General features: G+C 37.6%; 6 protein-coding genes and 1 long non-coding RNA gene across 9 annotated transcripts; 4 read left to right on the top strand and 3 right to left on the bottom strand.

The window, feature by feature from the left end:
- The first annotated feature begins 9661 nt into the window (after positions 1 to 9661).
- LOC131440393 (L-dopachrome tautomerase yellow-f2-like) lies at positions 9662 to 14270 on the top strand. The gene is made up of 5 exons (XM_058611654.1): positions 9662 to 9862; positions 9924 to 10126; positions 10212 to 10317; positions 13159 to 13817; positions 13886 to 14270. Exons 1-5 carry the CDS (start codon positions 9742 to 9744, stop codon positions 14180 to 14182), a joined length of 1386 nt encoding a protein of 461 aa, XP_058467637.1. The 5' UTR covers positions 9662 to 9741; the 3' UTR covers positions 14183 to 14270.
- A 16582-nt stretch (positions 14271 to 30852) lies between these two features.
- Positions 30853 to 40879, top strand: LOC131440394 (L-dopachrome tautomerase yellow-f-like). The gene is made up of 6 exons (XM_058611655.1): positions 30853 to 30895; positions 39270 to 39402; positions 39459 to 39700; positions 39764 to 40453; positions 40508 to 40582; positions 40636 to 40879. The coding sequence occupies exons 2-6, from the start codon at positions 39300 to 39302 to the stop codon at positions 40774 to 40776; spliced, it is 1251 nt and encodes a 416-aa protein (XP_058467638.1). The 5' UTR covers positions 30853 to 30895; positions 39270 to 39299; the 3' UTR covers positions 40777 to 40879.
- A 7980-nt stretch (positions 40880 to 48859) lies between these two features.
- LOC131440396 (L-dopachrome tautomerase yellow-f-like) lies at positions 48860 to 53967 on the top strand. Of its 2 annotated transcripts, none has more exons than XM_058611657.1 (4): positions 48860 to 49013; positions 49072 to 49310; positions 49370 to 50137; positions 53745 to 53967. In XM_058611657.1, exons 1-4 carry the CDS (start codon positions 48893 to 48895, stop codon positions 53883 to 53885), a joined length of 1269 nt encoding a protein of 422 aa, XP_058467640.1. In that variant the 5' UTR covers positions 48860 to 48892; the 3' UTR covers positions 53886 to 53967. The 2 variants fall into 2 exon arrangements, with proteins under 2 accessions (XP_058467640.1, XP_058467641.1); XM_058611658.1 differs by having other exon boundaries at positions 49102 to 49310.
- A 10-nt stretch (positions 53968 to 53977) lies between these two features.
- Positions 53978 to 119165, bottom strand: LOC131440395 (serine-rich adhesin for platelets). Its single transcript, XM_058611656.1, has 7 exons — positions 118322 to 119165; positions 71395 to 72469; positions 60135 to 60312; positions 56049 to 57585; positions 55825 to 55983; positions 54861 to 54995; positions 53978 to 54800 (listed from the first exon to the last, which is right to left on the bottom strand). The coding sequence occupies exons 1-7, from the start codon at positions 118427 to 118429 to the stop codon at positions 54720 to 54722; spliced, it is 3273 nt and encodes a 1090-aa protein (XP_058467639.1). The 5' UTR covers positions 118430 to 119165; the 3' UTR covers positions 53978 to 54719.
- A 9452-nt stretch (positions 119166 to 128617) lies between these two features.
- On the bottom strand, positions 128618 to 130335 carry LOC131440400 (uncharacterized). Its single transcript, XR_009231385.1, has 2 exons — positions 130194 to 130335; positions 128618 to 129402 (listed from the first exon to the last, which is right to left on the bottom strand). It is a non-coding gene; the product is annotated as an uncharacterized LOC131440400 (long non-coding RNA).
- A 128-nt stretch (positions 130336 to 130463) lies between these two features.
- Positions 130464 to 131543, top strand: LOC131440398 (esterase AAEL000016). Its single transcript, XM_058611659.1, has 2 exons — positions 130464 to 131136; positions 131195 to 131543. Exons 1-2 carry the CDS (start codon positions 130560 to 130562, stop codon positions 131431 to 131433), a joined length of 816 nt encoding a protein of 271 aa, XP_058467642.1. The 5' UTR covers positions 130464 to 130559; the 3' UTR covers positions 131434 to 131543.
- On the bottom strand, positions 131448 to 133357 carry LOC131440399 (elongin-B). 2 transcript variants are annotated; one of them, XM_058611660.1, is made up of 3 exons: positions 133204 to 133357; positions 132976 to 133107; positions 131448 to 132287 (listed from the first exon to the last, which is right to left on the bottom strand). In XM_058611660.1, the coding sequence occupies exons 2-3, from the start codon at positions 132976 to 132978 to the stop codon at positions 131934 to 131936; spliced, it is 357 nt and encodes a 118-aa protein (XP_058467643.1). In that variant the 5' UTR covers positions 132979 to 133107; positions 133204 to 133357; the 3' UTR covers positions 131448 to 131933. The 2 variants fall into 2 exon arrangements, with proteins under 2 accessions (XP_058467643.1, XP_058467645.1); XM_058611662.1 differs by lacking the exons at positions 132976 to 133107; positions 133204 to 133357 and adding an exon at positions 132509 to 132598.
- Between the last annotated feature and the right edge of the window lie 3999 nt (positions 133358 to 137356).

Genomic DNA, 137356 nt, shown 5'->3' on the forward strand with positions numbered 1-137356 from the left:
TTTCAAGTGTATAGGACAATTTTAAATCATATGTTTGATGACAGCACGTAAACAATCATTTTTTACCCATATTTGTAAGGTTTTGCCAACTGCATTCGTTCAAACTCAAGTAAATGGAAAATACATGGGATGTGACAAATCAATCACCATAACGCTATCTCGTGGTGATCACGCTGATTGGATTGTTCAATAGACGTCTATTGAGGAAACTTTAAAACTGAACAAAATCTCTCGGTTGATTTTTCAAATGACCATAAGAGCAAGCTATTATTTTTCTTTGTTCACTTTCTCTTCTATTAATTACTTAGCTGTTTCCACTTTTACCATTCAATTCGTTGTATAAAATGATTCCCGAAACTTTCAAATTTCAAACAGAATTGTAAAATCGATTAAACCCATGAAAACCTTATCGTTTCACAGTAAAAAAAGAAACAGGTTTTTTTTGCAGTCTAAAGAAAACAGCCGATATTGAAAAAGACTTCCGATGGAACGAAAGAGCTCATCGTATCCTGGTAGTGCGGTAAACATTGGAGTATTTCATGAGAAATGATTCTTTAATCCGTACCACATCGAAAACCGATCACTTCCTTTGAATTAACTTCAGTATGATCATTATTCATGGAATTTGGCAACCCACATTCCTTCCGTTTCTCGTTGACGTATTTCCAGAAGTGCTTTGGGTTATTACTCAAATTATTTGGAGTTTTTTTGCAGATAAGCAGCGAATAGTTGTTTGTTAAGGTGTTTGTATGCATCGTTAGCAGCAATGTACTGTGATTTAAGGTAATCAGTTCGATGTTCGGTTATATTTTCCAAGAACCGATCTTTTAGCAGATTTCAGGCGTTTAAGGCGCTTGCATAACCATTTAGGTTGAGAGATGTGAGAATAATTATTAAATACATCACCTAAATTTTTCATGGAACTGGTTCAAAGAGTGAAAATCGGTTTGGCAAAAATTGTATGATTTTGTTTCAGAACATGTAAACAATTCGTTTATATCTGTCCAACATGAACTATATTCATCACAAATTGTTAACCCTATTTGGTGAATCGGCGGTGCTTGGGACTCTGTTATGACCGAAACTTGCATTGTGCCGTCACACGAAACCGAAAATAGAAGATTGAGCAAACAAACTCAACAAAAATGTATTTGTTTATTTATTCTCTGAGAGTTTCAAAAGTATCCGACTTAAAATGAACTTTCAGTAATAAATTTTATCCGTTGCATTTAATGCTGGCTGCCAGCATGCTGGTGTCAGTGTACTGCCCTCTTAGGAAAAAACTTTCAACGGTGGTCCAATGATTGATCGTATTTGACCAACGAAGGACCACCGTTGAACGTTTTTTCCTAAGAGGGCAGTACACTGACACCAGCATGCTGGCAGCCAGCAGAAGTGTAAACGCTACATAAGGGGCGGATAGGGTCTATCACTTTTGAAAAATCATTTATTATTTTCATTATATTTTCTTATAGTAAAAGATTTCTACTTCGATTGACTTTAAAACTTGTCATAACATTTTTAAAATGTTTCATTATAATAAATTATGAAAGTAAAAATATGATTTTTTGAAAATATTAGACCCTGCGGGTTCCCTGGAGTAATTATTTGTTTCCATTGATTTTATAGACAAAAACGTGCTTAATCCACCTAGCAGTGAGATGATAACTTTTTCTTATCCATCCGGATGTGTTTTTTGCATGAATATTCTTCGGTGTTTTAGTACTCATAACATTATTTTAATGACCGTCGATTTAAGTGGCAATTTGAGATTTTAATCACTCATTACTCTGTAATATCGAAACTGCAAATCGGATGTAATTTGAATCTAAAAGTGTGACAAAAGTTCCACTTGAGAGTTTACGGTAATTTAAGGTACTTCCAGGGCCGGTTTGAATTCTAAAAATTCATCATTCTGTAATTCCAGAATCGGAAGTCAGAATTGGATAATATTAATGAAATTTGTGTTTGTACATCTGGCTTTTTTAGTAAACGATTCGATACTGGAACCGGAATTCGAAAATAATTTTAGCCAGGCCCGTGCGCAGGAATCATCCATGGGGGGGGGGTTCAAGGGGAGAGGGGGGTGTCCAAAAGGCGAAAAGGCGGCTCATCCACTATATTGATAATGTAAAACGAATTCTGACAGGCTTGTGTGCAGAAATCATTGAAGCGGGGGGGGGGGGGGGGGGGGGGGGAGGTCAAGTTATTTGCACATTTGCACTTTAATATAATAAATACTCCATTGTTCATGAAACTTAATTTTAAAAAAATTCTTCATGGGGGGGGTTAAAACCCCCAAAACCCCCCCCTGCGCACGGGCCTGATTTTAGCCGAAGTCAGATAAATTCACCTGAGTAGCTGTATAGTTTACATTTGTTTCAAAATGTTTGAAAATCAGTATAAACATCTTTGAGAAATCGTAGTGCGAATTAAATTTTTGGGTGTCTTTCTAAACGAAAACTGAATACAACCAAAAATGAAATATGTTTATTTGGTTATCGACTATCCAGTATGTAAACCCGATAAACCTGATTAAGTTATGTGATTTAGATATTTTTATACTAATCATCCTGTATCTAAACCGGAAGTTGGATCTGACTGAAAAGCAAGATGTTTTACAGGATCTTAAAACTTTTCATTTGAATTTTAGATCGATTCTGCCATCTACGAGAAAAATGGGTCCACAATTTTCGTTTCGTTTCATATATCATCCTGTAAATGATTGAGTCATCTCCGAAAAAAATTTAGTGAAATTATTTGTCACACACGCATTTACTGATTTCGAAGAACTGATTCGAATGGTATAAGTATGGATGTTATGTTCTTCCAGCATTTATTGCTGTAAGTAGTTTAAATCAATATAATTATGGAATTGCTTTCGACTGGAAAATGCTGCCATCATTTGGTTTACATATGTTGTGACCTGTTATTCTTTGGTCACAATGTTGTTCCTCTGGTCACTGAGTCCAGCTTGTATATATATGGCAAATTTGTAATATTTGTGTTTATATTAATTGTCAGTAAATGTCTAAGTAGAATTTAAATGTCAATCGCGTTTCTACTCCGTGTTTACACGTTTGAGTCACGTTTAAGTTCTGCTTAATAGCCTAGGTTGGTGTCAAAAGTAGGGTTTTGTTCAATTATTTATTCTATTTATTTATTATTTATTTATTTATTTATTTATCTATTTATTTATTTATTTATTTATTTATTCAAAATTTATTTATTTACATTCATTTACTACATATTTATTATTAAATTATATATTATTTATTCAAAAATATTCATTTACTTATATTCATCAATTTATATATATCTTTGTTATTGTTCAATACCATTCATTCATCAAATCATATTGCATATTTATATAATAAAAGGAAACAAGTGTAGTAGGTACAAACATTAATCAAGACACCAACCAGAAAACGATAATACATTGTAACCGTCATCTGTCTACACACTGTCATCGTTGTCATCATCGTCATCATCGCAGCATAAAATGCGGGGTGGCATGCTTTGAAGGCGGCGGTGGGATTGGGATTGAAAATGGACAGCAAGCCTATAAAACCGCGGGAAAAACCTTGAGCGGGAGCTAGTATTTTTCTGACCAGGAGGAGTGAAGGTTGCAGCAACGAGTCACATGCCAAACGTGACAGTGAATCTGAAAGTTTTGAGTGGATCCAAAGGGATCAACAAACCGCACCGAAGGTAGCCTACGAACGTTTAACTCGGGACCATTCGTCGCTTAAGCCTGGCTAAGGTGGCCGGTTAAAATTCGTTTATTGTTCGCCCGACGTGAGTGCCTTCGCGATGAAATGTAAAAGTAGTGCTCGCCGTACCACTCTCCGGGTACTATCATCAGAAAGCAGAGCCTTAGCTACAAAAGGCCAAAAGTTGCTGCTTTACCTGGATACCCTGGTCATCTTGTAGCTGTGTCATCGCCCCTGAAGCAAGTGCCACCCTGCAGACGTCGCCAGTACCACTAAGTCGACCAACGAGCATCACGGCCGCAACGGAGAGTTGAGCTAAGACGTTCGTCAATAAACTTGCGCAAGTAACAAAAGTGACAATCTTTCTGTTTCATTGAGTCTCTTTCCTTAGAATATAGTGTTTAAAAATTACATTTGTGAGGTCTTTCTTTTATATACAAGCTGTGTCGTCCATTTTGTTTAGTTTTATTTGTTACTTGTTTCCGCCGAAACGATTTACTCAGTGGCCACAGGTTGGGAAGAAAGTCCGCCCAAAAATAGTGAAGTGAAATTTCTCCGGGGACCAAGAAGATAAACGACCCTGAACTGGTGGTCCGGTGCAGAAAAGCAGCCACCAGTAGTGTATATATAAAACGTTACGTAACAATGTCATATTCGAACAATTATGTTGCCAAAAACGAACCGTGCTAAAATCGGCCCGAGGCAAAATGTCATGAAAAAGGATACTGTACACAGTCTTTTTGGTACTTAGAAACAATTGTATGTAACAGTATAAAAAATCGTGTTTTACGTTGCTCCCAAGCATTGCTTTGTCATACAGCGCTCAAAACTTCTACTGCTGGAATAGCGGGAAAAGTCGCTTACACAAAAATAACTATATCTCCGTTAAAAATGGACGGATTTTAACAATCTATGGCTTGTTGGATAGATATTACCGTGCGGCATCTAAATCTGAAAACATATTCTGTTTTCAAAGACGAGTGTGACAGATACTGTCAAAAAACTGAAAATTTTGACATAAAACTTCGTATAACTCAAAAAGTAAACATCCGATCTCAAAACCATTCAGTAGCGTTCTGGGTGACGGAGAGACCTTTCATTTGCGACTAGTTTGATCAAAATCGGTCCAACAATCTCTGAGATCTCGACCTCTTAGTTGACAACACACATACATACACACACACGGACATTTGCTCAGTTCGTCGAGCTGAATCGATTGGTATATGACACTCGGCCCTCCGGGCCTCGGAAAAATTTTCTAAAGTTTGAGCGAATTCTATACCTATTTTTTATATATAAAAAAGGTAAAATCTTTAAACGCGTTTTCCTCGAAAGCAGGTTTTGAAAGTCCGTGTCGATCGCCATTACTACTGCATCAATATAATATAAAATAATCATGTTCAAAACGTGCTATATACGTAAGTAAATATTTATATAATGACTTGAAAAATTATTGGTAATGAAATTGTTTGTTTAAAGTTATACATTTCATAATTGGCTTAAAAATTAGCAGTAAAAAGTTTTCATAATATATATTATTGAGTTTCGGAAGAAGGGAGGAAAGAGTTTGAACCTCGAAAACCCTCCCATGCACACGCGTCTTACTACCGGTATACTGAAAGTCGGTTAATTGTACCATTTGCTAATATGAATTACAAACTGAAACAGTTTTAAGCGCAAATTAAAATAATTTTAAATTTTCCTGCACCTTCGACTCAAATGACAGGTCCCGTATAACCAAAGCCAGTTTGTATTTCCATCAACTTATAAATTGGAACAGCTATGAGCCAAAGCCAAAAGATTTTTTGCGGTTTTTGCTATCGTCATTTTCTATGACGGTTTGAAATTTAAAAATAACTTATCACCTTGTAATTCTGAAACCGGACTTGGACAAAATTCAGCAAAATTTTTATAAAACGCCTTTTATTTGAAGTTGGTTTTATGAAATCACCCTGTAATTCAAGAATCGTAATGTGGAACTTAGAAACCTTGTATGGGACTATAAGATATTCCACTTGAATCTAAGTTTGTAAATATCGGTTCAGCCATCGCCAAGAATACTGAGTGACAAAATTTATCGCACACATACACACACATACATTTGATTATCTCGACGAACTGATTCGAATGGTATATGACACTCGGCCCTCCGTATCTCGGTTCAAAAGTCGGCTTTCATAGTGATAGTATAACCTTTCTTTATGGTAAAGGCAAAAAACATTATTTTAATGTGTCCGTTGAATGAATGGAGATTTCTTACTAGAAGAAGTCTTCAGAAAATGAGAAAAAAAATTACAAGACTGAGTGCGAGTAGCATGGTACGGTAGTTCTGCCACTCAAAACTAATGTGATCAACCATTAATTAGTATCCCAAGCATGAATTGTTTTGTCACAGCCATCGTTTTGTCTATTGCTACAGAAAACACATGATATAAATACCTAACGTATACTAGAAAGTCTAATGACAAAACGTCGAAGAACAAAAGGTCAAAACACTAGAAGGTCGAAGGAATAAAAGGCCGAACACGTCAAATGGTCGAATATGACAAAAAGTCTAATTATCAAAACGAGTAATATAACAAACGGTCAAAAGCAACAAACAGTCGAATACCCATAAGGTCAAATACACCATAAAGTCGAAAGAGACAAAAAGTCAAATACGACGGAAAGGCGAATTCTGGATGAGTTGCATTGCATATATTGACTGAGTATTAACTGTTAAACCAAATTAATCTAAAAGGCTAAACACAGCTTGAGAGCTAAGCCGAGGCAAAGCATACGGGTCTAAGAACCTCTAATTTATTATAGGAGCGAAATTATACAAGATGTTTGTTCCCAAATTCTATGCTGTCGTTGGGAATCATTATCAATTCATGTAATTGAATTTCACAATCATTTGTTGAAATAAGGTGTGTCAATCTTCAACTATTAAAACATAAATCATTATAGGAAAGCTGGTTTGGGAATATTCACTCTTCGTGCTGCGTACCTGAAAGTCTTTATTGGTGCTACACAGCTGAAAATATTTTCTTCGTATAAAACGATTATTATTACTACTATCAATTACAATCATTATATACGTTTTTTTTTTCATGAACGTGCATGCTCAAGAACGGTCTTTATCAATTTTATTAAGACTTTTTGTTATGTTACAAATAACACACGAGTCACCCTAAAGAGGTAAACAATGTTTTAGTAAACTTATATTACCATTTCTTTTGGTATTTCATGTTAGTGTTTCCGCTACCGACATTCTCATCATTCACTCTTTTTTAGTATTTACCCTTTCGTCGCATTCAACCCTTAGTGGCATACGACCTTCTGTAGTATTCGACTTTTCGTTATATTCGACGTTTTGTCGTATTCGACTTTTTGGTATCTCGACTATCCGGTACTTCGACTTTTTTGTTATATTCGACCTTCTGTCGCAGTCGACCTTTTGATACATTCGACGATTTGTGACGTTCGATATTTTGTCATTCGACTTTTTGTCGTTAGACATTTTGTCATTCGACCTTTTGTCGTTCGACATTTTAGTATAAAACCATAAATACCACTTAAGGGGTTTTATACTTCACAACACAAGAAAAGTAGCTCATATCTTCCAAATTAACCTAGGAAATGTGAAAAAGATTTCATGTCAATGAATTAAAAACCATCAAATAGTACATGTTTTGATATGTATGTGGGAAATTGAAAATATATATACCTCTTTGAATTTACTTGCGACCAACCATTCTTTTGAAGCTCCTAAACTTAAAAACACGTTTTCTCGAAACCGCGCGTTCGCACGATAAAAAAAAACAATACTGAAACAATCGACACGAATCATTCATATTCAACAGAGAAATGTCTGAACCATTAAAATGCTTAAAAAGTTGTTCCCAAATCTTTTATTTTTAATACAAACCACAACAAAATTCTTTCTTTTTTCTTGGATATATGTTTATATACTGCAGAATATTTCACTATTTTTTTATAATCTGAGAGTCAAGCACTTTAGACGAGTGTTTGATCAATTTGATATACCAGTTCAACTTCGGACGATATCGTGATAGCGGAAAGTCGACTTTTTTTAAACTATCCTCAATATGTTTTTTATTTCTTAATTTTATCAGGAGATACTAAAATTGTTCGTTGTTTCTTAGGGTACCCCCCTTAAACTCATTCGAATTTTGGAGTAATCAATGCGTCCTCCTTTCCCCTGTGTACAAAACGAAAACGCTTATAATCTTGATTAGTATTTTCGGCATAACAAACATGCATACTTTTCTTTCTTTTCGTCTTAGACTCGTTAATGCATGACAGTTTGTGTTGAACTGTTATGCCACCTAGCAATACAACATAAACCACTCAGTAGATGTAAACTAAATGATATTTTCAAAACAATTCGGTGCAAAACAAAAAGGGGTGTTACAAATAGCGTCTGAACAGCGGTTTATGTAGTACTGCTAGGTGGCATAACAGCATGACGACTCTAAGACGGAATATAAAGAAAAATAAAAACGATTATGTGTCCTAAGCGCACACAAAGGGTTGCTCATAAATGAAACATGCATAATTATTCGAGCTGATCTGCTTGGGATTCAAAATAAAGTGCCTAAAAAATTTTTTAAAATTTTAAGACCGCCTATAAAATATGAGACTGCTATATGCTTAGATTTTGTAAGAAACCCAGAAATATCGAAATCCGTGTCATTAAAATGATTTTTTTAAATAAAACAATTCAAATAAATCTAAATTCAAAATCCACTATAAAGCAAAGAACGACTCTAATGGTCATTTAGGGGTTAGCCAAATTTTGTGCTAGGGCACATAACCGTTTTTATTAGTTTTACGTTTCGTCTTTGACTCATCAGTGCAGAGTAGTTCAAATTGAATTGCTTAGTGCTAAACTCGGCAGTTCAACTTGAACCGCTAAGCAGACGTAAAGTTTCTGCTACTTACAGAACACTTTTTGTTTTGCAACGGAGTGCAATGTCTTTTCTGAAGTGCCGAACGAAAACGTGTTTTCGACTATTTCTGGCCGATGCAGGTTAGGTCATTTAGGGGTTAGCCAAATTTTGTGCTAGGGCACATAACCGTTTTTATTAGTTTTACGTTTCGTCCTAAATGACCTAAGGGCTTGTTCATAAAAGACGTCACGCTTTTTTGGCGATTTTTGACTCCCCATACTCCCTTTGTCACAAATTGTCACAGAAGCAAAACCCCAAAGTAAGACATGACATGATCTACGTCTGAAATCGTTGATCTCTCGCCCTTTTTCAAATGGAGTACAATTGAATAAACTGCATCAGAATCAGATAAGAGAAATTCTTATGATATACTATTATCAATACTAGAAAATCAAATTACTGAAAAAATTGTCAGTGCATAACTTAAGTTAAACCGTTTAAAGGCATCTTTTTCTTTTTTACTCATATTAGGCAAAATTTATTAATTTCGCTAATTTACTCGCTCCTCCGTGCACTTTTGCTGATCACAACAGAAATGATTTCCTGCTTCACTCATTTCCGAATTTACAAGAAGAAGCTTTTCATCAACAAATACACGTTTTCCTATAGAATGTAAACGTTTATTTTGGAGATTTTTTCAGGAAATAGGGCAAAGCAGTAATATAATTAGGTATTTCAAAAATGCGCTCATTGAAAATATTGGACGTCACATTCCAAAAACCTCCCCCCTTCCCCCTGTCACAAAAGGTATACACGTTAGTGAACAAAAAGTAAAGAAATCATAAGCTCGAAATAGGTAAAACACCTTTTAATAAAATATTGAATCCCCTATTTCCGAAGAGTTCTTTGTCAATCTGTTTACATTGACCTTTCTATATGGTAAAGCCAGCACGTTTAGAAATATCAATTTCCCTGATCCAGCCTATCTCTCTTCGTACCGATCATGTACTATAACCGAACATCTTCCAAGCTTTCGCAGTTAGTCGAACTCAGATCGTTACGAAGTGAACAAGTCGAACGAGGTAGCAATTTGATTAGTGGTGATATAGAAGAGGATCACACTCCAGTGCAGGATGATGCGCTTAGCTCTGCTATGCGTAGCAAGTTTTGCTGGATTGGCTTTTGCAGCGAATCCGAAAGCCGTTGAAGAAGTTCTCAAATGGCAGCAAGTGCAGTTCGATGTTCCAGAAAGTGGTTAGTATAGATATAATTGCTACACGTGAATATCTCGTGCAATATGAATGAATCTTTCCAGTGACTGCCAATCCGGACGGTTATATCCCAATCAATAACATCCCAATGAGTGGTGTGCACTACCAAAATCGAGTATTTGTCACAGTCCCTCGTCGTCGGTGGGGAATTCCATCCACGCTAAATGTGGTACAGATTTCGCCACCATTTCCCAACACGAATCCTATCTTGAAGCCATATCCAAATTTCGAACTCAACGAACTAAGGGTAATTATTTTTCCGTTTTTGCTAAAACTGGTTAATCTAAGTTTTATTGATTATTTTTTACTCTTCCTTTTGCTTCATTCTACAGTCAGATCTTCAGCCAGATGCGAACCGAATTGTGACGGTGTACCGCCCACGTGTGGACCGATGTGATCGGTTGTGGTTCATTGACACAGGGATGATGGAAATCCCTGGTAAGTATTAAAACTAAAAACATTTCAGTTATTGGCCTAATTAACACGGGAATTTTTCACTGTGATAACGTAGCTGATTATTTTCTCGGGAAATTCTATTCAAACTTGAAATGACGAAACTAGCTGTATACAAAATTGGTGAAAGGTTTTCGAGGTTATCAACAGTTCCCTTCTGTGCTCGATTGAGATGCGGTGTGAATGTAGAAAGTCATCGAAAATATGCGTTGGTTTTTAGAACTTCTTGCACAAACGGAAAACCGGTTACGTTCTCACCTACGTAGGTAATTAATATCCGGTTTTGCCAGGACTGAAGATGATAGCGTGTGATTTCACACGGAAAATAAATACAAGACGCAGCGCATATCGTTCCCAAAGTAATATTCAAGTTCAAGTTTATGAGCTTTATTAAATTGATAATGATTTTCGATTCCTGAGATGTTTTATGAAAGAATTGATATTTGAAGCATTCATGTACTGTATGATCTTGTATATGCAAATTTCTGTTTTCTGATTTTCTTAATATAGGGTAACAGAGGTATTTTGGCTTACCTGACTAACTTTATGGATTTAATCGCCTCGTTAATGCATGCTGCATGTTGCATCAATTTGAAGATAATTACCATTAAATTACCTATTGCGGAAGGGGTTTTCAAAGATATTACAACATTTGGTGGATATTTTTACAAAGTTAGCCAAAATACCTCTGTTACCCTATTATTCTTTTTGACAATGTAATCATCCTGTTTGTCCAAAAAGCATTTAATCGTTATTTTTAAGTTTTCATAGTATTGGTAAATCTTTCATTAGACACCAGATGATTAGTTGTCCACACAGGTAAAAACACAGTTGCAAGAAGATTATTGCTGTAATCGCGCAGAACAAACATTTTACAATCAGTTTGTAGTGCGGTCTCTTAACAACATTAACAATCGAACCGCAAAAATAATCAAAGAACAGCGGAACTTTTCAACATGAAAACATACTTCCACAGCAAGATAATATCAAGAAATCTTAATGCAAAACAAGTCAATAAATTAGGCATAATAAAAACCGGTTTTAATCCACCTAGTGGTGTGACGACGATGCCTAGCTCATATTACTCGTTTTCTTATAAAAATTACTTATTATTTTGTTTATGAAAATCAGTTGAGCCATCTTGGAGAAAAGTGAGTTCCGCTCTGGAGATATTTTTTCCTGTTTCCGGTATTTCAGGAACTGCAGTTTTTAGTCCAATTTAGAAAAATTTATTCCTATTTTGCCTCGTCGCTCTATACAACGGCTAGGAATCTCAATCATTCATCACCATGTAATTCCGGAACCGAAACTCAGATCGGAAAAATTCAAGAATTACTTTTAAGGATGAACCTTTTCATTTGAATCTAAACTCGAGAAAATCGGTTAAGCCATCTCGGAGAAAAGTGAGAGAGTTCAGTTTTGGAGTTTTTAAACCACTATTTACGATATCTCCGAAACCGGGCTAAGGGTACCGGTACATCCGATTTGATTTTGTGTGAAAGTCAGATCCACACAAAATTTGAAACATTTCCATGGGACAATAGTGCCTTTCATTTGAGCCTAATTTTTTTTTTGGAAATCGGTTCGGTCATCTCGGATAAAAAATTTAAAGCTCGATTTTCACAGGTAAAACACCCTTTAAGGTGAAATGTAGTTTTTGGTCAATTATTCAAAAACTAGACTGGTTTTCGTGAAATCAAAAACACTTAAGTTTTCGCAATTGAATTTAGCACAACTAAGTATTCTTAGAATTTTGAAAGTGTGAGAAATGCACGGTGGGCACGGTGGCATTTTTTCCTGAACAAAAATTACATATCAAATAATGAAATAAGAACTAGTTGAATACAATAAAATGGTTATTGTAAGAAATCGTTTGTTTTCTAAGTAACTGTCGTTTGTAATGCTAGTAATGTCCAAGTCTGTTGAGTTCAATGCATTGATGTTGCTGAAGCAATAATGCATGGCTGTGTAATATCATATAATAGGTATTACTTCTGATTGCACCAATTCATTATAGCAAAACTAAAAATTCTATTCAGACCATAATTTATTTGGCACAATCTCCAATTGTATTAGATAATAAAAAAAAACTCTAACGTCAAGCAAAAAAAAATTTTGATACTACGTTTATTGTGGAATTTAGCCGTTTCATAGCATAGCTTCTATTACATAGCTAGTGCTACGATCCTATTGACACAAAGAAAAATAATAGTATAACCACTTTCTACTTATTCGAAGATAACAATGAAAGTCAATTAGAATGGAATATATCGGCAATAATTCCAATCCAATAATTTATTTTAACAGTGTTTTATTCGATAAGGAAATTTGACCGCGCTCTATCGTGCGTGTTAAGTGAATTACATAAATTCCATCTCATCGGCGTGAATGGTCTGGTGAACTACTGTTAAAGATACCAAACATATTTGAATGTTGTCTTGTCTTCAATCGTTCTTTTGAAGGAGAATCCATGCTTGCTACTAAACTCAGGCATATACATCGTAAGCAGGTTAGTCAACACATATAACACCTTATGTTAGTCAATCATAATTACTCATGGTTCATAGTAATAGTAATCGATTGAATTAGGACATATTCAAAGTGTGATGGATTCAAAAATCCATTACGAATCAATGAGTCTTTTTTACAGGCCAACAAAACGAGTGGTAAGCCCACTGCGCTCAATCACTGAAAATATTCCTGGTTTCTATGTGTCGGTTTTTCTTGTTATCGTAACAAGTGGAGATGATAATTTATCAACTTCACGAAATTGTTGATTTGAAAACCTTACAAGCTATTGTGAACTCATCAATTTTTATTTTTCAGGGAACTTCACCATTGTACAACGTCCATCAATCTGGGCAATCGATTTGAAGACGGATACTCCAATTCATCGATACGAAATCCCCGCAAAGGATGTAGACAGTGGCTACGGTCTAACTTCCATAACACTAGATGTTGACCCGGACGATTGCGAAAAAGTATTCGTCTACATTTCTGACCTTCAAACGTACCGAATGTTAGTCTACGATTACCAGAATCAAAAATCTTGGCGTTTTCTGCATAATTATTTCTTCTTGAATCCGCTGGAGGGTGATTTCCGCATCCAAGGTATTCCATTCTCATGGGATGATGGAATTTTCTCGATCGCACTGAGCAATCCGGATCCTGTTACGAAGTTCCGCACGGCGTATTTCCATGCCCTTTCCAGTAATTCTGAGTTTACCGTTTCAACTGCGGTTCTTCGTAATGAAACAGCATCTAAACGGAGCTACCACGATAATGATTTCCAACTGCTTGGCTATCGTGGTGCTCAATCACAATCCAGTATTCATGCGTTCGATCGTGAAACTGGTGTGATCTTCTTCGCCCTAATTCAACAGAATGCTATCAGCTGCTGGGATACTAAAAAACCATTCGCTCCTCAAAACATGGCCATCATTTACAAGAATGACGCTGAAATTGTCTATCCAAATGACCTTGCGGTAACTGCCCTCTTACTTCACCTTTACAATCTAATAATTACCTTTTATCATTTATAACACATTTGTAGATCGACAATGATGGCTACGTTTGGTTCATGTCTAACTCGATCATCAAGCTGCTCTATACTAAGTTGAATTTGGATGAGTTCAACTTCCACATATGGCGTGCCAATATTAGACAAGCCATTAAAGGCACGGTGTGCGATCCGGCCATTCGGCCTAATGTCGATGCTGTTCAACGATTCGGAGAAAGTACCGGCGGTGACCGCGTTACATTCCTTGAGTACAAGGACAAATACGGCCCAGGAGGTGGACCATTCGGTGGTTGGGGACAGAGCGAACCGAAGCATCCTGGTCGACCGTAGTAAATGAGAAGACCAATATCAATTTTATCAGAAACTCACGAAAGGTACGATGACAAACAGTACGAAGATTGAATAGCATGACAAATAAACGACTCTCATCGAGCATATGGTATTTGATTATGAAAGAAATCTCTTTTTTTTCCTCAATTCAAATATAAATCGAATACAAAACATTTTATACATCAGCCAAAAATTAACTACCATCACTAAACCTAGAAAAAGTAAAACGTTTTAAATCGAATACCCACCCACTAATGCTTCATTGTAAACAATTTATAATTCCGACTCTGCGAAAGTTTTGAAAAAAAACCTTATTAATCTGGAAATTGAAAATAAAAGCTACTTTAAAGTGTATTGCTTAAAGAAATCATAGCGTTGAATAAAAAATCTTTTTTAAACACATTAAAACTTAATCGAGGAGGTAAACAAAACGATATACCTGTTTTAATCCACTTAGTGATGTAATAATGCCTTTCTTAAACCACTCATATTATCATATATAACACTGCAGTATTCTTCAAAATACTTCTCTTTAACTTTTGAAAACAACTGAACATCAACTAGCATACAAATTGAAACAGCTCGGTATAAATTGAAACTGTTCTCAGATAAGTTTCCAACTCAGAAATGTGAAGTGAATTCCACTATTTCATAGTATTCCGGAACCGAAATCCGAGGACCGGTATAGCTGAGGTCGATTTGTATGGCCATCAACTAACACAATTCAATTAGATTTGAATCAAATTCCGAATATTTCTTACGTTGTTTACATAGCCGTTCTAATAACGGTTTGAAATTTTAAGAACTCATCAATCGGTTATTCCGGAACCAGTAATCAAACCAGGATAAATTCAGCAGTATTATATGACACCATTCATTTAAATTCGAATTTATTCAAATCGTTTGGGTCATCTCTGAGAAAGGATAGTGAGTTCCATTTTGGAGTCAATTTTTTCGGTACATTAGGAACTGGAATCCGAGAGCCAGTATAGATTCATAAATTTAATCGTCGCTCTAAACGACGGTTTGAAACTTTTAGTCTTTGTACTTCCGGAACTGGAAGTCGGATCCGGATAAAATATTGGAATTTTAAATTGCACTACACCGGTGTAGGTAAGGTTGCACTGAAACCGTTCGTTTTTGCCAATTGCACTACACCAGTGCTACACTTTTTCTGCACCGATACCAAATACAAATAATAATAATACCCCTAAGTCCCATACAAACGAACCGCCAATGTTTGGCTCGCAGCCTGAACAAGTAAGCCTAGGAAATTACTCCCTTTCATTGCGATAGTTTGAAAATGTGGAAGGAGATCGTTTCTGGCAACGCTTTATGCTAGTTGCTACGGTGCAAAACAAACTTGTTTGTTTATGTTTATCGTTGCTGTATTAAACTGCAACAATCAGTCTAAATATCACCGGCACTAGCACAAAAGATGAAAAATGAACACAAACACCCACGAATCTACAAATATCAATACAGCTAGTAGTATATTCATGGTGGCTTAACCATTCTAGATTATTGTTTAACTTACATTTCGCTTGTGATCTTGATTATCAGATAAAAACTGTTTGTTTATTTATTTTTCACTATAATAAACAGTAACTATGGTGAACTTGTTCTTACCCTTCAGTGTTGCTAGTTTTATAGAAAACTCGTTAGAGTACATTATCACTCTGACAGTGTACCGCACGATGCAAAATGTGTCCTTGAAAATTTGTCGAAGTATCCCGTATTTTAATTTGTATTTGCCGATACCACTGGTGTAGCACACATCAAAAGTTTGGTGTAGCTTTGTGCAATGGAATCGTTTATTGTAGTCAATGGTTACTGTTTATGTTTTCGTCATTTTTGTTCGTGTCCGGTGTAGTGCAAATTAAAAACGCCATTAGTATTTTTGATTCGTAGAGAATACGCTTTTATGTCGTTTATTTCTTATTGACAGGCGCGTATGTAGGGGGGAGGGGGTGGTGACTGGGTTAGGGACGTATTCAGCGGAGAGCGGCGGGGGGGGATCTTAAGGACGTATTCAGCGAAGAGAAGGGGGGGAGGGGGTGTCGCTCCGCTAAACACAGAAATTATTAACAGATACAGGGGCTTAAATATCTTATAAACCTGCTATTATTTCGATTCATGGATTGACTTTGTAAACGCGCTTGGAGATGATGCGGTAGAGATGACTTGGGTAAACCCCCCGTTTTAATGGATGTTTTTTTCGATTTGCTAAAGTATCCAATTCATACCCGGTCTCCCCTATATTATGGAAACACCTCCCGAAATTCTTTTCTGGGTACGCATCTGATTATGGGATTGCGTTTTTCTAGGATTAGGTAACAATTTTAATATCGTTATTAGAAATCATAATACCATCGCCGCGCAGTCATATTGCTATATTTTTGTCTGCTACACGCCGAAAAACAGTGGAACAGTTAAATTCGAAAAAGTTATTAAAACAAAAAAAAAACATTAGGAAACAACAAACATCTTGTTTTAGTGTTTCATGAAACAATATTTACAGTATCGAACCAGACTTCGGAAAAAGGTGGTAAACTTCTCAAAAAAAAATGTATATGTGACGTGTCCAAGGGCTGTTTCGTATCCATCAGAAAATTGGGATCGAAAGTTTTTTCTTCTACAAAAACTCTAGAATTACGGAAAATTAGTACTTAAAAAAGCTTAGGTGCGAACTAATCGCCATTGGAAAAAGAATCTATCGCCCACCGGTTGGGCGATCTTACGACGTTCGACCAAGGTTCTAGTTAGAGATGTCCTGCAGTACAAGCCACCTCTAAGTCTAGATTGAATTCTATAGTTTGTAGCACCTGCGTAACAAATACTACACGCTATAGACTGGAATGGGGCCCTTCGTCCAAGGGATGCAAGGTGGAAACCAACGAAGAGCTCCGGTGTTTCGGAAACGAATGTTTGCTGAATGAGGTTTGGATTTTGACTGTGTCTTTATTGATAATTTTTGGGTTTTTATATCTAAATTTCTTAAAGCCAATTATTTACAAATATATATAAGTACATTGAATATTTGAATGATTCCTTATGTTCCTACGTTGCGCCGCTTATGTTATTGAATATATATCAATATATCGCGGGGCGACAATGGCATCGGCATCGAGAATGTTGACTTAGCATAATTTGTCTGTTTTACGATGTGACCGACCGGACTCAACGCCGAGTGCAGTTGATGTAATTTGATTCTTCCTCGCGGTGTGCAGTAAGTACTAGTTGTATGAATTATTGCGGTCAAAGTTTCTTTAATCATGAATGAACGAGTGTTACGGCAATAACAGCTGATTTTTGTTTTGGATTTAAGGTTTGCGTCGGCGACATACCGGGCCCCGTAAGTCTATCCAGTAGATCTTACAAGAACAAGCTGCCGACGCTTCATAGTTTATTGCTAGTCAATGTTCTCTTTGCGTACGAGTACCTTATAATTTTGCATTATTTGTTTACGCTTGTTTCAAGTTAAGTCTTCTTTAGTGTGTTTCTGATTATCTACTTTGATTTTGCAATAACAGAATCTAAATTTTTGTTATACAAGCTTAAACTGTTTCATCGCTTATGGCTGTTATCTTTCTTGGTGGTCTTCTACGCGGAAAAGGGGTGGGTTTATTCGTCATTTTGAACGTTGGTCGTTTTGTAATTGGTCGTCGTCTACTGCTTTTCTTATAGTAGATCGTACTGATAACTATAGCTGCGATGAGCACTGTTGATATAATTGCCAGGATAGCCGTGAGGTTGTATATTGAGCTATGGTCGTTCTTAGATGTTTTCTGCTGTTGATTGGGTGATTCGTGTGTAGTCAAAGGTTCTTCTGAAGTTTCCATTGGTTCAAGCAGGTTGATTGTTGAAGACGGCATTTCTTTTTGACTTTTGAAAAATATTTTTCTCTCTAATGATGTTCCACCAATACTAGCGTGTGTCATGCTGTATTTAGTTCTAAGCTCGCAGTCAGGATCTAGTACAACAATCGCCATTGGGTGTGTGACGCCTTTTAATTCGGTTCCGCAGCGTATGGTGATAGCGCTCGGGTCTTCGGCTATATATAGTATTGTATTTGATCTAGATAGTGAAACTACCTCTGTGTAATAGGTCGGTAGATTAGTTGTAGGGCATTTTCCAATGGGATGTTGGTGAAATATAGCGGCAGGAATACACGTCATTGCCGTTTGAATAGTTGTGCGATCGTGCAAAAAATGTGATTTGTTCAATTGCTTTATATTTGCTGATGGATAGAAGTACTTATAATGTTGATGAATCGCTATTTTTGGCGGATCGATGAAAATTCTTGTCCTATTTCTGAGGTCTGGTATACTTATTACCTTGAATATTTCATATGATTCCTTCGAAATAATCATGGATTTCATTGTTATTTGATATGTACTGTTTTTCAGGTTGATTTCGTATTGGGTTGCAAATTTATCCAATGGAACAAAACTATCATTAGGAAGATGTTTATTTATTTGTTGGATAAATTCATATTTTTCTTCTATTGTGATAGGATGATTTTTCAGTTTTCTATGTCGGAAGATGATGCTTTCTATCAGTTGTTTAGCTAACATCATGGTGTCCAATAAATGATCGGATAAAATTCTGGCATAGGCTATCGTAAATCTTTGATTTAATTTTTCTATACCGTTGAAGGCATGACGAATCCTTTTTTCAAAGAGGTTCGTTTGTTGATTTCTTTTTTCACTTAGTTGATTTAAGCTATATGTGACGTCATGAATCTTTTGTTCTTCGTTCATGTGCATTGCCGTAATTTGGTCTTCTAGCTCGTTACCTCCGAATAACAAATCCTTGAGAAATCCGAAGATTCCTTTTCCTCTTTTTGTTCTGGCTGGCTCTAAAATCTCCTGTTTAGCTGCAATACATTGTTGTTCTATGGAGGCGGTCAAATCGATGAGCGTCGGGTGGTTCATCTTCTTCTTTACGGCTTCAACAGCGGTTTTAATGTTCATACAAATACTATTAATAAAATTTGCGTCTTCGGTCGGTGATACATTAGTGGCAATTTCAGTAGTCCAGACACCTGACTTCAGAAGACAAGATCCTTCGTGATCGAAAATGAATCCTGTATCTGATATAGGCTTTAGTTCCAATCCGGAAGATTGATTTAACGATATTAGTGCTGCTGTCGTCACGAGCATTTTGGCACACATATTTGGTTGCTGTCATGTTTGCTCTTGAAGCTGAGCTCTGTTCGCATTCTTTACGCTTCGTCGAGAGTTCCTTTATGCACCCAACGAAATTGGTCGTTTCTCCCTTAACGTCTAATTTTGCCAATTTCACTGTAGGTCGTATAAGTTTTGTGTTCTCTGTTTGTACTATAGCGGACCTTGTCTGTCCGTCTTTTGATCTTCGTACTTCCGTTATAATCCCTTTATGGAATTTTCCCTTCTTGCCCTCTTCTGGGAAAACTACGACATCGCCCTGTTGTAAAGGGTCAGCGGTTTGTCTCCATTTTTCTCTTTTATTTAATTTGGGAAGGTATTCAGTACTCCATCTATCCCAGAATTTACTAGTAGCAAGTTGAGCTTTCTTCCAGTTTTCTCTTGATGCTTCGGTTTTGGTTGTATCGTTAAGAGATGGATATGTTCCTCCTGAGCATCCAATCAAAAAATGATTTGGAGTTAAGGGTTCATCATCGTTGGCATCCATGGGTATGTGTGTGAGCGGTCGACTGTTTAAAAGATGCTCTATTTCAATTAAAGCATTTCTTAGCACACTTTCTTTTGGTTTTGATACCGGCCATAATTTTTCATTAAGAAGTTTCTTGACTTCTTGTATCATGCGTTCCCAAGCTCCTCCAAAATGTGGAGCAGAGGGTGGTATAAAATTCCATTTTATTCCTTCAATGGCTGTTCGGCACTCTAATTCCTTCATAAGTTTACTAGCTCCAACCATATTAGTTCCATTATCGCTATACATTTCCGATACCTTGCCATGCAGGTGAAGAGTGCGCCCCAGCGCTTCTCGCATCTTCTTCCAATCACGACCTCCATAGGTCCAAAAAAGTCTACTCCTGTGTGTGTAAATGGTTTAAGTCCGGGAGTCGTTCGACAGCTTGGCAGATTGCCCATTTTAGGTGGGTGGGGGCTTGCCTTTTTATTTTTACAAAACTGACATTTAGCTGCAACTCTTTTCACAGCGGTCCTAATGTTGAGAATCCAGAAATGTTTGCGTATTTGAGCTATGACAGTTTCCGTTTCTCGATGTAGGTATTGTTCGTGGAAATGCTTTATAATGAGGTTTGTTACATGACCTTTGTTTGGTAGTAGTATAGGGTTCATGTTTTCTACTCGTCCGGAGATTCTAATGAGACCGTTTTCATTCAATTCTAAATCGTGGTCTTTGACGGAACTCTCTTGTTGAATATTGTCGTTGTTAAGTAATGAAATAAGTTCTGATGGGAAGGACTCCTCTTGAGTTTGTCTCAATAGTAGGATTTCTGCTAGTTTAAAGTTAGCAGGCGTTATGTGCCTGTTGAAATCGGTTTTCGTTACTTTTGCTTTCAGTTTCTCGACGTACTTTATCCAGTAACTAACTGCTTTCTTTAGTCGTCTCCAGTCCGAGCACCACTCTGTTTGTATAGTTATTGGGAGTTGTACCTCTTGTATGTTACAGATCATTCTTTCTTCATCGGTTTCTGCAGTTTGATTTTCGTCTTTTGGCCAGACATCCCTCTCTTCTTTATCTTGTTTATGTTTGGAAGTATCTGGTGAGGTGGATGCTGCACTTGGTTCCTTAAGGTCCTTCTTTTCAATGGTTTTCTTGGGATCTTTGGAGTTATTAAACGATTCATTTTTAGTTTTTATTTTGGTGTCATTTTTCTGGGAGGTTGTGCTCTCGTCGCTATTTCTTGTACGTAAATGGAGGAATGTATGATGGCGTGCCATGCATCCTTGTGTCCTACAGTTTGGCTTAGTCTCACAATTTTTTGATGAGTGTCCTAGTCGTAGACAATTGAAACATATGCGTTTCTCAAGAGCTAATGCGCGTCTCTTTTCTGTATTCATGTTTCTGAATTCCTGACATGATGTCAGTCAATGTCGTTGATTACAACAGAGGCATTTTACTGGAGGTTTGCATTTACCTTCAGTGTGTAGATTTATCCTTGATTTTTCCTTTGTTGGATATTCCTTTTCTGATTGACAAACCCTTTGTGCGACAAGGAGTGTCGCTCTCTTTTGTTGTGGTTTAAGGAATTCGTGTACATCCTTCAGCGTTAGTTTTTGTCTTGGCTGCCCGTTCGCAGGAGTCATGGCTTCAACTTCCTTGTCCGCCCATTGCTCTCTTAGGTTGAGCGGCAGACGACATATGATTTCTGCTATTTGTAATGGATTAGCAAGATAATCTTCACACTGTATTATCGACATATTTGAAACTAAATTGCCGAGTGTGACTACAAAGTCTACCATTGTTTGAGGGTTTTCCATACGTGGGTTCCGTAATTTTGTCAGATCCTTCCACAGTTCGTTGAATATCGCTAGTGGCTGTCCATATATACTGTCCAATGTTTCGATAACTTGTTTCTCGTTTCCCGGGTCCATTAACAATGCATTAATGTGTACTTTAACAGATTTATCGAGACTCGCCATAAGTCTATTGATGTTATCCGTATTACTGAATTGTCCTTCTCGTTTACTTTGTTCATAGAGTCGTTTAAAATTTGGCCAATCCTTATAATTACCGTTAAATTGTGGAAGCTGCGTTGCTGTTTGTCTTCTTAGTAGATTTGTAATTTCATCTGGTAGTTTTATTGTGGAAGCCGTGGAAGTGCTAACAATTTCGGGATCATTCTTAATTTGATGAATTTTGTTTGCCATTTCAAGCATGGCTTTTTGGAAAGCCTCGTCACGTATCTTTTGGCTTTCCAGCTGCGCCTCAAATTGACGCCGTAGCAGTTCAACCGTATCAACTGGGCTGCGTTCTTTGGACTTACTTCTCGTGGTTGTCCGTTTATATTCTTCCAGCTCCTTCTTCAGAAGCTGGATTTCCTTTATTTCTTCCTTACACCTTGGACAGTGCCAAGATTCCTTTACCGTAGGCTTTTTTTCTAGTTTGGCACATGCCATGTGGAACCAATTCCAACATTTCGTGCATTCCACCATCCATTCGTCCGCACTGTCCTTGTCCTGGCACAGGCGGCAGTTCCCGTTGGGATTGTTCACGTACGATGTGGAGGCCATATTTACGATGTTTCCTTCTGGTACGAATTGCGTGATATATCACCTGGTTGTGATATTGTACTGACAGACGTCAAACACTCACTCACTTGTGTATTAGCTATGAATACACTCTTTTTCGTTACAACACGTTTATTTGTCCGCTATGAGCTACGGACACGCTTGAACTTTTATTTCGTTCCCTTTAACGTCGCGAAACTTGAGGATAAATCCTCTCTGGAGCCACCATATATCGCCCACCGGTTGGGCGATCTTACGACGTTCGACCAAGGTTCTAGTTAGAGATGTCCTGCAGTACAAGCCACCTCTAAGTCTAGATTGAATTCTATAGTTTGTAGCACCTGCGTAACAAATACTACACGCTATAGACTTTGGAATGGGGCCCTTCGTCCAAGGGATGCAAGGTGGAAACCAACGAAGAGCTCCGGTGTTTCGGAAACGAATGTTTGCTGAATGAGGTTTGGATTTTGACTGTGTCTTTATTGATAATTTTTGGGTTTTTATATCTAAATTTCTTAAAGCCAATTATTTACAAATATATATAAGTACATTGAATATTTGAATGATTCCTTATGTTCCTACGTTGCGCCGCTTATGTTATTGAATATATATCAATATATCGCGGGGCGACAATGGCATCGGCATCGAGAATGTTGACTTAGCATAATTTGTCTGTTTTACGATGTGACCGACCGGACTCAACGCCGAGTGCAGTTGATGTAATTTGATTCTTCCTCGCGGTGTGCAGTAAGTACTAGTTGTATGAATTATTGCGGTCAAAGTTTCTTTAATCATGAATGAACGAGTGTTACGGCAATAACAGCTGATTTTTGTTTTGGATTTAAGGTTTGCGTCGGCGACAGAATCGTTCAAGTTTTTGTTCGAATTTTTTTCCCTAAAAGTACCTGTCATAAGACCCTGTCAGCTTGGAGCGAAATCAATCTTCAGTTCAGGAACGCCATCGCACGGCATCACATTCAACATATCGTGTCAATTGTATGGGTGCGCAGTGCTGCTCTTTTCGCGCGCACGAATTTTACATTTCTCTCCTCTACTTCTTTTGAACGGGATTAGATGCGGACTCGCCTGAGGGCGCCATGCTCGCAAAAAATGATGTTGGCATTCATCTGTTCGCGAAATGTGAGAGCTGGATAGCTTGTTAATATTGTGTCTTCGCTGTCATGCAATGTATGAACGGTAGGTTAAACAAATACTAAGGTGCTAATGCTTTGAGGTCATCTCTAGTTTCGTAAAGCGGTAGTGCTCAAAAGTTTAAGCTCATCATTCAGTAAAAACCATTCAAGCGAAGAGGTTGTGTTTCGATTGTACTGGCTCGTGAGTTAACGGCTGCTACCGAGACAATTCTAAGCTTCAGGTAGTTAAACTGCCCATAGCAAACGCAATATTCGGGGCGTTTCCCGACTGGAAAGCTAGCAACGAAGGCCATCCCGTTCATACGCACAGAGGTGTAGAAACACAGAGGTGCGTGAGCATAGAAGTGACGAGTCACAGAGGTGCCATCGCATAAAGGTGCGAAGACGAAGGGGTGCAAAGGCACAAAGGTGCTAAAGCAACCCAGTGCTGATCTACCAGGTACCAGAATTTGTACGCTGCGTAGGATCAAAAGAGACGGCATATATCGCGAGGTGCTACACTGCAAGCATCGCATTTGATCGCCACCAAGAGCAAAAGCACTGTATTTGGGGTCAGGTACAGGCAGCACAGCAAGTGCAGTGGTGTTCATAACGACGGCAGAGCAACTGAGATAGCAGTAAACGACAGAAGACTGCCAATTGGAAACAGCAGAAGACTGCCAATTGGAAATCGTTGGAAGAGCTTCACGTCGTTCTTCACGATAAAGGAACAGAGACATCAGCTACAAGGTAGATTTAATTTAATTTATTTTTTATTTCTTATATCTGAAATTTTACTAAACATAAGTTTTTATTTTGGTATTATTAATTTACAAAAAAATTTAATGTAATGGACGATCTCATGGAAGATCATCCGAATCCGATTCCGGATACTAGTAAGAGTTTAAATACTCCGAGGGCTAAACATTATCCACAGGGTACCACTGGGCCATGGATAGTCTATCTTCGAAAAAAAGAAAAGATTTTAAATTTGATGCAAATTACCAAGGATTTGACATCACATTTCTCTGAAGTTAAAGAAATATGTAAAGTTAATAGAGATAAAATTCGAGTTGTTGTCAATGACTTGAAACAGGCGAACGAAATTGTAACCTGTAAATTATTTTCTGTTGAATATCGAGTTTACATTCCATCGAAGGAGGTGGAAAATGACGGTGTTGTGACTGAAGCAAGTCTGACGGCCGATGATTTACTTAAAAATGGAGTTGGTCGTTTTAAAAACTCCATGCTTGAGGGAGTTAAGATACTCGAGTGCAAGCAATTGTACTCAGCATCTATTGTCGATGGAAAAAAGTCGTATCGTCCCTCAGATTCGTTTCGTGTAACATTTGCCGAATCTGCGTTTCCTAGCCATGTCTATATCGATAAAATTCGTCATCCTGTTCGGCTTTTCGTACCGCGTGTTATGAATTGCACGAACTGTAAAAAATTCGGGCATACAGCTACTTACTGTAGTAATAAGTCCAAATGTATCAAATGTCAAGGGCCTCATAAGGATAATCTTTGCGATAAAGATGTTGAAAAATGTGTTTATTGTGGGGAGAGACCTCATGATGATCTTTCAGTATGCGCTGCATTTAAGTTGCGTAAAGACAAAATGAAGCTTTCTTTAAAAGCACGGTCTAAGCGCACATATGCAGAAATGCTTAAAACGGTCATACATGCAGGCCTTATGCACGCGCGCTCTTTATTTTGCGCTGAGACAAATAAATTCTCATTCTCATAAGACAACCACGCGCATGCGACGTACTTTTGCCGCTCTCAAGAGAACTCTTTGGCACATTTACGTACCGCACCAGAAACTGATGCACGCGTCGTTGTAAAGTCTCATCGCATTCTGCCAAGAGCGAGGCTCAAGCGCTTTCGTCGCATGAGATAGCGCGGCGCGCTCGCTTCATGCGATCTACGAGTGGTTTGTACGTTATTTTCATCCTCTTCATCTCTTCCTTTAGGATAGGACACAAGTCGCACGAACCGCTCTAGGCACGAACAAATAATAATAACAGCAGCTTTTACTGTGGCTCACATAGCACACAAGCTGCGCTCAGAAAAAATCTCGTGCGCTGTCTCTTGAGACCAAAGCGCACGAGTCGCGCGCAGAAGAAAATGCGATGCTCTGAAATTTCAAGCAGCACATCCCGTATCTATGTGCCCGCTACGCGTCTCTTACTTGCTTTTGGTTTGCTCTTTGAGTCGGTGCTCACGCTCACAGGATAAATATGCGACACACACATTTTCGGTGCGCTCTCGCTGTCGCATTTTTGCACGCATGAGCATTCGGAAGGCCTGCATACATGTCTCCCCCTTGGAAACCGAAAACGGTTTTTCAAATCTTATGGAGCCAGAGGAATCTGACTCCGACGGAAATAGTGAAGATACCTCGTTTGTCACTCCTCAAGGGTCTGTTAAGAGGAGATTAACAAACCACAAAATACCTAAAAAGACACCTAAAATTACATCTTCAAAAAAAGATCCCCGTGTTAAAGCTAAAAAGCCAAATTTAAAACCAAAAACTGTGCCTCCTGGTTTGTCAAATTCACAAACCAATCCAGAAACTAGCTCAAGAAAAGACAATAATCCAGTGGGCTCCGTTTCACATTCACCAACAGGATTACTTAAGTTTTCGGAAATTGTAGAATGGATTTTCGCAGCATTCAATATTTCTGAACCTCTAAAGACTATCATAACGGCATTCCTTCCAATAGCTAGAACTTTTTTGAAACAGTTATCAGCTCAATGGCCAGTTCTTTCAGGTTTTGTATCATTTGATGGATAATTTATCATCCTCCGCAAATGATTCAATCACTGTTCTGCAGTGGAATTGTCGAAGCATCATGCCAAAACTTGATTCATTTAAAGTTTTGTTGCATAGTCAAAAATGTGATGTATTTACTTTGTGCGAAACATGGCTTACATCAAACATAGCCTTAAATTTTAATGACTTTAACATTATACGTCTCGATAGAGACTCTCCGTATGGTGGAGTGATTTTAGGAATTAAGAAATGTTATTCCTTTTATAGATTAAATATTCCTTCGACTTCTAGTATAGAAGTTGTTGCTTGTCAAATAAACATTAAAGGAAAGGACATTTGCATTGCTTCAGTATATATTCCTTCAAGAGCTCAAGTTGGACAACGACAGCTTAATGAAATTGTCGAAGCCCTTCCTGCTCCACGTTTGATTTTAGGAGACTTCAATTCGCACGGAATGATGTGGGGTTCCGTTTACAATGATAGCAGATCATCCTTAATATATAATATTTGCGACAATTTTAGCATGACGGTACTAAATATGGGTAGCATGACACGGATCCCAAGACCTCCTGCACGTCCAAGTGCATTAGATTTATCTCTTTGCTCGACTTCAATTCGACTAGATTGCACCTGGAAAGTATTTCCTGATTTACACGGTAGCGATCATTTACCAATCATCATCTCAATTAGCAGTAACAAAGGCATTGCTAATTCAGTTAATATTCCATATGATTTGACAAAAAATATTGACTGGATTAAATACCAAAGTAATATTTCAAGTGCCTTAACTTCAATGGAAGAGCTCCCCCCACTTGAAAAATATGACTTCCTCGTTTGTGCGATTCTGGAGGCCGCAGAACAAGCCCAAACCAAACGATTTCTTGGTTCATCGTCTAACAGAAGGCCTCCAAACCCTTGGTGGGACAAAGAGTGCTCAGATGCTAAGCACGCGAAACAAAATGCCTTCAAGACGTTTTTAAAACGAGGAGGAGGAACTCCTCAGAATTTTGAAAAATTCTTGACTTTAGAAACCAAGTACAAGAGCATACTTCGGGCCAAGAAATGTAGCTATTGGAGACATTTTGTCGAAGGTTTGTCAAGAGAAACCTCAATGAGCACTCTTTGGAATACGGCCAGACGAATGAGGAATCGTAACGTAGGAAATGAGAGTGAGGAATACTCGAACCGATGGATATTTGATTTTGCGAGGAAAGTTTGTCCAGATTCTGTTCCTACGCATAGCATTATTAGGGAATCTTTTTCAAATAATGGTTCCATTGATAGCCCCTTTTCAATGATGGAATTTTCCATAGCACTCATGTCTTGTAACAATAACGCTCCTGGGTTGGACAGAATTAAATTCAACTTGGTGAAGAATCTGCCCGACCTCGCAAAAAGACGTTTGTTGGAATTGTTCAACAAGCTTCTTGAGCAAAATATTGTTCCACCTGACTGGAGGCAAGTGAAAGTTATCGCCATTCAAAAGCCGGGGAAACCAGCTTCCAATCACAACTCATATAGACCCATCGCGATGTTGTCCTGCATCAGAAAATTGTTCGAAAAAATTATTCTACGACGTCTCGACACTTGGGTCGAGACGAACGGTTTGTTGTCAGATACTCAGTTTGGCTTCCGTAGAAATAAAGGGACGAATGATTGCCTTGCATTACTTTCGTCTGACATCCAAATTGCCTTCGCTCAAAAGCAACAAATGGCATCTGTATTTTTAGACATTAAAGGAGCATTTGGTTCAGTTTCCATTGATGTTCTTTCAGACAAGCTTCACCAACATGGACTCCCAGCGGTTATAAATAATTATTTGCACAACCTTTTGTCAGAGAAACGCATGCATTTTTCACATGGCGATTTGGTAACATTCAGAATTAGCTACATGGCTCTACCGCAAGGCTCTTGCCTCAGTCCGCTCCTCTATAATTTTTACGTGAATGACATTGACAGCTGTCTAGTATCCCCATGTACACTAAGACAATTGGCAGATGATGGCGTAGTTTCAGTTACTGGACCCAAAGCTATTGATCTGCAAAAACCATTGCAAGATACCTTAGATAACTTGTCCGTTTGGGCTGTCCATCTGGGTATCGAATTCTCTGCGGAAAAAACAGAGCTGGTCGTCTTTTCAAGAAAGCATGATCCCGCGCAGCTTCAGCTTCATATGATGGGAAGAATGATCCAACAGGTTTTGACTTTCAAATACCTCGGGGTGTGGTTTGATTCCAAATGCACGTGGGGAGGACACATTAGGTTTCTGATAACAAAATGCCAACAAAGAGTAAATTTTCTTCGAACAATAACCGGATCTTGGTGGGGTGCTCATCCGGAAGATCTAATAAAATTGTATCAGACAACGATACTTTCAGTGATGGAATATGGATGCGTTTGCTTTCGTTCCGCTGCAAACTCTCATATTATCAAATTAGAGCGAATTCAATATCGTTGTTTGCGAATTGCTTTAGGCTGCATGCATTCGACACATACAATGAGTCTTGAAGTTCTGGCGGGAGTTCTTCCATTGAAGGATCGTTTTTGGGAGCTTTCGTCGCGACTGCTAATAAGATGCGAGGTACTGAATCCCCTAGTTATTAATAACTTCGAAAGGCTAGTTGAGCTTTAATCTCAAACAAGATTCACAGGAAATCAGCCCTTCAAGATATATTCCTATCCGTGTCAGCCTCCTAAATGTCCCTGACTCAACTTTATTTTTCGACACATCCATGCAGCGCGAAGTGCGTGGAATTCCGGAACACCTACGCTCGTTGGAAATCCCAAAAATATTTACAAGTAAGTTCAGGCATATCGACTCTGAGAAAATGTTTTACACGGACGGATCGCGAATTGAAGAAGCGACAGGGTTTGGTATGTTCAACAATAATGTTTCGGTCTCCTTTAGGCTTCAAGAACCTGCATCTGTTTATATAGCAGGTTTAGCAGCAGTTCATTATAGTTTGAGTATAATCGTCACATTATCTCCAAACCATTATTTTCTTTTCACAGATAGTCTGAGTGCAATTGAAGCCATTCCTTCAAAGGCTGCTGGCAAAAATGAACCTTTTTTCTTGGGCAAAATAAAACAGTGCCTGAACGTCATATTGAATAATAATTATCAAATCACAATAGTTTGGGTCCCGGCTCATTGCTCCATTCCAGGCAATGAAAGAGCCGATATTTTAGCCAAACGTGGTGCTATTGAGGGTGAAATTTATGAGAGACCAATTGCTTTCAATGAATTCTATAGCGCGTCTCGCCAAAGAACACTTGCCAGCTGGCAAGCTTCTTGGGATAAAGATGATCTGGGTCGGTGGATGCACTCAATTATTCCTAAAATATCGACAAAGGCATGGTTCAGGGGATTGGATGTGAGTAGAGATTTCATTCGTGTGATGTCCAGACTCATGTCCAATCACTACACGTTAGATGCACATCTCCTTCGAATTGGACTTTCCGAGACTAATCATTGTGCTTGTGGCGAAGGTTACCGCGATATTGACCATGTTGTTTGGACATGCGTGGAGTATCGTGATGTCAGATCTCAACTAATAAATTCCTTGCGTACCCAAGGTAGACTATCCAATGTCCCAGTTCGCGACATTCTTGCTTGTCGTGACGTTCCTTACATGAAACTTCTTTATTATTTCATTAAGTCCATTGGAGTTCCAATTTAAATTTTATTTTATGTTAGATTGTTTTCTCTTCCATGAGTTCAACCAATAGCCAGCTATCTTATATTAAATAAAAGTGATGAACTGATACAAACAAACCTGAAATAGTTCTAAGATCATGTACAAAATAAATGTATTTCATTTAATGTAATTTATAATAGCAACTCGCTTGATAAAAACAGTGTTTAGATTAACTAATGAATACCAACATACTAATAGGATATTCGAAATGTATTAGGTTTAAAGTACTATGTATTGTAGATGCCACGGCGAAGAAAAACTTATGTATATTGCCTATGAAATAAACGTATTTATGAAAAAAAAAAGTTTAAGCACCTCAAAAAAAAGTTCCTATGTAAAATTTGAGCTAAATCGGATGCTGCCCGGCAGATAAAGTTTGAAAACTTTCGATTTTGAAAAATCTCCATAGCGGGTGGGGCATGAAATTTCGGAAATCGAAACAAATGTCTTAGAATTGCAATCGGCTCTGGAACTGAAAAATTTACAAATTTCCGAAATCATGAGCGTCATGAGCGAATGACGGCTTGAGAAAGTGATATCAGAGCTCATTCTGGTAAATCAATAGATATGCACGTTAGAATGAAATAAAACACTCGCGATTAATATAAATTGGGTCCTATCGTAGCTTCAGTCTAGGAACCTTATATTGCCGAATCCAATTCACGATATGATGATATAAAAATATAAAAAACTGTAAACAAAATGTAATTAAAAATACGGTTACATTGGAAACGAGCCTTATTTAGCCATTCTACTATAACGCACATGTGCATATATCCAAGAAGCAAGTTTTACTACGGGAAGCGTTGAGGCATATAAAACAAAATAACTTCGATGTTCGCAACAGGTAAGCAATCAGTTGGCCGTTAATTGTCGAACGAAGTAAACTGAATAAGATTTGTGTAAGTGGTTTATATAGTAGTTAAATATTTTAAGACAGGATGTGATACTGTTCTACGCATTAGTAATTTATGGTGTTATTTGTAATTAAAACAGGTTTGAATTGGAATTGTCTATATTTCATCGTAAACCATATCCTTTTGTTTATTTTCAAAATTGTTCTTAGCTTGTGACCTTGATGTTGTACTCTAGTGACTCACGCTGTCACTATACAATTCAAAACTAGAAATTACTGGGAGTCCGTTTCATTCCAGTATCAACCTCAATCATAATAAATAAACTTATTAAATAATATAAATATATTAGGAGTGATTATAATAATAGAAACAAATTAAAGATGTGAACGTTTCATTGGGGCTCTACCTGTTTAGACGAGGCTTGTTACACAAATGCAATCTTTTTATTGAGTGCGGAAGTGAAAAAAGTAACAAGGTCATGTTCAGCTTATTGTATCGTGTACCTTCTCACAAACCAATTTGAATTGATCACTTTTCATCATGCTCCCCAAAATGTTTTTAAGGTAATTGATTTATAAGCATAAATCATCAAATAGAAACATGTTCAATGATTGAATATCGTTAAGCAATATTTCGATGAACGGTACAAAAACTCATATAGAAAGGCTTTACAATCGCTGTAAAAGCCAACTTTTGAACCGATACCCGAGTGCCGGGTGTCATATACCGTTTGAATAAGCTCGGTCTAGATTTCAAAATGTCTGTGTGTATGTATGTATGTAACATTTTTATGCATTCACTTTTCTCGAAAACTACTCAATTTTTCCTGGATTCGATTTTCGGTTCCAAAATTACAGGGAGTTTCATTTTTCTTAGAGATGGCTGGACCAATTCTCACAAACAGTTTTCAAATGAAAGGGTCTTGAAACTCATAGAAAATTAATGAATTTTATTTTTATACGACTGCCGAATTACAGAGTGATAAGTGCGAAAATCTCAATATTAGGAGTGTTTTTATAAGTGAGCATGCAAAACGAAGCGGATTCTCCAAAAATGGTTAGCAAAATCTTTTAGTTTACCGATCTTGTTAGTTGATGGCAAAACAAACTCATTTCGGCAGTACCGATCCCCGGTTTCGGAAGTACTGTAAATAGTGATTAAAAACTCCAATCTTCGATTTTCAAAATTTTATCCGGGTTCGACTTGCGTCTCCAGAATGTTAGTGACGATGTAACGAACATAAAAACTCTACGGAACTGGCAAACTAGGCGATTTTTGTTGTACCAATCCCCGCTCCCCAGTTATCGGCTGCTCGGCCATCCATGGAAGTTGACCATCAATGTCAATTTCCCTCTCTGAGCAGCCTAGATAGCCGTGTAGTGTCGGTAGCGGTTTCCCAACTGGCTAAGAATAACGCTACAATCCACCTGTACCGGTGGTATAAGTCCACCAAACAGGTAAGCCGTGTGGCATCCGGCGGAATTTTTTTTTTTTTTACCAAGAATTGATCCACTGGTTTCCTGTTCCATGTCGTAAAAGGCCACAAAAATAGGAACTCCTAAGTCAAGGTGTATTTCCGTGCCGATGGCTGAATGGCTGCAGGAGGTTAAACAATGCAGTCGTGAACGGAATATCTTGGGATTTTCCCTTACTGTGTTAAGCGAAGCTCTGGCACAGTGGACGACTTCTTTCTTCGCAACTCGTGGGATTTAAAAGATTAAAACATTTAAAAAAATCCTTACATGGTTCGCTATAGGCGATTATAAGCCAATATATTTGGTTTCTTGTAGTTGTTGTACGGTAAGTGCTGGAGGTGGAGTGTTCGTTACTTTAATTGATAATGGTTAGAGTAGCACAAATCAATCTCCAGCATAAACGTACAGCAACTATGAATCTATCCAGACTTCTGCAAGAAGGTAAAGCTTCTTTAGCTTTGGTTCAAGAACCATATTTCCAAAAGGGAAACTTCTACGTTGGAAAATTGTTAAACCCAGTCTTTGCTGCCTTCAACAAGACCGGAATGACTAATCCACGTGAAATGCCTCGAGCATGCATACTTGCAAACAGTGCTCTCGATGTTTCTCTCATATCGGAGCTCACAACTCGGGATATTTGTGCTGTCACAGTTGGTATGACTACTGATGGCATAGACAGGAAATATGTCTATTGTTCGGCATATTTGCCGCATAACCAACCTTCGCCAAGCGATGACTTCAAAAAGGTTGTATCATACTGCTGCAAAAGTGATTTACCGCTTGTAATCGGCAGTGACATAAATGCTCACCATATCATTTGGGGCAGCACAGATATAAATTCGAGAGGCTCTGATATGATGGAATTTGTGAGCAGTACAAACCTGCACATAGTCAATGCAGGAAACCGTCCAACTTTTGCGAGATCTGGAAGAGAGGAGGTTTTGGACGTAACTCTCTGCTCTGATAGAATTGCGCATGAGTTGGTGAATTGGCTCGTCTCCGATGAGCTCGAACCTTCGTTGTCTGATCATAAGTACATCTTCTTTGATCATTCAAACGTTAAATTTGATATTATCACATATCGTAATCCCAAATCTACAAACTGGGACCTCTATGAAGAGGGCTTGGCGACTAGATTTTACGGGTACCAACCAACAATTGAAACCCCAACTGATTTGGAAAATGTTGTCGACGAGACAAACTCACTCATAGTTGCAGCATATGAAGAGGCTTGTCCACTTCGGATTGTGCGAGCTACTAGAGGAACTCCTTGGTGGAATGCTGAACTTGCTAGACTAAGGAAACTATGCAGAAGAGCTTGGAACCACCGACGCAGAAATGGGTCGGAGGCATTCGTGTCGGCTCGAAGGGCTTACAAAAATGCTCTTCGATCGTCTGAGCGAAGTGGTTGGAAAAGCCTCTGCACAAATGTCTCTAGTCTCAACGAGGCTAGCAGATTAAATAAGTTACTTTCGAAGTCTAAGGACTTTAATGTCAGTTTCTTAAGAACTTCAGATGGTGAACACTTGTCTGAAGAAGGTGATGTACTTCACTATCTTTTTAACACTCACTTTCCAGGATGTATGGATCCATCACCGACAGCTCTTCCCGAGACTTTTTCAGGTAGTTACGATTCTTGGGCCCTTGCTCGAAGCGTTGTGACGATTGAATCGGTCAAATGGGCAGTTGAGAGTTTTGCTCCGAACAAGTCTCCTGGGAAGGATGGAGTTTTCCCAGTGTTACTGCAGAAAGGGTATGAACATTTCAAACATGTTTTGAAGAAAATACTTACTTTTAGTCTTGCGACAGGATACATTCCAAGAGCTTGGCAGGAAATAATTGTCAAATTTATTCCCAAAGGCGGTCGCGACACTTATGAGGAAGCGAAGAGTTTCAGGCCTATCAGTCTAAGCTCATTTCTTCTTAAAACAGTGGAACGCATAGTAGATCACTATATCAGGAATGTTAGCTTGGGCGTGCATCCGCTACATGGAATGCAACATGCTTACCAGCGTGGAAAGTCCACTACAACCCTGTTACATGATGTTGTGTACAACATTGAAAAAGCTTTCTCACAAAAGCAATCTTGCTTGAGAGTTTTCCTAGATATTGAAGGTGCCTTTGATAACGTGTCTTTCAATTCAATTCTGGAAGCAGCCCGTGGTCATGGCATACCTTCAAGTATCACAAATTGGATACACGCAATGCTTAGCAATCGACTTCTTTGTTCATCGCTTCGGCAAGCAGAGATTAGAAAGCTGAGTGTCTGTGGGTGTCCTCAAGGTGGTGTACTATCCCCACTTTTATGGAACCTAGTCGCTGATGGTTTGTTAAGGAAACTTAATAACCTTGGATTTCCGACTTATGGTTTTGCCGACGATTATCATATATTGATGACCGGTATAAGCATTAACACTCTCTTTGATTTAATGCAGCAAGCCCTGCGATCTGTTGAACAATGGTGTTGTCAGGTTGGATTATCTGTAAATCCGGGCAAAACATCAATGGTGCTTTTCACTCATCGTAGGATAATCACAGGAGCTCGTCCGTTGCAGTTCTTTGGTTCAGAGGTCACTGTGGTCGAACAAGTTAAATACGTCGGGGTTATTCTTGACTCAAAACTGAATTTTTCTGCTCACATTGACTTCAGAATTAAAAGAGCTTGTATGGCTTTCGGCCAATGCAGACGAGCTTTTGGAAAATCATGGGGACTCAAACCCAGATATATTCATTGGATCTACACAACTATTGTTAGACCAATTTTAGCATATGGATGTCTTGTATGGTGGCAGAAAGGAGAAGTCGCGACAGTTCAGTCAAAGCTAAATCATCTCCAAAGGATGGTCCTAATGGCGATGACAGGAGCATTCACGACAACTCCTACTGCTGCTCTAGAGGCGCTACTGTGCATTAAACCACTACATGTGTTCCTAAAACAAGAAGCATTATCTTGTGCATATCGTCTTAAGGTTACAGGGCTTTGGAACAGTAACCCATTAGATTATGCTACCAGCCACACTCGCTTGTGGTCTCAAATGGTTACGTGGGATGAGTATTCACTCGCTCCTAGTGACCTAACTCTCACATGCAGTTTTCCTTTCAAAACATTCAATGTGAGCTATCCTCTTCGTGAGGAATGGTTGTCTGGTTGTCTGGTTGTCTGGAACGACAACTTGATGAACACATAGTTTGTTATACGGACGGTTCTCTGTTGAATGGTCGTGCTGGTGCTGGTGTCTACTGTCGTGAAATGAGGCTGGAGCAGTCTCATTCACTTGGTAGATACTGTACTGTGCTTCAAGCAGAAATCTACGCGATTCTGTGTGGAGTACAATCGGCACTTCAGCAGAGGATCTGTGGTAAGCGAATTTATTTTTGTTCCGACAGTCAAGCAGCCTTAAAAGCACTCAGTTCGAATGACTCACGGTCGAATCTAGTGATCGCATGTCGAACTCAAATTGAAGACCTCAGCATTTCAAATGCTGTTTACTTCTTATGGGTACCCGGCCATTCTGGTATTACTGGAAATGAATGGGCTGATGAGTTGGCTAGAGCTGGTGCAACGAATGATTTCGTTGGTCCTGAACCAGCTTTACCACTTTCAATTAGTTGGATAAAGCACAAGATTCGTTCTTGGGCTGTATCCAAACATGCCAGCTACTGGCGCAGCTTGCAAACTTGCGCTCAGACAAAAGCATTTCTACCAGATTTAAATCTGAAAATGTCAAAGTATCTACTGCATTTCTCCAAACATCATTGCAGTATTCTGGTCAGAGCTCTGACTGGACATTGCAAACTCAATTATCACATGGCTACTATTCAACGTGCTGAGTATTATTCGTGTGATTTGTGTGAATGCGATTATGGTACTTCATATCATCTGATATGTAACTGTCCCGCATTGACGCAGCTACGTATCCGGGTTTTTGGTTCTCCATACATGGTTGAGTCTGTGTATGCGGAGCTAAAATTGAAGGATATTCTCTCGTTTCTTACCCAATGTGGTAAGGAGCTATAGTCAGAAGGGTTCATCGTTCTTCCTGGAGTGAATGAATCCCTTCTGTATTCACCTTAAATAGGGTTTAGCAGATTGTTTGGCATTCTTTGGGGGGTACCGAATTTACTTCTGCTCGTACATACTGCGAATCGTTCTGCATTCTTCCGGGAGTGCAGAATGGTGTCGCTTTTGTAAGATCTTCAAATCCTCTCGGGGGTTGGAGGTTTTATTAACAGCAGACTGTTCGGGACCTCGTAGAGGTTCAGAATTTACTTCTGCTTCCACTAAATGTGATCCCCAGCAGATTGTTCAGCATCCCTTAGGGGTGCAGAATTTACTTCTGCTTTTATGTGTTTTTGTGTCGTCAATTTTTCCCATCCTCCTAGTCCAACCCTTACCATTTCCTTTCAATGCTTCCCTCTTATATATCGGGAAAATGATGCTAAAAACAAATTGATGGCAAGGCACAAATCTCCAAATATCAAGGGGAACGTGCCATTTGAGCCAATTTGTTCTGATTCCTGATAGTTGATGGCAAAACAAACTCATTTCGGCAGTACCGATCCCCGGTTTCGGAAGTACTGTAAATAGTGATTAAAAACTCCAATCTTCGATTTTCAAAATTTTATCCGGGTTCGACTTGCGTCTCCAGAATGTTAGTGACGATGTAACGAACATAAAAACTCTACGGAACTGGCAAACTAGGCGATTTTTGTTGTACCAATCCCCGCTCCCCAGTTCCGGAAGTACCCACAAGAGTGATAAAAAAACTCAATGAAATCGGAACCCTTCGATTTCTCAGGGATTGTTAAACCGATTTTCAAATACTTAGGCTCAAATTGAAGGTCTTCTGGTTCAATGGTTGCATGCAATTTCACCAGGATCCAACTTACGGTTTCGAAATTATCGAGTGAAGAGTGTTGAAAATTTCACACTGTTATTTATGGTAACGATGGAGATCTTGTTAGTTTATGGCCATTAAAATTTACTTGGCTTTTCGTCAAATGGTGAGATAACTAAGTCCTCACAAGTTCCTATCTCATGCCTCCCCGAGCGTCTATGATGACATTTGGTCAATAGAACGGCGTCGACTGGGTGCTATCGCCTTCTGCGTTAGTAGCAGAATGAGAGGGTGCGAAATGGATTGTAGTTTGAAGCCCATCCTAAAGTGCTTTATCATAGTATATTGCAACATGTTGTTTGTTGTATTATTTGATATATATTGAATTGAATTATATTACATTGTATTATATATTTTTATTATTATTATTATTATTATTATTATTATTATTATTATTATCATCATTATTATTGTTATTATTATTATTACTATTATTATAATTATTATTATAATTTAAGATGAAATATTATGTTTCCTGCAGTACTGCGACATCAACTGTTATACATTGTATCATAGCATATTATTTCATATATTATCTTCTGTTATGTTATATTATGTTGTATTGTATTATGTTATATTATATTATATTATATTATATTATTTTATGTTATATTATATTATATTATATTAAATTGTGCTATATTATATTATAATATATTATATTATACTGTATTATAGTATTTTATATTATGTTATATCACAGAGAAAAGATATCAAACAGACATTCATACGTGCAAAGCCGTGTGCAACGGTGATTTTTAACGGATTATCACTTGTATGCTTTACACAGCTTTTTAAAGAAGTTTGCAATAGCTTGGATGTCTGTTGTCTGTAGTTATATTTTGTTATATTGTTTTATATTATATTATATTATATTATATTATATTATATTATGTTATGTTATATTATATTATATTATATTATATTATATTATATTATATTATATTATATTATATTATATTATATTATATTATATTATATTATATTATATTGTATTATGCTCAAGTATATCGACAACGGGGAGGGGCAGGGAGTGCATCAGGGTATCTTACAAGTGAATGACTGGATGATGGAGTGGATTGCCAACATGAGTCACGTGGGGGAAGCTTTGTGTTTCTCCCTAAAGGTCTGAAATGAGTAAGACGCACCCTTCGAACAAACAACCCATCAGGCGGGTTTAAGCTGGTACAGCGAAATTCTTTATTATATGGCCGGAGGTTCTTCCTGGAAGGCGCCGGGTCCTCAAAACACATTTTGGCCTTCTTAACAGCAATTATATGAAAGCTATCTGATAATCAAATTCGGATCTACTGTAAGTCTACCCGCATACACCGGTAATGCCTTGAACTGATGGTGGCTTCACACATACATACATACATACATATACATTAAAATTTACTTGGCTTTTCCGATACCGAAAATAGTAGTAAAGATATTACTGGTAATGGGAAAGGCATCATTACACCACTAGCTGGATTGAAACAGGTTTATGACAAAACATATTACCCAGGAAGTACGGGGAATTTTCTCCAAGCTTCAAAGAGAGGGAAGATTCTAGGAACCTTAAAATGTTCGATATAATGACGTATATTGAAGTATGATGGTTACTTCAGTCGACCCTCTAGTGCCTTGTTTCACATGAAACATATTTAGCATCATACGCGGAAATAAAAGTTCCGGTTTTCCATGACAGTCAAGTCGAATAAATTAGAAAATTCCAATCGGTTGAATGTTTTTATATCAGACAATTAAAATTCTATCACAACAAAATATTAGCAATTCGGGTAATAATTTAATTCGCGCCAAATTACCTAATTTCATTACTATAATGAGCTGAAAATTGTTGATAGAAAATAGTCTTTCTCACTTCGATAGATGTTTATGTTAATTTCAGCTGGTTTACCAACATTAGGAGAAGTATGATTTAGACAGAAAAATAAATCTGCACAAAAAGATTCGATCAGAGTATTTATAATTTAACACTATAATTTTCGCATGACACAATAATCATAATCCTTTAATTTTTCAATACAATTCGAAATTTAGCATTTTTTGCATACAATAACAACATTTGTCATGAAAGAACGAATAGTATTGTTGATTGTAATTACAATAACATCGATCGGTTGCGGAAGTATTGAAGAAATATTTCATTGGAAGAAACTTTTATTTTTGGAAGGTAATATTTTGAACCTTACACAAAAAGCCTCATGTTACAAACTCTTCTTTTTCAAGATTCCAAAAATATTGCTTTTAATGACAAAAACACTCCAAGCCGTACCAATGAATCATTCGGGGAACGTATCAATATTCCTATGGGAATTACACATCACAAGGGCCGTTTGTTTATCACCATTCCTAGGAAGCATCCCAGCATTCCTGCTGCACTCAATGTAGTTGACATCTCTAGTGTACCTAAAGGAGATATGAGCCCCTCCCTGAAAGCATACCCTGATCAAATCAGCAATCAGATTCATGTATGCACTGGAAGACGTTTATTTATGAACATACAAATTGATATTAGTATTTTTTTATTGCAGGATGTTAACCGTACAAGTCAGGATCGTATCGTTTCGATATACCGATCAAAAGTAGATGTGTGCAATCGTCTTTGGTTCGTCGATTCAGGAAAACTTGATTATCCGAACAACAGTATGCAGATACAACGTCCGCATCTCTGGATTATTGATCTCGAACAGGATCGAAAAATACGCGCCTTCGAAATACCAGAAACTGTTGTCGAAACTGGGGAGGGTATGATTAGCCTGGTTGTGGACGCGGAGGCCGAGAAATGCGATCAAGCATTTGCTTATATTCCTGATTTAATACAAGCATCCATATACGTTTACAGTTTTGAGTCTAATCGAATGTGGAGTTTCAAGCATGCTTCATTCCAGCCAAATCCTGAGCGAGCTAACTTTTACGTGGCTGGCTTGAGATTCGTTTGGGATGATGGAATTTTTTCGATCACCCTAGGAAAACGCAACCCATTAACTCGTTCAAGACCGGTTTACTATCATCCTATGGTTAGTACTACGGAATTTACCACTAATACTACTGTATTGCAAAACGAATCACTAGCAAAAACTGGAGATTATGAAGACCTGTTTCGAGCCTTGGGCGATCGTGGTCCGAATACGCAATCAACTATGCATCATTATGATCCGGAAACAGGTGTTATCTTTTACGCGGAAGTGAATCGAAACTCTATCGGTTGTTGGAATAAAAAGGCAAGTAACTTGTATCCCGTTTATCCCATCTTGATTGCTAATAAATTTCTATAGAACAACTTTACGGCTGAGAACCACGATGTAGTCTTTCTGAATCATCAGCATCTAGTGTATCCGGGGGATCTCAACGTAGGTATTTTCATTCGAAAATTGTATTATGTCATTATTTCATACTATCGTAGGCCGATGTGGACGGGAACATTTGGATTCTGGCAAATAATCTACCTACCTGGCTCTATTCAAAGTTGTATGAAAATAAGTACAATTTCCACGTATGGCGCATGAGCCCTCGTGATGCGATCGCTGGTACGAAATGTCAGTAATATCAAGTTTATGGATTGTAATAATTCAGTAGAATGAACTTGACAATGAGATCCAATAAATGCATTACTAAACGCACGAAAATGTATTAGACATTGGTCAGAAAACTGCCCCCCAAACCACAAATCAAGATCATGCCTTACCAATATAGATACAATTACATGATGTGATTTTCAATTCATTTCGAGATTATGTGAGCTTGCAGCAACGTCGGGGAGTCCGAAAACCTTCCTGTCCTTTGATTATTCTTCATGTTCCACGTGTTCGCCACGTGTTCCCGGAGTGGTATCTCACCGCATTTTGAGCTCAAATAAGCACGGTTCCCGCCGGACTTGGGCCCACACTACTAAAACTTTGGGTAGCGGAGCGTAGTGAATACCTTTTTTCATCTACCGTACGCTCTCTTTCAGAACTGTCAAGTGTGTTGTTACCCTTTTAGATACGTAGAAGGTAGAGAAGTAAACCGTATCCAAAATGGAAATTTGGACAGGAAAATTGTTGACAGGAGTGAGAAGAATATATACAACTGAATTTTTTTCGATCGAACACCACAATATAAAAAACAAATACTTTATTTTTCAAACTATTATTTGTTGTTAAATGTCTGATTTTCATAACGTAAGGTAATTCGATTCGTCGGCAGCTTAAACCAGGATCTGGTTTGTCAACTACACAGTGAACTGTACATAAAAAATGGAAACGAATGTGCAAATATCATGTGACTTCCGACGAGTAACCATAACGGCGAAAAACAACATTAGTGGTAATAAATATGATGCATGTAACTGAGTGACATAGCTAGCAAATATAGAAATGATATTAATGTTCATTCTTCATTTTATTCATGGAGGTACTGATACTGAGAGTAACTCTGATTATCTTAAACGCTTGTATTTCGACTTTTTCTATTTTAATTTACCGATAACCTTGAGTGCATAACTTGCCATATTATACCGAAAAGGTATTACACATACTATCTCAACATGATGCTTATAAGCACTTGCTACTTTGCTGCTAGATTTATCAATTTCTAATCTGACTAGATGCAGCATAACTGTTCGGTTGGGCGTCTTAGCAGAATGTTTTAACACATCGCTCCATAAGTCGTAAGTTCTAAGTTCTAATTAAGAACAGATGTTTTCCAAAAATCATTGTAATCTCCTTCAAGAACAGTACAATCATTCCAACGCTTCTTTAACTTCACGGTGCAGTGTTTGTAGAATTTATCTTTTGTCTTAAAATAGGCTAAGTAGATTTTCTTACCTACGATCATTTTTTTTGTGATCAGCGAAAAGCACGTCTGCTCAACGAACGACACCCACAGATGAATTGTTATGGTGATAGTGATGGAAACCATAAAACCAATTATTAACAATGTTCTATCAGGCCAAAAAAATTATATTTTCATGTAATAACATTTTATTTAAAATCATTAGATGTACATATACCAAAGATTTACCAAAACCATTCGGCTGCCACGATTGGCTCTTCTAAAACACCAATTTTTTTCTAATGTATTTGTTAGTCAATAAACAATAGGTACATCCGTCATGTCATCACATTTTTTTAATGCAGCGATTTCAATAATTCAAATGATAGCTGTAAAACGCACAAAATATCTATCTATTTTTTCCTAATAGGATTTTTAATGCTCGTAGAGTAATCTGAAAGTACGAATTCTTCACGATGAACTCTCCGCTGGTTTTAACCCAGTTTTATTTCCAACAGCTCAAATAATTTATATTCTATGAGAAATCTATCTACAATTGACCTTATTCTAGCAGAACAATGTAACATTTCACAGAAAAAAATATGAATTTTACAGGTGACATAATTCTACAAACGATACAGTCGGTTAGCTAGTAACGATGCAGTCGGTTAGCTAGTGAGACTGTATGAATTTATATGCACGATTTACCAGCCAAGCAGATATGTGCTTCTGTGGCTTAGTCGACTAGACTAACTGGTGTGCTTTGTGATCTAATGTTTTTCGGTTCAAGTCGCGTTGTTGTTGCTGTTGATTTTTTGATTTTTATTCCATTCGTTTTAAAGCCATGTAATTTTCAAATCACACAGCTTTTAACATGTTCTTGAATATAAATTTGTTGTGTGTTGTAGTAAACTGACTTTGATTCAGACCATCTACCAATAAAATTCAGGGTTTCAAATTAAGCAATGATTGGTTCTGTTAGTTTTGTTTTGTTTTATTTATTATAGAGGTTTTAACCCAAAGAAAAATTTTCTGACTCTATGTGCGGGGTTGGGAATCGAACCCAGGCCTGCTGCATGAAAGGCATCAACTTACCAATCAAGTTATATCCGCCTCGGGTTCAATTAGTTATATATTCTACATATATTCTACCACCTTAGAACTAAATGGCTAGGATACAGCAATGCAGCAATGCAAACCCTGAAATTGTTTTGGGAAATATCGATACAGCCATACATAATTCAAATCATTACATTGTTTTGAAATTAGAAGTCTATCAGTAAGTTTAAACTAATTCAATTCTCCTTCATCTACATCAATATCAACGTTCTTGTGATCGTTAGATGAACATCTTCTTCGAATTGGACTTTCCGAGACTAATCATTGTGCTTGTGGCGAGGGTTATCGCGATATTGATCATGTCGTTTGGGCATGCGTGGAGTATCGTGATGTCAGATCTCAACTAATAAATTCCTTGCGTACCCAAGATAGACTATCCAATGTCCCAGTTAGCGACATTCTTGCTTGTCGTGACCTTCCTTTGATGAAACTTCTTTATCATTTCATTAAGTCCATTGGAGTTCCAATTTTATGTTAAGACTGTTTTCTCTTCCATGAGTTCAACCAATAGCCACCAATAGTGTCATTTGAAAATTTCATCAATAGATCGATAGCAGCAGGGCGACTTGAACCGAGAAACATTCGATCACCAAGCACGCTAGGTAATCGACTGAACCACAGAAAACCGTAAAATTCATATCCTTTCTGTGCTCATTTGTCTGTGTTATTTTATTGTATGATTCAATTTATTATTGAGGACCTTTAAAAGAAAATGAAACAAAGATTTTCCGAGCAAATCAATCTACATTCTAAATCATTCTAAGTTTCTTACTGGTCATCAGAAACCATTTCCAGCACTCAAATAAAAAAACTCAAATACTCCCCGAAAACGGTGGATAAGATCGAAGTCGACAACTTTTCCAGTTTTGTGAGTCTTATTGACATCTCAGAGTAATATGAGCATAACACAAGATGACATTACTGAGACAAATTATGATGAAGTAAGGGCAATCATTAGCAAACTTAAAAATATGGAGGCTCCTAAGAATTTTTTTTTATTTTCTCGATGTTACCTTGAGACTTTGGCATTAATTTTGCAAGTGTGTAGAATACTTTTATCATATAATTGTGGTGTAGGCATATAACCAGTACAGGACAATGAGTTGTTTCAACACTTTTACTGAACATCTCGCTCAAACGCAAAATTTTGTATTGTCTCTTGTTGAAAAAAAATCATTACGCTAACAACTGTTACTCAAATGTGAGCTAGTAATATTTGTCCCGGATTTTCACTAAAATTCTCGACTTTTTCCAGATGAAACAAAATTCCCAACTTTTTCCCGGTCACTTACCACACTGATGATTGTAAACACACTGTCTTCTGATATCTTTACAGCGATTTACGACTTTCGATTAGATATATCATGCTCATTATTTGCCTATCCTTTCGATTTCCCAATGACCCAGTAGCTTGCTGTTGGTTCTAGAGTGTTACAAAGATTGCAGTTCCTTGGAAGAATGGTAGTAGCCGTTCTTGCAGACAATCGTTGACCTAGTTTTTTGACTGTGAAATGTATTAATTGATATTGACAATTTTAAACTCCTATAGATGTTATAGTATTCGGAGAAACATGGTTGAAAGATGAAAATTGTGCTCTCTATAAAATACCGAATTATAAAGCCTTTTATGCTTGTAGAGAACATTCTAGTGGAGGCCTAGCAATATATGTCAAAAAAGATATTGAACATAGACTGAATAAGAACTACACGTCCGATGGATTTCACCATATAAACATCGAGCTTTGTATCAAAGGACACTTTTATAATATTCATGGTGTGTATCGTCCTGCTAGCTTTGATTTTAACGAATTTTCCGTTTGCCTAGAAAGCTTGATGTGTTCAATTCAACCGAAGCATATGCGTTTTATTGTAGGTGATGTAAATGTTCCTATAAATCTCATTCATAACAACATTGTGACAAGATATAAGGCTCTGCTAGAATCATATGACTTTTCGTGTACAAATTGTTTTACTACAAGCCAATTAGCGCCAATATACTTGACCATATTATTTGTAAACTTGACGACGTTAATCGTATTCGCAACGACACAATATTTAATTAGTTCATTGACCACTCTCAAATCTTAACAACTTTCAAAATACTGGCTGATAAAGAACCTATGAAGCTAACGAAAAAAATCTTAAACTATAGTCAGGTAAATCTTGATTTTTCCAATTTTATTAGTAGTATTGATGTCATTGAGGACGCTGAAACAGTTCTTCAATCTATAGTTTTCGTATATAACTCTCTACTCGAACAACATACAAGAATAATAACTAAAACAGTCACAGTGAAAGGTAATCATTGCCCATGGATGACCTTTGATTTATGGACACTAGTGAAAATAATAAGCAATTACCTCAAACGTATTAAGACAAGCCCCCACGATCAGCATCTCAAACAAATGCTATCACATATCTCTAAAAAGGTCGATTCCATGAAAAAGGCGGATAAAAAAAATTATTAAGGAAACCTTCTCATTAACGTACCTCATTCGAAATTTTGGACAAATCTTAAATCTACGTTCGGACTAACAAAAGAAAAGGATAAGATACGCTTGATCGATAGGGGCAACAACAATAATGACAACAAAAAAGTTTGTGATATTTTCAACAAATTCTTTTCAAATATCGCTAACGAATTAGCTAAAGCTATTCCTGTAAACTCATCTTTTTGTCCAATAAGTAACGTTCGTCGTGTTTGTGATTCTATTTTTCTACGTCCTTCATCGGTAAATGAAGTGATACTGTTAATACAAGGTTCGGATAATAATAAGAGTAACGGCCCTGATAACGTCTCTGTCAGTGTACTAAAACACAATTCATTTGCATTCGCTAAAATACTCTCTCAGTGCTTTAACGTAATTATTCAGACCTGTTACTACCCTGATTGCCTCAAGGTGGCTAAAGTCATTCCTGTGTTCAAATCGGGTGACCGTTGTGATTGTAATAATTACCGTCCTATATCTACATTGTCCGTATTCAACAAAATATTTGAAAAACTTCTAGTCACTAGACTTATCGAACTCCTAAGTAAGCATAATATCCTCTTTAAATTCCAATATGGCTTCAGACAAGGTTCTAGCACCCAAACCGCTGTAATTGAATTAGTTGACGAAATTATAAGCGAGATCGATAGTAAAAATATAGTTGGTGCATTATTTTTAGACCTTAAAAAAGCTTTTGACACATTAGATCATAGTATACTTTTGGGCAAACTCGATTGCTATGGGATCAGGGGCATTGCTAATTCAATTATCCGTAGTTACTTGACTAATAGAAAACAATTTGTATCCATCGAAAGTGACAGCAGCAACCTTGCTCCAATAAACATTGGTGTTCCACAAGAAAGTAATACTGGAGCACTATTGTTTCTTTTATATATTAATGATATAGGTAATTTACATCTTAAAGGAACTATACTATACGACTATACGACTATTCGGCGACGACACAGATCTGTTCTATCCTAACAGTGACATCAATGCTATTATTAACTCAATGGAAAGTGATTTAAGAACTCTTGATCAATATTTCAATGCGAACTTATTATCATTAAATGCCACAAAGACTAAGTATATGATTTTCCGTCCTATAAGGAAAATTATACCAACGCATAATCATCCCTAGCTCACATACAATATTATTGAAAAAATGAACTATTTCAAGTATCTGGGCATATATTTCGACCCCACATTAACCTGGGCTCACCACATAAAGTTTGTTGCCAAGCGTCGTACTGCGGTATTTTATGGAGAGTCAAGTCCTTTGTTTCCCAGCGTGTTCTGTTAAATTTTTATTTTGCTTACATCCATTCATAGCTCAAATACTTGGTATCGGTGTGGGGGCGAGCCGCTAGTTCTTATCTAAAGAAACTCCAAACTCTACAAAACAGATGCCTAAAAATCATTTTCAATAAACCCTTACTATTCTCGAGTTTATTGTTATACTCTGAAAGAAACCATAATGTTTTACCAATAACATACTTATGTGATTTCCAAACGTTGCTATTCATCCATGATAATTTGTATAACTCCACAGTACACCATAACCTACAGTTCCCAACTATATCCCATTCTAGAACAACACGCCGTAGTAACAATTTGTTTCGTGTTCGAGCAGCTACAAGCCTTGGATCCTTTTTGTTGGTCCAACTAAATATAATGCACTTCCGCCTGATATACGAGGAATAAGCAATCGTGCCACATTTGCGGCTAGACTAAAGTACCATTTTAAGCACAGACTGAACGAGATATTTAGCTAATGTAGTTTTTTGTTTTATAATGTAATGTATTTATCGTCAACAGTATATCTGTACTTTCTTTCCAACATAGCGTGGTAATTAAATTGTGGATCCCTTAAAAGAAAATCTTTTCCACTGGGACTCCACTTTAATGAATTGCACATCAAACCATGAATAAATAGAATCTCAGCGGACTTTGTATCAAAATTAAATTTGTATTCCTAGTATTATTATTGCCAGTGTTTATTTGTTTCTTGTTTTCCGCTGAGACTAGTTGCGTCCACTACCAGGGGGCTTCGAATTGAAGCTTTTTGGTGTAGGGGAGTTGCTGTGTATATGGTGGGATAAAAAGGTGGTGTGTTACTATAAGGTTCTCAAACCATTTATTCGCCACCGACAGCAAATCATGAAATGGAATCAAGCATCATTTGAAAAACGACCAGAAATCTCCACAAGACATGAGTCATTTTGTAGCAAGACTACGGTCCTGCCAGACAAAAACGTCATTCCAGAACTCCGATGGGAACTTTTACCCAACCCACCATGCTCCCCAGACTTGAACTATTCCGACTATCAGTTGTTTTTATCGCACTTGGTGAACAACACTTCACTATTTATGAAGATCTGGAAAAATTACTTCACGATTTAAATACTTCTTTACATGATCAGTTCGTTCAACGTGGTATTCGTAGATTGATGGATAGATAGAAAACATTCTTAAGCTTTTGAAGGTAATTGCTTTGAATAAGGTTTCTTCAATATATTACTTACAATCAACATTGGGGATTGCGCTTGGAATTCTTAAATTTTCATTTAAAAATGTCCCGTTACTAATTAGCACACCTTGTAAACTTACACTATAAATTGATCAAATCGATTTGAGGATTATTAATATATACTACTATTATCTCTGAGTCCGTGATTCAGATCATAAAGCACCGATTTTACTAGCCAGTTCTCATATGTTCAAGTCCCGACCTATGAGGATTCTTAGTATCAGTAGAACCCGTTACACTGACCACATGACTTGTATTCTATTATACGCTAAAACTCGTTCATGAAGTCAGTTCAAAATAGAAAATACTACTACGGAATATACGATAAAATTATGTTTTGATTTTGAACCATGAAAATACTGATCATAGCATCCTATAATGTAGAAAATACTGCTATCACAGGTAGTTAAACCAAAGTTTTATTCTATGACAAAATAAAATATAAAAGTAAATAAAACGAGTACACTACTACTTAATCAAATTCATTATCATTTGCATTCAACCGCTTAATCAAAATAATTACTCCCCGCCCCAATATTTCGCAAACGATGTATTGCAATTGAATCATTAGGCACTAGACTCATCTTATTCCAACTCTAACACCTAGCTACGGTGTCAAAATATCAACATTTATTTAAACTATGAATTATGTCATGATTTGATTTGTTGGGTAAATCACTGTGCCACCGGCGAAATAAAAACAAATATTTATTATCAATTACCAGTACTGTTTCAACGATCGTCGAGTGCGGGTCAGCTATTGGTTCATTATGCATAGCAATCAAGTGAAAATTTTAGGTACTTTGATTTTGTTCATTATTAAGTGTACCAGCGACGAACTGCAACTAGTCTACCAGTGGAATCAGATATCTGCCCCTAAATTGGATCGCGGTAAATGAATATCAACGATAAACTTGTAGAATAATTCAACATAGTTTCGAATTCCCAGATAAAAGCAATGTAGTATTCAATTCCTCAGACGAACCCCCCAAGAACAACGAAACCTTTTACGCTTATGGAAATCTACCAATGGGTGTGGCTCACCACAAGGGTCGCCTTTTTCTAACTTTTCCTCGCAGACGACCAGGAACTCCTTATACCCTTGCCGTTATCAACATGAATACAGTTCGTGATGTTAACAATCCGCCCATGACTGGTTATCCTGAGCCAATTGTAAACACATTACACGTATGTTAATAGATTATTCGACAGTGCAACTGAAATTAACAGAATAAAACTTTTAACAGCTGGACTATGCTGCGGATTCTAAACGAATTGTCTCCGTGTATCGTGCTCGAGTAGATAAATGTGATCGCTTATGGTTTGTTGATACCGGTTACCTTGAATATCCTGGCAACAAACGTCAGGTCCAACGACCGTCCTTGTGGGTAATTAATCTTTCTACTGATCGCCGCATTCAGCGTTTCGAGATACCAGCCGAAATAGTCGAACTCGGATATGGAATGGCCAGTGTTACAGTGGATGTAGAACCGGATAAATGTGATGAAGCTTACGCATATATTCCCGACTATGAATGGCAAGGGCTGTATGTGTATAGCTTGTCACAAAATCGAATGTGGCGCTTCAAACATATTTTTTTCTCTTTCGAACCGCAATATGGTAATTTTAACGTCGCTGGAATTCGGTTTGTTTGGAACGATGGACTATTCTCGGTGGCCATAGGCAACACTGATTCAGTTACGGGTAATCGAATGGTATATCTCCATGCGATGGCGGCCGTAGGCGAGATTGCCGTTTCTAATAGTGTTTTGAAAAATGAAACTCTGGCCCATTCAGGAGATGACTACAATCAATTGTTTAAACATCTGGGTTCTCGCGGACCGAATACGCAAAGCTCCAGTCATACATTCGATGAATCCACCGGAGTTCTATTTTACGCAGAAGTGAATCGTAATTCTATCGGTTGCTGGAACAGTAAGCAAAAATTCGATGCGGATAACCATGGGATCGTGCATTTAGATAATAGCAACATGATTTATCCAGCCGATTTAACGGTCAGTATCATACTTTCAGAGCATGCGATATCATGTATGAACATTAACACATCTGTCAAAAAGTCCCTGGTTTGACAAAGTAAACAACACTTTATTTTCAAATTTCGATTTCAATCATCAATGTATTCGTCTTGAAGAGCAATACAATTGTTCCGTTTCAGCATTTCTATACCACAAGTTTTTCTTGGCCTCAAAAATGCTCCAGTCTCAGCGATAAACTCATCGTTTGGAAGCAGAAAACAATCGCTTGTGGCTAAATTAGACAAATGAGTTGTTAATAATCAGCTGTGAGAAAACGCGGCACCAACTTTGCAATTTTTTTCACATTTAAGGGTACACGAAAAATTGTGAATACATTACTTCTTGATATTTTTACTAGGACAGCTATCTCCGGAAATTTCACTCTTCGACTTTCAATAACGATGGAATAAAGTTTTAGGGCGATTTCCGGAACAACAGTCTCATTTGATCGACCCGAGCGTGTCTCGGCCATCTCTAGTTTGTACGACAGCGTTTCAATTCAGCATAGCATTTAATACTTGTTTCTTTTTTTTTTTGGAGCAGAAATCGGACAACGCCCATCATGTAATTTTTTTTTAGCTTGTGTTGTATTTTTGCATTGAAAACAGTGTTTTCTCAATCCTGTTTCTAATTTTCCAAAGTAGTACCACGGAAAGCACAGTAACTAACGCACTAATCTTTGAAATTTTGACAAATGACATCGGAATATTGTATTTATTGAACGGCCATATGCATGTCAAGCCGAAGACTTATTGACCGACGTGTAAGGCAAATGCAAACTTTAAGCGTTCCTTGCCCAGAGTATGTTTTATTATTTTATGGTGTTATGATAACTTGCCGTTGAGAGGTCAATATTTCGAGCTTCATTTTTCGGAATAAATCTAAGTAAAACAAAAACAAAACTTGCAGCAGCGTTAGCTATTTCATTTTATGGTATTCTAGTAAAGCTTGCTTCAGATAGAATTGGAACAAAGACGATTTTTTATACAAATGTAGCGTTTTCTTCACACATTTAAGAAAAAATACGGATAAAATTATTCGTTATTCTCGAATTTATCCTGTAACACGGCTCATTAGGCGGCGCACACCTTCTTTGTCCATCGTTTTAGCTATCTTATTCCCCCAGGTCGTCATCTGATTGATGTCGTTGACAACCTTTCACTTTGCCTTGAGTCTCCTCTTCATGATTTCCCATTATTTCTCAATAAGGCGGAACTGGGGACAGTTGGGTGGGTTAAGGTTTTTCGGAACAAACTGGACCCCTTTCTCTTCATAACATTCTTGAACGACTTCGCTGTAATGACAGCTTGCCAAATGTGGCCAAAACATTACGGGATGGTCGTGGGATCGAATGAACGGCAAAATTCGTTTTTGGAGACACTCTTTTTAGTAGAGGTCCGACATCATTGTCTAATTTGTAACGAAAACTTTCGTTTTTTTTGCCACAGTTGCAAATGCCCTGCCAAATCATATATTTTCTTGCAAATTTGTCAGCAAAAACAAATTTAAACTTGACTGGAACATTCCCCCGAGCCGTTGCCAAGTAAAAGTTTTGACCTGGGATTGGCCCGAAGTCAGCCTTGGCATAGGTTTCATCGTCCATCAGAAGACACCCGTTGAACTTGGTCAGCACCTGGTCATATAGTTTCCGAGCACGAATTTTGACCACACTATTCTGTTTTGTGGTCCATTTGGCTGTTTGCTAGCTCGATACACCTTGATTCCTTCCCGCAGTCGAGTTCTCCTCACGGTGCTATGGGCAGCACCGTATTTTCTGGCCAAATCACGGATTCTTCTTAATCGTCTTCAAAATCTTACCACGCAGTTTCCGGTCGACAGTTCCACTCCGACGATTGGCTTGAGGCTCCCGAATCGTCGTCAATGTTTCCTTATACCGTTTGATAACGCGCCATACGGTATTTCTGGGCAAATTCAGCTGTTTAGCTAGCCTAGATGCAGACCACAATGGATTTTCCAAATAACTGTGCACATTTTTTTCCCTTCTTCCGGCTTCCATGTTGATTGTTTACAAAGTCGATTTGCGGAATGTTAAAAATCATACGTGAAGCTGATAAAATTCACACGTGGGCGTCAAGAAATATCAAATCCGTCCACCAGGAGCGCACCAAAATAAGAGAAAGAGTTTGTTCCAATTCTAAATGAAGCAAGCTTTATGATACATTTGTCGTGCGGATACAGTAAAATCACATTAGAAATTTTTAATACAAGCCGAATTATTCGATTTTGTTCGAGGAATTAGTGATTTACGCACAAACGTGCAACGATTTTACTGACGAAAAACAAATGGTATTAAATTAATAGAAATAGTAGTTTTTTCGCGAAACTGTTAAATACTCTTAACGCAATTTGTTTTGATATGTTTTGATTGTTTCAAATTATTCTACACGCTTTTTCATTCGTAACATCACGCATGGCATATGCGAGTCTTATAGTCTTTCCAATGAAAACCGTCACGTAGAGTGATTATGTATATAACTGTGAATGACTGAAAGTTGACGTGATGGCAACTTAGGGCCATCGTCCAAGCACCATGCGCGCGGGTGGTTTAAGGAAATTTTTGATGGAAATTTTGAAAACCTTGCCAAAACCAAAAACATACAGACCTTTGGAAAGCTTTTATCTATCTGCAGGGCAAAAATGACTGAAAAATTCGGAGGATTTTCCGAGTTTAATCAAAACTAGCTCTGAAAAATGAGTGTTTTTGTGATCTTTCACAATTATTTGAAAAAATGAAGCTTGAAAAGGTATTCCAAGAATGTGTCCGAATGTAATCTTTGTAGCCATTATATGGTTTATTTGAAAAAAAATATATCAACGCATTATTTTTCCAGATAATTTTGAAAGATCACAAAAACACTCATTTTTCAGATATTTTTGATAAGACTCGGAAAATCCTCCGAATTTCTCAGCCATTTTTGCCCTGCAGATAGATAAAAGCTTTTCAAAGGTCTGTATGTTTTTGGTTTTGACAAATTTGTCAAAATTTCCATCGAAAATTTCCTAAAACCACTCGCGCGCATGGTACTTACTTGGCCGATGGCCTAAAATAAAATAATATTGGTCGTCGACACTAACTAAACTAAACTAGGCACGCTGACAATAGAATCAGAACACTACTGAAATTTAAACTTTCTCGTATATTTGGAGAATAGACCTGAAGGATCTCTTCAGTATCTGCAGTTTAGATGTATGTGAGCATTTTATATCCGATTGTCTACCTGTAACTCCGGAATTGAAATTCGTATGAAATAAGATTTAATACATGCGTTTGTTTCAACAGAATTTGCATTCCTATTTTCGGAAGTTTTTGTCACGAAAACTAATGCGCCTAAAACACCAAAAAAATATGCGCCTAAAACACCAACACATTCTATGTGTCATTTTATGTTATCGCGAATTCATTCGAAGTTATTTAACTCAACACACCCTTTAGCCGTATCTCTTGATTGCCGTTTGGATGTATATATTTGAGATCAACCGATTTTTTCACTCTTACACTTCATACACCTAATAGAAATAAACACAGCAATAAACCAAGCTATTTAAGATGTTTTACGTTTTTTAGATCGACAACGAAGGTGTTATATGGGTAATTTCCAATAAACTGCCTATTTGGATCTACTCGAAACTAAACGTTACTGATTTCAACTATCACATATGGCGTCAAACAGCTGAAACTGCTATCGACGGTACGATTTGTATGTAATGTTTTCATAAACAGTGATCGTGTGGAAAAAAATCCATAGAGAACAATAAAATTCCGGCATTCTTTCAAATTCATCAAAGAACGAGTCAAAGTTCTATAGATTTTAGGTATAATTCCATTAATAGATTTTATTGAGAAAAGTTTCAACTAAATTTGATTATAGTACTGTGGAGAAATTACACTAGGAAAATGTATCACCTACGACTGCTGCACTCAATTTTTTAATCAATTTAGCTGGTTTGTTACTCGGTTTCGTGCTACGATATTAAAAATGATCTAGTATAAAAAATATGACCAGCACTATGCATTGTAAATGATTATTTGCTGCCAAAATGGTTTCAGTAGTACGTATGGTTGTTTTTTTTTTTCAATTTTAAATACTATTGCTGACATGTATATATTTCTATGAATGCAATACTACAAAAGTTTCTAAAAGTTGTAGATGATTTTTGAACTTACCTTGCCAGGAAGTAGTCTATTTCGAATGTTTGCTATATATCCTATATTTATGAATATTCACCGTTTTCTAGTACAGCCTTTCGAGTTTCTTTGATTTGTATTTTTAATTGGTTAAATATGCCTAAAGGTCACTCTATGCCGTTCACTTTCAGAAATAATAAATTTAGTTTTCAAAACATTACCTATGATATTACTATTTTCCAAATACTTTTTCGGGTTTATTAAATGATTACTGCATGTTTCAGCAAACAAATAAGTTGTATCTACCCTGACGGGTATTATATTATCACACACATTGATCGCACTTGAACATAGATTCCGATTATTCAGCACCTTATCACGACGAGTTGCAATGTACTATATACAAATACCACTCTATTGCACGATAAAGTCTTTGTGACCGCGTAACGATTTTAACTGTTTCTTCAGTTTGGTGACTAAGTCCGCTGGTTGAACCTAGATTAAAAAGTTGTTTAGTGATGTTTAGTGATCAAAGGTCACCATTTACTGTCTTACCAATATTGATATGTCTCTTCCGACGGCATTCAAACGATCACGTATTTCATTTTCCTTGAAGAATAAGTTCAGCGGGCGACCATTTATTTCTGTTAGCACCCAAAACGTAAGCGAAAGTCCATCACAAGATTGAGCCTGTGTGCAAAATAGTAGTGAAAGATTTGAAAATGTATTATCGAAGACGAAACTTAAAAAAAAATTAAGGTTATGTGTCCTAAGCACAAAATTAGGCTAAGCGCTTAATGAGCAAAGCTAAATCTATCAGTAAAAGATGCAACATATTTTTCGCTCGGCACGTCAGTAAGGACAGAAACTTCACGTCTGCTTAGTGGTTTATGTTGAACCACTAGGTGGCATGACACTTCAACACAAACTGTTATGAGCTGATGAGTCGAAGACGAAACATGAAAAAACCGGTTATGTGTCCTACGCACAAAATTATGCTAACCCTTAAAGACACACGCGAGCTGTATGAGAAAGTGAATCAGTCACGTGAATAGGTCACACGCAACAGGCTTACATGTGCAAAGATGTTCGTAGTAACTCGGTCACGAACGAATGAGAGGATATCGACACCTGGAAGCAGTATGACAACGAACCTCCGAATTATGAAACACTAGCTACTGAGGACGACACAGGAGTCAGTGCAGGAGGAGGATATTCTATCTACATGAATGATGATTAGTACTGATTCAACTACATTACGATTACACTGCTGAAGTTCTCTCTGACAAATGAATATTCAATGGTTGAAGAATTCGAGTCTCGGATAAGGGCTACGGCAAAATTGAAGGATGTGATTAGAAGGACGAGGATTGACACGTGGATACGTAAGAAGAAGTTCTAAAAATTACACGGTCAAGTGGTTTACGAATTCAGGTATTTAAGCTTACCGGTGATCGCCAAATCGTAATATTTCAAAACATCTTGCAGTTGTTGCCAATAAACAAACAAATATACCTACCTTCGGAGGAAGTCCATGTCGTGCGGCAAGACTGTTAGGTACAACGTCCACTATTGTTGCAGTATTTCCGTCTCTAATCAAACCCAAACACTGACCGTCTAGCTCCCGACGAATTGCATACACTCGGCCGAATGGTACTCGCCGAATGATTAATTCCACCTGTTGGTAATAAATGACAATGAAAACCCAATGTTCGTGTTGAAATAACTTCAGAAGACACTCACGAATAGTCCTGGCGCACTTCGTATTGCTTTGTGCGCTTCGGAAGCGCTTGCAATTGTCATTCCGGCAACAGAAATTAATTGATCACCAATGTGCAATGCATTGTATAGCACTGGGTGATCCTTTTGTTTCCAACCAGCAACCCAAACAGCTCCGAACGCATCTATCAGTCCAATGGAATTTATGCAATCCTTTCGCCTCAACTGCAATCGCACTCCACCAGGGTGCATCATCTCTCGGCGTAGTTGCATAACTTGCTGTTCCCGGAGGGTCATTTTTCTATTCGATCCATTCAGCGGATCATGTTGATTAATGAATTGATGATGCGGTCGAAACGGCTGCGGAGGAGATTGCAAACGAGATACGCCATTTAAACGAGCTCTCATTGCAGGATTTCCCGTTGATTCCGGGTGTGCATCGGAAGTGGATGAGCTTCTTCTACGTTGTTCGATTACTTCGTTTCGAACTTTATCGGCAGATTGGTTCACAGCCACAGCGTTCTGTCGACTCCGGGATGAACTATCTCGACCTCCGGTAGCAACTGCGTTAGTTGACCTACTGATAATCATTTCCGTTAGCCCTCGCTGTAGAATGGGGCGTTGCGGTTGAGGTGTATAGATGTTTTTATCTACTGCTGGTCTTTTGGATGGACTCAAACTTGTTGAAGGAACTGTAGGACTACTGGTTGATGGTTGAATTTCAGATTTCGATCCGGATTCATCTAGATGGCTATTGGCGGTGCTACTTTCACTCTGATTCTCCTTATTTCCTTGTCCGTTGCGGAGATGTTTGACTCGATTGACTTGGATTTCGGAATGACTAGATGAACGTGGCTGTTTGCTAAGTAGACTGACCTTGTTCTTATTCAACTTGTTCGCAGCCGCCGAATTTCCAGTAGAAATCGGAGGCGATTGCAGACTAATTGGTTGATCTATGCTGTTGATCACTTGGACAGGTGTTGATAACAGGAACACTTGTTCGTAGTGTTGCTGCTGTGGAGGAGTTTCAGGTCTATCACATAAATTAACAGCGATTTGTGTGACAGTGCCGAAGTTACTGTCAGATTTGATCGGCGTAGAAGAAGTCGCAATAGTCGTGATAGCATTCGGCTGATCTGATGAAACCGTTGCTGAACTAATGAGCACATTCCCACTATTGCTGGTATTATTAGTAAGATTAGGTACCTTGACAGTCGTAATCTGTTTGTCGTTGATCGACGCAATGATGGAAGGCTCTTGATTTTGTAGGTAAGGATGATAATGATGATCGTATTCAATATTGGACGGAATTATCTGTACATTACTTTTGAAATTATCATCAATAATATCATCCGTAATTATTGAGCTAGAGTTGTTTAAAATTTTAGTACTTTGTAAAATTTTCGGAGTACGGCGTTTTGCGCTGGGAGAAAGAATTCGTTTAGCTGCATTCGCTGCAGTTCCATTGGACACTTCAATGATCGTTACGTTTGCAGACGAGTCACTTGTTTTTTGTGAAGATTTTCGACGAGTTTTTTTCTGTCCAGTGTGATGTACTAACCTAAAAATAGAATACAAAATTTGTGAGCTTCATGCTAACTTTTTAACTCGAAATTTATATTAATCAGAAACTCAGAAACGACAATAAATTAACTGACTTGACACTAAATCATGTTAGTATTTGAACTGGAAATTCTAGGTTTGGTCCGAAATTTATGATAGTATGTTTTGTGGGACGGTGATGTTATTATATTCTAACGATGGCGATTGTACTGAGGGTGTTTCAAAAATTTGTTTCAAGTACAACGTGCAGCGGAAAATGACAGAAGGAAAAGCAAAGTAATAATGCCGGTTGCGATATCGATTCTGTGTAAAATATTGGAATCTGATGCTTGGTCATTCTTGGTCATATTGGAATGTGATGCTTGGTCATTCTTGTTTCAAAAGAAGCTATTACTATCCTTAAAAGAAACTCAGCAAGTCCATTGGTGTAAGGAGTGTATCGAAAATAAGCTATCCACAAATTTTGCTTTCAAATTATGATAAAAAACTATATTTTATTCAAACTAAAAATTGATTCTTCATTGTACGAGGTTTAACTTGAGCTTTATGAAAACCGGATGAAATTTAAGTTATTCCTTCACGAATTTTCGAACCTCTGATTGAACGCTCTTCATCAAGTTCCGCACAAGTGTTGCATCGCATGTTTTTGGACGCTTGAGCCCAAATTTTTTTGAACTTCTGCATTTCCCAGCTGCCTTAAGTCTTCTTGAAGACTCTCTTCACGATTTCCCAGTATCGTTCGACGAGTCGAAGCTGAGGGTAATTTAGAGGATTGATATTTTTCTCAACGTAATTTATACCCTTTTCCGCAAGCCAATTAAGAGTGGTTTTGGCACAGCGAACCGACGCTAAATCCGGCCAAAACAGTGGAGGTGTACTATACTTTTTATATAAAGGCAGCAATCTCTTATGGAGATACTCAGATTGATAGATTTCTGCATTTATAATTCCGGTAGTGTAAAAAATGGTTGACTTCAAACCACAGGAACACATTGCTTGCCATACCAGTACCTTTCGATCGAATTTCTCCACTTGAATCGACCTGTCCGCATCGCTCACATCCTCCCCAACGACGACGGTAAAGTATTGTGGACCTGGAAGGGTTTTTGAGTCCTCTTTTACATAAGTCTCATCGTCCATCAAAACGCATGCATCCGGACACTGCAAAAGACGCGAATACAATTTCCGGGCTCTTGTTGCTGCTCGCTTCTTCTGTTCTACACTTTGTTTCGAAATTTTCGGCTTCTTGTAGGTCTCCAGGTGATTTCGCCTCTTGATACGCTGGATCATTCCGACCCTTGTTCCTGCTTTTTTGTCCAAATCACGTATTGACATTGATTTGTTCTTTATGATTAGAGATACCACTTTCTGGTCCAGTTTCGGGCTGGATGATCCGGGTTTTCTGCCTCTTCCTGGTAGCTCATCCAAAGAATAGTGTTCCCCAAACTTATTACTGATGGTTTCAACACTGGCATGATGAACCGCTTCGCCAATTTTCGCATAGTAATACCTTTCTCACTTAGCCATGTGTCCAGAACCATAATTTTCATTTCCTTTTCAATACACGACATTTTGAAAACGCAGAATTTCAACCGCACAAACAAGTAAACAAATGAAAGCTGACAGCCAAACGCACAGCATGCTGTGATCTGAGCATAAAAAACCATCACAAATACATGCGTACAACACAAATTTATGTGGATAGATTATTTTCGATACACTCTTTACAGGGATTATCCGAAATCAATGTTTTTTAGTCAATTTAAAAACATTCTGAGCTAACGCCAAATCTCGATGTTTCATAAATTTCTAATGACCTTGGATCTCCGACCTACTGTTTTGCGAACGTACGTTCAGATAAAGACATTTTACTAGATTTTAATTCAGAAAAAAGGCCAAAATTCTATTACATTTTTCCAAGCATAATTTTAGTATTGTGTATGGGGAGCTAAAATTGAAGAATATTCTACTGTTACTCACCCAATGTGGTAAGGAAGTATAGTTAGTGGTTAGAGTTCAACATGAACTTGTAACTGATGAGCCGAAAGAGACGAAACGAAAAAAAAGAAATGGTTATGTACACTTAGCACACAACCGGTACTCATGCAGTACGAAAACCGCTATAAAACCTTTTTGAGGTAATCAAATATAAATTTGATTTGTAAGACGAAATAACACAATTTTTTACAGTGTAGATTTTCTTCATATAGTTCAGTTAGGTTGGAGTCAAAATTGTGAGCTGATTATGCAAATTGTCCTTATTGGTTATGATTTTCAGGGAAACCACTCTATGTTCGTATTACGGATCATACTACCATTTAGGAATAAGTAAAAAATGATAATCTTATATAACAACTGGTTGACTGTTTTCAATTTCGGGAAATACAGAGCTATTCAGGAAGTCTATCTCAGCAACTGTTAGCATAGCTTCATCGTCGTTCTATTTGCTTTAACACTTCAACACAACCAGTTCTACTTGCGAAGCATGTCAAGCTGCAAATAAAACGAAGACCCTAAATTGGGCCCCCTAGTCCACCATCCGCTTACCTTGACTTGCAAAACGGCGATGAAGACGAGATTGGATCGGTCATGGTTTGGGATGCAACAGTTGGCGATAATATTAACGATGACTCATTGCCATTTCCTTCTGATGAACCCCCTGTGCTACTGTTACTGGCACTGCTACATCGACTGGAACTGGAACCAGAGCTGTTACTGACATCAGCTGAAAATGGAAACGAAAAGAGAGATAAAATTATTGAATCAAATTTAATACGAAAGCAAACTAGTTAATTCAACAGCAAGGTAGCAAAACGGACAGGAAAGTGATGAAATTGAAAGCATTTGTCACACGAACGTTCCCTGCATGGGTACATGGCCTATGTTGGACAGTATTTTGGACGCGATAGGTGGGGTATTGTATGTATCCTGCAAATATATGAAAGTCTGACTATGGTTACATTAATTAACAGCAAATGCAAATAATTCGTAGTTTGACGGCGATGACAACATAAGGCCATTCACGCCATGATTCTTTTTTTTTCGTTTTAAATTATTTGAAATGAATCACTTTAAATCCATTTCTTGACCTTTACTTTGCATACACAAGTAGGTAAAGGTTGAATCATGAATCAGCGCATAGATATTTAACTTATTCTTTCTATATTTATGTAATCAGTGGTATGGCATGTTTGAAATTAAATTAAGTTTCGGAATAAGACGCGTCAATGAAATCATTAAAGCACGGTCTAGGGATTTATTCTCGAAATCGACTACGTTTCATACTTAAATATCAAAACTAAAATGCTTTGAAATTACAGTACAAAATTTATATTGTTAGTTTTGATGAAATTTTGAAATTCTACTACACGTATACTGCCCATACTCGCATATCATTCCCATATCGATTTTCGCCAATATTGAGTTAGTTTGAGGAATGCAATCTATTCTCAATATACTCTCAGAAATTGCAATAAAAGTGAAGGGTTTGTTCAGTAAAATGTGAAATAAATCAACTCATGTCTGTCCCATATGCAAAGTATCCGCATATCAGTCCCATTCAGTACAATTTTAATAATTTCATTTATGGCAATATTGGAATAGCAAAGGTGTATTACCGATGTTTCAAGTAATAATACCATTATTCAGCATTAGGTAGCACAACAAATAAAAAAATTCGGAAATAAAATTTCAATCGTTTTTTTCTCGACATGCCGATTTTCCATATGGGACTAGATATGCAAGTATGGGCAGTATAGTACTCATAGAGATGATGGATAAAGTCAATGAGTCTCTATATCTATCGCCTGTTTTTTTCGTTTTCATATGTTTGTAATTCCTACTATATCAATTGTTCATCTAGAGGTATTATGAAATCGTCAATATTTGTAAATTAAAAATTACCAGATAAATAATTTTTTTCACATAAACACCATAAAAGTTTTAGAAACAGTAACATGTACTACAAGGTATCCCTGAAAGTCTGAAGCACAATTGAAACATAACAATACGAGTTTAGGTTTTGAACAAATAAAATATGTATTCCATTTAATTGAACAAATAAGATTTGAAATCCATTTAATTGTACGCCACCAAGGAGAGCACTTTTGATCCTACACTGCTCATTAGCTTCAGCACAGACTGTTTGCCAGAGATTTTGAATATTTTCTCCAGTCTTTTCCAAAAGTTATAGCGGAATTCGCTGCCTTGACAGTTTGGATGATATTCTGTAGTAGTTCGACTCTGTTGGCCTTGTACCAGACTACCATAACATAACGGATGTTTTCGAGTCCTGGGACTCTGCCGCTTCAAGCATTACCGATCGTAAATAACCAATGTCATTGTATCTCTTGTCATAAACGGAGTAATCCACACTCGCACTACTTGCCGAAACATTTTCTTCTATAAAAATCGACTTATCTGCAATGCAATATTTTGTATTGCACGGACCGTGTAGAACTTGTCACCCGGAATAGTATTATAATCAACTTTAATGTCAGTTCGCTTTCACATCTCAGCCAAGTCAGTCGATAAAACAAAACCGCTTACGTTGAAGAACGGAAGAAACCAAGTACAGTATTGTGCAGTGAACAATAGAACTCGAAAAAGAGTGAACCAAACGAACAAAAGCTACCGCCGACACGAAAGAATACAATTATTGTTGACTTCAAGCAGTGCAAAATTCGATCTTTCATACGAGAACTTGAAGGTTTGCTTAAGGAGCAAATGCATCTTGATATTAAACGTGTGCATTTACTTCAATGCAATAAGACCAATAATGTTGTTTACAACCAGTTTTATAAAGAGTTGAATGCAATTCAATTCGCTAAAGATAATAATAATGTGCATAGTGCAGCATGAAAATATCAAGTACAACATTCCAGTATATATGGAAGATAGTACTATAGAAGTGCGTGTGCATGATCTTCCCTCAAGCGTCATCGATCCTTATATTCGCAAAACTAGGTCCCAATACGGAGATTCTCTCTATCGAAAAAGAAAAGTGGAAGAACTTTTTCCCCGGTATTCTAAATGGCGTACGTTTGTTACGCATGCGCTTGAGGAGGCCTATACATTCTTATGTGACATTCGGTCAGGATACAAGAATCCCGTGCAAATCACTTGTTACCTATGACAGTCAGATGGTCACATGTCAATATTGCCAAAAAGCTGTTCACTACGGTAAGCCATGTGATAAACTGGACAAGGAGACAACTACACCAACCCCAGTACACCTGTGACAGTCACCAACAACAGTGAAGCATCCCCTTCAACGAAACCATCCAACGTATCCCCTATAGAACAAAGTACACCAGTTGCAGTTAACAACTTACCATCCAACCAACCAGCAACTGCAAGCAATGTACAACAAGGCGCATCTACAGCAACTAGCAACGAAATCGACAACAATACCACAGATGCGGCAATGGATGACGAGACGAACCGCGAACAACTGCCCTTCAATCCTCGCAGGAGGGAAATGGAAGCTCCTCTCCCCCTAGAAAAAGGGTGACGACGAGATCCAATACAAAAAAAATGTTATCTACAAACTCAGCTCAATCGGCCACGTAAAGCTTGTACGGAAATAGGCCTGAATAAAATATCTTTTAAATAAAAAAAACTTTTATTCCTCCCAGAACTAAGAACCAGGTTTACATCTAGATTTTCCTTGTCCTGAAAGGTAAACTCCTCACCATACTTTCGAATCACGAACGGCTTCGTTGAGTGTCGAATCTTCCATGTTTGATGACTCAGCGAAACGTTGGAAACAGTGCACTATTTCTTATTATAATTTGCATTTTAGTAAAAATAAAGGAACTGATACTTGAGACTCACAGATTTACAAACGGAAATGCAAACAATAATATACACTACACACTTAAATTTGATTACCGATCTCAGCTGTAGCAGCTCGGTAAAATGAAAAATGATGGTAAAGATAAAACTCACCGCCGATTTGTACTAACACACTCACCTTTACAGATCATCACTGACACAAAATTGTTATGGTATTGATTGTTCTCAGTTTTGATTTCATAGTACCTAGCTTCGGTTGTGTTATTACTGGTACTCAAAACGAGCACAATATTCGAAAACAAAAACGGAACCGTAGCGTGGTGTACACTAGAGAGTTCCCCGGGCCCTGTGGTGGAGGAGGAGCACTATGAGGGAAGCTGAGCTGCAAGCAACCGGTCGGGTCATAGGTGGTGGATAATGCTTAGTCGCGATAGCAACTCGTTGTGACTCGCGACCCGAACCATGTAGCGGGGGCTGACTGCAGGTGTGGGTAGGACGAGGTAGTGGGCCCTACACGTTCTAGGCCTAAAAACCACAAGACCTAAAGCAGTTGGCCCTGACAAGGCGAGTTGGCGCCGCCTTTCAATATGCACCTGGCCCACATCTCTCTCTTCTCGCGGTCCTTCAGCGTTACTGCAAGGTTGGCGCAGGCCTAGCTAGCCGCCCATAAAAAGGGCTTGCTCAGGAAGTTCAACAAGAAAATTCGGATGGATCTAATCGGCTCAGACCTTTGCGACGAAAACGGACAAGAGATTGGAAACTCGGTACGTGGAACTGTAAGTCTCTCAACTTCATCGGAAGCACGCGTATACTATCCGATATAGTGAAAGACCGCAAGTTCGACATCGTAGCGCTGCAGGAGGTGTGTTGGAAGGGGTCTAAGGTGCGGGTCTTTCGCGGGAACCACACCATATACCAGAGCTGCGGCAACACACACGAGCTGGAAACAGCTTTTATGGTGGTGGGGGAGATGCAAAAGCGTGTGATCGGATGGTGGCCGGTCAGCGACAGAATGTGCAGGTTGAGGATCAAGGGCCGGTTCTTCAATATCAGCATAATTAACGTGCATACATGACGAATTCTACGCGCAGCTGGAACGTGAATACGATCGCTGCTCAAGACATGACATCAAGATCGTCATCGGCGATTTCAATGCTCAGGTTGGCCAGGAGGTGGAGTTCAGACCGGTGGTTGGAAGGTTCAGCGCCCACCAGCAAACGAACGAGAACGGCCTAAGACTCATCGACTTTGCCACCTCCAAGAACATGGCCATAAAAAGCACCTTTTTCCAGCACCGCCTCCTGCACCGATACACCTGGAGATCACCCATGCAAACGGAGACACAAATCGATCACGTCCTGATTGATGGACGGCATTTCTCGGACATTATCGACGTACGAACCTATCGGGGCGCTAACATCGACTCGGACCACTACCTTGTGATGGTTAAGCTGCGTCCAAAACTGTCCGTTGTGAATAACGTACGGTACCGGCGCCCGCCGCGGTATAATCTGGACCGACTGAAGGACACCGAGGTCGGCATCTCGAAGCAGCGTTGCTAGCGGAGGAGGAGCTCAATGATGCTCCCCTGGAGGACTGCTGGACCAGAACTAAAACAGCCATCAGCAATGCTGCGGAGAGCGTCCTAGGATACGTGCCAAGGAGTCGACGGCGAATGCCAGGAGATATTGGACGAGAAGAATGCAGCACGCGCAGCGATGTTGCGTCAAGCCACCCGTCAGAACGTGGAATCGTATCGACAGAGACGAAAGCAGCAAACTCGCCTTTTCCGGGACAAAAAGCGCCACCTGGAAGAGTCGGAGAGAGAGGAGATGGAGATGCTGTATCGTTCTCAAGATACACGGGCGTTCTACAGGAAGCTGAATGACTCTCGCAACGGCTTCATGCCGCGAGCCGAAATGTGTAGAGACAAGGAAGGTGGCATCCTGACGGACGAACGAGAGGTGATCGAAAGGTGGAGGCAGCACTACGATGAACATCTGAATAGTGCACAGGCGGACAATCAGGCGTTGGAGGAGGAAGATTATGTCAGTGTCGCAGCCGACGGAGATGTACCAGTGCCCACTATGAACGAGGTCAAGGAGGCTATCAAACAGCTCAAGAACAACAAAGCAGCTGGTAAGGATGGTCTAGGAGCAGAACTCTTCAAAAGGGGACCGGAGAAACTGACGGAATGCATGCACCGAATAATCGAAGAGATCTGGGACAGAGAACAGCTACCAGAGGAGTGGAAGGAAGGGGTCATCACCCCGATATACAAGAAAGGTGACAAATTGGACTGTGCAAACTACAGGGCAATCACAGTGTCAAATGCCGCCTACAAAGTGTTATCCCAGATCCTGTTCCGGCGCCTATCACCACTGGTAAATGGATTTGTCGGGAGTTATCAGGCCGGGTTCATCAAAGGCAGATCAACAAACGACCAAATCTTCACTATACGGCAAATCCTCCAAAAATGCCGTGAATACCGGGTACCGACGCATCATCTGTTCATCGACTTCAAAGCCGCATACGACACGGTAGACCGTGTAGAGCTATGGAAAATTATGGACGAGAACGGCTTCCCTGGGAAGCTGACAAGACTGACTAAGGCTACGATGGATGGTGTACAGTGTTGTGTCAAGATTGCGGGCGGTTTCTCGGAACCGTTCGAATCACGTAGGGGATTAAGACAAGGTGATGGGTTGTCCTGCCTGCTGTTCAACATCGCACTTGAAGGAGTTATGCGAAGAGCGCGGCTCAACATGCGGGGCACGATTTTCACGAAGTCCGGACAATTCGTGTGCTTCGCTGATGATGTGGATATAATCGGTAGAAACAAGGAGACGGTAGCAGATCTGTATACCCGACTAAAGCGCGAAGCGGCACGAGTAGGACTGAGGATAAATGTGTCTAAGACAAAGTACATGCTGGCTGGCGGAACTGAAAGCGATAGGCAACGTCTGGGCAGCAGTATTACGATCGACGGCGACGAGTTCGAGGTGGTTGACGAGTTCATCTATCTTGGCTCACTGGTGACTGCGGACAACGACACCAGCCGGGAGATCAGGAGGCGCATTATATCCGTAAGTCGTGCCTACTATGGACTCCACAAAACATTGAGATCCAGGAAACTTCACCCCCGCACGAAGTGCACCATGTACAAATCACTGATAAGACCGGTGGTTCTCTACGGGCACGAAACGTGGACAATGCTCGAGGGGGACCTGCAAGCACTCGAAGACTTCGAAAGGAGGATGCTGAGAACGATCTTCGGTGGTGTGCAGGAGAATGGAGTGTGGAGGAGAAGAATGAACCATGAACTAGCGCAACTCTACGGTGAGCCAAGTATCCGGAAAGTAGCCCAGGCTGGAAGGGTACGGTGGGCGGGACATGTCGTGAGAATGCCGGACAACAGCCCCACCAAGTTGGTGTTCACCTCTAATCCGGCAGGTACAAGACAAAGAGGAGCGCAGCGTGCACGGTGGCTGGACCAAGTGGAGCGAAACCTGGATAGTATCGGGCGCCGACGTGGTTGGAGGCAAGCAGCCATGGATCGAGTTACATGGAGAAGAATTGTTGATCAGATAAAATCTTAAAAGATGTAATATCAGAAATATATATATACACTAGAGATGGTCGGGTTTTGGATATTTGTGCCCGAGCCCCGGGTACTGGTCGGGATCGGGTTTAGAAAAAATATGTTTGTCGGATTCAGGTCGAGTGCGGGTTACGATTTTTCAATATTTTAACAGGTACAGGTGGGATTCGGGTTCAAAATGTTTCTCGGGTTTCGGGTATTCGAACCCGAATACCTGAGCCAAGCACAATTGTCTACTGAACCGAACACGGTGTGTAGCATACGAGAACATGTGTTGAGAATTGGGTTGAAATGACTTCGAACAACGGCCGTCCATGGCAACTCTGGTAGATGGGAATACAAGCGAGGCAGTATCGTAAGAACTTGATGCAATGTGTTGATGTACCAGTCGTCGGGGTCGGAATTATCCGAAGTAGTGGCGAAAAACTTCAAAATGTAACTCACTTCTATTTCTCAGCCTGGGTTGGTAGCTGGTTGCATGGGGTGCTGGTTTTAAAAGCCAGTTGTCGTATGTTCGAGTGTTAATAGGATCGTAGTAGTAGCCACACAATGTTTCTGTACACTAAACATCGACTGCGAAATATGTTGAAAGTATTTTTTTTATAAAAGATATTTTTATTCAGGCCTATTTGCGTACAAGCTTTACGTGGCCGATTGAGCTGAGTTTTTAGCTAAAAATCTTTTTGTATTGGATCTCGTTGTCAACCTTTTTCTAGGGGAAGAGAAGCTTCCATTTCCCTCCTGCGAGGATTGAGGGGCAGTTTGTTCGTGGTTCGTCTCGTCATCCATTGCCGTGGTATTGTTGTTGATTTCGTTGCTAGTTGCTGTAGATGCGCCTTGTTGTACATTGTTTGCTGTTGCTGGTTGGTTGGATGGTAAGCTATAATAACTGCAGCTGGTGTACTTTGTTCTACAGGGGTTACGTTGGATGGTTTCGTTGAAGAGGATACTTCACTGTTGTTGGTGACTGTCACAGGTGTACTGGGGTTGCTTGGGGTTGGTGTGAAGGAAGCACCGTTGTCCTTTGGTGTGGTTGTCTCCTTGTCCAGTTTATCACATGGCTTACCAAAATAAACTGCAATATTGACATGTGGCCATCTGATTGTCATAGGTAACAAGCACGGGATTCTTGTATCCTGACCGAAAGTTACATAAGAAGGTATAGGCATTTTCAAGCGCTTGCGTAACAAACGTACGCCATTTAGAATACCGGGGAAAAAGTTCTTCCACTTTTCTTTTTCGATAGAGAGAATTTCTCCGTATTGGGACATAGTTTTACGAATATAAGAATCGATGACGCTTGAGGGAAGATCATGCGCACGCACTTCTATAGCAATATCTTCCATATATACTGGAATGTTGGACTTAATGTTCTCGTGCTCCACATAATGCACTTTATTATTGTCTTTTGCAAATTGAATTGCATCCAACTCTTTATCAAAGTTGATGTAAACAACATTATTGGTCTTATTGCATTGAAGTAAATGCACACATTTAATGTCCAGATGCATTTGCTCCTTAAGCAAACCTTCAAGTTCTCGTATCGAAGGTCGAATTTTCCACTGCCTGGAGTCAACAATAATTGTATTCTTTCGTACCGGCGGTAGCTTTTGTTCGTTTGGTTCACTCATTTTCGAGGTCGTTCTATTGTTCACTACACTATACTGTACTTGGTTTCTTTCGTCCCGAACGTAAGCGGTTTTGTTTTATCGACTGACTTGGATGAAATGTGAAAGCGAACTGTTGTTGAAAGTTTTTGCTTTGCTCTACTTCTCAGCAATGACTTGAATGCTTAATTAATGATTAATCACATCATATGAGCAAACAGGGTGCAGAGTCTGATGCCGGACTCGCTTTGTTCATTCACCAACCGCGCCAACCGAATTGCGCTCAAAGCACTTCAGTGAGATGTCGGTGTGACTACCTTCTGGCAGGCAACGTAGCTTTTTGTGTTGTCTCTTATCCCTATCTTTGTTTCGGATGAAGAAGATCGGATAATTTGCTAAGAAGTTTGTGAGGCAGATGATCTGTGGGTACGGTAAATACAGTAAGCCGTTCGTAATAACCGGCACCATCAACGACCAAACGAATATAGAAGAATTCCTACAGAAGTGCCTGTTGTCCTTCTTTCGGTCCCACGACGGTGACACTCTACTTTAGCGGAATCTGGTATCGCGCCATTGCGCGAAACCGGTGATGAAACAAAGCCGAATTTGTTGTTTTTGTACCAAATGAGGCCAATTCACCAAACTGGCTCGAACTTTGCCCAATAAGAAAATTATGAAGGATGAAGTCTTCAAAAACGACAAAGATTTGAAGAAAGAGTGAATAATAAATGTTGACAAATATGTTTTAATACGTATGCTTTAATATCATTTTTTTTCTCCAATTTCGTACACATCCCGTATTTGAATAATTTTTGTCCAAGTTGAGTAATGAATTTTAAATTTAGTCTACATCATATTATTAACGTCTTCTATTTAGCGATAGCTTTAACCGGCTTTAACCTTTCTGTCATTCGCCGGCTCAACTATACGTGTTTTTATTTGATTTTCCGTTACCTTGGGATAATTTCGAAGTAAGTAATTATTCTGTGAATATTTTTCCTCTGTCTTTGCCTACACAACAAAAATCTATGAAATTTACATGTGACGTAAAATCTCATACAACACAATTCATAAAAACTGAACTCGTAAAATGACTGAAATTTGCAAGAATGACTGCAATCTGTTGCAAACATATACCGTTATTCATGGATATACGTAAGATTACATGTTTCAACACTTAAAGCTTTATCTATTCGGGTTGAATCATGTACTAATAATATTTCTAATGCGGTTTTGTGTATACCGATTTCAACCTTTGCGTTTGAATGCAAATTATTGCCAAAACTGCTATGATTTCTAGCTACCAATTAAATATAGATAATTTGCGAAATATGCTGAGACAAATATGGCTATTGAACCAAAAGTCATCTCATTAGTAGAGTCACCATATTATTTTCCCGATTACTCGATTTTCGATTAACGAATTGTGACAAAAATAAATACAATAGCTTCGCTTCGGCTCTATGAAGCAATACCGCAGAAAGAATATTTCGAAAATTGTACAATGTTATTTTCGCGTCGCTATAAACTCGAAGCGAATGCACCTAATTTCAACTTATTCTTTTAGCGAATTTTTGTTCGCGGCTGCAAATACCTTGCTAAATTATAAGCCTTTTAACAAATTTATCGACAAATTCGAACGCTGGTCGGTTCAACTAATTTCAATGACAATGAAGTATCGAAATGTTGAGTGCTGAAAAAATGAAACATTTGCTCGGTTGCTCTGTTACCTGAGCAAGACTTCACGGGGTATTTTTTGTATACTAGGAAAGAACGTGGTTGTGCTTGAGACAGATCACCGATAAACACTTTTTTTATTCATATTTTTGTGGCAAGTTCGTCTCCTAACAGAGTTAAAAAAAACTATGCTTATTACATGCTTAGGGCATCTATAGTATTTACATTCCACGCAGTGATAAAGTACTGCGTACCATTTGGTCGGTCAGATCGAGGCCACATTATGTGCTGCTATAGAATTTAATGGTTTCTGGAAGACGTCTCTATCTTTTTTCTACAGTTATAGGCTTATGTCTTGAACTTAGCACATTTTTAGTACACTGTTAAAAAGTCCTTAGGGGAACCTTATGGTAGAAATAAGTATAGCGTTGAAACATTTATTAATCCAGGTTTATCTGGAGGAAAATGATACCACTAAATTATTTGAATAACTATCAGACGAAAATTCAAAATAATAATTGTGGAGAAATTATAAGGTTTAGTGAATTATGTTCAGATTACAACTGAAAGGTGTCTTTTGACACCTCCCGGTTGAAATAATGTTAAATGAACTGCAAAAATATACCATTTTTGACGCTCGAATATGTCGGTCTTAGATGAAAAAGTTTACACGCATGGATTAACTACAATAACAATAATACTGATAAGACAGCGATAGAATATTACGCATTACGATTTATGCGATTTATTCTAACCAACACCATTTTCCGATTTACCACTCCGATGTGTTTGCAGTGCGTCAAGACAAACAGTAGTTCAGAAGGTTGAATGAGCAAATCACCAATATGCAAGCGCTGATGTCCCGTTTAAATCAATTACTACAATTGTAATCGCTAGTCAGATTATCAACATGTTATTCGCGCTATTTGTATTGAATGTCATGTTATGAATCATCCAATTAAAGTTATTTCTCGTGTCCGTTAAATACCAATAAAATTAAAAGCACGCATGACATTCTGCCTCAACATTGAGCGTGGAATGAGAATTTCTTCTCATACTGTGGTCTTCATTGAAGTAAATTAAGCCGTCGCACGCTCAGTGAATAAAATATATTTAACTAACTTACCATCTTCGTCACTTCCGCTTTCCGGGGAAGTGAGGGAGTCATCCGCCTTAACGTCGACTAACACTTTCTGATTGATTCTCTTGAGCGATGTAGTTCCCGGATCGGCGAGTACGTTGTTCGCGAACGTTGTAGCTAGCGAAGATGAACAAGCAGCCACGACTGGTGCATTATTCTGTTGATGTAATCCTTCATTTTCATGAGAAAGTTTTGTAGATTTAGCTGCGTTGGAAGAACTACTACTCGATGGAATAGCCACTGTGGAGGTGCTTGATCCACTTGCAGGAGGTGGTGATGCTAGCGAACTACCATTAAGAATGAACTGTTTTATGAGATCTTTCGAATAATCATCAACGCTGTTGTCGGAAAGATCGGATGCAAGTGATATGGCATCGAAAAGGTGTTGACTGCTGATATGCTGGTTATTTATACTGCTGACGGCTTGTAAAGGATTAATGAGCAAATTCATTAGATTCTGCGTGGATGTGTTGGACATGGCGGCAGTGGTTGGGGGTGCATGCGGTGGTGAGCTGCCCGGTATAGGACTTATAGAAGAAGAACTCGTTGGTGGAGTTGCCGGAGTAATAATAGCTTGCGAAGAAGTTGAAGGAGCGCTATTGGATCCTAGTTGCTGAGCAGAGTGAGTGTGTAGAGACGATGGCAGAACGCGTTCTATTCCAGGTACAATTGCAGCCGGAACCGGGGGTGTAGCTGGCAGTGGTGATGTAGGATCTCTCGTCGGAGCCAAAGAAGGTCTTACCTCCGGTAGCTTAGAGTAAAGATTTTCCTTCGGTGAAAGAAGTTTCATCTCTCTCAGTTTGGATCGCAACGATTCGACCCACTCTTGCATGCAATCCCAGGTATTGGCGTTGAAACGTGCGACATCATTTCCTAGGGTTATCACAAATTCAAACTCTTGCTCGACCGGAACGAGTGCGTGAGAAACGTGTTGCACCGTCTGCAGCGAAAGGGTCCATTCCGGGCTGTGTGATGGAGCCTGCCTTGGATCGAGATAACCTTCCAGGAAGGCTTCGCTGTCATCATGGACGCAAAACACTACCCAGTAGCGATCCGTTTTCTGAAATGAGTAAAAATACAGAAAGGAAAATTAATTCGTTACCAAATAACAATTATGATTACTCAACAGTGTTATCATTTAATTAAAATTTTATAAACACTTATTCATTTTTGATCTATATTGTTTGAAATTTCGGCAGAAGTACTGGGTTTACTAGTTACCGTTACTGAACAGTTGTCCTTGTCTTTGGTTGAAGATGTCCTTTTCGCAGTTTCAGTGCAGGGTTTGCCGTAGTGTTCAGGTTGTTCACGAAACTGACATGTAATCAGCTGATTCTAATAGGTAACCAGCGATTTACAAGGATGCCTTCCACCCTGACCACAAATTACATAAAATGAAAATGTCTTATGCAGTCGCATACGTAACACTCGCTCGCCATTCTGGGGAAAAATCCGTCATACTTCCTTTTCGATGGAAAGATGGAAATAGCTGAATTCAAATGAAATTTCTTAAAAAAGCATACAAAATAACTGACTTTTGTCTTGATACAACATTCTGTTCCGGAATTACAAAGTGATTAGTAAAAAAACCTGTTACAATGATGACTTTCTCATATCACTTATATTCTTATATAAACACACACACACACACACACACACACACATATATATATATATATATATATATATATATATATATATATATATATATATATATATATATATATATATATATATATATATATATATATATATATATATATATATATATATATATATATATATATATATATATATATATATATATATATATATATATATATATATATATATATATGAAATTGCCCAGATATACCATATGGCGCATTATCAAATGGTATAAGGAAACATTGACGACGATTTGGAAGCCTCAAGCCAATCGTCGGAGTGGAACTGTCGACCGGAAACTGCGTGGTAAGATTTTGAAGACGATTAAGAGGAATCCTAATCTGTCGGACCGTGATTTGGGCAGAAAATTCGGTGCTGCTCATAGTACCGTGAGGAGAGCTCGACTCCGGGAAGGAATCAAGTCGTATCGAGCTAGCAAACAGCCAAATCGGACCATAAAACAGAATAGTGTGGTCAAAATTCGAGCTCGGAAACTATATGACCAGGTGCTGACCAAGTTCGACGGGTGCCTTCTGATGGACGATGAAATCTATGTCAAAGCTGACTTCGGGCAAATCCCAGATCAAAAATTTTACTTGGCTACGGCTCGGGAAGATGTTCCAGCCAAATGCAAAATTTGTTTTTTTCCGACAACATTTATGATTTGGCAGGGCATTTGCAGCTATGGCAAAAAAAAACGAAATTTTGCGTTACAAATAAGACAATGATATCGGAAGTATACCAAAAAGAGTGTCTCCAAAAACGAATTTTGCCGTTCATTCGATCCCACGACCATCCCGTAATGTTTTGGCCAGATTTGGCAAACTGTCATTACAGCAAAGTCGTTCATGAATGATATGCAGAGAAAGGGGTCCAGTTTGTTCCGAAAACCCTTAACCCACCCAACTGCCCCCAGTTTCGTCCTATTGAGCAATCATGAAGAGGAGACTCAAGGCAAAGGGAAAGGTTGTCAAAGACATCAATCAGATGACGACCTGGTGGAATAAGATAGCTGAAACGATGCACGAAGAAGGTGTGCGCCGCCTAATGAGCCGTGTTACAGGAAAAATTCGAGAATCCCTTCGAAACCGTGATGAATAATTTTATCCGTATTTTTTCTTAAAAGTATGAAAAAAACGCTACATTTGTATAAAAAAAGATCTTGAACATAATAATAAATAACTGAAATACAGGCAATTGTCTTTGTTCCAATTCTATCTGAAGCAAGCTTTAGATTAGTTAGTCCTTCTCTGAGACAACGAAGTAAGTTATACTGTTGCAGGTACTTCCGGAATAGAAATCCGGTAGACGATATAATCAAACTCTATTAGTTTTTATTCAAGTTTAGAAGATTTTATATGATTTTGGTATTGTACTTTGTTTGTCCGTCTACTGGCAATGTCTTCCGATTGGAGTAGTTTTGAAGCCAGTTTAATTTTTTTTTTCAATATCAATCCCAAGTAGCAATTAAAACTTGTTATAATTGGCATGTTTCACAATTGCTTCAGATCGGTTATTTTTGTTAGATATGTTAGACAATTGATTCAAAACGTTTTTAAGGTATGTAAAATTCATTCATATTACTGTTTGTGAAAGCAACTCGAAAACCAGAATGTATCAAGTTTTAACATTCGGTTTTTAAACTGACTGTACAACAAGATCATTTGAGCAGTTCCAATTCCGGTTTCTACTTAGCAAATATTACTGCTGTGAAGCATATCAAACAAGAAACTTGTTGCACATCATACAAGAAAAGTGCGCTTTTCCAATCACATAATCGTTGCGAGAAGAGTCAATAAATTCAGTAAATTTAGAACAATGTTTTCTATTGGGTTATATTTAAATCGAAGTCTTATACGATTTTTCGAATATCGTTTGGATACGACTTCCGGTTCCGGAATTACAGGGTAATTTGCACCAAATATGTGACAATAATGTCACTCACTTTTCTCGGAGATGGCTAAACCAATATTCACAAACTTAGATTCAAATGAAAAGTCATATGAAGTTATAAATAGTTCCTGAATATCATTCATGTTTGACTCCCGGTTTCGAAACAACAGGGTGATATGCATCTAAAATGTTAAAATAATGTCACTCACTTTTCTGGAAGATAGCTAAGGGGTTGTCCATAAAAGACGTCACGCCGCAAGGGAGAGGGGAGAGTTTCACAAAACGTAACCTTTTGTGACAGGGGGAAGGGGGGAGGGTTGTTGGAATGTGGTGTCCAATATTTGCAATGAGCGCGTTTTTGAAATACCTAACTATATCACTGCTTTGCCCTATTTCCTGAAAAAATCTCCATAATAAACGCTTACATTATATAGGAAAACGTGTATTTGTTGATGTAAAAGCATCTTCTTGTAAATTCGGAAATGAATGATGCAGGAAACCATTTCTGTTGTGATAAGCAAAAGTGCACTGAGGGGTGAGTAAATTAGCGAAATTAATAAGTTTTGCCTAATATGAGTAAAAAAAAAGATGCCTTCAAACGGTTTAATTTAAATTATGCACTGACAATTTTAGTCAATCATTCAGTAATAGCCGTTCAACCGAGAAGGTTGTGTATAGAAGCGTACAGTTTAATAACGCTGGTTGGTTTACACGCGTTAAATACGACAACGGTTGAACTACAGGTAGAAACCTGTTGGCAGCAGCCGTTAAAACGTATAGTCGTGCTGCATAAGAGAGCCCTAGTGCTGGGCCAAGCTGGTGAAGGAAACAACAAAGGGCGTTTCCCAAACTCTACCCAGGCCGCAATATACAGCCACAAGTGCTGAGCAGGAGAGTGCAAAGGCACATCGAAGAGGAAGAGTGCAAAGGCACATAGAAGCAGGAGAGTGCAAAGGCACACCGGTGCGAAGGCACTTCGGTGCAGAAGCATATCGGTGCGGAGCACTAGGAAGAAGGAGACAAGACAACTCGGTCTTTCCACTGCCATACAACACGCAGGTATACACTAGAGATGGTCGGGTATCGGGTATTTTACCCGAAACCCGACCCGTACCCGTACCCGACGGGTTTTTGGTCGGGTACGGGTAAAAAATTTTATTTTCAATCGGGTACGGGTCGGTTACGGGTAAAAATTTTTACTGCTCACTCGGGTACGGGTCGGGTACGGGTAAAAAAATTTACCGCTCACTCGGGTACGGGTCGGGTACGGGTAAATTTTTTTTTTTGGATCGTTTACCCGACCATTTGTACTTCACATAAATATGTTTATACGTTGACGAGATTTTTTCATTGCAAAACAGTTCTTCCGAAAAATAATCAATTTGATTCAAGGGGGTTTGATTCGCGCCTAGGACCAGACCTGTCAACTGGCATCTTTTTCCAGAAAAAAACATTTTTTCTTCATTTAAAAAAAAGATCAATCATAGTTACGTGAAAAGTTATGTGAATATTTCCCGCCCTACTTTGTTTATAACATATTTAATAAGACACACTGCCTTAGCTCTATGATGTTGCGGTCGGAATCTACTTTTCTCGTAGGTTTCAATGGACTGCCATTTTAAAGCTGTTTAATGCAAAATCCAGTAAAAATTATTTGATTCATATACTGCCTATACTCGCATATTAGTCTCATATCGATTTTCGCCAATTTTGAGTTAGCTTGAGGAATGGAGTCTTTCCTCGATATACTCTCAGAAATTGCAATGAAAGTTGAGGGTTTGTTCAGTAAAATATAAAAAAATATCAACTCATTTCTGTGTCCCATATGCTAAAGTACCCGCATATCAGTCCCATTCAGTGCAAAATTTCAATAATTTCATTTGTTGCAATATTGGAACAGCAAAGGTGTATTACCGATATTTCATGTAATAATACCAAGAATTAGCATTAGGGAGCAAAGCAAAGTCTTGGCATTACATTCCTTTGGTGGAATTTGGCCTTTCTGTTTCAACAGACTTCGCAGCCGATTCTTAGTGTACAGAATCATTGCATGGCTAGTACTATGGATCCTACTGACACTAAGAATCCTTCCAGGTCGGGGCTCGAACATACGACAGCTGGCTTGTAAGACCAGCGTCCTATGCATTGAACCGCCAACCTGGGACCAGCATTAGGGAGCACAATAAATAAAAAAAAATCGGAAATAAACTTTTGATCGTCTTTTTCTCAACATGCCGATTTCCCATATGGGACTGATATGCAAGTATGTGCAGTATATAAAATGTAGTGTAGTACTCATATCACATTCAGATACCAGAAAACTGTTATTTTAAATATTGGTGGGAGATTTTCAAAATTTTCATAAAAATCATTAGGATTCTTACCATAAAAACATGAACATTTATTTCAGAAAATCTGCATAGAAGTTCTTCTTATTCTGCACTTCTGGGTGGTGTCATCTCACTTGAAATGGCACCGATTGATGGCACAGCAAGTTGGGCTATAATGCCAGTTAATTTTCGTTTCTTTTCACTACAAGTGAAAATCTCGATGCGTGACAACGTGTAGTCGCAAAAGTAAGGGTGAAAATCTTTTCTCGCGAAATACTCAAATTTTCACCGTGTTCACTCGTTAAGGTTTCCACCGGAGATAACACAGAAGTTCAATGGCTGTAAAAACCACCAGATACCGATAACATCGTGCGTGTGGGTTTGTGAGGCTTTCAAAACGGGCATAGTTGACAGATTAATTTAAATCAAAATCATAATTCATTTTGCTTTGTAGTAAAAAATTGTAACCAAAAAAATTTCCTACGAATGTTCAAACTACTTACACTTGAAGGACTCACTGTTCACCATGTTCAAAATTGAATTTTTCACATCGGGAATACACGTACATTGTTTGATTCTTGGGTCAATTCACGTAAACGAACTGATAACACACTATTCATTTTAGAGGATGTTCGCATAACATTCATTTTCGTCACGTATAATACTCAATTTGACAGTTGGAACTATTTTACATGATTTTTCAAGTGATTCGAATGTGAATTTTTATTTGTGTGTCAAGATAATGAGCACGCTTACTTGTGGTTCTAAAGAATTGGATCAAAAGTCGCACTGTTTCGTAAAAACCATACCTACCCAAAATTTAATACAACGGGTATTACGACATTTTGGGTAAATATGCTTCTCGAAAAATTTGAGTTGATATTACTCCCTTTTGTTGACATTTGTAAATGAGTATAATGTACCAAAGACATTGAAAATCTACAGGGTCCGCCATCTAATATTTATTTTTGAACTAGCGGTTATTTTGACAGAAACTTAGTTGTATCCTTCCGCTGAACGAAAATGGTTGTGTATACGCTTGAGGACCGCGTGAAAATAGTGCAGTTTTACTTTTAAAATCATGGTAATGTTGCGGAATGTGTGCAAAAAAATCATCTTCTCGGGTGAGGCACATTTTCATCTCGGCGGGTATGTTAATAAGCAAAATTGTCGCATCTGGGGACGGAAAACCCCCACGTCATCATGGAGAAGCCGATCTCAGAGAGTGACGGTTTGGTGCGGATTTTTGTCTGGCGGCATCATTGGGCCTTTTTTCTTAGAAAATGAGGCAGGAGCCGCCGCCACGGTCAATGGTGAGCGGTACCGCGCCATGATTTGCGATTGTTTCTTCCCGTTACTTGAAGAGGAAGACTTGTACACCTTTTGGTTCCAACAAGACGGCGCTCCGTGCCACACAGCCAACGCTACGATCGATCATCTGTGCACAGACTTCGAAGATCGAATTATCAGTCGAAATTCGGATGTCGTTTGGCCGCCTCGGAGTTGTGATTTGACACCGTTAGACTATTATCTTTGAGCGGCTGTCAAAATAAGTGTTATGTGGACAAGCCAGAGACAATTCAAGCCTTGAAGGATAACATTCGTGCATCCATAGCTGAAATAAAGCTGCATACAATCGAAAATGTATTAAAAAACTGGACCGACCGTATGGCGTACTGTAAGGCCAGCCGAGGCAGTCATTTGAATGAAATTATATTCCACAATTACCCGGAAGGATTGTACTTTAACATGAAAAAATAAACTTTGAATTCGGATGAACCGTTTGTTTTTTTTTACAAGTTTAAAAAAAAGTTACATTACATTATTCATGCTTCACAGTGTATTTATATGTTTAAAAGTAAACAAGCATTTTAATGTATTTTTCTTACCAACTAGAGCCTAATACGGCTCGATATCTAAAACACTTTATTTTTTCCATACTGAATTTTGGTAAAATTTTTACTACTCATTCGGGTCGGGTACGGGTACAGGTAATTTTTAATCGGGTACGGGTCGGGTACGGGTAAAATTTTTTATTTTTTTTCGGGTACGGGTCGGGTACGGGTAATTTTTTTGTATTATTGATCGGGTACGGGTCGGGTACGGGTAATTTTTTAAATTTTTAATCGGGTACGGGTCGGGTACGGGTAATTTTTTTTGCTGATCACTCGGGTACGGGTCGGGTTCGGGTATAAGAATTTCTATACCCGACCATCTCTAGTATACACCGGTGACCTGCGCTGGTTACAGCTGGCGAAGACGAAAGCAAATCGGAATTCGAGTGGTGCTGGATGTCAGGTAGCAGTAGCATCACATCATATTCTATCGCTACAGTGAGCTTCAGCATTGTATCAACGTCCAGATACATCCAACAAGAACATCTAGAGCAACGAGGATCTACACGGCAGTGCAACGGAGATAGACAACAATTTCAAGGTAGAAGTTTTTTCTTTTCCTTTTGATTGAGTACTGTGTAGTGTTGGTTTCAAATTTTATTTTAAAGTTTAGTTAAAAATTTTAATGTAATGGATGAATCCATGGACGTAAATCCTAGCATGAATCCGATACCCCCACGAACGAAAAAATATCAGGAGAGCTCTTCTGGGCCTTGGATAGTCTTTTTTAGACGTATATCAAAGCCATTAAACATTTTTCAAATTAATAAAGGTTTGACATCACGATACTCTTCAATCAAAGAGATCATAAAAGTAAATAACGATAAAATTCGTGTTGTGGTAAATAATTTGAAACACGCGAATGATATTGTCTCTTCGGAACATTTCAATAAAGAGTATAAAGTTTACATACCCTCCAAAGATGTCGAAATTGACGGTGTTGTTACCGAAGCGAGTCTTTCGGTAGATGATTTACTCAAGCATGGTGTTGGTCGTTTCAAGAACTCTATGCTTGAGGGTGTGAAAATACTGGAGTGCAAACAACTGTACTCAGTAGTTCATGAAGAGGAAAAAAAAGTTTATCGCCCATCAGACTCGTTTCGAGTGACATTTGCCGGGTCTGCGTTGCCGTCCCATGTCTATGTCGATAAAATTCGCCTCCCTGTTCGGCTTTTTGTTCCAAATGTAATGAATTGTACGAACTGCAAAAAATTCGGCCACACAGCTACTTACTGTAGTAATAAACCAAAATGTATTAAGTGTGAAGGGCCTCATAAAGATAATGATTGCAACAAGGAAATTGAAAAATGTATTTATTGTGGGAATAGTCCTCATGATGATATTTCAGTATGCACTGCATTTAAAGTGCACAAAGACAAAATTAAGCTTTCTTTAAAAGCACGGTCTAAGCGCACATATGCAGAAATGCTTAAAACGGTCATTGATGTCCCCCCTTTGGAAACCGAAAACGGGTTTTCAAATCTAGAGGAACCAGAGGACTCTGACTCTGACGAAAATAGTGAAGGTAATTCGTTTATCACTACCCAAGGGTCAGTTAAGAGAAAGAAGTCTTCCTCCAAATTACCAAAAAAGACACCTAAAATTTCATCTTCAAAAAAAGATCCCCGTGTTAAACAAAAAAAGTCAAAACCAAAGACTGTGCCTCCTGGTTTGTCAAATTCACAAACCAATCCAGGATCTAGTACAGAAAAAGATAATAATCCAGTGGGCTCCATTTCACAGCCACCAACAGGATTACTGAAGTTTTCGGAAATTGTTGAATGGATTTTCTCAGCATTCAATATATCTGAACCCTTAAAGACCCTCATAATGGCATTCCTTCCAATAGCTAGAACCTTTTTGAAGCAGTTATCAGCTCAATGGCCAATTGTCTCAGGTTTTGTATCTTTTGATGGATAATTTATCACCCGTCGCAAATGATACAATCACTGTCCTGCAGTGGAATTGTCGAAGCATCATGCCAAAACTTGATTCATTTAAAATATTATTGCATAGTCAAAAATGTGATGTATTTGCTTTATGCGAAACATGGCTTACTTCAAACATAGCTTTAAATTTTAATGATTTTAACATTATACGTCTCGATAGAGACTCTCCGTATGGTGGAGTGCTTTTGGGAATTAAGAAATGCTATTCCTTTTATAGATTAAACATCCCTTCAACTTCTAGTATAGAAGTTGTTGCTTGCCAAATAAACATTAAAGGCAAAGATATTTGCATAGCTTCGGTTTATATTCCTCCAAAAGCACAAGTTGGACAGCAACAGCTTAATGAAATGGTTGAAGCCCTTCCTGCACCACGATTGATTCTGGGGGATTTAAATTCGCACGGTATTATGTGGGGTTCCGTTTACAATGATAGCAGATCATCTTTAATACAAAACATTTGTGACAATTTTAGCATGACGGTATTAAATATGGGTAGCATGACACGGATCCCAAGACCTCCGGCACGCCCAAGTGCATTAGATCTATCTCTTTGCTCAACATCAATTCGACTAGATTGCACCTGGAAAATACTGCCTGATTTACACGGTAGCGATCATTTACCAATCATCATCTCAATTAGCAGTAGCAATTGCATTGCTACTTCCGCTAGTATTCCATATGATTTGACAAAAAATATCGACTGGATTAAATACCAAAGTAGTATCTCTAGTATTTTGAATTCAATGGAAGAGCTCCCTCCACTTGAAGAATATGACTTCCTCATTTGTTCGATTCTGGAGGCAGCAGAACAATCCCAAACTAAACGCTTTCCTGGGCCAACGACTAACAGAAGGCCTCCCAACCCCTGGTGGGACAAAGAGTGCTCAGAGGCTAAACTCGCAAAACAAAATGCTTGCAAGACGTTTCTAAAACGGGGAGGAGGAACTCCTCAGAATTTTGAAAAACTTATGGTTTTAGAAACCAAGTACAAGAGCATACTTCGAGCCAAAAAATGTAGCTATTGGAAACATTTTGTCGAAGGTTTGTCAAGAGATACCTCAATGAGCACTCTTTGGAACACGGCCAGACGAATGAGGAATCGTACCGTGGGCAATGAGAGTGATGAATACTCGAACCGATGGATATTTGACTTTGCTAGGAAAGTTTGCCCAGATTCTGTTCCTACGCAGAGCATTATACGGGAATCTCCTCCAAATAATGGTTTTATTAATAACCCATTTTCAATGATGGAATTTTCTATAGCACTCTTGTCTTGTAACAATAACGCTCCAGGGTTGGACAGAATTAAATTCAACTTGGTGAAGAATCTGCCCAACCTCGCAAAAAGACGTTTGTTGGAATTGTTCAACAAGTTTCTTGAGCAAAATATTGTTCCACCTGACTGGAGACAAGTGAAAGTTATCGCCATTCAAAAACCGGGGAAACCAGCTTCCAATCACAACTCATATAGACCCATTGCGATGTTGTCCTGCATCAGAAAATTGTTCGAAAAAATTATTCTACGACGTCTCGACACTTGGGTCGAGACGAACGGTTTGTTGTCAGATACTCAGTTTGGCTTCCGTAGAAATAAAGGGACGAATGATTGCCTTGCATTACTTTCGTCTGACATCCAAATTGCCTTCGCTCAAAAGCAACAAATGGCATCTGTATTTTTAGACATTAAAGGAGCATTTGATTCAGTTTCCATTGATGTTCTTTCAGACAAGCTTCGCCAAAATGGACTCCCAGCGGTTATAAATAATTATTTGCACAACCTTTTGTCAGAGAAACACATGCATTTTTCACATGGCGATTTGGCAACACTCAGAAATAGTTACATGGGTCTCCCGCAAGGCTCATGCCTCAGTCCGCTCCTCTATAATTTTTACGTAAATGACATTGACAGCTGTCTAGTAACCCCATGTACACTAAGACAATTGGCAGATGATGGCGTGGTTTCAGTTACTGGACCCAAAGCTATTGATCTGCATAAACCATTGCAAGATACCTTAGATAACTTGTCCGATTGGGCTGTTCATCTTGGTATCGAATTCTCTGCGGAGAAAACAGAGTTAGTCGTCTTTTCAAGAAAGCATGATCCCGCGCAGCTTCAGCTCCATATGATGGGAAGAATGATCCAACAGGTTTTAACTTTTAAATACCTCGGGGTGTGGTTCGATTCCAAATGCACGTGGGGAGGACACATTAGGTTTCTGATAACAAAATGCCAACAAAGAGTAAATTTTCTTCGAACAATAACAGGATCTTGGTGGGGTGCTCATCCGGAAGATCTAATAAAATTGTATCAGACAACGATACTTTCAGTGATGGAATATGGATGCGTTTGCTTTCGTTCCGCTGCAAACTCTCATATTATCAAACTGGAGCGAATTCAGTATCGTTGTTTGCGAATTGCTTTAGGGTGCATGCATTCGACACATACAATGAGTCTTGAAGTTCTGGCGGGAGTTCTTCCATTAAAAGATCGATTTTGGGAGCTTTCATCACGCCTGCTAATAAGATGTGAGGTGCTGAATCCCATGGTAATTAATAATTTCGAACGACTAGTCGAGCTTCGATCTCAAACAAAATTCATGACAGTATATTTTAACCATATGTCACAGGAAATCAACCCTTCAAGATATATTCCTATCCGTGTCAGCCTCCTAAATGTCCCTGACTCAACTTTATTTTTCGATACATCCATGCAGCGCGAAGTGCGTGGAATCCCGGATCATCTACGTTCGACGGAAATCCCAAAAATATTTTCAAGTAAGTTCAGGCATATTGACTCTGAGAAAATGTTTTACACGGACGGATCGCGAATTGAAGAAGCGACAGGGTTTGGTATGTTCAACAATAATGTTTCGGCCTCATTTAGGCTTCAAGAACCTGCATCTGTTTATATAGCAGAGCTAGCAGCAGTTCAATATAGTTTGAGTGTAATCGTCACATTAATTCCAAACCATTATTTCCTCTTCACAGATAGTCTGAGTGCAATTGAAGCCATTCGCTCAAACATGACTGGCAAGACTGAACCGTTTTTCCTGGGCAAAATAAAACAGTGCCTGAACGACATATTGAACAATAATTATCTAATCACTATAGTCTGGGTCCCGGCTCATTGCTCCATTCCTGGCAATGAAAGAGCCGATATTTTAGCCAAACGTGGTGCTATTGAGGGTGAAATTTATGAGAGACCAATTGCTTTCAACGAATTCTATAGCCAGCTGGCAAGCTTCTTGGGATAAAGATGATCTGGGTCGGTGGATGCACTCAATTATTCCGAAAATATCGACAAAGGCATGGTTCAGGGGACTGGATGTGAGTAGAGATTTCATTCGTGTGATGTCTAGACTCATGTCCAATCACTACACGTTAGATGCACATCTCCTTCGAATTGGGCTCTCCGAGACTAATCATTGTGCTTGTGGCGATGGTTATCGAGATATTGATCATGTCGTTTGGACATGCGTGGAGTATCGTGATGTCAGATCTCAACTAATAAATTCTTTGCGTACCCAAGGTAGACTATCCAATATCCCAGTTCGAGACATTCTTGCTTGTCGTGACCTTTCATACATGAAACTTATTTATCATTTCATAAAGAAAACTGGAGTTTCAATTTAATAAAGGTCCCTTTCAAGACTTAGTTCTGATCCCAGCTGCGTCCATGAGTTCAACCAATAGCTAAATTAGAATAAAAATAATGTAATGATACAAACAAACTCGAAACAGTTTATGAAATTATTAACAAAATGTCTGAAAATAACAGCTTATTTTATAATTTATAGAAGTTAATCGTTTGGTTCAAATAATATTTCCGAGTAGATTTCATAATTAATGACGAGTTACCTAAGATGATATTTAAGTAATAAGAGAATATGTTTTAATAAATGCAAAACGTTGTGACTATGTTAGAATTAAATTAGGATAAGAATATTATGTAAAAGTGATGCTACGGCGAAGAAAAACTTATGTAAACTGCCTTAAGAAATAAACGTATTTATGAAAAAAAAAATTTTAGTCAATGTATATGAGTTTGGGTGCACCAATCGCTTGGAATTATGGATTTTTTAACTTTCGGAAATCTTATGATAGGTAGTAAGCAGATGTGGAATATAAACCACACAAAGAATGAAAGAATTTCAAAAAAATTGTTTGCTCGGTCGCATCGAAAATTCATGCTTCTTGATGTATTTAAATTCATTCAGCAATACCATGTTGGCGTAGTATTTTACCGTGTTTAGTTTGAACTAGTGCTAACCATTTATTAAAACCAAACATCTCAAAGGTGGAAAATAACATTATTTAGTTTGAAATATAATAAATATAAATATCAAAAATCATTTTAAAGTCTATGTGAGAAAATAGCAACAAAATATAAAATTCTACCATTGTAACTTCAAAGCATAAACAAAACATTTATAGAAGACGAATTTTTTAGTAATTTGAGAATAGTATATCATAAGAATTTCTCTTATCTTATTCTGATGCAGTATATTCAATTGTATTCCATTTGAAAAAGGCACCACTGGATCAATTGTACATAATGAAATTGGTGTGCCTCATCAATAACGAAATATGATATAATAACAAATCTTGATGCTAAATAGATTTTGTCTAATCTATCAAGAAGATTCCTTCGATTAAATATCAAGAAAATATGAAGTATTGCTATGACAGCACAGGAACATCAAGACAAGATATGATGGTACTATTTGCTATTATTTTGGTCTTCGTTTACTATTCACATCTACCCGGGAGGAGTGCAAGTTTTGCTAGGGTAATTCAAACGCGCCTTTCAAACGCAGCGCCCGCTGTGTGCTCAAATCCTGTGCTTCTATTACTTCCATAAATGTCAATGTCAATGTCATGTTAAAAAGCGTTTTATTTAGTTTAATCAAAATAGTGCATCATCATAAACATCATCATCAGCATCAACCAGCTGGAAGTAAAACAAAGTTTTTTGTCGCTCTAATCATTATGTGGTGTGGAATATTTTTCTAAACTAATTTTGCATGGAGCATTGCTATTGCATAGAGAATGCTGTCAAATTAAAATATCAATGTGATTACGATCCAAACTTATTATTTTCATGAAATTTTCATCTAGCATTAATTTCTCTTAATCTAGTATTCATAACGTAACGAAACCGGTATTTTCCCCAACTCTGTTGATAAGGAGTGTTAAAAGAGCATTTCCCAAAGATACTAAATTGACAATGTTCCATGATTTTGGAAAAGTCTCATTGACACACGCAATCCTTAGTTATAAATTCCTTTAGGATTGCTGTTATTACTAATTTTCACACCCCTCAGCGGGGGATCAACGATTTCAGACGTAAATGTCATGTCTTATCTTGATCATATGTGATTTTCCTCCACCAAGATCAAAGCTGATCGAATCATCCAATGATTGAACTTACATGAATCAAGAATCATTTTAGCTCAAAATCACTACCGATTTTGTGTGACGAAAGATCCGTACCGATTTTGATCGATTTGATTTAAAGATCACTGATCACTGATCAGAAGTGATCTTTATTGAGAAAGATCACAAGCGATCTGCTTCGGCAGTGATCTCGATTTGATGAGGTTTTGAACTTCATTTTCTCAGCCCTGTATGCTACACTAAGGAAATATTATTCCTTAGCTAAAGAAATAAAATATCTGTGTACCTCTAGAATTAAAACAAATGATTTAAATGTTTCATCAATTCCAATCAAATAGTTTTGTTAAATTATCTAATTAATATTAATAAACTAATTTCGATGGTTCTGTAGTTTTAGAGATATTTTTTAATCTAATGACTGCAATAAATAATAAATCGAATTTTTCCTCATATTTGTATAGTTTGTTTGACATATTGAGTATGTATTGAGATGAATTTTATTGATTTTGAATTCGTGACATGTGACATTGGGGGAGTGGGGGATCTTTGCTGATGGGACAATTTGTGATAAAGTGGGGGTGGGGAGTCAAAAATTGCCAAAAAAGCGTGACGTCTTTTATGGACAGCCCCTAAATCGATTTGCATAAAATTAAATTCAAATGAAAGGTCTAATGGTCTCGTACGAAGTTCATGAATTCCGGTTCGGGAATTACATGGTGATATGCACCAAAAAATGCGAAAACAATATCACTCACAATGGTTTTGAGAGTCATAAGATATATCCCAAATTTCATTCGGATCAAACCCATGGTTCCGGAGGTAGGGTGCTTAGTGTAAAAATGGCAATTTGAAGAATATCGTTTCATAAGCTACCTTTTTTGATTGGCTAGTGTATTTCAAAAGTTCAAATATCATGAGAATCTGTAACTATAAAAACCATTGATAGTCCCATAAATGATTTGATGAATTTTATTCAAGTCCGACTACCGGTACATTTTTTCCAAATTTCAAACCGCCATAGAGTATCTTTAAAAAATTGTAGGTCTTATTAGTGTATGGTTGAATGAACCGAATGTCACTATGCCGATATCCAGCTTTCGGTTGCGAAAGTACCGACAATAGTAATCAAATGTGATAAAATTGAGCTCACTTTACCTTCTCACATATGATTGAATAAATTTTCACTAACTTAAATCCAAATGTAGTATATCAATGTAGTAATATTATCAGTGGCATCTTGTGACAAAATTGACTAGTTGTGCACTGCTTGTGTGGTATGATAGAAGATGTAACAGTTCAGATTGAGGAATAGAGATTCGCTTGTGTTTTTCAATACAATGAGATAACGATATACGGATGGGATTTTTTATTAAAAAACAAATTTTGTAGCTGAGCTTTCTCTTTTTGAATCCGTGCAGTAACTCATGTGCACAGAAAAGACACTAACACAGCGACAACAGATGCTTGAAATTTCATGTCTGATGTATATGAGATGCGTGTAAATACACGCACGCAATTCCGGTGCGATCCAACCTGCTTTCATCGAATAAATAAAGATTGCAAAAGAATAATTGAATTTGGTTGGGGTTGGGGACGCAGTTCATTCCTTCAATTCGATTCAGTTGTACAGTGCACGATAGAGATGGGCAATTCGTTGGCGAACGGTTCAAAAGAACTAGTTCTTTTGAAAGAATGAACGAGCTATAGTTCTTTTTTCGAGAACGGTAGTTCCTCAGTTCAAAGTCGAGGGATCTTTTGTCGTGAATACGACTTACTTTACTATGGGGTGCCTTTCCAAAATTTACCCTCTGAGAGAGTGATAAGTTTTTGATCGTGAATATCTATTGTTGTATCTAATGAATCAACATAATTCTTGCGACATGCCATCGGAAATATGATCACAATTTTATGATAAAATTTTCAGTTTTGTGACATAGTCTCAAATAATTCAAAATTAAACTTTTCTGAAATGTTTGGTATAAACGAGTATCAAAGAGGATAATTCATAAGGCGCGTTTGCCTTTCTCGTATTTCTAAAGCTCATAGCTCAGTGATCTGTGAAAGGATTTATATAATCTAACTACCAATAGAATCGAAATTTTTCAATTTAAACGTGTATAGCAAAAGCATTGAAGTATTTCAATAGTACACTATTGAAAAACCTGTCTCATTTGCTCCATGTCAACACCAGCCAATCAGAACGCGTTCTAAGGAAGAGAACAAAATATCTGCTGCTGTACAACAAATCGTCCGGGAAAAATGTTCCGAAAAGTGGTGAATATCTCAGTGAGTTCCTCAATTTGGTCCTTGTGAATGCTAGAAACGAATCCCTATAGCATATTGATAGTTTCTTTCAATAAATTATGCAAATCCGAAATGAAATAATCGACAATAAAATTCTGTATGCGGCTATTTTTATAGCCGTTAGGACCGCCCATTAGTGAAAAAGCTACAAACGAAATCACATAAAAGGAAATCTCTTAACAAAAATTCAATCAGTTTGGATTCAATCGCCACTGCGAGCAGATGTGTTTTGTGTCGTCTGCACGCTTTCGACAAGAGCGATTACGTCACAGCTGCCAGTCATTAGCATTGGAAAAAAAACAACGGTGGAGAGCATTGCACAATATCAGCCGTTCTAATAGCTCTAAAAGTTTTCTAAAGAACTATTAGGATTTGTTGTTCGCAAATCGTAGGGAAATATCCTCAGTTTACTGCAAATCAAGAACAGTTTGCTTAGATTAGTGCTCTTTTCGCTGTGTGAAATTCACAGTAATCGAGATCAAGTGAAGCCTTTTTTTGCGAAAAATGTTCCAGAGTTTAATGTCGTAGAGAATTACGCAATTTGACTCTTCTGAATGCTGGAAACGAATTCCTACAGCATATTGATAGTTTCTTTCAATAAAATATGCAAATCCGAAATGAAATAATCGACATTAAAATTCTGTATGCGGCTATTTTTATAGCCGTTAGGACCGCCCATTAGTGAAAAAGCTACAAACGAAATCAGGTAGAAACAACCCTCTCAACAAAACTTGAATCAGTTTGGATTGTATCGCCACTGCGAGCAGATGTGTTTTGTGTCGTCTGCACGCTTTCGACAAGAGCGATTACGTCACAGCTGCCAGTCATTAGCATTGGGAAAAAACAACGGTGGAGAGCATTGCACAAGATCAGCTTTGGCTTTAAAGTTTTCTAAAGAACTATTAGGATTTGTTGTTTGCAAATCGTAGGGAAATATCCTCAGTTTACTGCAAATCAAGAACAGTTTGCTTAGATTTGTGCACTTTTCGCTGTGTGAAACTCACAGTAATCGAGATCAAGTGAAGCCTTCTTTGTTTTTGCGAAAAATGTTCCAGAGTTTAATGTCGTAGAGAATTACGCAATTTGACCTTTCTGAATGCTAGAAACGAGTCCCTTCAGCATATTGATAGTTTCTTTCAATAAATTATGCAAATCCGAAATGAAATAATCAACATTAAAATTCTGAATGCGGCTATTTTTATAGCCGTTAGGACCGCCCATTAGTGAAAAAGCTACAAACGAAATCACATGAAAGGCAATCTCTTAACAAAAATTGAATCAGTTTGGATTCTATCGCCACTGCGAGCAGATGTGTTTTGTGTCGTCTGCACAGCTAGTTTCGTTTTCGACAAGAGCGATTACGTCACAGCTGCCAGTCATTAGCATTGGGAAAAAAACAACGGTGGAGAGCATTGCACAATATCAGCCGTTCTAATGGCTCTAAAAGTTTTCTAAAGAACTATTAGGATTTGTTGTTTGCAAATCGTAGGGAAATATCCTCAGTTTACTGCAAATCAAGAACAGTTTGCTTAGATTTGTGCATTTTTCGCTGTGTGAAATTCACAGTAATCGAGATCAAGTGAAGCTTTCTTTGTTTTTGCGAAAAATGTGAAAAAGGGGAATGTGTGCATAATTCATACAATTGATATTCGGAAATGTTAAGGAACATATCAGTTGTTTTCGTATTCACGACATCCAGTTATGTCTCTGACATTACCCACCCGCCTTTTTTTTTGTTTTTTGAGCTCGCTCAACCTTTTTTCAAGAACGGTACTAATAAGAAAGTTTCGTTACGAAACCTCAGTTCTACTTCGAGGGACCAGTTTTTCCTCGCCTAAGCTTACAAAAGTAAGTTCTCGTTTAGTGTTTGAACAAACAATGCAGAATCATTGCATGGCTAGTACTATGGATCCTACTGACACTAAGAATCCTTCCAGCTCGGTGTTCGAACATACGACAACTAACTTGTAAGATCAGCGTCCTATGCATTGAAACGCCAATCCGGAGCATTTGAACAAACAAACCAACTATGAATAGAACGAACGAACGGCTCTGGAGAACTAGTTCTTTCAACAGAACTCTGCTTCACTGAACGGTTCTTTGAAATGAACTGCTTTGCCCACCTCTAGTGCACGAAGTGTACATGAGGACGAGACGCCACTGAAAGCACAATAACTAATGCACTAATGTCGTTTTCACTTGATCTCGAACCTAACCCAGTTTCCACTCTAAGTGCTGTCAAACCGTTTGTTTGAAGCCAGTTTCAACGTTATTGAAATGAAAATCGAATCGAGCCTTATTCTTACATCGGGGTTGATCACGCCCTTGTTGCTAAGTGCGAACCTAACTCATTTTTTTGAAAAGTGTTTGATGAAACTACCCTGTGTTAGATTCAGTTTTCCCAAGCGAAAACAACATAATAAACCAAATGTCATAAAACTCTAATAAATTGCATCTACAGGATGTCTGTATTAAGCACTAGAGGTATGTTTATTCAATGTGCGGTTTATGTTGAACCATCAGGTCACGGTAGCAGTTCAACATAAACTGCTACGCACTAATGAGTCAAAGACAAAACGTAAAACAAATAAAAAAAAATAAAAAAGGTTATCTTTTTTATACCTTTTTGAAAATAGTACCATTTATATGTATTGGTAAATTAAAACGGAATATATCCTTCATATATCATTTAAACTGCAATGTTTGATGATCGAAAAAAAAAAACAAATGAAATGTTAACAGGCTCTACCTAGGGGATGATTCCGCCATTTTAGAGCTAACGCAATGTGTCTTAAAAATTATAATATTAACTAAAAACACATACGCTGCTCACACACATGCCAATTGTGTAAAATAATCAAAGCGATAATTGCATAATATACCATATATAAACAGTGAGTGAAATCATCACGGACCGATATTGATAGAAGGTCAAAGAATACAGAATAAGTAAATCAATTAAATAGTGGCTGATTGTGTCCTTAACAAACCATTTTCTATTCTCTAACAAAGCTCATCATATGTCGTAATGACGACGTAACTCGTTATATAGGTTATTTATATCTAACAGACCATATAGCATACGTGAATTACCTATAAGAAAAGCTAGATTAAATTACAAACTTTGCTCCGTGACGCTTGGAACGTCACGCTATATACCGATCACAGACAAGTGTACCTCGCATTCCACCGATTTCTCCGAGTAGTGTTCTGGTTTCCTAATATGGTTGGCATCCAATATGGCAAAAAAATATATACAAATCAAAGATTTTAATCAGACGATTTCAATAAGTAAGCAAGTGAACAAAGTCTATAGATATTTTTGAAGTGTATTTAAAAGTAATATAAATGAGTTCAAACACGAAATCTCGTAATTCTGTTGGGATAATAAACTGTACTAGAAAACTAATACCTGATAACATTCCAGCAAAGTGCTCTTTCTACACTTTTCTGTGAGAAAATTTCACTGCAGAGCAAAAGTTAACCAATCGCATGAAAGACGTTTTCACTTTTCCGTATTTCAACTGACCTTCAAAAGTGGTTGGTAATCGAACTTATTTTATAACATATGCCATCAATCTATCAATGACTAGTACGTATGACCGCATTGGGACACAACTTAAAGCTACACTTGAACTGCTTTACGCTTTCGACTATTTCATCAAACTAGTTATGTTATATCGGTCGGTTGGTTGGTTTTCAATCGACACACGGTCGACGAAACTGCTTTTTCAATTCGGTGCTGATTTTATGACGAATTTATCCAAACCGTTGTGTCCGCAAGGTTCATATGGTTTCGCAACCATTTCTTGTTATTGGACAAAAAGAAGAATGCGAGAGACGAAACTGCACAGTTGAAACTGTTTTTTTTTACAAACTACCGTATCGCGATTTGTACATCTCGATATTCGATCCTCTGCGGTTCGTAACCGACACGAGCTAACACTAACGACCAATCATTGTTTTATTGGAAAACGTATTAATATCCAGTGAATCTCTCACCCAATTAAAGCAATAATAATATCTGAATGCGTTTGTATTGAACTTGAACACATGAAAGTTTTGAGCCTTTGGATCATATTTATGAACATATAAAGCATATTAGAATGAAGGATTTATCTTAGTTCTAGTGGAGCCCTGATGACTTTTTTATAGTTTACTGTTTATTGCAGTATGAATTAATTTTACACTGTCCAGAATCAGGTTGAGTGTTCAGTCACAAGCGGTGACATTCATGATTAGGTAATTTCCATTGTTTGCTTCTTGTAGAAGAATAATTCGAGTTCTTTGTTATATTGTTGAAAAGTAGAATCGATACAACGGAAAATCAATAGTGATTTTTGTAGAGGAAGAGACGTTAAGAGAGAAAAGAGAAACGTTTAATAACATGATTTTTTAGATGGACTTCGGCAAAACTCACCCATTCAACCGTTCCATTTTTTCTTCACATCTTCCTCCAATTTTACTTTTTTAGGGTCTTTCCGGTGCGTTCGGGGGATTGAAGTCCTTCGGCATGAAGTTGACTTCACAAGCCTTGTACCATTCAAAAACAGCTTTCGAGTAATGACGCGAGGTTAAATCCGGACAGAAATGCGTAGGACCACTGGGTAACCTTAGAAGTGGAGGTAGACGCTTTTGGAGGCATTCTTTACGTAAACGTGCGTATCAATCGTACTTATGGAGTGCTCCGTTGTCCACATGAGCAAATCAAATCAAGTATTGTTTTGGCAAACTTTGACATCTTCTGCTTTCTAACTTCATTGAATTTGGCACATTAAATTTGAGATGAGGAGTGAAAACAGGAGTCACGGAAGCAGCCGGAAATCTGCTTGCATGTACGTCTCACCATCCATAATGAGACAACACGGTTTTGTCAACATACTTGTCTCTATGTTACATACTACATAGAGCATCCGTGTATGTGATTTTCCCTATTCTGCCGTTCATTGCGATTTCACATTTTTTCGCCGCATTGATCTACTAATGCCACCTCGCGGATCAATTGGTTTCGTTACTTTCGGCACATTAGAATAGACATTGCACTTTTAGTGCTAGAACAAGTGCGTTGCAAATAACAATGATTTTGTGTCTGCTTAGCGGATTAGGTTGATCCGCGAGGTGGCACTGATGAGCTGAATGCGGAACGTAAATAATTCAAATTAGTCATGTTCACAAAGAGATTACGAACCCCCAAATGATTATTTTTCTTGTTTTTTGTCAAGTCAATTCCGCGCAATACTAACACGTGCACACACACGGAACCCCTAGCGATCGTAAAACAACCAAAATATCAGTTGTTTTTCTGAATTTGATTGGTTAAAATTTGGTACAACTAATCAATTGTTGTTTTTTCTAAACTGTCATTTTTGTTTTTCGATCAACAGAAACGATGGTTGAAATAACAAAATTTTTGGTTGAAAAAAGATGCTGTCAGTTAGTTAAGACACACACCTTTCAATTACAATAAAGATTTCAGTTACAACAACCGACCTTGTTTTTGATTTAACAGTTATGTGAGTTGAAAGACAAATCGGTTTTAGTTGTTTTAAATATTACGATTAGTTATTTTAACTTAAGCAAAATTATTGATTTTGAATGACAATAAAATATTCCTTATTGATATACGTTCTGATTTTTTGAAATTTATGTTCGGTACGTTATTATATATAAAAAAATATGTAATATTTAATATAGATAATATATTATTATGACGGTATAAATGAAAGTTAATGTTATTGTAGTTCTGCACGTAGTGTATTTGTATGAAGGTCCAAACTGATCTCGCCTCCGGCGGATATGACGCATCAGTCAACATGCATGTCTTAAAAATTATATCGATGGCATTAATTAAAGAAGTCATTTCGTATATACCCAAGTAACAATTTTTGTTACGCTAGCTTGTTTGTGACTAGTTTGCAACCAGATATTTGAGTGATTGTTACTAACATCTAACCACTTGCATGACTCAAAAAGCGCAGTTTCTACTAGTTGTTAATTCAGCTAAAAATAAGTTGTCGTTACGTTGTAATGCCATACTAGAATAACTTATCTTTTCATAACTTGAAAATAACTTGTTTCCAAGTAAACTAGTTGAAACTTAGTCACCATCGACATTATAAACATTGAATGAATCCAGAATACTTTTCTATCTTCAATAAAAAAGCAGGAGAGTGCTTTAAATCACAAACTTGATACAAGGTACAAATTTCACAACGATTTTAAAACTGTCGAGCGGAATTCAATTTTACTTAACTGTTTTTCATGCGCCTTCAATCAGAATCTGTTTATAAAGATATGAAAAATAAACAACAAAATAACGCTATGTTCAGAATGCTCAAATTAGAGTGATTTCTTATCATTTTAAATTCATATATCATGAGAGTTATAATATTATCACAATCGATGCTCAATCCCTATATTATTTTCTTCGTATTTATGACAGTGCATAGAACAAAAATGATTATTCTGCCTTTCACTATTTTCGGCAAAAAGTAGTTTGGAAAAAAGTAATCTCCTGGTTTTATTTACGTTTCATACACTTCTTGAGACTCCATATTGTATTCGCCATATTCAAGCCAACAAAGGTTGTTTTGTTTGCATTTTCGTTATCATAACGTTGGGAAAACCTACCGATAACTATCTGAATCAATGAAGAATTTTATGTTATAATCTCATAATATCTAAGTTATTACTACATCAATTCACATAGTAACGATTTACATATACGCTTACGTATTTATAATGGTTTCGCAACCTTTTTTCAACTTGTAGCTAAAACTAAAACTGTGATTAAAAATATGTTAGAATCAAGTAACGATAACTTACTAATGATAGCTAGTTCAATGTTTATGTTATAAAGAAACACTGCCGTCACCTTGTTTTAACCATAACATAAAAAAACATGTTCGTGTTCTTGTTGCAACATAGTTGGGCTAAGTGGTATCAGAACTAGTTACGGGTTGCCAATATTGGAGTCTAATAAACTTATTTTCAACTAGTAGCTAGTAATAAAGTTGCAATTAAAGATATGTTTGGATTAAGTTACGATAGCTTATAATTTATTATTAATTCAATATGACAAAAAGATGTGGTGATTTGAAACCTAAATAACTATTTCGTAACTGGTTAGGTTATGAAGAAACATTGCTGTCACCTTGTTTTAGCCAGTATAACATAAAAAACATATTCGTGCTCTTGTTGCAACATAGTTTGGACTTAGTCGCATCAGAACTAGTTGCGGATTGCTACTTGGGTAATGCCCGCATAGTAGCTTTTCTTTTGCTGGTTCACAACGGCAACAACCCTTGGTTGTAACTGTATGTTGAACTCTATCAGCTGATCGCGATGTTTTTCAAGACAACGCAACATATCGTTTTCACTCTGAAAAGGTATAAAAATATATTTACTGATAGTTTGATTTAATTGTTTATTACCTCAACAAGTAAAACAAAACCTTTTTCAACCTGTTGAAAAGAATCCTTCAAATATTCTATGAGTGCAATTTTTTGGTATTAATGGTTCAAGTTGATCTGTTAAATAATTGGTCACATGATATTCCAGCAGAATCGGAATAATTAGGAAACAGGGGATGATCTATTGAATGACTACTTGATGAACAACTGGCAGATGGACTTGAATCAATTAACTCATGTGTTTTCAAATGCTTTATGAATACCGATGATGTATTAAATTCTTTTTCACAAATCACAGACCCTCGCGTCTGATAACAGACGAATTCTTGATAACTATACAACCTGGGAATACCATTCTTATCCAACAGATGTTTCATGAGAGCTGATATCGAATGGAACATTCTTTTACATAAGAAACAAGTAAACATTTCTTAAATATGGTATAATCTAACTTTAAACACTCGAAATTGAGACAAACACTTGAAATAAATTTTTACTATAGCCTTTATAATACGTCTGCACAGTTTCACTGATGAATTTGTATTGTCTAAAATGTCACAAATATTTTGTTTTATATTATTTTCATTATTACCTGTATTACTCTCTTAACAGACAAGCAGAAAACAAGAGCTTTAGGTATATACATGCAAAAAACCATTACAGGTAGTCACTTCATGTATTCATTCAAAAAAAAGTACTGTAGATTCCAAAAATATAACAGTATTATGAGGGAGATAGATTCATCTGAAATAAAAAAAAATCAATGTACTACGGCTTCATGTCCTGTGCTTATGCTGCGAAACACACATTGTTTACAGCTAATTGTCTTTGTAAACGCATAATTTGGCATCCGTACTGAAAAAATGTAATGTAAATGAAATTTCATCTCCTTACCTAGAAAACCAAAAGAATAAACTGCATCAAATGATATTTTCACTTCGATAATTTTTTTTCATAAACCAATATGTCATTTATTTTTTTTAAACCTGATAACTGACTTCTTCTTACCCATCACCAGAGATGCCATGTAACAATTTCGAATATCTACAGACAGGGTTGCGAAAGTTTTTAAATCCAAATGTCTGCGGGTTCTTTCTTTATAAAGTGGCGGCCTAGTATCTTTAAAGTATCAAACACAAAAAGGGTTTGACGACCAAAAATTCCAAAAGTCTGTAAATTTTTACGAATGTCTGCGAAAACCTCGATTTTCAAATGTCTACGAAAGTCTGCGCAACAAAAAATGTCTGCAGCACATTGTAAGAAATCTGCAGATTAGCAGGCCAATCTGCACACCTGGCATCTCTGCCCATCACTGATCTTTATTTAGTCGATTTCACTTGCTGAATCAATATCGACTACTTAAATACAGGGCGGCCAGATTTATTGATATACTGTGCACCAATTATTTTACCCACCCATTTTTGATTCGTTTTTTTCCATTTTCGCATGATTAAAAATGGCAACTGGTAAAGTTCGAATTATATAAAAATCTTTTATGTGTGTTTTTAACCTAACTTGTTATGGTATGTTTTAGATTCAACGATACAAACGGGTTTTGGTAAACCAGAATGTATTTTACAAAGATTATATGTTGTTACAATGTTTATTTTATGACATGCTGTAACAACAGTAACAAAAAATTGCGGGTGATTAAAATAATCATAAGGAACTTCTAATTAACCGTCTGACATGAATTCACTATGGCTATTATCGTTGTAGTAGTTGTAGGTTTTCCATGGGCCCTGCTGAATTATTAATGATAGTTTGTGACAGCTCCCTGCTATGACGTCATGTAACTGTGGCCAGCATCATTCTACAAAAACCAAAACAATGAAGAAGAATGGCTAGCCAAAAATTGGATATTACGAACTACTTTTTTATTCAATACCCTTTACCGCACTTTCCCACAAATTATCGATCAGAATATCATCACTTCGATAAAGAAATTAAGATTTTACTCGATGATTGCACACCAAATGCCCCAAATGTTGGCTACGATTAGGGATGTCGTAATATCGATCGATTAATCGAGTAATCGATTAATAACCTAGATAATCGAGTAATATTTAATCGATTAACTTAAAATTAATATTCGATGATTGAGCTAATCGAATAATCAAAAAAATCCCATAGTGATAATCGAATGAATAATCGAGTAATCCATTAATAACCCAGATAATCGAATAAATTTAAATCGATTAGTTTCAAAATTATACTCGATTATTAAATAATCGAGTAATTCGAAAGTGCAGCCGATTTCTTTTATATATTAATGCACGTTATTTACATTTCATTATTCAAATAATAATGTCATGTTATTAAAAATTTCATCGTATTTATTGGCACTTCTGATTTGGTTCACTTAAACTGGTACAGTTCTGCGTTGCTGAATATGAAAAACAAATAAAATCTCGATACATTCAAAAGTTTCTACATTGTTTAAGTTGATTGATTGATTATATCGTTTATGTCCGGCTTTATAGCCGGCTTATTGTTTAAGTTTTAACTATATGCTGCTTTTCGCCCACTGCCGATTTTTGCGAGTTTTACGTTTTCTAATACTGATTGGTAAATTTAAACAACTGGCATCTCTAGATTAACCAGAACAGAGATTAATCAACTGTGGTCTATGTTCATGTACTTAAAGAACTGTGGAATCAAAGAGTCGACATTGCATTTCTTTACAATGTGACAGGCCAATTATCGACATTGTATTTCAGGACTCACGTCACAGACAAGGATGCCACTTTTGCAGTTTTTTGATTCACACTAAGGTTTTTATTGCCAGAAAATGCATGAAGTTTATAAATTTCTCGGGAAATGTTCACATTTGTTGGATTTCGCTTATTCAAAAATTCTATAAATTCTTACTGTTAACTAACTTATCAACAGTTACTACTTTTTTAATTCAAGGTTTCATGTGATTACTTGTCATTCTAATTTGGCATCTCTGTTGTTTGTGTTGGCATCTTATGTTTTCTGATCGATAGAGTAAATGAACGAATTTTTCTAAATGCCGAATAATTTTGATATGTAAGTACTAAACATGTTATAGATTAATGCACTTTCATTCATTCGTACTAGACTACAATACAGTGCTTTGTACTGCAGAATACATTTACAGAACACTCACCGATAATGAACAATGAAAAATTAAAAAAAAACCGTTATCGATTCATTTTCACTTTCTTGTAATCTCTCTATTTATTTATTTGTTTACACATATCTTATTAAAAGTGCCAATCGATCATAGAGTGCTAAATATTAGGTGCAAGTGATACTGCCCTAGTGATTGATGAAACTAAACGTGTACTATGACTAACTTAGCCCTAATCGTACTGATAACAATAGTACCAAATATATTATAAAATGTTATGGTATTATGTTCCGTTTTGGACAACTTTTTTCAGCGAACTACGTAGTCGATTTTTGAATTCCTAACTATTGACTATTGACCCTTCATCCAATTATTGCAAAAACCATAAGACCGTTTTGGACTAAATAATGAACAGTGAATGAACGAAAAATGAAAAAAAGAAAACAAAATACTTCTACCAGTAGTTTTCTCAATGGTCGAGCCACACCATTATTGGAAAGTTTGCTTGTAAATGCATTCATTTTCATATTTTGAACCAAAGAAACTGTTTTTTAACAATTAAAGATCGACATTTATCTTTCACACTGAACCAATCGCTTAAAGAACAAAACTTTGTGCATACCTGGAAGATGACGAGATGGTCATTCATTAACATGGATTTGCCAAAAACGAATAAGTGTAGACGAACGCATATATGTATGTGATTGATGATGTTCCGTTATTAGCAATCTATTGTATTACAATATCTCTGTACAGGAGTATAAATGTGTATGAATTGTATGATTTTTGTAACAATAATTCAGTTAACATTTTTCACCAAATCTTTCTCATGATAAGATTAACTTTATCACTATATCGCCGGTCGATAAACACTTATTATGAAATCATAAACTTCTTCGAATCGAATGAACGCAGGTTTCCCAAACGCTATAAACATCGATGTTGAATTGACATTTGAAGCGACGTGAATAGATTTCAACTAACTAAGTTATTGATTTTTCATTGCAATTTTTGTTTTGCTTTCTGCTGTCTTCGGCATTTGACAGCATTCAAAACAACACATTTTTCAACTACCTGAATATATGCAAATGAAAAACCATTTTAGTTGAATCAAAAACAAATTAGTTGAATCCAAAACAAATTAGTTGAATCAACTATCGCAAAAATTAAAAACTGCGATATCGTAATTTTATGATCCGTGCAGAAAAAAAATGAAATTTACACGACATGTAATTCATTTATACGTTGAAATATACATCAATTGAATCAAAAATTTGATTGAAAAACATCATCGATGTAAGAATAAATTAGAATGCCTTGATTTTTCAATGAATTATACAACATATTTTGATTTACGCTTAGTTTTACTTTTGAAGTATAGTGAAATGTAAAGATCAGAAGAGTAACTTTATATTCAATTTCCTGCTCAAAATATGTGCATGCAAATTGATGACAACAGAATGGAAACTAGATGTTAATCTCGTCAAATGGTATGTTCATGAAAAACAAACCATCAATTTTCACATCAACGCTTTAAGCATAGTCTCATATAATAATTGCGAACATCCTTTGAAGCCTTTCTTGTATCAAAACTCAACACAATTTTCTCCGCGCTTGAATTCTGCTTCCATAAGCTTTTCTGTAAGATTTCGGATAATTTAGCATAATGGTGTAATTCGTTGGCGGTTCAATGCATAGAACACTGCACAGTGGTTTGAATCGACAAAAACGTGAACTTAATTCTCTAACTGTTAAACCGTTGATCCGATATACATAGTTCCTTTGGAGAACTCATTCACAAAAATATACCTCGTGATTTGATAACAATAAAAAATGTGCAAAGCCTACTACGATAAAAGTTCATTTTTCCCTTGAGAGATAGAAAAACGATGTCTTCTACAAAGTTTTAGAACTTCTGACGAGAAAAAACTTTGCCGAAGAAGCTATAGGTCTAACGTTCGGATATATGAAGCATTTTCGTTAGCAGCCACTTAAAATCAAATTTTTGTACATAACTTTTTTCGCAATTATATTCAGTGTCTATGTTCGAGATAATTTCTAAAAACGTAGAATTACACATTTTTGTTGAAGACTGTGCACGGTTTGGCCTTTTCCCTGAACAGTTATTTAACATTTAAACTTTTTTATACACTAATTTTAACTACTAATAGGAAGCAGGGTCGCAAGTGAATTGCCGATTTCAATTTCCCGGTTTTTTTCCCGATTTTCCCGGTGCGCGAGACAAAAAATTCCCGGTGTTTATAACAGGCTCAAGTCGCCTATGTTCAGTATTTTTTTGAATATATCTAGAAATCCCATATCCAAAAGAACATCGAGAGTCGAGAAATAAGAAATATTCATTATGCCAAGTACACATAACAATGGGAAGAAGTCGTTCTTTGCTTTCTCATATAAATAAGTTATACAATTACTGCGAAAACCGATTTTGAAACAAAGGCCCGGAGGGCTGAGTGTCATATACCATTCGAATCAGTTCGTAAAGATCAGAAATTGTGTATGAATGTATGTATGAATGTATGTATGAATGTATCATTTTTGAGCGATCAATTTTCTCAGAGATGGCTGAACCGATTTTCTTGTGGTCCCATACGAATTTCATTCGGATCCGACTTCCGGTTGTAAAAAGGGTGAACAGGTTGAAATCTGCAGAGTGAAAATATAAGCTCTTATCTTGATTAGAAACTGTTTCTTCGGCTCGACAGCCTCCTTGTATCGATTATATAATTTTGAGTGCTGTTTTGTTAATTACGCTCCCAGTATTCAATATAGCATTATAAACGAAACGCTGAGCCAAAAGACTTTCAAAATGTTTTTTTAAGTATGAAGATTTGCTTAATAGAAGATTTAAGATTTAAATAATGCTTGGAACGACGTATAAAAACCTCATCCATAATTTGTCCAAAAATTCATCTTTAGAACCAACAGTACCACCCAGCTCAATGTATTCCATCTTTATTTCGTCTGTTACTTTGTTACTAATGTTATTAGTATGAACTGACTCTTCAAGATAAAAACTCAATCTTTTTGACTATTTCAAATTAATTCGAGGTAACAGTAGGATTAAAACAAGAAACATAGCTAGCCAGCGGTTATGATAAAAGTGATAAGTCTTGCATTTCACGAAGGAATACAGCATTAACATTCTTGCAATTTTGTCTAAAAATCAACACATTTTATTCAGATTTCATGCTCTCTTCAATAATTCTCTTAAGTGCAGCTGTTACCCCAAATTCGATTATTGTTAGTGTTTTTTAGGTAGCCAGAAATATCATCAGTCATTTGAAAGCCAAATAATTAAGAATTAAATTTAAAGCCTTATAACTAAAATTTAAACTGTTATTATCCGAACTATTCAGTCTTTTGTAAGACTACCACTAAATAAGTCTTGTTAAGGCTTTCTGCAAAATCAGTAGTTCTTAAGACTCTTAGGATTCAAACTAGAAGTGTATTCTAAAGATGGGCAAAACCGTTCATTACAAAGAATCGCTCAAAACTTAATAGTTCTGCCAAAAGAATTAGTTCTATTGAACCGTTCTTCGTTCTTATTTTTTATATATCATTTATTTTATCCCTTTTTTAACCTTTTAGGTTTCGTTCTTCTGAAACTTTGTATGTTTCTTCGCAAATAATATGAGAGCTAAAGATTACAGATTCAAAAATAGTGAGTACTTTTGGCATGTATTTCTATCAACAATCATTCTCTTTTTATACGTTATCAAAGGTCACGAATGTGTGTAACTTCTACCAGATTCCTCAAACCAAACATTCCGAAAAACGCAACCTGTATATATCCTCCAAGAATTCGATTTTTTTTTCATTTCTATATAGAGAACTAACTCGTTGAACTGTTCGTGAACGGATTACCCATCTCTAGTGTGTTTCAATACTATATTAGCCTAGTATAGTCTAAAAACAGTATACCTAAGGTTAAAATGAACAAGAAACAATTCTACTCCCGATTCCATCTAACAACATATACGATATTCTTTCAAATGTGAATTTTGGCGAAACAGAACAAAATCCTTCTAAAATTCTTAAAATGGTCTTGTCGCTCTGGAAAAACAACAACAATCTATGCCTCTAGTGACTGAGATGATCTAAGTTTGATTCTTCGTCGACATCAACACCCGCATTCTTGTGAATCCTACTATGAAATATATAGGTAATGATGTTTGATATAAATTAAACATTAAACATTCGCTGAACAAATCAACCATCTTCTGAACCTTTTCAATGTTTTTCACAAACTCTCAGAAACCAATTTCAGCTCTCAAAGATGGAAATCAAATACTCATTGAAAACGGTGGACAATGTCAAAGTCGAAAGCTTTTTAAATTTTGTGAATCCTATTGAAATCAATACCAAGATTACAAAATAAGTATTGTCTCAAGATGACATTACTGAGACAAATTACATATGATCAGTGGCGTCTCGTCCTCGAGTGCACTGCACAACCGGTCAAATTAAAGGCATTAACTGTATCCTCATCCACATTAAATTATTTTTTATGTTTTCTATTTATTCGATGAAAGCATGTCCGATGATACCGAATATAAAATGATGAATGATTTTGTACACAGCTTAATATGCACAAATTTGTCCACAAACGATCTTTTCTTATCGCATTGCCGTAGCCAATACTTGGCGCTCTGAACTCGTGCACTTTGCCTTGTGCACCGAAATTGCGTATATTTACAAATATCTCATATACATTAAACTTTAAATTTCAAGTATCTCTTGACGTTGTGTTAGTGTCTTTTCCGGGCACACGAGTAACTGTACAGATTCAAGACGAAAAGGCATCACTCTGCTCAGCTCTGAGTATTGTTGTTCTCTCTGTTACGTTTGGCTGTGTGAGAACTTGTACCATGTACATCTTCAGGAGAGGCTTATGTTTATGGCAGTTGAAAACGAATTGTTGTCTCAGGTTCATTGCCGAAGCAATTTTATTGATGAAGTTAATGACAGATTTCTCAACGCACAAAACACAGAATTCTTTTATTGCATCGATGGTACTAAATAAGTTTTTTTAATTCCATCGTTATTTAATTGTATTGAAAAACACAAGCGAATATCCATTCTTCAATCTTTAGTTTTTACTTACAACGAACTGCTATATCTGATAGCATACCACATATTCAGTGCACAACCCGTAAATTTGGTCACGAGACGCCACTGCATACGATGAAATTAGGACAATCATTAACCCACTCAAAAACATGAAGGCTCCTAAGAATTTTTCATAATTTTATTTATACATGTTACCTGATATTTCTTTTGCAATCATATTATGCAAACTTATTCTGAAATTGAACAGAACTCCAGCAGAAGCATCCGTTCGATGTGCTGTTGTTGATAACAATTAAGAAAAGCTATCTGATCCATTAAAAATTGCTACCAAACCCTTACAATTATTGCACGAAACATGGGATGTTGGAACCATCTCCAATGGATTGTGTACCATAAAACCTGTGGGGGACAATACGATGTTTCAAAACTTTTACTGAAGTTCTCACTTAAACACAAAATGGAGTATTGCCTCCAACTTTAATTTGCACATTTTTTATTGTGATCAAATCACGAGGTATATTTTTGTAAACGAGTTTTCCAAAGGAACTATGTATATCGGATCAACGGTTTAACAGCTAAAGAATTAAGTACACGTTCTTATCAGTTCAAACCACTGTGCACTGGTCTTACAAACCAGTTGTCGTATGTCCGAGCCCCGAACTGGAAGGATTCGTAGTGTCAGTAAAATTGTAGCACCAGCCATGCAATGGTTCTGTACACTCTTAATCGGCTGCGAGGTTTATTTTGTTTATTTTTTAGGAGCAGGGAAAAGCATGATGGAGATGAAATTTGGCAATCTCTCTCTCCAGCAGGCATAAAACCTCCTCATCTTTCGTATCAACAGATTACAATGATCCAACAGATACAATAAGGCTTAACAATAACAATAAAAACTAATAATTAAAACTAAACCTATAACCCTATATCTAATTGATAACACCAAGCACTACAGGGCAGCAATAGTGTTCTTGTTTAAACTGGCGGAGAGAGAGGAGAAAAATGGATAGGTAAAAGTGGATGATGAAGGTAGGTGGAGGGGATGGAAAGTAATCGTGGGCGAACAACGGGGTTAGAATCGGCATGTAGATCTAATTAGTGATCGAAAAGATGGTGGAAGACGGAGAGAAAGACGGGGTTAGAATCGGCAAGTAGATCTAATTAGTGATCGAAAAGATGGTGGAAGACGGAGGAAAGAAAATCGAAAACATTGGAGCAGCTATTGAATGTTCTGCACATACTGGAAAATGGTTCTTTGTAACCACAATTTGTTCCTGCAATGGGAAAACTCAAGAAACGATGAGAGCGTAGATTACGTCGATGAATGTCCAGATTAATCCATTACAGAAGTTCGGGACAATCGATACGTGATTGTAATAAATCAACAACAAAAACGGCTTTGGAAACATTCCTACTAACAGATAGCAGATCCAGGTCAATAAGCTTACAACGATCTTTGTAGCTAGGAAGATTAGTGGTCTGTTGAACAAGAAGGTCAAATTCCACTACAGGAATGTAATATTGATATCTTGATTCCAAGCTGGACTTCAAAAGTCACATCGATTATGTGATTTCGAAGGCCTCCAAGCTCTTGGGTTTCGTCTTTCGTGTTACCAAGAGCTTTACTAATGTATACTGTCTTAAGGCATTATATTGTGCTCTTATCCGTTCGACGCTAGAATATGCAGCTGTTGTCTGGGCACCTCACTATCAAATCGACATTGCACGCATCGAAACTATCCAGCGTATATTTGTTAGATTCGCTCTGCGCAATTTACCTTGGAGGGATCCCACTAATCTTCCTAGCTACAAAGATCGTTGTAAGCTTATTGACCTGGATCTGCTATCTGTTCGTAGGAATGTCTCCAAAGCCGTTTTTGTTGCTGATTTATTACAATCACGTATCGATTGTCCCGATCTTCTGCAATTGATTAATTTGGACATTCATCGACGTAATCTACGCTCTCATCGTTTCTTGAGTTTACCCATTGCACGAACAAATTATGGTTACAATGAACCATTTTCCAGTATATGCAGGACATTCAATAGCTGCTCCAATGTTTTCGACTTTCATCTATCCCGAAATATGATCAAACGATTGTTTCATTGCCACTTGTCAGATTAACTTTGGATCAGGTTTTGTCTGTAACCGTTTGTATTTTTGTTCAACCTAGTGATGGTTGAACAAAAATACAAAAATTTCTCCCATCTCCGTTGGAAACTACTCAGATTCGCTCGATGATATTAACCCTTTCGCTCCCCTTCTCATTTTCTTCGTCTTCTTTATTTCTATTGGAAACTAATCAGATTCGCTTGCAAATACTAACCCGGTCGCACTTCCTTCTTTCCTCCGTCTTCCACCATCTTTTCGATTACTAATTAGATCTATTTGCCGATTCTAACCCCGTTTTTCTCTCCGTCTTCCACCATCTTTTCGACCACTAATTAGATCTACATGCCGATTCAAACCCCGTTGTTCGACCACGCTTACTTTCCACCCCCTCCACCACTTCATCATCCATTTACCTACCCCCTTTTCTCCACCAGTTGAAGCAAAACACTATTGCTGCCCTGTAGTGCTTGGTGTCATTAACTAGATATAGGGTTATAGATGTAGTTTTAATTATAAGTTTTTATTGTTAGTGTTAAGCCTTATTGTATCTGTTGGATCATTGAAATCTGTTGATACGAAAGATGAGGAGGTTTTATACCTGCTGGAGAGAGAGATTGCCAAGTTTCATCTCCATCAGGCTTTTCCCTGCTCCCAAAAATAAACAAAAATAAACAAATAAACAAAATAGAAAGGCTTTGGCTTTGTGTAATTCGTGCATTGAAAAATTCCATGCGCGCTTCGCACTTTATAAAAAATTTTATTTTACAATAACTTTTAGAAAAAAAAAAATTTCAACTTTTTTTCAGAAAGTCATTTGAATGATCAAATAGAACCAAATCGACGACCAAATCATCAACACTCGAACAAAAAATAAAAATAATAATTTTTTGGGCGATTTTATGAATTCTGATACACTTGCAATATACAATGTGGTTTGTGATTGGATTTTTATTATTACTTTATCTTTATAATTATACCAGCAACAAAATAAACTTCAATCCATTATGATGCATCCAAAAATCAGCTTCGCAACAGCCACATTTCCTGTAAAGCGGCTATGATTTGTATTGTCGGTGCCGATAGACTCGCCTATGTTTTTAACCCCGATCTTCGGTGTCGGTTTCATTTTCTTTACCGCGTGTATAAAATCGAGCGCTGTGCGTTTCGTTCGAAGAGGCGGTGTTGTGTTTTCTTGTTCCGTACCAGCGCGTATACGTAACGGTGCACTTTATATGAAGGTTCGAAATTTTTGACACTCATTCCGTATGAAATCACAAGACCTTTCGTTTGAAACTAATTTTGCGAAACTAGGTCAAGTCATCGCTGAGAAAAGTGAGCTTTTAGAGTTTAGAGTTTTAGAGTTTGAGTTTTAGAGTTTGAGAATGATATGCCTGGTGCCAGAAAATCGACTTTGGCTATATCAGTCCCGGCAACTGATATAGCCAAAGTCGATTTTCTTGGCCGTCAACTGACGAGGCACATCCAGAGATGCCAGGTCTGCAGATTTGTCTGTAAATCTGCAGATTTGGGGTATAGTGCTGCAGACATTTTTTGTTGTGCAGACTTTTGCAGACTTTTGAAATTCTCGCAGACTTTTACAGACTTTTGAAATTCTCGCAGACTTTCGTCTATATTTACAGACTTTTGAAATTTCCGCGACCTTTTTTTTTGCTCGCCAAATCAGTTTTGCGTGTCATACTTTATAGAGAAATTGCTGCCAGCAAGACATACTTGCTGACTGCAGATTTTTTTCCAGATTTACAGACCCTGTCTGCAGATATTTGAAATTTTTACCTGGCATCTCTGGGCACATCGATTGGAATTGATTTCAGCCAAGCTTTGAACTATATTTAAATAACTGTTTTAAATGTTCAACACTTTTCAAAATCCGAAAGTCGGATCCGGACGAGATTCAAGGGTTTCCTATGAGACTATGAAACTTTCCATTTGAACCTAAGTTTGTTAAAATCAGTCACGCCATCTCTGAGAAAAGTGAGGAAGTAATTTGAAATTGAAATTTTTACACTAATCAACCTGTAATTCCGGAACCGGAGGTCGGACCCAAAACAAATTCAGGTACTTTGTATTAAAAAATTATACCTTTCATTTGAATCGAAATATGTGCAAATCACCATAAGTTAATGAAAATCGGTTAAGCCATCTCCGAGAAATGTGAGTGCACACACATACAGACATTTCGCATAATCGACGACCTGAGTCGTTTTCACAGTGATTGCATAACCTTTCTATATATTTATCTTTATACAAATATTGCAAAGGAACTCTAAAGCTTGTGGAAAACAAATATTTTGCAAAGAAAACATTCGACACGTATTTTTTCTGAAACAATTTTAAATAGAATGTCGATTGCAATCGACATTCTGAATACACATTTTCCCTGGCCGATATAAAACACATACCCGAAACCCGAACCTTTAATCATTATACAATCATTTATAATCCAGTATACGTCAAATCATTCTAGGAAGCGTTACAATTATTGTTATGTACTCATACATTTGATAGTAATCATGTAGTGTGTATGGTCTTGATATTGAATCAATAACCTTAGAATTGCTAAACAAAACACATTTTAACATTCTATTAATATTTATTAGCACCCGCACGTGTCCATTGTTGGGTAATTATTTGAATGGATAAATAATTGTTTGAAGTTTATTACAAGTAAGCTGCAGGTTACAATTTATGCATGGAGGTTTGAAAATGCACTTGCTTCAATCTAAAAATATTTCCCTTTTTCCTATCTCGCCCAATCTGCTAAAAATTTAACTAACGTTGCTGGTCTCCCCCTTTCAAACCGAAACATTGTTGAGAGGCAAACAATTTACAGGCGCTACAGACACCCTGTCAATAGAGTTGGAGGCAAAGCAAATTCCAAACTAATTTGACCTTCCCCTGTTACGACTTTCGACAAATATGCGAATTAGCCGAGTATTGCATACAAAAGCAGGCGACAGCAACCTTTTTTTACTTATTGAATTTTCTAACTATCAATGGATCTAATAAATAATTTTATTTTACTATTGTAGCAACATTCGCGATGATAACTATCAGAGTACATTCCGATGTGGTAAATCGTTTTCTTTCCTGTTTTTAAAGAGTTCGTCCCCGATTGATGAGTATTTTGGACAATTGGCATGGTTAGTGCAGCGAATATACTGAAACTACTACGAAAAGTAAGCTCATTGGGAATGAAGAAAATATTTCTCAATTCTTTTGATCACGCTCGAAAAGTGATTTTCTGGAAAGACTGACAATCATGAGCCATCTTTTGAGGCTTGCAAACAGATATTAATCCGAGAGAGCCAAATCGGATGAATAAGGGAAACGATTAAAGCCTAATATATTATATATCAATATGGATCACTTTCACGAATTCAATACAAATCGAAAAATACATCACAGTAACACCATCTCGTGACGAAAAAGGCTATTAGTTCAGTCATATTTAATAGTTTGCGTTTATTGTGCAACCCGAAGTGAAATGTCAAAAATAATTGAACATGATGCCTACATAGAGGTGTGAAAATTTTCATAATTAAATGTGTTTTTTTCTGACGAAAGTAAATATCGCCTATAAATAATGTAAAATTACGCTCTTTTAGACCTATTGTCTTCACTTTGAAGAGTTATATAGTAGTATTCTACTTTGCTCATGAATGTTATGAATAGTGCTGAAAAGACGAAACCTATAGGCTGTGAAGGCAATGTTTGGCAGATCACTTCTGATATATAGAACAAATTTAAAATTAAATGAACGGTGTATTACAAGTAACTTTGATTGCGATATTTTTTCATTGCGTTCATGACCTTGAATTTAAATTAGCAGCACATTATCTTTTCTCCCAGTGATAGTTAGAATGTAAAAGAAAATTGACATTTTTATAAATTGTCTATGAATTAAAAGTGCATATACTAAGCGATCTGCCCCTTGCTGTGAACTGTCAAAACTTTTAGTCAAAATTTGAAATTTCGATATTTATTTTCTAAAAAGTAATTGAATTTAATTCAACAGACGAACCATTCCAAAATTCGACTAATAGAAAGTTTTTTTAGCAGTGAAAAAATGTTAATAAACAGTATGATAGCTACAAAACAATAAACAAAAGAACAAGTTATACTTATTACTTTTACTTCAGTTGATAGCTCTCGTTGAGGCGAATTACGGTTTATTCATATACTAAATTGTTTTATTTTGAAGCATTTATTTATTTATTAAACAACCCGATATTGTATATTTATATCACAGTAACCGTAATTTTTCAAATCAAGAAATTGTATCAGGTGTACAACAAGCTTCATTGCGAAAAAGTGCTTACAGATGTATTATTCAAAGTATTGTCCGTCGCTAGCGACAACTTTCTCCCATCTTTCCGGAAATTTTCGGATCCCGGCTCGAAAAAAGGAGTCCTTTTTTGACGCTATCCATGAAGCAAACCATTTTCCAACTCCTCGAAGGATTGAAAATGTTGATCTGCCAGGCCGTGTGCCATCGAACGGAATAGGTGGAAGTCAGAAGGGGTGACATCTGGGGAATACGGCGGGTGGGGCAAGACTTCCCATTTTAGCGTTTCCAGGTACTTTTTGACCACTTTTGCGACGTGAGGCCGAGCATTGTCGTATTGGAGGATGACTTTGTCATGTCGCTCTTGATATTGTGGCCGCTTTTCTTTTAGCGCGCGACTAAGGCGCATCATTTGCGTTCGGTAGCGATCTCCTGTGATGGTTTCACCCGGTTTTAAGACCTCGTAGTAAATCACATCAAGCTGATCCCACCAAAATACAAATCAACATCTTTGCGCCGCGAATATTCGGTTTTCCCTTCGACGAAGTAGCATGCCCGGGCTTTCCCCATGATTTTCTGCGTTTAGGATTATCGTATCGAACCACCGGTTACGATTCGACGTAAAAATCCCTTACGATTTAGTCGTTGAAGCAGTTGCTCACATACAAATAGACGGCGCTCGATGTCCCTCGGTTTCAACTCGTACGGCACCCAGTTTCCTTCTTTCTGAATCATACCCAGGGCCTTGAGACGTTTTGAAATGGCTTGCTGACTCACTCCCAACGATTCGGCAAGCTCTTCTTGGGTTTGGCACGAATCTTCATCAAGCAATGCTTCTAGTTGTTCATCTTTGAAGGTTTTTTCTCTTCCACCACCATGTTTGCCTTCGACATCGAAATCACCATTTTTAAAACGTTGAAACCACTCCCGACACGTTCTTTTACTCAGAGCAGCATCATCGAAAGTTTCTGAGAGCATTCGATGCGCTTCAGCTGCATTTTTTTCGAATTGTAACAGAAAAGTAAAACTTCCCACAAATGGCGAGAATTGGGCACATAAACAGACATTTTCGAGCGTGAATAATACGAAAACAACAACAACTGTCACTGAAACGGCGATGACAATTCGTTAGGCACTGTACACACTCACTTTAAAGGCATTATCATCTATATAATTTGACCAGCCTCAGCCGGTACAGCCACCTATCGGAAAACGGCGGAAGCAGAGTTGTACACCTGATAGTACATAAATCGGAAATGTTGGTAAAATTCTGGAACTAACAATAAGATTAATTTGTTTAGTTCTGCGTGCACATTTCACACATATTTATATAAATAGGAATTTTTATAAAAACAAAATTTTATCATCCGAGTTAGTATCAGATTGCGATTTATTTATTTAGGTATAATCAACAGACACAATATGGTCCTAATGATAATTTCTAGTAATATATAAAAAATTTCCAAGTATCCTACTGCGTGATAGATTGAAGTCAAATCCTGATGAAACGCGGTTGAATGATCTCTGCAAGCCAATAATAGCATTGTTAGCACCGTAGTTAGTTCGTCGTAAAGGAAGTCGAAGAAATGCACTGTTGCGAAGAGCCCGGGGTCGGACGTTGATATTAATTTCGCGGAGCAAAGCAGGGCAGTCAATCCTATCGGTCAAAACATCCGCTATCAGTGAAGCACGTGCCACATCTCGACGAACTTGTAGTGTATCGAGACCGATTAATAACCCGCGACTTTCGTAGCTTGGTAGTTGGTGAGGATTGTTCCACGGTAAGCGCCGTAGGGCGAAGCGAATGAATCTGCGTTGTATCGATTCGATTCTATGAGCTCCGTTTATGTAGTGAGGGTTCCAAACGACAGAACAGTACTCCAAGGATGAACGAACAAGCGAGCAAAACAGAGATTTTAAACAGTGCACGTCTGTAAAATGTTTAGCCATCCTCATAACAAATCCTAGGTTGCGAGAAGCTTTAGAAACGATATAGCTGATGTGTTGCTTGAATGTCAGTTGCTCATCGAGAAAGACACCAAGGTCTTTAACACACGTCGTTCTGACTATCGGGGATCCTTCCAGAAAGTAATCAAAATGAAATGGCTCTTTCTTCTTCGAGAATGTGATGGTCGAGCATTTGTCAGGATTCAATTTCATACGGTTTACTTTACACCACTCGGCGAAGCTCAACAACTGTCGTTGAAGAAAACCTGCATCTTCTGGGCTTCGAATGTAATAGTAGATCTTAACGTCATCGGCAAACGATAGACGAGGGCCCTCTAGAGTAAAGTTGACGTCGTTGAAATACAGTAAAAATATTAAAGGCCCGAGATGACTACCCTGCGGAATTCCGGACGAAGCGATAAACTCAATGGAAACGTGATCGCCGATTTTCACTGCTAAACGACGATCTACAAGATATGACTGCAGCCACCGAAGGATGCTAGAGCCGAATCCAAGTCTTTCCAATTTAGCAATTGTTATATTGTGATTTATTATATCAAAGGCAGCAGAGAGATCGGTGTAAATAGCGTCTGTTTGTAAGCCTTTTGACATACCATCAGTCACGTAGCACATGAATGACAATAGGTTGGTGGTTGTGGAGCGCTTGGGCATAAAACCATGTTGAGTGTCAACAATATATTGCTTGCAGTGGTTGAAAATCGGTGCCAGAATAACCTTTTCAAACAGTTTAGGAACTGCACTAAGCGATGTGATGCCACGGTAATTGTTAACGTCTTTTTTGTCACCTTTCTTATACACTGGGAACATAAAAGAAGATTTCCATAAGTTGGGAAAAACTTCTTTAGAGAGTGACATCCGAAATAGTCGACAAAGGGGAGCAATTACACCAGTCGAGCAATTTTTCAATATAACTGCCGGTAAACCGTCAGGGCCAGAGGAGGTAGACGACTTCATGCAAGCGATTGCCGTCCGAATCGAATCCTCGTCAATATGAATGAGATTTAAAGAATTATTAGATTCTGGAACGTTGAGCGCGGCGAGTGTAATTTGTTGCGGGCTTAAAGTTTCGTTTGTAAAGACACGAGAAAATTTTTCCGAAAAAAGCTGGCAGATTTCCCGCTTACACGAACCAGTAAACTCTCCAAACTTCATTATAGAAGGTAACTCAGACTCCTTCCTTTGCTCGTTCACGTGTTTCCAAAAAGACTTCGGATTGGATTTCAATTTCCGTTGTACATTTTTCAAGTAGCTGACATGACAACGCTTGACAGTTTTCTTATATAATTGATTGATCTGGACATATTGATTACGCAGTGTGTATCCGCCATGTTTTGAATACCGTTTTAGGACGGCTCTTTTAGTCGTTTTCAGTTGTCTCACTACGGTGGTCTGCCATGGTGGATGCAGGGACAGCCGTTTGGATCGTTTTGGTACAAAGAAGTCAATCGCGTAGCTCATGACGTTAGAGAACGTTTGTACAGCAGCGTTGACATCATCATTGTCGAGAATTTCCTCCCAGTCAATATGTATTAGAAAGTCGGTCATTTTAGTGTAGTCAGCTTTATTAAAATTATAGCTGATGATGTCGGTCGTGTTGTAGCCATCTGGTGGAAGATTAGAGTTGAGCACAATATGAAGTGGCGGGTGATGTCGAACAGATTTGACCAAAGGAAACGGTGAGGCACTAATTATAGGTGCAACATCTGCTCTGCTCGAGAAGCATAGATCCAGCATTCGGTCGTTTTCGTTGGCAACAGGATTCGATTGGCGAAGTAAGTTCACACTATAACCGTCGAGCAAGGTCGTAATGCCAACATGGAATGTTGAAAGCGTCGGATCAGCGAAAAAGAATCCACCGGAAGTTCCTTGCCATTTGATTCCGGGAAAATTGAAGTCTCCAACAATTAAAATTTCGTCGATTGGACGCGCGTGAGTTGAAAAAATTTCATGAAGGGACTCTAAGTGAGCATTGATTAGAGCAAGATCGCGACATCGATCAGGTGGAAGATAGACCACGCAGAGGAAGAGTGTGAACTCGGCTAGCTTGACACTGATCCACAATTGCTCGACACGACTACCAGGCGTTGATTCGATCAACTGCGCTTCGAAACGTCTATGTACCGCAACGAGCACCCCGCCTCCGGTAGATTTGGGACTGTTAAGAGTACTGCGATCGGTTCGAAAAACTTCGTAACTGGCACCAAACCCCTGGACAGACAGCGTGTTTTCTCGGAGCCAAGTTTCGGTAAGAGCGATAATGTCAAAACAATCGTCTGAACTTGCTAACAAATACTCGTCGACACATGAGTTCATACCACCGACGTTTTGGTAGTAAATCTGCAGATTGGAGTTACTTGATCGGACTTGCGATGGAAGGCTGGAAACTGGGATCGGATCAGTGCTAGAACCGTTCAATGCAGATGAGTACTTGCCATTTGTGGTGGTTTGGAAGACCCCCTTTTCGTTTCCGCACACAGGACCGGGACGGCTGACGATCGCTGGCGGCAGTGGCTCGACTGTGGGGAACGTATCGGGGGCTTCCATGATGCTAACTATGTTGCGTCCCAGTCCAACCTCAAACGATAAATCACGCGCATCAATGGTGCTGGGCAGCAAGAGGTTTCCAACGAGGGGTAGACATCTACAAGCGCGAGCAAGATCAGGACTTGGATGCAAATAAAAAAGACAATACTTGCCGTGGAGAAATGTTTGGAAGACTCCTTCATCACACCCACACACAGGACCAGGACGGCTGGAGGACGCTGGCTGCAATGGCTCGACTGTGGTGAGGGGTTCAGGAGCTTCCAAAATGCCTATAACAGTGCGTCCCGGTATATTTCCATGCAATCTCATAACGTCATTGGTGTTGTCAAGAGGGAAAAAGGCGATCCAGGTGTACCTTGCTGTTCCATACTCACAGGCGTACTACGGTCATTCTTATCTGGAGTAGGCGGAGAAACATCGATAGGCGGACACCAGACATCCTGCTTCCGGTTGTCCTCAAACTCGCGAAAGAGGACACCTTGAGGCCATGTGTCAGGATTAAGTGCAACATCACGATACTTAGCAGGAATTCCAACTTTGAAGGAGATAAAGTTCAGGGTGTTGACGTCCATTCCTTTTTTCACCAGCGGGATGACCGAAATTTCGTCATTGCAATTCAGTCCATCTTTCGTTAGTTTTTCGACCATCTCTTTACTAACGCTGGGATGAAAGCGAGAGAGGTAGATCCATGCAAGAGGGGAAGCTAGCGGAACCGTTGCAATATTGCAGTTTTCGGCTGGTTTCCGCCCACCCATCAATGAACTGCTTGTCTCAAATACCTCTTCGCGACGACGTTTAGCAGCCGGACGAGAAACTGGATTCGCTGGCACCGATGACGAAGTAGAAACGATGCGAGACAGGCGAGATATTTGCTGGCTATTTTTTGTTATTTCGGCTTTCAGCTCAGCACATATTGACTCAGTTTTTTCAGCAATAGCTGAGACAGCACACCCAATGGAGGAAACTGTCTCGCGAAAACGAGCAAGTTTTATCAATTTACAACATTCGTCACAAATCCAGAGCAAATTGGGGTTCTCGTCAATTACTTTCAAAAACGGCTTGTTTAGTTTTGCGCACTTCATGTGGACTACATGATTGCAAAAACCCGAACACCCTATGAAATCATCATCTGATTTAACGGTTTTAGCACACCGATCACAAGCACTAGCCATCGTGCACAAAACTCACAATGCTGACACTGAGGTTCAGATGGCGCCTCGAACGGGAAAAATAGAGTGAGTAGTTGGATTTCTATATAAAACGAAATCTTCGGTAGCCGGCACTATCGTTCCAAACAAATCACAAACAGCGACCAAACGGATCGAAAAAACACTTCGAAGTCCTTCGCCTCGACACGACACGAAACACAATCCGGATCTCGTCGAAATCGTCAATAACGCGGTGGGAAAAACGCTCAAAAAACTCCGAAATAATCAGAAAAACTACCAGAGCGAACAAACACACAACAATGGCGGTAAGTTGTTTACAAACGTAAACCGTATTAACATCTTTTTCGATACCATTTTTGTAGTACGATTTGTCCTTTGCCTCAAAATAGGCCTCAGTTTCAGCGATTACCTCTTCATTGCTTCTAAATTTTTTACCAGCGAGCATTCTCTTGAGGCCTGAGAACAGGAAAAAGTCACTGGAGGCAAATCTGGAAAATACGGTGGATGAGGGAGCAATTCGAAGCCCAATTCGTTCAATTTCAGCATGGTTTTCATCGACTTGTGACACGGTGCATTGTCTTGATGAAACAAAACTTTTTTCTTCTTCAAATGAGGCCGTTTTTTTAAAAATTTCGTCCTTCAAACGCTCTAATAACGCTATATAATAGTCACTGTTGATGGTTTTTCCCTTTTCAAGGTAGTCGATGAAAATTATACCATGCGAATCCCAAAATACAGACGCCATAACCTTACCGGCCGATTGTTGAGTCTTTCCACGCTTTGGGTTCGGTTCATCGCGTGCAGTCCACTCAGCTGACTGTCTATTGGACTCCGGAGTGAAGTGATGGAGCCATGTTTTGTCCATTGTTATATATCGACGAAAAAAATCGGTTTTATTTCGATATAACAGCTCCAAACACTGCTCATAATCATCAATTCGTTGTTGTTTTTGATCGATTGTAAGCTCACGCGGCACCCATTTTGCACAAAGCTTTCTCATAACCAAATATTAGTGAATAATATGTCCAACACGTTCCTTTGATATCTTTAGGGTGTCAGTTATCAAGATCAACTTCACTTTACGGTCATTGAAAACCATTTTGTGGATTTTTTTCACGTTTTCATCGGTAACAGCCTCTTTTGGACGTCCACTGCGTTCATCGTCTTCGGTGCTCATATGACCAGTACGAAATTTTGCAAACCACTTACGAATTGTTGCTTCGCCCGGTGCAGAGTCTGGATAACACTCATCAAGCCATTTTTTGGTATCGGCGGCACTTTTTTTCATCAAAAAGTAGTGTTTCATCAACACACGAAATTCCTTTTTTTCCATTTTTTTCACAATAACAAAAGTAGCTTCACTCAAAATGCAATATCTCACAAACTAATAATCAGACAGCTGTCAAATTTATACACGTATCTTTTGCAGGTTGGTACTAACTGAAAATGGTATGGATTTAATTCTAGTGGCGCCCTCTCATAGAAACGATACGAGCTTTTCAGCCGATCTGTTAATGTCTGCTTCATATGCATTCCATCGATTCATTGAAGCTCGGCTCTCATCACTTGATTCGAAAGCTTAAATCGAGCACTGAGATGAAGATTGAATTTATCACTATTACTACTATTTCTTTAACAGCCACTTGACCGTTAAAAAATTTCATGAGTTCTTTTACATGATTTTTATCATCAAATCATAAACCATAGTCATGATTTCATGAGATGTTGAAACGATTGACGGTTTTATTGGTGTTATTGAAGTAGAAAACAACATTACATAGTAAAAATTATTGCTCATACCTTTGCTAGTACAGAAGGTCGTTTTCCATCAACATTCAGTCTTCGAAGCCAGGTGTTCTTGTGGATCTCGCGAAAAAGTGCTCCTCCGTTGACACGCGCTTCCATCATTCATTCAGCCCTCGTGCGGATATTACACTGTACAACAGCTTGATTTTTAACTGGCAGACCCTGCTGTCGAACGTAATACACTTGTTACTTGCGAAAATCACTATTTGCTACTTCGACCAAACAATTTGGTTGAATTCTTTGATTCACTATCGCATCCACATGAACTAAACGCATATCGCTTTATTCCAGTAACACAATATTTCAACTCAATAGCCAATTTCGCCTTTCGTATTTGAAAGAATTCTTCACCCCTGAGACTGAATTCACGGTACCACACACTTTTTTAAATCTCCAATACAATCCGATCCAGTCGGTTGAACCCGAACGAATAAAACACAATCAAATGGCCACCGGTTATCGCAAAATCTTTACCGGAGGTGATCGAACTATCATATGAAACGGCCACTTCCGTTGGTATACACTATTTCTTCTTTATTTACACTTTAGGTTTTTTTTCGCTTACAACTTGACTCTTGAGCTGCGGATTCAGATTTTATATTAACCAACGTTGAATCGTAACCGGTGCTCGCTTTTCACTGATCGCAACTGATTGGTTGCTCAGTTATATAACAAAGTTGATGTACTATAAGTCTATAAGTTTATTTCCAAGTTTAGATGAGTGAGAACTAATTTCCCTGTTTGTTCAATTTGCCCATTTGATCTTAAGAAATGCAACAATCTAAAAACCACCGTCAGGATAAATTGAAAGTTAAGCTGAGGCTTATGTTTATGGCAGTTGAAAACGAATTGTTGTCTCAGGTTCATTGCCGAAGCAATTTTATTGATGAAGTTAATGACAGATTTCTCAACGCACAAAACACAGAATTCTTTTATTGCATCGATGGTACTAAATAAGTTTTTTTAATTCCATCGTTATTTAATTGTATTGAAAAACACAAGCGAATATCCATTCTTCAATCTTTAGTTTTTACTTACAACGAACTGCTATATCTGATAGCATACCACATATTCAGTGCACAACCCGTAAATTTGGTCACGAGACGCCACTGCATACGATGAAATTAGGACAATCATTAACCCACTCAAAAACATGAAGGCTCCTAAGAATTTTTCATAATTTTATTTATACATGTTACCTGATATTTCTTTTGCAATCATATTATGCAAACTTATTCTGAAATTGAACAGAACTCCAGCAGAAGCATCCGTTCGATGTGCTGTTGTTGATAACAATTAAGAAAAGCTATCTGATCCATTAAAAATTGCTACCAAACCCTTACAATTATTGCACGAAACATGGGATGTTGGAACCATCTCCAATGGATTGTGTACCATAAAACCTGTGGGGGACAATACGATGTTTCAAAACTTTTACTGAAGTTCTCACTTAAACACAAAATGGAGTATTGCCTCCAACTTTAATTTGCACATTTTTTATTGTGATCAAATCACGAGGTATATTTTTGTAAACGAGTTTTCCAAAGGAACTATGTATATCGGATCAACGGTTTAACAGCTAAAGAATTAAGTACACGTTCTTATCAGTTCAAACCACTGTGCACTGGTCTTACAAACCAGTTGTCGTATGTCCGAGCCCCGAACTGGAAGGATTCGTAGTGTCAGTAAAATTGTAGCACCAGCCATGCAATGGTTCTGTACACTCTTAATCGGCTGCGAGGTTTATTTTGTTTATTTTTTAGGAGCAGGGAAAAGCATGATGGAGATGAAATTTGGCAATCTCTCTCTCCAGCAGGCATAAAACCTCCTCATCTTTCGTATCAACAGATTACAATGATCCAACAGATACAATAAGGCTTAACAATAACAATAAAAACTAATAATTAAAACTAAACCTATAACCCTATATCTAATTGATAACACCAAGCACTACAGGGCAGCAATAGTGTTCTTGTTTAAACTGGCGGAGAGAGAGGAGAAAAATGGATAGGTAAAAGTGGATGATGAAGGTAGGTGGAGGGGATGGAAAGTAATCGTGGGCGAACAACGGGGTTAGAATCGGCATGTAGATCTAATTAGTGATCGAAAAGATGGTGGAAGACGGAGAGAAAGACGGGGTTAGAATCGGCAAGTAGATCTAATTAGTGATCGAAAAGATGGTGGAAGACGGAGGAAAGAAAATCGAAAACATTGGAGCAGCTATTGAATGTTCTGCACATACTGGAAAATGGTTCTTTGTAACCACAATTTGTTCCTGCAATGGGAAAACTCAAGAAACGATGAGAGCGTAGATTACGTCGATGAATGTCCAGATTAATCCATTACAGAAGTTCGGGACAATCGATACGTGATTGTAATAAATCAACAACAAAAACGGCTTTGGAAACATTCCTACTAACAGATAGCAGATCCAGGTCAATAAGCTTACAACGATCTTTGTAGCTAGGAAGATTAGTGGTCTGTTGAACAAGAAGGTCAAATTCCACTACAGGAATGTAATATTGATATCTTGATTCCAAGCTGGACTTCAAAAGTCACATCGATTATGTGATTTCGAAGGCCTCCAAGCTCTTGGGTTTCGTCTTTCGTGTTACCAAGAGCTTTACTAATGTATACTGTCTTAAGGCATTATATTGTGCTCTTATCCGTTCGACGCTAGAATATGCAGCTGTTGTCTGGGCACCTCACTATCAAATCGACATTGCACGCATCGAAACTATCCAGCGTATATTTGTTAGATTCGCTCTGCGCAATTTACCTTGGAGGGATCCCACTAATCTTCCTAGCTACAAAGATCGTTGTAAGCTTATTGACCTGGATCTGCTATCTGTTCGTAGGAATGTCTCCAAAGCCGTTTTTGTTGCTGATTTATTACAATCACGTATCGATTGTCCCGATCTTCTGCAATTGATTAATTTGGACATTCATCGACGTAATCTACGCTCTCATCGTTTCTTGAGTTTACCCATTGCACGAACAAATTATGGTTACAATGAACCATTTTCCAGTATATGCAGGACATTCAATAGCTGCTCCAATGTTTTCGACTTTCATCTATCCCGAAATATGATCAAACGATTGTTTCATTGCCACTTGTCAGATTAACTTTGGATCAGGTTTTGTCTGTAACCGTTTGTATTTTTGTTCAACCTAGTGATGGTTGAACAAAAATACAAAAATTTCTCCCATCTCCGTTGGAAACTACTCAGATTCGCTCGATGATATTAACCCTTTCGCTCCCCTTCTCATTTTCTTCGTCTTCTTTATTTCTATTGGAAACTAATCAGATTCGCTTGCAAATACTAACCCGGTCGCACTTCCTTCTTTCCTCCGTCTTCCACCATCTTTTCGATTACTAATTAGATCTATTTGCCGATTCTAACCCCGTTTTTCTCTCCGTCTTCCACCATCTTTTCGACCACTAATTAGATCTACATGCCGATTCAAACCCCGTTGTTCGACCACGCTTACTTTCCACCCCCTCCACCACTTCATCATCCATTTACCTACCCCCTTTTCTCCACCAGTTGAAGCAAAACACTATTGCTGCCCTGTAGTGCTTGGTGTCATTAACTAGATATAGGGTTATAGATGTAGTTTTAATTATAAGTTTTTATTGTTAGTGTTAAGCCTTATTGTATCTGTTGGATCATTGAAATCTGTTGATACGAAAGATGAGGAGGTTTTATACCTGCTGGAGAGAGAGATTGCCAAGTTTCATCTCCATCAGGCTTTTCCCTGCTCCCAAAAATAAACAAAAATAAACAAATAAACAAAATAGAAAGGCTTTGGCTTTGTGTAATTCGTGCATTGAAAAATTCCATGCGCGCTTCGCACTTTATAAAAAATTTTATTTTACAATAACTTTTAGAAAAAAAAAAATTTCAACTTTTTTTCAGAAAGTCATTTGAATGATCAAATAGAACCAAATCGACGACCAAATCATCAACACTCGAACAAAAAATAAAAATAATAATTTTTTGGGCGATTTTATGAATTCTGATACACTTGCAATATACAATGTGGTTTGTGATTGGATTTTTATTATTACTTTATCTTTATAATTATACCAGCAACAAAATAAACTTCAATCCATTATGATGCATCCAAAAATCAGCTTCGCAACAGCCACATTTCCTGTAAAGCGGCTATGATTTGTATTGTCGGTGCCGATAGACTCGCCTATGTTTTTAACCCCGATCTTCGGTGTCGGTTTCATTTTCTTTACCGCGTGTATAAAATCGAGCGCTGTGCGTTTCGTTCGAAGAGGCGGTGTTGTGTTTTCTTGTTCCGTACCAGCGCGTATACGTAACGGTGCACTTTATATGAAGGTTCGAAATTTTTGACACTCATTCCGTATGAAATCACAAGACCTTTCGTTTGAAACTAATTTTGCGAAACTAGGTCAAGTCATCGCTGAGAAAAGTGAGCTTTTAGAGTTTAGAGTTTTAGAGTTTGAGTTTTAGAGTTTGAGAATGATATGCCTGGTGCCAGAAAATCGACTTTGGCTATATCAGTCCCGGCAACTGATATAGCCAAAGTCGATTTTCTTGGCCGTCAACTGACGAGGCACATCCAGAGATGCCAGGTCTGCAGATTTGTCTGTAAATCTGCAGATTTGGGGTATAGTGCTGCAGACATTTTTTGTTGTGCAGACTTTTGCAGACTTTTGAAATTCTCGTAGACTTTTACAGACTTTTGAAATTCTCGCAGACTTTCGTCTATATTTACAGACTTTTGAAATTTCCGCGACCTTTTTTTTTGCTCGCCAAATCAGTTTTGCGTGTCATACTTTATAGAGAAATTGCTGCCAGCAAGACATACTTGCTGACTGCAGATTTTTTTCCAGATTTACAGACCCTGTCTGCAGATATTTGAAATTTTTACCTGGCATCTCTGGGCACATCGATTGGAATTGATTTCAGCCAAGCTTTGAACTATATTTAAATAACTGTTTTAAATGTTCAACACTTTTCAAAATCCGAAAGTCGGATCCGGACGAGATTCAAGGGTTTCCTATGAGACTATGAAACTTTCCATTTGAACCTAAGTTTGTTAAAATCAGTCACGCCATCTCTGAGAAAAGTGAGGAAGTAATTTGAAATTGAAATTTTTACACTAATCAACCTGTAATTCCGGAACCGGAGGTCGGACCCAAAACAAATTCAGGTACTTTGTATTAAAAAATTATACCTTTCATTTGAATCGAAATATGTGCAAATCACCATAAGTTAATGAAAATCGGTTAAGCCATCTCCGAGAAATGTGAGTGCACACACATACAGACATTTCGCATAATCGACGACCTGAGTCGTTTTCACAGTGATTGCATAACCTTTCTATATATTTATCTTTATACAAATATTGCAAAGGAACTCTAAAGCTTGTGGAAAACAAATATTTTGCAAAGAAAACATTCGACACGTATTTTTTCTGAAACAATTTTAAATAGAATGTCGATTGCAATCGACATTCTGAATACACATTTTCCCTGGCCGATATAAAACACATACCCGAAACCCGAACCTTTAATCATTATACAATCATTTATAATCCAGTATACGTCAAATCATTCTAGGAAGCGTTACAATTATTGTTATGTACTCATACATTTGATAGTAATCATGTAGTGTGTATGGTCTTGATATTGAATCAATAACCTTAGAATTGCTAAACAAAACACATTTTAACATTCTATTAATATTTATTAGCACCCGCACGTGTCCATTGTTGGGTAATTATTTGAATGGATAAATAATTGTTTGAAGTTTATTACAAGTAAGCTGCAGGTTACAATTTATGCATGGAGGTTTGAAAATGCACTTGCTTCAATCTAAAAATATTTCCCTTTTTCCTATCTCGCCCAATCTGCTAAAAATTTAACTAACGTTGCTGGTCTCCCCCTTTCAAACCGAAACATTGTTGAGAGGCAAACAATTTACAGGCGCTACAGACACCCTGTCAATAGAGTTGGAGGCAAAGCAAATTCCAAACTAATTTGACCTTCCCCTGTTACGACTTTCGACAAATATGCGAATTAGCCGAGTATTGCATACAAAAGCAGGCGACAGCAACCTTTTTTTACTTATTGAATTTTCTAACTATCAATGGATCTAATAAATAATTTTATTTTACTATTGTAGCAACATTCGCGATGATAACTATCAGAGTACATTCCGATGTGGTAAATCGTTTTCTTTCCTGTTTTTAAAGAGTTCGTCCCCGATTGATGAGTATTTTGGACAATTGGCATGGTTAGTGCAGCGAATATACTGAAACTACTACGAAAAGTAAGCTCATTGGGAATGAAGAAAATATTTCTCAATTCTTTTGATCACGCTCGAAAAGTGATTTTCTGGAAAGACTGACAATCATGAGCCATCTTTTGAGGCTTGCAAACAGATATTAATCCGAGAGAGCCAAATCGGATGAATAAGGGAAACGATTAAAGCCTAATATATTATATATCAATATGGATCACTTTCACGAATTCAATACAAATCGAAAAATACATCACAGTAACACCATCTCGTGACGAAAAAGGCTATTAGTTCAGTCATATTTAATAGTTTGCGTTTATTGTGCAACCCGAAGTGAAATGTCAAAAATAATTGAACATGATGCCTACATAGAGGTGTGAAAATTTTCATAATTAAATGTGTTTTTTTTCTGACGAAAGTAAATATCGCCTATAAATAATGTAAAATTACGCTCTTTTAGACCTATTGTCTTCACTTTGAAGAGTTATATAGTAGTATTCTACTTTGCTCATGAATGTTATGAATAGTGCTGAAAAGACGAAACCTATAGGCTGTGAAGGCAATGTTTGGCAGATCACTTCTGATATATAGAACAAATTTAAAATTAAATGAACGGTGTATTACAAGTAACTTTGATTGCGATATTTTTTCATTGCGTTCATGACCTTGAATTTAAATTAGCAGCACATTATCTTTTCTCCCAGTGATAGTTAGAATGTAAAAGAAAATTGACATTTTTATAAATTGTCTATGAATTAAAAGTGCATATACTAAGCGATCTGCCCCTTGCTGTGAACTGTCAAAACTTTTAGTCAAAATTTGAAATTTCGATATTTATTTTCTAAAAAGTAATTGAATTTAATTCAACAGACGAACCATTCCAAAATTCGACTAATAGAAAGTTTTTTTAGCAGTGAAAAAATGTTAATAAACAGTATGATAGCTACAAAACAATAAACAAAAGAACAAGTTATACTTATTACTTTTACTTCAGTTGATAGCTCTCGTTGAGGCGAATTACGGTTTATTCATATACTAAATTGTTTTATTTTGAAGCATTTATTTATTTATTAAACAACCCGATATTGTATATTTATATCACAGTAACCGTAATTTTTCAAATCAAGAAATTGTATCAGGTGTACAACAAGCTTCATTGCGAAAAAGTGCTTACAGATGTATTATTCAAAGTATTGTCCGTCGCTAGCGACAACTTTCTCCCATCTTTCCGGAAATTTTCGGATCCCGGCTCGAAAAAAGGAGTCCTTTTTTGACGCTATCCATGAAGCAAACCATTTTCCAACTCCTCGAAGGATTGAAAATGTTGATCTGCCAGGCCGTGTGCCATCGAACGGAATAGGTGGAAGTCAGAAGGGGTGACATCTGGGGAATACGGCGGGTGGGGCAAGACTTCCCATTTTAGCGTTTCCAGGTACTTTTTGACCACTTTTGCGACGTGAGGCCGAGCATTGTCGTATTGGAGGATGACTTTGTCATGTCGCTCTTGATATTGTGGCCGCTTTTCTTTTAGCGCGCGACTAAGGCGCATCATTTGCGTTCGGTAGCGATCTCCTGTGATGGTTTCACCCGGTTTTAAGACCTCGTAGTAAATCACATCAAGCTGATCCCACCAAAATACAAATCAACATCTTTGCGCCGCGAATATTCGGTTTTCCCTTCGACGAAGTAGCATGCCCGGGCTTTCCCCATGATTTTCTGCGTTTAGGATTATCGTATCGAACCACCGGTTACGATTCGACGTAAAAATCCCTTACGATTTAGTCGTTGAAGCAGTTGCTCACATACAAATAGACGGCGCTCGATGTCCCTCGGTTTCAACTCGTACGGCACCCAGTTTCCTTCTTTCTGAATCATACCCAGGGCCTTGAGACGTTTTGAAATGGCTTGCTGACTCACTCCCAACGATTCGGCAAGCTCTTCTTGGGTTTGGCACGAATCTTCATCAAGCAATGCTTCTAGTTGTTCATCTTTGAAGGTTTTTTCTCTTCCACCACCATGTTTGCCTTCGACATCGAAATCACCATTTTTAAAACGTTGAAACCACTCCCGACACGTTCTTTTACTCAGAGCAGCATCATCGAAAGTTTCTGAGAGCATTCGATGCGCTTCAGCTGCATTTTTTTCGAATTGTAACAGAAAAGTAAAACTTCCCACAAATGGCGAGAATTGGGCACATAAACAGACATTTTCGAGCGTGAATAATACGAAAACAACAACAACTGTCACTGAAACGGCGATGACAATTCGTTAGGCACTGTACACACTCACTTTAAAGGCATTATCATCTATATAATTTGACCAGCCTCAGCCGGTACAGCCACCTATCGGAAAACGGCGGAAGCAGAGTTGTACACCTGATAGTACATAAATCGGAAATGTTGGTAAAATTCTGGAACTAACAATAAGATTAATTTGTTTAGTTCTGCGTGCACATTTCACACATATTTATATAAATAGGAATTTTTATAAAAACAAAATTTTATCATCCGAGTTAGTATCAGATTGCGATTCTAAACCGTATTAACATCTTTTTCGATACCATTTTTGTAGTACGATTTGTCCTTTGCCTCAAAATAGGCCTCAGTTTCAGCGATTACCTCTTCATTGCTTCTAAATTTTTTACCAGCGAGCATTCTCTTGAGGCCTGAGAACAGGAAAAAGTCACTGGAGGCAAATCTGGAAAATACGGTGGATGAGGGAGCAATTCGAAGCCCAATTCGTTCAATTTCAGCATGGTTTTCATCGACTTGTGACACGGTGCATTGTCTTGATGAAACAAAACTTTTTTCTTCTTCAAATGAGGCCGTTTTTTTAAAAATTTCGTCCTTCAAACGCTCTAATAACGCTATATAATAGTCACTGTTGATGGTTTTTCCCTTTTCAAGGTAGTCGATGAAAATTATACCATGCGAATCCCAAAATACAGACGCCATAACCTTACCGGCCGATTGTTGAGTCTTTCCACGCTTTGGGTTCGGTTCATCGCGTGCAGTCCACTCAGCTGACTGTCTATTGGACTCCGGAGTGAAGTGATGGAGCCATGTTTTGTCCATTGTTATATATCGACGAAAAAAATCGGTTTTATTTCGATATAACAGCTCCAAACACTGCTCATAATCATCAATTCGTTGTTGTTTTTGATCGATTGTAAGCTCACGCGGCACCCATTTTGCACAAAGCTTTCTCATAACCAAATATTCGTGAATAATATGTCCAACACGTTCCTTTGATATCTTTAGGGTGTCAGTTATCAAGATCAACTTCACTTTACGGTCATTGAAAACCATTTTGTGGATTTTTTTCACGTTTTCATCGGTAACAGCCTCTTTTGGACGTCCACTGCGTTCATCGTCTTCGGTGCTCATATGACCAGTACGAAATTTTGCAAACCACTTACGAATTGTTGCTTCGCCCGGTGCAGAGTCTGGATAACACTCATCAAGCCATTTTTTGGTATCGGCGGCACTTTTTTTCATCAAAAAGTAGTGTTTCATCAACACACGAAATTCCTTTTTTTCCATTTTTTTCACAATAACAAAAGTAGCTTCACTCAAAATGCAATATCTCACAAACTAATAATCAGACAGCTGTCAAATTTATACACGTATCTTTTGCAGGTTGGTACTAACTGAAAATGGTATGGATTTAATTCTAGTGGCGCCCTCTCATAGAAACGATACGAGCTTTTCAGCCGATCTGTTAATGTCTGCTTCATATGCATTCCATCGATTCATTGAAGCTCGGCTCTCATCACTTGATTCGAAAGCTTAAATCGAGCACTGAGATGAAGATTGAATTTATCACTATTACTACTATTTCTTTAACAGCCACTTGACCGTTAAAAAATTTCATGAGTTCTTTTACATGATTTTTATCATCAAATCATAAACCATAGTCATGATTTCATGAGATGTTGAAACGATTGACGGTTTTATTGGTGTTATTGAAGTAGAAAACAACATTACATAGTAAAAATTATTGCTCATACCTTTGCTAGTACAGAAGGTCGTTTTCCATCAACATTCAGTCTTCGAAGCCAGGTGTTCTTGTGGATCTCGCGAAAAAGTGCTCCTCCGTTGACACGCGCTTCCATCATTCATTCAGCCCTCGTGCGGATATTACACTGTACAACAGCTTGATTTTTAACTGGCAGACCCTGCTGTCGAACGTAATACACTTGTTACTTGCGAAAATCACTATTTGCTACTTCGACCAAACAATTTGGTTGAATTCTTTGATTCACTATCGCATCCACATGAACTAAACGCATATCGCTTTATTCCAGTAACACAATATTTCAACTCAATAGCCAATTTCGCCTTTCGTATTTGAAAGAATTCTTCACCCCTGAGACTGAATTCACGGTACCACACACTTTTTTAAATCTCCAATACAATCCGATCCAGTCGGTTGAACCCGAACGAATAAAACACAATCAAATGGCCACCGGTTATCGCAAAATCTTTACCGGAGGTGATCGAACTATCATATGAAACGGCCACTTCCGTTGGTATACACTATTTCTTCTTTATTTACACTTTAGGTTTTTTTTCGCTTACAACTTGACTCTTGAGCTGCGGATTCAGATTTTATATTAACCAACGTTGAATCGTAACCGGTGCTCGCTTTTCACTGATCGCAACTGATTGGTTGAATGCGGCTCTAAATATTTATTACTGCGCTTCCACGAATCCGGCCATCGGCATCAACGGTAAGAGAGAAAATAATTTCGACTGATTTTGTTTGTCGTCACGCTGTGCACTACAATTTAAGCTTGATTGGACGAAACCGGAAAAATGGAAACAGTTACTATACAGTGCTTCTCATGTGTGACGAAATTTTAAAATATTGAGATATTCTGTAGGTTTATTCTAGCTACATGTAGGTAATCGAAAATGATGTAAATTAGATCATTGTTTTAGAAATGCATTATAGAAGTTAAGAATTAGTAAAAATATTTAGATAAGTAGAAAACAATTTTACTGGTAAATTGCAAGGTGTCATGAATATCGGTATCCAGTGGCTTGCAGCATTACACTTGATCGACGAATGTTGATATATAAATATTACTCGATTTTAAACCAAATTTACTAATTTGCTATTTTCATGATTTACATATAGATGACAATGTTCGAATCTATGGAAAGATTTCATTAATTAATTCATAAACATATTAAACCTCATCAGTACGCACGTATATCTCATAACTTCTCAAAGTTATGTTAAGCAAGATCGTGTAGAATAACCTTCATTACTTATTATGAAAATACGTGGGGCGAAATGTGAAATACACTTTCAAATGTCTGGTACGCTTGTCACCACTTTTTCGGATAAAAAAAAATCCTAAGTGTGGGTTACGAATTCTGTTTCGGTGTTTGTGAAAATGAGCTCTACACAAAAAAAAACCCTCTGATAAATTTCACTAGTAATTGCAAACTTATTCAAATGTAATTTCTATTTCTTGCCCATTTGGGATTTGCTAAACACGAAAAACTATCTCCAAACACTAAAGTATTTGGAAAATTTCCCGAGCAATTGACCAACATTGACTAATTAACACTTACAGCTCCATTTTGCAGAATGCGATAACAAAAAAAATGAAAGGTAGAGAAACTTGCAAAAGCCAACGAGTTGTACAGCTACCGCGAACGTACAACTACCGACCCAAGCTGTTGTTAGTGCCAGACTGAAGTCTGAACCAGAAACATTAGTGTGGGAGTAAAAGCAACTTTTGTTTTGTGCGTTTGTGGAAAGAGACAAAAAGGGGAAATTGGTTGACGTTTTCGTGTACTCTTCTCACAACTGCACTAAACGATGAGTTTATTCTTAAATAATTTTGTGTTTATATTTACCAGAAGAACCTGACTCAACGCGGTTTTCCTAGTAGTGCTACACATTATATTATTCGTTCGGTTAATTTAATTAGAACTATGGCAAACGATGGAGAAAATAAGTCTCCTAGCGGGAAATGTTCTCCAGCAACAACCGAAATTTCTACTAAATTGAAAATTTTAGCCTTGCACGGATACCGACAGAATGGAGATATACTTAAATCTAAACTTGGATCATTCCGGAAATTTATCAAGAAATACGCCGAACTGGTTTTTGTGACAGCGCCTCATACTGCACCACCGCTGACCGATTGCCAATCAGAAACGGAATCAGATCCCAATTCACGAAGCTGGTGGTTCAATAAGGATGACGGTACATTCAAAGGAACTAACAAAAGTGGCCCAGCAATCGGATTCGAGGAGAGTCTCAGGTTGGTAGAAAAAACTTGGAAGGAAGAACAGTGTAGTGGACTTCTAGGATTCTCCCAAGGTGCTTGTTTTGTGGGATTATTATGCGATTTGAGTGCACGAGGAATGACATCTATTAAACCGGAGTTTGCAGTGCTATGTTCTGGTTTTCGCTCCGGCAGTTTAGTACATTTAAATTTCTATGAAAATAAGGTCCAGATACCTTCACTACACATATTCGGAGAAAATGACGACATTATACCAAGGGGTAAAAATAATTTACTGTTATTTAATTTAGAATTGGCATTGATTCTGTTTATTTTTAGAGATGAGTTTGTCACTGGCCGAAACGTTTGTAGACCCGCAAATGCTAGTTCATCCTGGAGGACACTTTTTTCCCGCGCAGGCAATTCAGAAGCAAACCTACGTAGAGTTCTTCCGCGAACGTTTGCAGTATCACCTGGAGGCTAAAGAAATCGAAAACGCTACTGTCGAAAACAGTTTGATGCTGGAGGAATCAAATATTGCGCAGGCAGTTTGCAACGAAGATGATGATTCGGATTAGATCTAATTGGCTGATTCCCCCAATCAAACAATAATCTTTATTGAATTCTGAAATTGATTTGATTAAAAATGTAAAAATAAAAATAATCAAAACGTCTAACAGTTGAAAAATCCATTTCTTCTTTTCCCATTGAATTAAGTCCATCGAACATACAATGCTGCACATTCCAACAAAGGTATCGACCGGATTTGAATTGTAGGGTGTTGCTACGAACATAGAGAAACCGAACCACAGTGCTCAGTTATATAACAAAGTTGATGTACTATAAGTCTATAAGTTTATTTCCAAGTTTAGATGAGTGAGAACTAATTTCCCTGTTTGTTCAATTTGCCCATTTGATCTTAAGAAATGCAACAATCTAAAAACCACCGTCAGGATAAATTGAAAGTTAAGCTGAATATAGAAGCAGGAACAATCGTACAGAACATGGACTTGCGTGCACAGTGGTGAGCAAAGATTTGCAATATAAAAATGAATAATCATTCATTGTGGAAATTTTATTAGGCAAGTTGATCCTGCCCATTTGCTGCGTCCTGGTTCTTCATCACATCCGGTAGATCCGGTGGTAGCGAGTAGGGTGTCATTTCAAGCGATTCAAAGTCGCCGCCATTGTCTCGTATTGCCAGACCAAGCTGGGCAGGACACTGCGCTTTAGCCGTGGTGACCGTGATGCCACAATCCTGTAGTGTTCGCTCGTCCTCCATTAGCTGATTATCCTTGTTGTATAGACGTTGGTCCCGGGGAGGTACTTTTAATATTCCTTCGATCATTCGTTTAAGCTCATAAACAGGTGTCGTTTCTTTGGCGTCGGTGAATATCGTTGTCTTCTTCCGTCTGATCATCATGAAGACGTCCTACAAAACGCAAGCCACAGTATTATGCGTTACATTAAAATTATATTAGAAAAATCACAATAATTAACTAAGCCAAATATTTTTTTTCACAGATTTTGTTAGAATAAATTAACGCACAGTTTAGCAATAGCCCAAACCCTTCATTGGTGACAAAATATAATAACGCTCTCAAAACCGCTTAGATAATACCCGCAGTTTTTTTATTATAGAAAAACTATTACCCGTCGACGAATGTGGGACGGGAACTTTTCTTATCTCTGCACCTACACGTTGATAGAAAATTGTGCGTTTCAATGCTAGATGATTTGCTAAGCATTCACTTACAAATATAAACTTTCACATAGTATTGTTGTAATGCAGTAGACCAATATAATAGAAAGATTTACATTATCACAAAATCATTATAAAAGATAAGATTGAGATTGTTATCATTTAATCTAAAAAATATGAGGTAAATATCCTATTAATATTATGTATACTATAACTGTCGAGTAATATTCTCATGTAATCGAACGTTAAATCCCATAATAATCATCACTACAACACGTCAGAGATAATGTCTCGTTCAAAGTTCCTTCGTCATCATCATAGTATTCTCAAGTTATGGCATTCTTATTATACTTTGTCCACAGAATATAACATCGTGAAAATGAACTACGATATGACTCGCTATGATAAAAATACCTACCATTTTTAACTAATAATGCTCCTCTGCCGGAATCTTTATCTGAGATATCCAAGACTTAGCGCCAGATGTGTATTGTCTGTCTACAAGCGAATTCCTGTTTATCGAAACACAGAATATTCCCAGATCAACCGGCTGGTCGAACGTAGGAACAAAAGTATGCGAATAGAAAGCAAATTATTAATGGAGTGTCGCAGGTAAACACTAGAATGAATAGAGAATGTTTTTTACCAACACACAACAATGGACCGATCAGTTTTATTTTTCAAAAGAGTTCCTTAGAATCACTTTTGCTCCCGATGACCACTTCGATTTCGCTTACTATCGCTGAGGATGATGTCGATGTGTGTTGGTGGGTTGAAATTTGAAGGATTTCAATGTGTATTTGACAGATCATTAGGGAAGTTGAATCACGATGTAAAAGTGCACTGGTGTCTACCCGTATTAATTGGAACAACCCGAATGACGGTTTCTCTTTGTGTACTTTTAGGGTAACAGAGGTATTTTGGCCCACTTTAGGATTGATTTTATTTTGGCCCACTTTGTAAAAATATCCACCAAATGTTGTATTATCTTTGAAAATCCCTTCCGCATTAGGTAATTTAATGTGATTAGCTTCAAATTGATACAACATGGGTTACTTAACATCGATTAAATCCATAAAGTTTGTTAGGTGGGCCAAAATATATGAAGTGGCCAAAATACCTCTGTTACCCTAATTCCGATTATTACACGCTCACTTGTGGGTACTCAGTGGGTGAATCAAAAGTACTCATTTTCGAAAACTGTGACCAGCTGTCAAAAAATGAGTAAAATATAAAACTTTCACTGAGTAGAATTAGCTTCATCCGACATTTTCATGTTTGAAATATTGAAGATTTAAAGTTGCTTAAAATGGAAAAAAATCAGAGATCTTGTGAACAGTGAGTCGTATCAGGCTCTAGTTGGTAAGTACATACTTTACATTATACAGTGCATTTCTATATTGTGAAATAAAAATCAGTTTTTCAATGCCCTATGCGTGATTGCTCGGAAATAATGCCGAGGGATGATAAACTGTTCCGGATCCATACGTCATCAAAGCACAGAATCAAAACCAGTGCAAAAAATATAATATCTTGGGCTATGGCTACAAAAGAACATGATTCTATTGAGCATTTTGTATGTTGAAAACGATCATCTGTTTCATGATCTCGAAAATGATTTTTCTTATTTTTATGTTTGATTATTTCGGTCTGCTTTCTTCTTGTGGCATAGTGGATATGAAAAAGGACCACACTGTGGATATATTTTTCATCGAGTGCGTAACATTATTAAAAGTGCACCCCCAGAGTTGATACGATTCCACCGTCTGAAATTAAATGAAAATTTGTAAAACTATGAATTTTCTTTTTAGTTGTTGAGAAATCATAGAAACGTTAAATCTATCCATATTCAATGAAAAATGAGTAATTTGAGCTTACAAGCACAGACTAACAGACATGACAGTATGAGTAAATTCTTATAAAAATATTTTTTCGTGATGCACTAGTTCCATCTATATTGTACTGCGCGAATTATTTACTATCTGTACACCCCTTGTGTTATGTAAAAGTTTTTTTACTAGTTGATTTCCCCTCGTTCGTCAACACCGATCAGCTGCTTGCAGGGATGCCTGATTTCATCAAAATATTTGAAAATGAATCGTCACAATAAATTATTGGATTACGTTGATAATATATTTAACTTTTTCACGATGTTGGAAGGTAAACATTTATTTGACTCAACGTTGTTCATCTAGACTATTTTTTATTGTGTTGGTAGTTTTCACCCGAAATTAAGAGGCGGCAGACCAGAAGCAAGTAAATATTGTAACAAAACGGGTTCAATTTTGTATTGCGTTGGAGGATGAGAAGTAGCACAATTATGTATATAGTTTTGGCAATATGTATTAAATCTGTATCCTGCATGAAATTCGCATGGACGTATACAAATCAATACATTACAAATAATTCTGTATGAATGGCAACTCTGTTGATAAATGAAAAAGTAAACACAGTCTGGATGACAGACAGGATGTTTTTGATAGGGTAGCGTGGCGCCATCATGACACATGTGAGTACTGTCCCAAATAAAGGAATATTCGAAATGACCGTTAAAATGATTGAAGAATCTAATTTGAGTGTCCTGTCTGTTAGTCTGTGTTACAAGTGTCAACAAAAACGAGTAATTTCTACTCAAATTTTGCGAAAAACTTATTTACCCAAAATTGTGTAATACCTATTCTACTCAATTTTGGGTAGGTGTAGTTATTGCGAAATTGGGTAGCTTTTGACTCAATTTTGGGTAGCCACAAATAAGCGTGTACGCTTCAATCAACAGTTCTTCCATCTGACACTTCAAATAGAATAAAGACAAAAATCATCAAATTTCGATATGCACTGCAGAATTTATTGGAAATTACTGGAATTTGCCGTAATAAACAAAGAGGCATCGGCGATCGATTCATATGTAAACACCACTTCAATTTAATATGCTTTTTCATATCAATACATAACCAAAGCGATTTGTTTCAAGATTACGTGTGCAAATTCACTAAGATGCGACATTAGATTATTTTTCACTTAGCTTTGATGTGTTTTTCCTCTGGATGTGATGTGTTTTGCTACACGCTAACTTGTGGGTACTCAGTGGGTGAATCAAAAGTACTCATTTTCGAAAACTGTGACCAGCTGTCAAAAAATGAGTAAAATATAAAACTTTCACTGAGTAGAATTAGCTTCATCCGACATTTTCATGTTTGAAATTATGAAGATTTAAAGTTGCTCAAAATGGAAACAATCAGAGATCTAGTGGACAGTGTGTCGTATCAGGCTCTAGTTGGTAAGTACATAGTTCACATTATACCATGCATTTCTATATTTTGAAATAAAAATCAGTTTTTCAATGCCCTTTGCGTGATTGCTCGGAAATTTTTCAGAACCTTACTGATTACTTGGTATCTGCAAATAGAGTACGGCATCTAGTTTGTGATGCTGAAACGTTTAAAATTGGATCATACTGTGTCATTGTTGATGGTGTTGTTGTTGTGTTAAAAAACAGTTCTATCAGAAATGCTGTAGACATATATTTTAAAACGTTCTCCGTCTTCGGCATACAAATTCCAACACGAGTGAAAATGCTCCACGATGTTATATCCATTGTAATTTATAAAACGAAAAAACATACAGCTCGCAAAACGGTGAATAAAATTGCCGGAGTGCTTGAGGAGTCATTAAAAGCTCTACTTATGTGAAAACTGAAATTATTTCACAAAATTAAACAATTTGAAGACAATACTGCGTCGGAAATAAAATGAAAATTTGTAAGAATATTAATTTTCTTTTTAGTTGTTGAGAAATCATAGCTACGTAAAATCAATCCATATTCAATGAAATAATGGGTAATTTCCACTCGCTTACAAGTGTCAACAAAAACGAGTAATTTCTACTCAAATTTTGCGAAAAACGTATTTACCCAAAATTGCGTAATACCTATTCTACACAATTTTGGGTAGGTATAGTTTTTGCGAAATTGGGTAACTTTTGATTCAATTTTGGGTAGCCACAAATAAGCGTGTATTGAATCGAACTACATGTCAGCTGTTTTTCAAAGAACGGCGAATCTAACATTGACAGCAAATGGAGAAAATCATCGATGAATGTTTCGACTTTGGTTTCAAATCGTGTTTAGAAATTATCGTATATTCTCTGATCAATTTACGATTAGTCGATGAATTGTTAGTTTATCTTCAAAAGGCACACAAATTTTACCACTTTCCTTCTATATCCACTAAATAAATCAACATAAAAAGTTTCGCCCTTTTTCGATTTGTTTACTTTTATACTTCCTGTGTGAATTATAAAGATACGCCCTTGTGCATTTGTCATGAAATTGGCTGGTTTTCGCTACTAAGACAAATCTGTGAGTAGTTTTATTGTCTCTTTTACTATTTCCAATAATAAAAGGTTCGGTAACCATCTAAAATAAAAAAATAAATAGTTTCGCCCTTCCTTACTAGCAATTGAAGTATCGCCCTGTTTGTTGGCATGGAACACGGAGGGCGAAACTTGCGTAAACAAATGGAATGACAGTTTCGCCTTTTATAGTTCTTTGTATTACTAAGATTGAGATTTTTGTAGAATACGAATTTTTAGTCAAAATTGTAGGATTTTGAAGCATTTATTGGTAGGAGAGAGAACCTCGATTTGTTTACTTTTGTAAGATACGTCCTTCTTTAAAAAACAGCTGATGTGTTATACACTTAGTTTTCCAGTGGGAATGAGTACAGCACGAATGTATGTGCAAATCACTTGAATCGGTCAACCCTGTTTCAATTGAAATCTATGTGGAAAATAATGTGACA

The sequence above is a fragment of the Malaya genurostris genome, chromosome 1, assembly GCF_030247185.1.
Source record: "Malaya genurostris strain Urasoe2022 chromosome 1, Malgen_1.1, whole genome shotgun sequence".
Taxonomy (NCBI): Eukaryota; Metazoa; Arthropoda; class Insecta; order Diptera; family Culicidae; genus Malaya; species Malaya genurostris.

Bases quoted from the DNA above. Each gene is read 5' to 3' on its own strand.
- LOC131440394 (XM_058611655.1), top strand. From the start codon at position 39,300: ATGAAAGAACGAATAGTATTGTTGATTGTAATTACAATAACATCGATC. The intron at 39,403-39,458 runs GTAATATTTTGA...TTCTTTTTCAAG, and splicing joins GAAACTTTTATTTTTGGAAG to ATTCCAAAAATATTGCTTTT. The intron at 40,583-40,635 runs GTAGGTATTTTC...ATACTATCGTAG, and splicing joins TGTATCCGGGGGATCTCAAC to GCCGATGTGGACGGGAACAT.
- LOC131440396 (XM_058611657.1), top strand. From the start codon at position 48,893: ATGCATAGCAATCAAGTGAAAATTTTAGGTACTTTGATTTTGTTCATT. The intron at 49,014-49,071 runs GTAAATGAATAT...TCGAATTCCCAG, and splicing joins TGCCCCTAAATTGGATCGCG to ATAAAAGCAATGTAGTATTC. The intron at 50,138-53,744 runs GTCAGTATCATA...TACGTTTTTTAG, and splicing joins TTTATCCAGCCGATTTAACG to ATCGACAACGAAGGTGTTAT.
- LOC131440393 (XM_058611654.1), top strand. From the start codon at position 9,742: ATGATGCGCTTAGCTCTGCTATGCGTAGCAAGTTTTGCTGGATTGGCT. The intron at 9,863-9,923 runs GTTAGTATAGAT...GAATCTTTCCAG, and splicing joins GTTCGATGTTCCAGAAAGTG to TGACTGCCAATCCGGACGGT. The intron at 13,818-13,885 runs GTAACTGCCCTC...ACACATTTGTAG, and splicing joins TCTATCCAAATGACCTTGCG to ATCGACAATGATGGCTACGT.
- LOC131440395 (XM_058611656.1), bottom strand. From the start codon at position 118,429: ATGATGGAAGCGCGTGTCAACGGAGGAGCACTTTTTCGCGAGATCCAC. The intron at 60,313-71,394 runs GTAAGTTAGTTA...TTCCATTTTCAG, and splicing joins AAGCGGAAGTGACGAAGATG to CTGATGTCAGTAACAGCTCT. The intron at 55,984-56,048 runs GTGAGTGTCTTC...TATTACCAACAG, and splicing joins GAAGTGCGCCAGGACTATTC to GTGGAATTAATCATTCGGCG.
- LOC131440398 (XM_058611659.1), top strand. From the start codon at position 130,560: ATGGCAAACGATGGAGAAAATAAGTCTCCTAGCGGGAAATGTTCTCCA. The intron at 131,137-131,194 runs GTAAAAATAATT...GTTTATTTTTAG, and splicing joins TGACGACATTATACCAAGGG to AGATGAGTTTGTCACTGGCC.